At 39.6% G+C, this 144,179-nt stretch overlaps 2 protein-coding genes across 6 annotated transcripts; one reads left to right on the top strand and one right to left on the bottom strand.

Moving 5' to 3' along the window:
• The first annotated feature begins 77,082 nt into the window (after positions 1 to 77,082).
• Positions 77,083 to 94,719, top strand: PITRM1 (pitrilysin metallopeptidase 1). The gene is made up of 27 exons (XM_053467309.1): positions 77,083 to 77,201; positions 80,113 to 80,215; positions 80,331 to 80,437; positions 81,060 to 81,211; positions 81,547 to 81,661; positions 81,759 to 81,855; positions 82,078 to 82,238; positions 83,202 to 83,328; positions 84,860 to 84,948; positions 85,382 to 85,510; positions 85,600 to 85,713; positions 86,503 to 86,599; positions 86,684 to 86,818; positions 87,529 to 87,667; positions 88,091 to 88,207; positions 88,395 to 88,524; positions 89,129 to 89,249; positions 89,419 to 89,495; positions 90,040 to 90,205; positions 90,359 to 90,459; positions 90,666 to 90,786; positions 91,016 to 91,075; positions 91,701 to 91,813; positions 91,899 to 92,024; positions 92,563 to 92,708; positions 93,968 to 94,070; positions 94,467 to 94,719. Exons 1-27 carry the CDS (start codon positions 77,164 to 77,166, stop codon positions 94,558 to 94,560), a joined length of 3,078 nt encoding a protein of 1,025 aa, XP_053323284.1. The 5' UTR covers positions 77,083 to 77,163; the 3' UTR covers positions 94,561 to 94,719.
• A 785-nt stretch (positions 94,720 to 95,504) lies between these two features.
• PFKP (phosphofructokinase, platelet) lies at positions 95,505 to 130,388 on the bottom strand. 5 transcript variants are annotated; one of them, XM_053466294.1, is made up of 23 exons: positions 130,080 to 130,388; positions 123,420 to 123,493; positions 117,690 to 117,767; positions 117,089 to 117,278; positions 116,684 to 116,849; positions 113,530 to 113,574; positions 113,330 to 113,438; positions 113,118 to 113,213; positions 111,585 to 111,677; positions 110,767 to 110,892; positions 110,210 to 110,274; positions 109,475 to 109,544; positions 108,622 to 108,768; positions 107,735 to 107,805; positions 106,647 to 106,734; positions 105,649 to 105,801; positions 102,447 to 102,599; positions 100,762 to 100,926; positions 99,559 to 99,620; positions 98,956 to 99,067; positions 97,994 to 98,093; positions 96,479 to 96,584; positions 95,505 to 95,819 (listed from the first exon to the last, which is right to left on the bottom strand). In XM_053466294.1, exons 1-23 carry the CDS (start codon positions 130,168 to 130,170, stop codon positions 95,666 to 95,668), a joined length of 2,514 nt encoding a protein of 837 aa, XP_053322269.1. In that variant the 5' UTR covers positions 130,171 to 130,388; the 3' UTR covers positions 95,505 to 95,665. The 5 variants fall into 5 exon arrangements, with proteins under 5 accessions (XP_053322269.1, XP_053322264.1, XP_053322266.1 ...); XM_053466289.1 differs by lacking the exon at positions 102,447 to 102,599 and having other exon boundaries at positions 96,479 to 96,580; positions 97,984 to 98,093; positions 130,080 to 130,386; XM_053466291.1 differs by lacking the exon at positions 102,447 to 102,599 and having other exon boundaries at positions 130,080 to 130,386.
• Positions 130,389 to 144,179: the final 13,791 nt, after the last annotated feature.

Genomic DNA, 144,179 nt, shown 5'->3' with positions numbered 1-144,179 from the left:
GTCGTATTACCTGCATGCCATCCAATGGAATGTTGATTAATCCATTCCATTGGTCGCTATGGTGATAAGGCACAAAACTCCAGAATCGCCATTGAGGGGAATGACAGATTGTGAAGGTCACACAACTCACACTATAGCTGTTTTTTTGTTACCTGATTGGATTTAACATTCCAATGTAAAATTATCCGCACAAAATTTAAGCAAACTATGCATATACATATATACTACCGTTCAAAGGTTTGGGGTCACTTAGCTGTTTTCTTGGAAATTTCTAGCTGTAACATTATTGCAAAAGGGTTTCCGATGATCACTTAGCCTTTGCCATCCTAACACGGGGGTGATGAGACTCTTCAACCGTTTCCAGCTGCAATAGTCATTTACAACGTTAACTCCAATTAACCCCGTCTGCACTGTATTTCTGATCCATTTCATGTTATTTTAATGGACAAAATACACTTTTCTTTCAAAAACAAGGACGTGGCTAAGTGACCCCAAACTTTTGAAGAGTAGAGAGTGTGTGTGTGTGTGTGTGCATATATATATATATATATATATATATATATATATATATATATATATATATATATGTATATATATATATATATAGTATATACACACCATAAATTGACCTGCCTCTGAAAAAAATATTTACCAGCTTTCTATTTTTGAAAACATGATAGATCGCTCATTATATCATCAGTTCCTAGAACAAATGATCGAATGTTTTATTTTTTCCCCGGAAATACATACAGAAAGAACACAGAGATGCCAAAATAGGAGGAAGGTTATATGTTTACCCCCCAAAAAATCATGTCATAATAAAGATAAGATGGAACTAATTAACTGCTCAACATTTTCATGTGACAGCTACATTTTTATGTTCTCCTGATTACGGTCGGTAAAATTAACATAGAAACGGGATGTGACTGCAGATCAGACCCATTCGCCCCATCTAGTCTTGGTCTTAGATTCAGGTGCCATATGCCTGTGCCATGCATGTTTCAATTCCCTTAATGTATTAATTAAAATTATGTTTTTTTTAATGACAGGTTAATATTGGTGGTGGTCAGCTAATTATCCTCACAGACACGGCAGTTCTTTCCATCGGAAATCTAATGAGTGCATAGAGAGCTGAGCTGGTGGAAGACGTCAAATGATGTTTTCTGTTAAGTTAACAAAGAAGGTCGTAGAGGAGGGGGACCCATTGACAGATATTTGGCACAAAGCACTAGAACAGGGGCGTCCAACCTGCGGCCCTCCAGCTGCTGCAGGACTACATCTCCCATCCTCCCCAGCCAGAGACCTGCTGAAAGAAGCATTATGGGAGATGTAGTCCTGCAGCAGCTGGAGGGCCACATGTCGGACGCCCCTGCACTAGGAACACTGGGGCTTATTAACTTTCTTGACCTTTACAGCAGCGCCAAAATGTCCCATCAATATCTGTAAACTCATCGAGCTCACGTGGCCTAGAAAATATTCCGAATCTGATTTGTGCGCTTATGGGCTGCCCCACAGTGCCTGATACTCAAATTCACGGCTCATGTCCTTCCTTCTCTGTAAGAATCCCAAGGGTGGTTTGGCCGTTACGTCAGCGAAGAACAGGATGTTGGCTATTTATAAAAACATCTCAGAGTATGAGTGCAGGATACAGGATGCTCTGGCTTCCAGTTTGGGCTACAGTTAGGTCAACGAATGGAAGCCAGAACAGGAAAAAAAGAAAAGAATTCCAAGTTAACCCTCGGTTCATAATCACAATGTCAAATTACATTCCTTAGGTCAACACACAGTTTCCTTTAACAATTAACTGGAAATACCATTCATGTTTGTTCAGGAGGACCTTAATAAACTAAAATAGTTAATGGAAGTCTCTTTGTTGTTGTTCATGGGTTTCCTATATCCCAAGCTGGTCAGCGTGATATGGCTTTTCTGGCATTATTTACTTTGAACCACCAATCAGTCATCCCATCAGTCATCCCTTTCCTTTTGATGTTGCTTGTAATATTTGCCGCTGATTTCTGACAGTCTAGGTAGCTGATATATTCCTTTGGTCCAGTTTCTTAGTCTCTGCAGGAGGTATCACTAATTAGAAGACCATATGTTTTGTAAACCATTTGACCCTATGTAGCGTAGTCGGATAGCAACAATTAAGATACGTAGTAGACTCCGTCGGGCACGGACCCACACGACATGTTTGCCTGGTGGCTAGTCCAGACCCGGGGGTGTCTCTGTTGAAGCCTTACAATTATTGAAGAAATCTGTATCTCATTAAGGTTTATTAAGGAAATCTGGGACATTTGTCTCTCGGAATTTGGATAGAATATTGTTCACCAATATCTCCACCTTCTAGATCAGGTATAATAATGGAACATATCTGCACATTAGGCAAAACGGAGAGAACATCTGTTTAGAATATGCTAAACGTTCCAATCACAGTATATTGAATACCAGTGTTATCAGAAAGTTGATACATATGGATATTCAATACACTTTGATTGAAGCGTTTAACTTTAGAGAGTGCAGCTGCTGTGTGTTTACTTCCTTGGTAAATTGTAGAGATTGACACTGGCACACTAACACCTAAAACTTTCTGAAAATCATTAAAAAATATTTTTTGTGCCACAGAGGATTCCAGGTGTGCACCACAATATAGCAAAATAAACCTGCCAGGTGCACAACTAAGGCGGTTCATTGATCCCACAACCTATGACCATTGTGCATTTTAATCCAAAATCTCATTTTTTCTTTTTTATATGTCTTTCTCTGATTCTATTGTTCACCTCTCTGGAACATAAATAGTTAAAGCCAAATGTTTTTTTTTTATTATTATTATTTTTGTAAATGAGTATTTTCCTGCAACAAATATGCAAATATGCTGCTGTGCAGGGGCATGGGAGACAAAATAGAGAGGACTGAATGTATATGCCCATGCTGCCCACCTGAGTAATGCTCTTTTAGTCCACCTCCTTGCAGTTAAGGTAAATGTAACTATATATATATATATATATATATATATATATATATATATATATATATTTATATATATATATATATAGGTATATATATATAAAGGTATATATAGCTACATTTACCTTAACTGCAAGGAAGTGGACTAAAAGAAGCCTCAGAAATCACATGGTGCTGCCACAACCACATGGGATTCTGGGTAGGTACATGCAAATAAGGTCAACAATGATCACCTTTTGCCTCTATATAGATCTATACCTATATAAATCTACATAGAGGCAAAAGGTGATAATTATCGACCTTATTTGCGTGTGCTTACCCAGAATCCCGTGTGGTTGTAGTTTTCTGAGTTTAATCGTTTAATAATGCGTCTACTACCCTATGTATATACCATTACATAAGTTATGGTGGGTAAAGGTGATGGGAAAACCCTTACACTAAAATTTAGGGGTATGTAGAAGCATTATTAAACACTCATATACAGACACCATAAGGCTTGTTGTTCCCTCGGAAATCTCATGGTGCTGCCACAACTACAAGGGATTCTGGGTAGGCGCATGCAAATATGATCTGGCTATGGCAGCTCTTCCTGAGTTTTGTGTAAAGGCTGTCTTGTACAGCAGGCAATTACTTTCAAGGGATCCGTGTATAAAGTGGATATAGAGGCAAAAGGTGATAATTGTTGACCTTATTTGCATGTGCCTACCCAGAATCCCTTGTGGTTGTGGCAGCACCATGAGATTTCTGAGGGAACAACAATCCTTCTGGCTTGTCTGGTGTCTGTAGATGAGTGTTTAATAATGCTTACACACACACACACACACACCCACACCCACCCACCCCTACCTACCTAACAATTTTGTTTCTGGGTGAAAAGCTAGCTTTAACCCTATGAGTGCAGGCTATGTGGGAGACACATACTGTAGAAGACGAGCATGTCTGTTTTGGCTAGCTATGTGTCGCCTAAATAGCCCTGTGGTGAGAAATTGCTGAAAGCACCCATAAAGATTATTTTTCATGTGGTGGGACTGCCTAGCAGCTTGAGACCGAAGGCCAATCAGCAGCCTCAGAAAAGTAAAAAAAAAAAAGTAGGAATAATAATATAATAAAAAGTAAAACAAATAAAATAAAAGTTATACAGCAGCAAATCAAAGCCAAGATGTGGCCTCTCTTGGATTTAAAGGCCCACCTACTCTGCTGATTTTAACACTTTTGTAACTAAATTCTGCTTTAGAAGCATCACTCTTAATATTGTACCCAAGAGGATTAAATAATATTTTAACGTTTTTTTTTACTGTGGATACCATTCAGCGATCTGGAAGGGTGGATTTAACATTTTTAGTTAATTCTTGTCAAAAATTCAATTTTTGAAGTAACTTCTATTCCCATTTTTGTTTTATTGTTCTCAAATTTTCAAGTCACACATTGTAAGTATGTTTGTGTAACATTTTCTACTGTAAGCATAAGGTGAGGTAGGAATGGCATACGTTTACTTTGCTGTAAAGGCAGGGCGCCTTTAAAGACAAAGTTAGCAATTGATCAGTAGGTGTAACTGTATTCCACCTGTCCAGAACAAACGAAACGTAGATACAGTATTCTTATACCACAGACAGCTGGGAGGCGTGATCTGCCATTTATGACTTAAACAATCATTTCAAAGGTTAATGTCTCATGATGAGATCAGGTTTTGTTAAGGTCACCATGACATGTATTCAAGAATGCAGAGTTTCTACTCTCCTATAACTACTGAGTTCTTGAATGTATTGGTATTTGTAAGAATGTCCTGACTGCCCCACTAGAATAATGCATCTTGAAATATCCCGTGAATACGTTAATGAAAGCTTCTATACGCATGATAAATTCTACCATTTGACCATTTGCCATCACCCAATACCTCTATAAAAAGCCATCTGTATAGTGGCCATCATTACAAGTACCCTGCTATATATATAAGAGATACCTCGATGAAAGCGTTCAGCACGTAAGTCTAAAAAAAGTATATATAAATATATATATATATATATATATATATATATATATATATTTATTTATTTATTTATATAAATATATATATATGTGTGTGTGTATATATATATATATATATATATATATATATATATATATATATTTATATATATATATATATATATACATACAACTCATCGTTCTCAATGTAAATGGCTCAAATAATTTCTGCTGTTTTTTAACTGTTTATAAAATAATTCTAAAGTAATGTAATAAACAGCAAATTTAAGTTCGGGGAAAAAAATGCATCTTTTGAGATGTTTTTACATTTTTATTTTTTTATTTTTCAGTTTATGTTTTAAACATTTTCTCCAGATAAGATTGCAAAATCTTAATCAGTTATTTTGTATGACATTACGAACGTCGGCATCTTTACAGAGGATGACATCCGGTTAAAATTCCCATGACACTGATTGAAGATTGGTAATTATACAACAGCAGTACATTGTAATAACTAATTAAATCCACAGGTGCGTCTCTGGTAACGAATAACGGTGCATCACACCCAACTGTGATTTATTGTCTGTTCCTTTTTTTTTATATATATATTTCATGTCAATTTATCTTCTAGTATTTATTCTATGTGCCTTGGAGGTGGTCATTTTACAAGAAAGCAACATGGCGTGAATTGGTAGTCAAAAACTCAATAACAAAATAAAATAAAAAAATAAAAAATAAAAAAATGAACCTTAATTTTTATCTTAAGTGAATACACAGACACGTTGTTTGGCATAAATAGAATGGAATATGAATCCGCACTTAATTATCTTTTTGGATGTGTTCCTTGTGAGCATTATTCATGAGTTAGCATTACTCATGGGTTATTACCATTCCAATTGGTTAGCTGAAGGGCTTTTTGCGTAGAGACTGAGCTAAAACTCTCGGTAGAATTCGGAGAAATACAGAGACACACAAAAAAAGAAGTTAAGTAAAAGCTTCACATTATTTTGAGTGCCCATAATCTTAGATGTGTTTTCACCAAACCTCAGGCTTTTTTAATTAGTTTGAGCCCTAGACATAGCTAACACGATTACAACCAAACTGACAACAAGATAATATTTACATAAACTTAAATCTATGCGGTCCATGGGGACCATGCATGAAGCGGAATCGTCAATGGACAGAGTTATATGAAAAGCAAGCCTGATAACAGCTACACCAACCTCGCGGGCTGACAGCCATTGACCAAAGTGGATTCCTTTAACGTGTACAGAATAAATATTTTTGTCTCAATGGCTTCAGGTAGGTCATACTTCAGGTTCCTTTCATTATGAAATTTATTCTGGGATTGGGCTTTGAATATACAGAAATGGACAAATATCCCGTTTTCTCTATGAATGCTCCATCTAGAGAGTTATGCATCTTCTGAGCACTTCATTCACTGGCCTAGGGACCCTTCCTGGACGAGAAGACAACAATGGCCTAAGACAAGACTTATCTAATTTATTTAAATTAGTATCTGGAGGAAGAAAAGTAGCTAGCCTAAGATTATTATCACAAAAGTATGGTAAACAGAGTCAAAGCCGGGCTCCTCCAGCATATGAGGCTTTTTTCTTTTACATAAAGTAAAAAATTGCTGGCAAAAATGGTGCATCAACTGGGGAAACCCATGTTTTATGAGCGTGAGCTGCCTCAAGTAGAAGTATTATCCATGTTGAACAAATATGTATGAAATACCTAGTGATATATTGTCGTATTTCAACATGTCTTGGTAAACGTCCTGTTGGTAGGACCAAAACCTCTCCTTCCGTTCTATTATAATGCAAGAAGAATGTCAGACTTACTATATAATAAGAGCTAAAACATGATAAGGCATAACAAGCTAAAGTTTCAGAATCTTCTGCTGGAAGCTGAAACGACATTTGAATTGTGGCTGGAAGGAAAATGATAAGAGCACTTCTAGAGTCCTTCTGAATAAAAAGCTAATTTATTAAATAAAACATTTGAAGCTGAAGGAGCTTCACAGGCAGGAATAAAATGACTTGGATGAGCTTAGATGTGACTGTTTTTAACACATTTAATAGATGCCATTATTCGGAGAACTGGAAATCACACAAATATTCTGCTGTTTATCGGTAAATATTACCATTTATAGCTCATCTTGAGTAAAGCATCCATTTACAGTCTAGCAATTTTTTTTCTCTGACTCCACTTCAAAAATTCTCTAATTATAGAGAAGCGTAAAGAAGCATCGCGGTTTTAATGACAGATAAGAGCTGCTTGACTCGTTTAATCTGACCATCTTTGTGTCTGTTCTGAAACCTCAAGCCTTACTTGGTCTTTTGTCCATGTCTTATGATCTTAACGCCTTTATAGCCACCCCATGCATGCTGAAATCTCCATAATATATAAACGCCCTTCGCTCCTGCTAAAAGGCCATTCCATTATTAGACTTCTAAGTATGTCTTACATCGAAACTTTTAAGACCGTGACATCTTATAAATGACATCACTTCCTTTATAATATATGTACTTCCTGGAACCCCTTTAATTCCTTACATGTTTCCCTTTTTTACTGAATTTTCTCAAAGCTACATCCTCTCTGAGCTGTAATATACCCAATGTAAGTCATTTAATCCTCATGCTTCTTTTATTCTTTCTATCACATCATCTATCTCATTCTACCGCCAATTTATCTGTTCCAATCACTCAGAGTGTTCTACAACTGACCTAGTTAGTGTCACTTCGTAGCCAGTGAAATGAAATCTACATTTAGACAGAAAATTAAAAAAAAACAACTGTCAATACAAGTTTTTACAGTCAGCTGCAGAATTGATTAAATTAAAGATCAATGTGATAATGCACCGAGTTATTTTTAACAACCCCAGTACATCACGTTTCTACTGCAATATGTTTTAAACATTTATCTTTGGTGAGAGCAATAATGGATCAAACTGACACAACAAAACATATTTTAATTTAGAAAAAACAGACATGGTTTAAAAAAAAAAAACAAGAACGGTTTCTTCTGGTTATTTAATGAGGGCTACAAATTAGATCATGGCTCTGCATTTATTGATTTTAATGTCTTTTATCGCATCATTTGGCATGGCAACAAAATGTTGTGCTGTGTAAGGTCACGAAAATGATCTTGACTTTTCAGCTACGTCTCTTTTCATAAAGAAAATGACTTTATAAAATACAATAGCGTCAGTAATAGCCATTATTTTGTATACATAGTTACTTTAATCAGTTTGGGCCCATATCGTTGTACTGTATATGCAATGGATTTAGTCATTTACCAATATCATTTAAAGCAAATGGATCGATGATTAAACAGATAGATACATTATAATTTAATAATTATATAAGAATGAACAAAATATATATTTATAAATTTGGAAATTTACGTTGGAGATGTCAGCATGGTATTCTTCCTAACCCAAATTCAGTAAAATGTACATGAATTAGCAGTGCTTTGCATAGAATCATCATTCGGCTCGGTGATTGATACAGTACATAGGGTATCAGGTCCGAACTGGCCATCTGGCACACCAGGCAAATGTTCAGTGGGCCGCTGGCCCATACAAGAGGACTGTGGGGCCACCAGCTGGATATGCCCGGCCGGACACTACATGCTCGGAAAAACATAACATGTTGGCCCACATATCCAGCTGTAAGCCATAAGGTGGCCTCTGGCCTTAAAGTACCAGGTCGCCTCGTTATCTCTAGTCTGGCCCTGTAGGGTAAAACGCAAATTAACAAACAGATAATAAGTAGCAAGAACAAGCCGATAGATATGTGCTTTTCGAATATCTCACAAACTTGTATGTGTTTTAAGTGACGGAGCAGATGGTGTATAATGACTAAACATTAGAAATTATGTAGAAGAAAATCCTGTTTTATGATTTGTAATTTACATTTAAGATTCAAATCCATGGAAGCTTCTTCTCCTCTTTCTTCTTTAATTTAAAATACTACCCAATTTACGAGACACGTATGAGAAAATACATTCAGATCCTGTCTGGCTGCATTTTAATAATTTTGTCATTTTTAGCAGCATTTTCTCAAGTACAGATACTGTTAAAAAGCCGAGCAAAAATTCACTAAGCTGTCAAGTCTGATATCCATTAAAAAGAGAGTATCTGGCATTTAGACTTTAGCATAACAGCAGATGTCTCCAGAGATTTCACTCCCTTAATGAGAACCAAGAAATTGGAAGCTCTTGGGAACCGGTGTGAAATATGAAAATGAAACATGATTACAACACAATGGAACGCCAATTTGACAGAACAAGAGGAGTGGGTCTTTTTTTTTCACCAGAACAACAGTTTAAGTCAAAAAGCTTTCTAAAAGGAAAAAAAAACCCATAATATTAATATACTGAAAAAAAATACTTTCACTAGTTTAGGAGATCCATGAATTATTAAATGGTGGTGTCTTTACTGATGGATAGAATAGAAAGCTGTAATTTAGGGCCTGCAAAGGATAAAGAATACTTCTTATGTTTGCCCCAGGCTGATAAAGAAACTAGCAATACAGCCCTTTAAAAAAAATATTGGATTTTGTCATTTTTACTGTAAATGCCATATTGTTTTAGGATGAAGTTAGCTGTTTATGGAATGACATAAGAATGTTTTCACAACGTATCACCAACTAAGCCCAAATTATTATGTCATGCTTTTCTCGTTATGTCCATTTAACCATCCCTGGGAACTCCTTGGGTTTGACACGAAGTCTCCGGTTGAAGCGCTGCTTCCCCTGGTTTCCAGGTCAGTTTCTCCTTTCTCTGGCCAGGTGAGCATTAAATTTAAAAGCCGTGCCCAATTCCCTGTTGACTAGAGGTAAATGTTTTTTTAAAACAATTTTAAAAAAAAGTGAATGTTGCTCACCATACCTGGGAACTGTATGGGTTTGACCCGGAGTCTCTGGGTGAAGTGCTGCTACCCTGAATCTTAGGATGGCTTTCTTTCTCCTGGCAGGTGAGGAGTGATTTATAATAACAATATCACAACCAACAAAGTTACAGCTGAACACAGAGTTTCAGGTAAGTTTAAGATTCATAGCACTGAAGCAGCCCTTCTTTTTGCAATCTGGGCTAAACATTTTAACATAAATTATACTTTCCACGTGAGAGGAATCCTGAAACATATTAGAAATATATATCTTTGGCGGTTGAGAACAAACAAAAGAATCTCTTCTTCATACTAATTTCCACAACTCAGGCCCTATTTTCTGCTCAAATCCTCAAAGTCAAAGCAAAATGTCCCATAAGATTAAAATGACCCAAAACACTACATTTAGTTCCGACGCAACAGACTTCCCCCTTCTGTCAGCTTCACAAAATCTTCGATTTATCCAAATACTTTACTCTCAAAATGAACGTAACTCACATCTAAACCGAATACAAACGGACATTTTTTTTATTTTCAAATCCATAAATAAAAATTGCAATTTTTAACATGTATATTCTCTTTTTATGCATGCTGAATATATCAATTTTGCTTTGCTTGCACGCACTTTCTGGTGGACTCCCATAGCTCTTTCTCAGGAGAAGACTATTATAACTTCCAGCAAGAATCATGCAAAGAACAATTACTTCTCCCATTCTTAATCTATAGTTTTCCATTAAGTGGATTCATGCCGTCCTGGTGGACAGGCCCTTTGGCTAAACAAAGAATCATTAAACAGAATTTAATAGCAGCCAAGACTATTTCCCTCTCCGCCGAAATGCTGTTCTTATGATTGAAATCTTTATATGCGTAAAAATGATTTATTCCGCAATTCACCGTATAACAGTTTGTATGTATATTATTTGTTGAGCAATCCTAACGCTGTGAATCTATATGCAAATCAGCTTCTACAAGATACAAATTAATTTACATATGGGACTGCGTGTTAATGTTGCCACGGACATCCGGCCTAGATTTTTTTTATATTTTTTTCTTGCTTTGATAAATACATTCACTTGCAAATATATATATATATATATAAGGTGGATTCAAAATACTTGGGAGTCATCACAATATACAAAGAAATATACATTGTATAAAGACAGGAATGCTGACTTTCATATAAGAACGCAATCAAAATGTTCCTTCTGTTAAATTATATTTTTAAAGCTACAAGTTGTATGAATTGTATAGTAGAGCCAACTAATGTGGTTGCGTAATGGTTTTCTGTAAATTAAGACAACAAAAGTGGATTTCATTTAGTCCGAATATACCGGATTGGCTCGGATATAGGCCGTCCCCGTATAAAGGCTGCACCCTAAAAGTTTGGTGCTTTTTTAAAGAAAAAGTTTTTTTCTTTAAAAAAGCACCAAAAAAACATGCTGCCACTCTGCCCCCCCGAGATATGCTGCCACTGTCCTCCTCCCCCCGAGATATGCTGCCACTGCCCCCCCCCCGAGATATGCTGCCACTGTCCTCCCTCCCCGAGATATGCTACCACTGTCCTCCTCTGCCCCCCCCCCGACTTACCGAAGCAGACTCCCGGGTGTCTTGCCGGGCCGGCGGGGGACATCTACGCAATACAACTTCCGGTGCGCTTAGACAACCTCCCGTGCCGGCACCCCCCCCGTGGGAAGTGCTGGCAGGGGAGGCTGTCTGAGCGTATCGGGGAGTAGGATGCAGGTCCCCTGCACCGCTGCGGGGGATCTGTATCCTAACCCCGCTGCCTGCCCGGCGCCCGGGACTGCTTGTCCCGTGCGTCGGGCGCTAGACCCCGAATATAGGGCGCACCCCCACTTTAAAGACTTAAAGTGGGAGAAAAAAGCGCGGCCTATATTCGAGCCAATACGGTATATGTGTTGGAATAAAGAAGTATGACAATATACTGCCCTATATGTTTCTTTTCCAATGAAATGTTCAGCAACATTCCGTCTACATATTTACTTTGTAAGACCCGTTGGACAAATGGCCAAATATTTTAACAGTACTTGAGAAGCAGTTGAGATCTTTCTGTCCATGCACATCAGGTCCGTGTCCCACAATAACAATAAGAATAATAACAAATGAAGGCAATCTGAGATAGTGTTCCTTTTGGGGAGGCTTCAACATCGCCCCACACTTTGTTGACAAGAACCAGAAAGAAAAAAGAGATTAACCCAATATCTATTAATTCTACATGTGTTCGCTAGCAGTGGTGCTCCATATATTTAAATTAGGTAACTGGTTGTAATAATTTTGCTATGAGCCTCTTTTTACTTTCCTATATGTTGGGGAACAACTATCCTGCCAAAAAGTTATGTTTTTCTATTTCTTTCTAGATTTAGGCATAACACTTCTTTTGTGATGTTCTTCTAGCATCACGAAGCTCCAGAGGCTTCAGCGTGACTTGGTTGCACATGGATGCGCCTCTATCTCAGTGTTGTGTAATGTTTTTTATCCTTAGGGGTTTTCTTTAATGTGTCAGCAGCATCGAAAAACCTCCAGCCATATCTTCCACTCTCCAAGAAGCAAGAAAATGAAAAGGTCTGGTAAGATCAGAAAATTGCTACAGGTACATAAAACACCATTTTAATGAAGAAGTTTATTACTCAATAAACACCAGCAAGGGTGTTTCATGTGCTACAGAAATAATAGGAACTTTTGTATATCAAGTTTTCTTGGGGTGTCTCTCGTAAGGTGAGGTTCATAATACTGCTAATGAAATAACAGTGGTGTCTTCCAACTTTTACCTGTTGCAAAGAGGAAAAAGATTATTAATTTAGCGTAACCTTCCTGAAAATCAGCAGAATACATTTTGCCTTTTTCTATATTTGTAGCATTTTTCCTAAGGTTTAAAGGACACAAGATGTTATATCCTTGATGTCTCATATGTACATATATAATACTGTATAACATTTCGCAAAAGTGTTCATGTCTTGAAGGGACGCTACATCCATCACATCCACTTTAATGTATATGATAGCTAAGAGGTCCCTTTAAGTTTACATGGTGTCCCCTGTATTTGAGTCAGCTCTAGTAACTCATCAGCGGTGAGCACTGTACGATCCCAGAAGAGTGGAGCTGCAGCTTCTCACTAAGATAAAAGCTTTAAACCCTTTAAAGAATGCATATTAAAGTATCCACAAAGCACTTCAGTGTGCTCTCTTCTTTGGTGAAGCTGTCAGGGACATTTAATGGTCACTTTATGTATTTTTGCAGTATACCTAGGAATACTTTGTACTTGCAGTGGAAATGACCTCAATGCATTTGATGGCTGCCATTGCAGTATATGCTGTGCGTTACACACCCTACGGTCTGCGCTGTCTTGATGACAATACATGCTTTCACTAGCAGAGATAATTACTCAGTGCTTCCCCATAAGCACTCATGGAAATGGAATTTCTTACACACCCAGCCTTCAGCTCTATTTATAAAAGTTTACCACATTGCTTTAGAGTTTTGGAACAAACACAACATTTAATAATACAGAAGCTTGTATTGCTGAGTGCACATGCTTGAATGGAATATTTTTGGGGAAGGATGGTCCTAGAGTTTTGTGAAATTTGTCAAATTGATTTCAGGAGCTCATAGGAACAATATATATTTAGATAGAGGAATCGCTGCTAGGTGTTAGTAGAAACAGTTTTTAAAATCAGGGCTGGATTGGGGATGACTAGGTGGACACCCAGCTGGCAGCACATTCATGTTCCATCTTTTGTCCATCTTTTCTAGGAGCTCAGAATGTTTGCAGGGTATGAGTGTGTCACAGTGTTCCACAGCCCTAAAAGTCACTATTATTGAAATATGTGCAAAAAGAGGCATTTCATATTACGAAAGACAAAAGTGCCGCAGATCAACTTTGAAAGAACTCTACAGAAGGAAACTCTTTCACAAGAGGGTCTACAAGGAGGCCACCTAGGACTTTGTATGTTGGGACTCCAGGTACAAGCCTGTGATGATACCACAGAGTGACACCAACTCCGCTCAATGAAGCGAAAAGGTGTGGGTAGAAAAAACATGTTGCATTATGTTGTTTTAATCTATCTTGTTCCAAGGGAAGAGTAATATACAGCAATTAACCATGTTTAGAACGATTAAAACATGTAACACGATCTGCTTCTACATGAGTAGAACTATCTCCCAGTTGCAATGTCTTTGATGAGCTACATCAACGTGCTTTAAGTATGCTTAACATTTAACCTTGTGACAGACTCAACTAATAGGAATACAATTAGTGCTCCCGGTGTTCACTCCAGATTTATTGAACGTTTCATTGACTAATTGGCGAAATGTTGCTCATCCTGTAGGTTCTGTAACCCAAACACCTCACACTATTTGTAGGACTAGGATTCCTGCCCTCATTTGCATTTTGGGTTCCTTCCGAGCATCCCCGCATGTTAATCCCATACACATTTTTTCCTGGTCCGGTGTTATAAGCCGTGCTTATACTTTTTCATATTACTATTTTTTTGTTTGGAGACATATAGAAATAGAATAGGTGCGTTCTCAAGATTTTAGGCACAAATAAAAACTGACAAAATATTATTAAAGCTTATCTGAAGATTAAGATCAGAGCACATTCAAAATTTATTTAGAAAGTGTTACGAAACCATTTATTTGATTATATTCTATATATTATATCGACGGTACCTTAATCTTTACAGCTACTTGGACTTTGTTCCATTTTTTCATTTCAAGAGTCACAAATTTCAAGCACAAATGCAAATCGTTTCATTTCTCTCTAGATCGCAACAGAGGTTTTTGTAGAATACCCTAATTTTTTTTTGCATGAAATGAGCATATTATGCAGAATACCCCAATGTTTCGTTGAGCTCTTAAAATAGTGACCTAATGTCAAACTGACATAAAAAAGGAAACATAGGAATATATGACATCATTCCCAGCGCAAATTCTCAAACAGTGTACATATATATATCACATCTATCACTTACACACACACATATATATATACATATGGCTTGCTTCTGGTCTCAGATTTACTTGCATGAGTCAGGGATGTTAGTATCTGGCATCGATGACTTCTAACAAGATTGAAACAGCTGTATGTAGGTGGAACGCTCAATCGCATGCAATTCTAACCCTGCAATGACCAAAGCTATGTATGAAGTAGCAGCCATATGCAAATAAGAAAGCACATGTAACGCTGGGTAAGGGATCAAAAAGCGTCAAAGCAGGTGGCACAAGTGTGTTCGAAACTTTGCACATTTAGTGTAATTTATTTCTATTTTTGTGTATTTTATACACACACACATACCTTTGTTATATCGCGCAGGCTCATACATAATGAGATGAGTTTAAAAAAACATTTCTTATAGTACGCCTAACCTTTTACATTTACAGTCTGCGGTTACTCAACCTTGTAATCAGAACTAGCATAGCAACCTTGTACACACATTCAGGACTACCTTTAATAAGGTGACTCATAGATCCGTTTATAGCTTCCCCAAGGTCATTTTCACGGTAAAATTTAAATAGATTTTATTTTTCTAACAAAAAAAACATATTCAGTACTATTTATGCAATTATTTTCTCATTTCAAATAGATGCATTAGCAGGTTTTTAGGGACAGTCTTAATGGGGTGTAAGTGAACCTGAGTTGCTCGGAATTCGCATTTAATTCATCTGGAAAATTCATAACAAGAATGGGTTCTGTAAAAAAAAACTGATTTTCATATCTAGCACCTGAGATCACATGGACATTTATTTTCTACTTTAGCCTGAAATTGTTTCCTTGTGCTTTATTTACTGAAACAGATTTTTTATGACATATTTTATACCTGGAAAACAGTTTTTTTTTTAAATCTATAAAGTATTGGGAACTCTACTAATTTGCCCTGGAGGCTATAGTTATGGAAGGCAGTTGCCAAGCCTCTGGGGTAGTTCTTTTGATGTCAAGGCCAGCCATTTAGGACTTCATTTGCCGCTTGGTTCTGCCTACGTATTTCCAATTATGCCCCACACCTGGCCATTGGCCTGACCCCTCCAGGCTGCCCACGTATGTAAAAAGTTGCCCATTTTTTCCTTCCACCAAATTTTGCATGTAATAACTATTATAAAGCAGTCTGTTGAATCCTGGACACGTGCCTTCCAGAACCTTAGGCTGGGACACAATAAATAATATATTTCAAAGGAATCCATTGATTTGGCAAGGTAGGATAGTAAGGTAAGAAAACCCCTTGGTAGATGCATTTGACCAGCTAGCCAGGATAGTCTTTAACGCTGGTCAAAAGGGGCAGCTGCCTTCGGCCCACACATATCGCTTAGGGGCCCAAGGCAACTGTCCCTCAAGTCCACTAAACAGGGCCATAGTCTAGAGTTGGAGGTCTTTGCTGCCACTAATATAGACCTCTCCACTAGCACCAAATCTCTTGTAAACCTTTGCACATGACATCATATCCCAGCATCCAGTAGCAGATGGCACGTAGACCACAAAGGAGAGAGGGTGGAGAGTGGAGAGTTCATGCCGACAGGTTTGCAGACCTCCACCTCTCTTACACTCGGGTACAGCTGGGCTTGGGGAGATGGCCCATGTGGGGCAGAAGCTTGCTCCAGGCCCCCTTTATGTACAAAGAACGACCTGGCTACATTATATCTTTGATAAATCCTTAAAACTAAATTCATTTCATCCATCATGCTTTTTTAAATGACCCCAAGTTGAATTAATGACCGCTGTGTGTACTTCCTGGATGTCAACTATGAAAAAATCTCAATTAATCACAAAATATAAACTTCAGTGACTTCATATTAAAAAAAATGCTCAGCCAAAATATCCTATTTCAAGATCCCATTGTAAGAAACGTTTTATTACAACAGTCATTATCATAGATATCCTTCATGATATTCAAAAGTAGTGTTTTTTTTTTTAATTAAAACAAGATTTGCACAAAATACGTGATTAAACAGCTTACATATAAAAGTGATACTTCCTTTTCATAGATATTGCAGGATTCTGGACCACGTACTGAAAGTAAACGGATCCAACCCTTTTTTTTTTGCTATAGCAACTATGAAACAAGAACATGGTTTGTCTTGCGGGATGGGAACTTGGTAAATGATTTATATGCTGCTATGCAATCTGTGCTTTCTAAATTTATCAGGGCGGTGAAACTAAAACTTGAGGCATTCGCGTCTGAGAGACTTTAATTGTGTGTCACTAAGGGTGATTTGAACAAACAGAATAAAACAAAGCAGAAGATGGACAAGTTACAGTGCAAGACAAAGGTTACTTAATAAACGTGTCTCTACCTCATTCCTTTGTGTGATTTTCACACGTATTTGTTTCAATGTCTTCACATTAATGTAAAAGAAATGCATTGAACTTTTAAGACTACTTATACAAAACATGAACACTAGATTTGAATTTTTTTTACCTACCAAGCATTTTCTAAAAAATATTTATAAAAAAACGAAATTGTAAAAAAAAGACCACACAAAAAAACCTTGCGCGCCAAAATATAAAACGAAATTTTGTAATCAAATGCACAAGAATGTGTAACAGGACTGAGCCAAAAACACAAAAAAAAAAAAAAAAAAAAACTTGAGCTTGATGAAGATTGCAGACATAATCTGGGCATTTCGAGCGCATAAACCATACATAGCACTTTTTATTTTTTTTTTTAAAAAAGCTTCATGCTTAGACCCCGTTTTTACCACATTTTTTCCCTTTTTTATATTTAGTTTGGGGTTTGTGGCTGAGGATGTGTAGAATGTAAACCCTTTCCTAGCTTTAAGGTTATGAAGAATTGCACTCTCTTTGATGATTACACTTCATTAGGTCAATTTAAGGTTGAGTGGAATATTGCAAAACACCATATTTCAACTGTTCTGGCAAAAAAATCCAATTGATAAAACACATAATGATATTTTTGGGACACTTTCGGTTAAAGTTTCTGTTCAGTTATACAAATCTCTTTGAGAGAGAGAGAGAGAGAGAAAAAAGCATAAAATAATGTTTAACATCAAACACTCCAAAACCCTTTTTAAATTTGTTGGCAGCTTGTGTCTGACCCTTTCATAACATCTATTTATTTTTGCATTATAATTATTTATCTGATTCTTTTATCAGTACTGTTCTCAGAGACCAGTCCAACATGACTAGCCATGCCACTGGGGTCTTTAAACAAATAGTAATTTTGAATTTGTAAGCATTTTCAAAATATATTGATTTTTCATGTTTTCACTTTTTGAAAAGATATAGGGGTAGTAGAAGCATTATTAAACACTCATCAACAGACACCAGACAAGCCAGAAGGCTTGTTTTTCCCTCAGAAATCTCATGGTGCTGCCACAACCACAAGGGATTATGGGTAGGGGCATGCAAATAAGGTCAACAATAATCACCTTTTATATATCCACTTTATACATGTATCCCTTGAAAGTTATTGCCCCGCTGTACAGGACAGCCTTTAGACAAAACTCGGGAAGAGGTGCAGTAGCACATTATTTGCATGCGCCTACCCAGTATCACAACCTCATGCTGATGAGTCCCATTAAGGACGAAACAGCTGTCCTTGAGCGGTGATCTGGCTACTGCACCTCTTCCTGAGTTTTTGTTTAAAGGCTGTCTTTTACAGCAGGCAATTACTTTCAAGGGATCCATGTATAAAGTGGATTTAATGGCAAAAGGTGATTATTGTTGACCTTATTTGCATGTGCCTACCCAGAATCCCTTGTGGTTGTGGCAGCGCCATGAGATTTCTGAGGGAAAAACAAGCCTTCTGGCTTGTCTGGTGTCTGTAGATGAGTGTTTAATAATACTTCTACTACCCCCTACATTTTAGTGGAAGGGTTTTCCCATCACCTTTACCCACCATAACTTATGTAATGTCATTTCTCGTGGTACCCCAAGCCTCAACTGTAAGTATAGTTTTAGGACTTTTGTATCAGAAGTCTTCATGGTTCCAGGGGGACTGCTGGGCCCTGGCCTTCTGGCAGGATCCGTGCAGTCCCCCACAGAAGTTCAAGGGGAGCTGCTGGGCCCTGGCCTTCTGGCAGGAGTTCAAGGGGGATCACTGGGCCCTGGCCTTCTGGCAGGATCTGTGCACTCCCCCGCAGAAGTTCAAGGGGAACTGTTGGGCCCTGGCCTTCTGGCAGGACCCCAATGGTCCCCCACAGTAGTTCAAGGGGGATCACTGAGCCCTTCCAGGAACTGGAAGATCCCCCACAGAAGCTTGAGAGGGACTGCTTGGTCCTGGCCTTCTGGCAGGAATTGGGCGGTCCCCCACAGGAAAAAAAAAAAAAAAAAACCTGTCCATGAGCGGTGATCTGGCTGTTGCACCTGTTCCTGAGTTTTGGCTGTCTTATACAGCGGGCAGTTACTTTCAAAGGATCCATGTATAACATGGATATAGAGACAAAGGGTGATTATGTTGACCTCATTTGCATATGCCTACCCAGAATCCCTTGTGGTTGTGGCAGCACCATGAGATTTCTGGCTTGTCTGGTGTCTGTAGATTGTTAAATAATGCTTCTACTACCCCCTTAATTTTAAGTCGAAGGGTTTTCCATCACTTTTACCCACCATAACTTATGTAATGAAAAGAGATAGAAACTGTTTTACTCTCTTTTCACTCTCATTTCTCGGTGTGCTCATCACAGTAATGAGGAGGCAGAGTACTACAGCCCTGCTTTCCCTATGACATGATCATGGCAGAGGGGTCATCAGAGACCCCATTTGGGTCCCTTCCTTCCAAGAGACCAGGCTTTCAGCAGACTCCTACACAATAATAGACACATCTCCTCAGGCAGTATGTGTGATAAGCTGCCCCAATTAACGCAGCATTTTCTGGGCCGTAAGTCCAACTGTCCAAGATGACACACCAAATGATATAACAGGGCCATGGACCTCTCTCCTTTTCTTCGTTCTTCTATCAGGAAAGATAATTAACAACGTGAAAATGGCTTATCACCCATGAAAAACAAAAATGGCGGATTTTGAAAATACTTTAATGTTTCTAAATAAATTGAAATATTAGAAGGTGCACCAAACCGAGTCAAAGGCTCTCTGTATTTCGCACAATGCAAACCACGCTCTTTGACATTAGGAAGTGACACTGCTGCCACCAAATTACTTTTTTTGGTCTTTTCAATAGAGAAGAAGGAGGAATGGAATCACTCATAATTGTTTCGTCATAAACCATTAACTAGCCAAAGATCATAACCCAAATCATTAGGAATGTAAGCCATTCTGGAAAAGTATCAATTGACCATTGTGAAGCGATCTTTTAAACAACATACATGGCGGGGAACGCACATGCATAGAAGGACATGTTTAACAAAGACTTCTATAGTATGGGCATTCCCAGAGTGTGATCAAATTCCATTACTTTAACGTTCAATCCATCATTTTTCAAGCTTGCTAATCTTGTTCCATTTGTAATTATTTTGCATATAATATCAGCAAATATATTAGTTTTTTTCTTATATACTTGGTTATCATCTTCAGGGTAGTGATTTAGTCTGCCATTTAATGTTTTTCACTGTTGGCTCCAACAAGGTAAAATATCACCCCAGAATTTTTAATGTTTTTTTGTAGCAGATATTTTTTCCCAAATTATATAAGGAGTATAAAGAGTAGAGTATGACAGCACAATATAAATCAAAAATAATATTCATTTTTTCTTCATTTAATGACAGGGAGAAGTAATAAGTAATTGTCGCTTGGCCATACCTACAAACAAACACCTCAAGTCAAGAACCCATTTCACTAGAACCTAGGTTATTAAATGTTCTACTCCTGAGAATAAAAAATCTGGCAAAAAAAATGAAATAAAGTGTCGATGTAGCCTGCAGAGGCAAATGATGAATACGTTGATAGGTTTCCTGAGGTTTTTTTTTTAAGTTCAGCTTCGGAGTGAAGTTCCAATCAAAGCGTATGCCATTCCGACTTGGGGGTTTGCCTGTGAGCGGACCACCAAATAGTGAATCCTCTTATTTCTAACACCCATGGTATATAGGTTGCCTCAGATGTCTCCCATCCGTAGGCTACCTAAGTAGCTGAACCTCCTTGCTTTTACTGAAGAAACCTCAACTGTATCTTTTATAGTCAGAATCACACGAGAAAAAAATCTGTTCCTCCTGTCTTAACTTTTTGAGGACAAAGGGAAGATGTATTAAAATGATTTGTTATCCTATCCGGCTTGGAATGCTTTTGTTGGTCTTCCATAATATCGGGAGAATATAACCTGTGATTCTTTCCAGGCGCAAAGGAGATCGAGCAGCTGGATTTTATATTACATGAGAAATAAATGTTTTATGACAGTTTCTTAACAGCAAATGGATTAACATCCAAAACGTCCACCAACGTCTCTAGCGCTCGTTACAAATTCAAGGAGACACTGCGCTTTCACATAACATTATATTATATCTCATTAAAAGTCATTGCAGAACGCATCAACATTAAAAACAATTGTGTCAGCAGATGCATCGGTATAAAGGGTGTTAATAGATAACAGCAGGAAATCTTTTGGCGTTGCATCAATTTTATTTGCAAATTATAATATAATGCTAATATTCACAGCTAGGGAAACACTTGTAATTAAACGGGGACTTGTATATTTAATCACAACTGTGTCAGCTAAATCTTTTCCGGATGTAATTGTGAAATATTTGCATTTTAGAGATGAAAGTAATTTAAGTAGAGAGTTAATTCCGATGGTCACACCAGAATGATATTTTGGGTCCAATCAGGCACAGGTGTGCCGGAGTAACAATTATTATTATTATTATTATTAAATGTTTTATATAGCGCCATCATATTCTGCAGCGCTGTATAACGGGTAATGTATTTTACAACTCTTTCTTTGCACTAAAATTTCGTCACATTGCTTCTCAGCCTTCTACCTTTGAGCTTCAAATCATGTATTACTTCTTTTTGTTTAAAAAATTTTACCCTCATGAACTTCATTTAACTCTTTTCTTATATTTAAAGGTATCAGTCATTTCCCAGCCGTCCCCTTTGTTTAGTTTGTAAGTGGAACATCATCTTTAAATTATATATTATGTTCATATGTACTGTTAGATTATATAAAGCTTATATAACGGGTGTCTATGATGTTGATGCTTAGACACTCCCGCAAGTTATATGCCGGTATATAGTGTGTGGTTTGAGGGATAACGGGCAGACTGGATGTTTCTTACCAGACATTAAATTCTAGGTTTCTACATTTAAAGTAATGTTTGTATATGTTTAATGGAGAAATTCTGGTAATTGTGTGTTTACATTTTTATACAATGTTTTACTCTGATGCTGTCCTGGTCGCTGATCTCCGCAATCAGTCTTTTAACACTAAGGAGGTTTGTGGCTCCATAGTTTAACGCCATATGGCATCGCGCATCCTTAAAATGCAGGATATGACATCATTTTCCACCGCTTTTACTGAAGAAAGGCGGGGATGAGGCAGATGGTGGCAGGGCCCTGGTTTAGGCCTAGGGGAGCACCTAAGATTAATATGTCAATGGTGGTGGTGGTGGTGGTGGTGGTGTGGGGGGGTATCCTATAGGGCCTTCCGGGTGGCAGGAGAGTTCTTGGGGGTAGACAGCACCCCTCATAAATACACCGCGATGTCTATACAAAATAAAATAGCTGTTTACACAGTAACATGTAATAAGTCGATTACTTTCGGAGCAGGAACAGTGGTTACTTCTGAGGGAAGTCTGTACTTTTAAAAGAAACGTGTAATATTACTGGGAAAAGCTTGCTTTATGTATAATATATATGTGCTTATGAGCACATTAGTAGCGCTTTACTGAATACAAACCACTTTCAGGACTTAAATTCTGTATTTTTTTTCCCGAGGCTAAGAAGTCAATTTAAATTGCATGCTTTGCATGTCATCCAGTAATACAAGTCTGCGGAGCTACGGCTTTAGAAATACATCCTTCCTGTAAGTAATAATGTGACATTTGCTGAGATTCATCTAAATGAGCTATGTTATGGAGTGCTTAACAGTCACTTAAATGTAACCGCCGCCGATTTTAATGAGTATTTCAAATGGAAACATTAACTAATAGCCATACTGTAATTGACTAATCATCTAGAACTGAAAAAAAGTACTTGTTCCGGTTATAATAAGCCAGATTGCTTATTTGTTTTTTAGTAACTGAAGTGATGGAACTAATAATTTTGTTCCTGTTCTCAAGGAGTGGACAGTAATAGAAATTCTAAAGAAGAAATATCAAAATGTAACCTTTTCCTAAATCGCTCTGGGTGTAAGAAGGCATTTTGTATTTCCCGGCTATTCCCCCTCTGTATTAACTTTTTGGGAGTGTATCATTTTTATAACACCAACATAGGCTGCAGTACTGTACAATGGGCAAACAGGACCCAATGGCCAAAAATAAATGGCGCACGAGGTCTGTTTAATTGCACAGGCTATTGATCTGAGCGGCGGCATATGACGTCAAGACAGAAAAAAAAGAGGAGAGATTCCATTTAGAATTCCACGTTAAGTACGGGAAACTGACAAAGGACCTTTATACGTTATCTACTTTGCTCTTGTGTCTAAACTTTAAATAATCACCACAGAAACCGACTCAGCAAAAAACCCACATGCGAACTTTGAAAAGGATTTCATTTAAATGAACTGGACGTCCGTGAATGAACGTTGATAGACAGAGATCAAGGTCATAGGCAAAAGAGAGTCACAAGGAAATTACCGATTTTACAGGAAATTCAGCAGTGTTAAAATCAGACGTTCGGAGGATTAGTGAAAAAAATTAAAAAAAATGTTTTACATTTCTCAGAGGCATAAGAATACAAGTCACCAGCCTTAGGGGATTTTTGGTAAGAGAGGTCTTCTCTTCACATCTTCCTTCTAAAGGCTGTGGATGGTTTCCTCTCTAGATGGATGGCAGAAGGTCTGTCCCTCTCGGCCAGAATTATGACGTGAAAGACCAGTTCCCCTGAACCCTCTAGGTAAAAGTGGTCAATCGAACCAACCCTCTTATTGTCCTTCTAACAATGGAAGAATGCCAAATATAAACCCATACATGGCTTGTTATTAATATTATTTTTAATTATTTTATATATTTTTTTTATATTTATGTATTATTATTCTTATTATATTTGTTATTTATGTGACACACCATTCGTTAAACAGGATCTGTCAGGCTTGTGCTTTTGTGTTACTAAATTTCCCCTCTGTGCTGTGATTTGTCAAACAACACGATCATTAAATCAGATATTTCTTTATAGTTAAGGAGAGTTAATTTGCACGGAACTTGCGCCTTGTGTCATGTATATTTATTTTTTCTAATGAATTATCTCAGAGCTTTTCTTCCTACATGTCATTCTTAAGCTATCGGCAAAGGGAACAAAATAATTTAGCACCGGGAAAATATCATGCAAATATGTTCAAGGAGGACAATCCCACTGAATGTAGGATTTATGTGGACTGCGCATCCATTTCATATGAAATCTTTATTTAACAGATTTGGTGGAAAACGTGTTCACTATGTAAAGGCTGTGTACTGTGGTAACTGAATAAACAAATCTTTACCTATAAGTTTATTTGTATGTAGGCAGCATTTATGATGCCAGAAATAGAACGGAAAAACATTTTAAACACCCATTTTCTCTTGATCTATACTCGAAATTGATTGGTTATTAGTCATTACTCCCACACCAAACTCATCTAACCATGTCTTTATGGAGCTTGCTTTGTGCGCTGGGGCGCAGTCATGCTGGAATAGAAAAGGGTCTTCCCCAAACTGTTCCCACAAAGTTGAAAGCATCACACTGTCCGGAGTGTTTTGGTGCTGAGACATTACGATTTTCCTTCACTGGAAGTAAGGGTTCCAAACACTAAAAAAACAACCCCATACTGTTATCCCTCCACCAAACTTTACAGTCGGCCCATTGCAGTCAGGTACTTAACGTTCTCCTGGCATCTGCCAAACCCTGACGCTCCCATCAGACTGCCAGAGAAGTGAGATCCGTCACTCCACAGAACACGTTCAGACCGCTCCAGAGTGCAGCGGGGCCGCTTTACACCCCTCCATCCGACGCTTGGCATTGTACCTGGTGCTGCTCGCAGGCAGCTGCTCGGCCGCGGAAACCCATTCCATGAAGCTCCCGCCGCGCAGTTTCTGCGCTGATATTACCGCCGGTGGAAGTTTGGATCTCTTCGGCTATGGAATCAGCAGAGCGTTGGGGACTTTTACGCACCATGATCCTCGGCACTCGGTGACCTCGCTCTGTGACTTTACGTGATCTTCCGCTCAGCGTTGCTGCTCTTCCGAAACGCTTCTACTTTCCAATAATACCAATAATACCAATAATACCAATAATACTCCTTACAGATGACCTCGGAACATCTAACGGGGATGAAATTCCACGAGCTGACTTTTTGCAAAGGTGGCATCATATCACAGCACCACACTAGAATTCACTGAGCTCTTCAAATGTTTTTTAATGCAGACGGCATGGCTGGGTGCTTGATTTCATACACCTGGAGCAATGGGTCTGATTGAAACACCTGAATTCAATAATTAAAAGGTATGTCCCAATACTTTTGTCCATATAGTGTATCTATTGTAAAGTAATAAAGTAATTGCTTACAAGAGGCTAACCTATAAGCCATGTAAGGGTCCCAAGACATTTACTTTACTGAGAGTGTGGTAGATAAGTGGAAGAGCCTCCTCACAGAAATGGTAGAGGATAATACAGTGAGGGAATATAAACATCAATGGGATAGATATGGTCAAGAATTGATTAAGGGTTGAATCTTTACATCAGGAAAAAATGGCAGACTAGATTGGCCAAACGCTTACAAATTCTTTGTTTCTGTGAAAGACAAAAAAGTATTTTTATGCAGCTGAATACATAAATGCAACACAAAATAAATGAGAGAAAAAAAACATAACATTACGGAGTTGATTATCGATCTCACCGCCATTTCTGGTTTGTTCCTTAGTAAGGTAGCGGTTACTGTGTTATTTTGTGTGTAAAAGCGTTACACGACCTTTATCATTTAATCGTATGATGTGCTGACAGTCATTATATTTTGAGGAAATAACATTTCACGCGCATGGATGCCCACGCATATTGAATAACATCCACAGAATGTTACACCAAAGGGTAAATGGAAGTAATGATTTGAGACATAATTATTAAACACAATTACATAGACAATTACATACAGGAGGAATCAATACAGCTATATCATCTGTACATACATTTTACTCATGGGTAGCTCTAGGTTCTGAGGGACCCTAAATGAAAAGATCTATAGGGGTTTCCATCGTAAAAGTGCAGTTGATGAACATGGATAATTAAACATAAACAGAGAAACAAAATAATTATGATCACAAACTTATAAAAAACAAGCTACATTATAGCGATTTATATGTAACCTTATCCTGGTGACATATATCACATAAGTGGGGACACTGTAAGGGGTTCTGTAGTTAAATACAGAGACTAGCTCTGGGCAGAGAAAGAGAAAGATGCTGATCGGTGTTTGAACGGTAAAAAAGTAAAATGAAGATCTCCGAATGTAGACTATTATGGCAGCTTCTTATCAGGATGAACAACAGTAGTAAAAAATAAAAAAACTACCAGCATGCAGCTGGTGGGCATGCTGGTAAAAAAAAAACTTTAGGATTGTTATGTCCCAGGCGCTCTCATAAAGCATGCTAGTATATTGCATATTCATCCAAGAGAAAAGAAGAGGGGAGGCAAAATAATGCACCCCTGGCGAGAAAATAGAATCCATTGAAAAATCTAATTTTTTTTTTTTAAACACATTTTGGGGGCATTAGAAGCCCAACTTCAGATTTCTCAAACCATCCCAGTTACCACAAAGATGGGTTGTTTTTAAATCACAGTGGCATCTTCAAAAGTTGCCTCGTTTAACTGTGCGTTATACTGAGCTACCTCATTGCAGGAAAGTTCTGCCAAAGCACCATCATACTCCGTAGCGTTGTACAATGGGTAAACAAGACATAAGAAATAGGGTAAGGAGAGCCCTGGTCAAATGAGCTTACAATCTAGAATAAGTATTCATGATAAAACTAGAATCCGATATAATTATCAGGTTAGTGACATGTCTGCCAACCTACTATAAAAGCAGGCAGGCTAATTATTTTCTTACAATTTTGGCGCAAGAACATTGCTTAGCTTGGTATGACTTTAGACCCACATATATAAGCATTGCAGGCAGTGCTCGTGTTCCCGGCCCCCTACAATGTATCAGTCTGCAGCACCCAGTTAAATAAGTGCACAATATTTGGGGCATGCCCGGTAACACAATTACCCGTGCCGGTGGTTACAGGCCTCCCGGGGGACATTCTCAGTCTCTGACAGCAGGAGGAAAGTAGCGATTTTCACCCCAGGGAAACATTTGCAGGAAAAAAGAGTTTCCAGTGACGTATGCATCGCAAATGTGTTTCCCAACTCTATTCATAGAAATTCCTTTGTTTTGCCCTGGGGGCTAGCAGCTGATTATGAATTCTCAGGGGCACCAGGGCAGTCTTTTGATCTTCAGCGCTCCATAACTCTGCCTGGCTCCATCCAACAAGAATTCAACATATGACGGGTCACAGGCTGGCACCTTCTGGCCAGGGGGACAGGTAAAGCTGAGTGGTCCCCCACTCCCGGGATATCTAACATGTGGACTAGCACACACGCAGTTACACACTCTATCAAACACTTACACATATACACTAACACACACTAACTCAGACACACTAACACTAAAACATTCTCTGTCTCACACAGTGCCAGCAATTGCTGTATCCCCTTTGGGATTTATTCACTTAACAGTCAGCAGAAGAGTTATGTTTTTCACAGTCCCATGCATGTCTCTCCTGCAAGAAGTGCTCACTGATTTGACTATACATTATACAGGGCCAGTCAACTTTGCCTCTCAGCAAATGCTCACGGGCATTATTGTGAAATCAGCAAATCTCCTGCAAACTCACAATTAACCCCTGACGGTGTGTGACACTGGGAATCTGTCAGGCATGGGAATCACGCTCTGAACAAAGAGCGACGTGATGTCATTATTAGTCTCCTTCTAGAATCATTAACATGCCTTGGAAACTTTGACGTGTTTTGGATTCGGAATTGCTCATAGTAACGGGTATTCTATGATCACTTCGCAATTAGGGTAAGCACAAAACAAATGAATAATGCAGCCGCTGTACTCATTCACAGAATTTAGAATAAATGCCTTGAATTAACTCTTTCAGTGCCAAACTATTCACCCCAGAGGGAAGACTGAAATCAATTAAATATTCAATTTTTTTTTTTAAATCTCTTTCTCACTTACTGCAAGAAAGGTAAATCATTTACTTTATAGGAGAGAGAATCTAGCATGTTACTAACGGTTAACCTCTGTAATTCCTCCTGCAACCTGACGCCACCCATATATAAAATGTGATAAGAATATCTAAGTAACCCAACATATTTTTGCTCTTTTTTATGTGTCATAAATCGGTTGAAGGACTGTAGATCATTGTTAAGACTGAAAGGAACAAGATTGTCTTGAAAGTGTTTGAACTGAAGAAAACCCGCGCCATTAGCCATTCAAAACGACAAACTGTTTAACGCTTTATCCTTTTTATATGTAAATATGCGAAATCTATCCTCCCTCCTGCCCGCCAAAACAAAGATTATACTTTTATAGCCTTCTAACAAGTGTAGCTTTAATGAAAGAGACAGTTATATGTCCCTAATAGCCTCGCCAGATAAGAATGTATATTAAAGCATTTAACATGATTTTTCTAAATGTTTGTTTTTTAAATAAATTATTCACTTTAGAGAGTAACTGCAGCTTCCTGCCTTCTCTGTGGTTAGATGATTCTCACTACTGATTGGCTGCATGGAGCAGCCAATGAGTGACCGGAAAATATACACTATATTGTATATCATGTCAGGAGCTGTGTTCTGCACGGGAAGAAACGCTGCGGGTGGAGAAAGGGGCAAAAGCATATTGGGGGGATCTGCATAATCCTCCCATGCATTTACAAGAGGATCACCATAAGGGACCATTCAGTATCATATACATTAAACAGCTGGGGTGTCCCTTTAGGGTACTTTATTGGCATGGCCCTCCAGTTGTGAACATGCGCCTGTATGTAGCATTAACATACACTGCATGCAAACATTGTAATCCCTAAATAAAGGCGCACGTATGGAACCAGCTTCTTCAACACGTTAGGGATCTACGGTTTATTAAGACAATCTTTTTGGCTCTCCTAATTTCCAAAAGCTTCCAATGAATAGATCATTTAGGCATGAATAGGCTCTTTTATACACAAAGAAATAGCTCACCAAAGGAATAGGCCTTATCAAAGATCAACAGCATAAGCAAATAGCATTTTGTAATCTTCCTAATCTCTAGAATTAATGTTTGCTGAGCGCTGTACAATACCGAGTCAATATTTACCGCGAAATAGAATTTTACTTCAGCAGCAGTAAAACTGCAATGTCTGTAAAAAAAAAAAAGAAAAAAACATAGGGACAACTTTTTTTTTTTTGGATTGCACTTTCTCAAACTTGTAAACAGGCAATAAATGGATCACCCTTGCCTTATATGGTATTGTAAAGTCCAGAGCAGGGTCATGTGATCTCAGACACAATTGTGAATGGTGGTATCAGGAAATAACTGCGGCAGGGAAATATTTCCCAGATGAGGTCATCAGAAACCCTTTTGAATAATGAACCTCTGCTGCTGTCACAATCCTTAACCCTTTTCACTGAATTCCCCTTTTGTTTACAATGTGCAATTCAAAAACAGACCGAACATTGAATTTGTAAATGTAAACTTTTGTTGTGGTTTTTTTTTTTTTTTCTTTTTCCCTCAGGAGTTAGGTATTAGCTTAGTTAATACACTGCATTATACTCGACCACCTCTCCTGGGAAGCTGTTCCATTTATCTGAATACTTTTAAACACACCATTATTTCTATGTAGCTAATAAACAATTCGTTCATTTGCAAAGCTTTCCGTGTCGGTATATTTTACTGTCAGCACAAATATATTACATTCTACTAGTTTATTTTCTGTAGGAAATTCTTACAAGCTGCCGAATGTCCTCACTTAACTCACCCCAGCGCTGAAAGAGAACAGGGACAGGAAATGAAAGGCAAATATATACATCCAACTAAAATATTTAAAATATGCTATGTCAGTTCTTTTTGTCATTTAGGAAGTTGTGAATTGTGTCATCACATAACTAATGTTATATGAATTTAACATTCACCATTCCCAGTGAAATCATAACTATATATATATATATATATATATACACATACCACTAGATATAGTATATATATATATATATATATATATATATATATATATACCACTAGATATAGTATATATATATATATATATATATATATATATATATATATATATATACCATTACATATAGTGTGTGTGTATATATATATATATATATATATATATTAAGGCTTTTAATAAAAAAAATATTTAGATTTTGTCCTTTTTTTTATTATTATTTATTTATTTTTTTATTTTTTTATGTTGCACATAAATCATGGTATTTTCCATTAATAAAGTGCACATTGACGAGAGGTTTTTTTATTGGTGACCACGCAGTTCTCTTTACAGAGCTCAAAATAAAAAATGCAAAAAATCTCAGTTTTATTATTTAATTTAAACCATTTTTCATAGCAGGATATTACATCTTTCCATATTAAGCCTCCGCTTTTACTTTACTCAAAAGAGAACCCAGGTTGTAATTACAGGATTAAAATAGATTGGTATCACCTTATAAAATAATTATGTATTCAGTTGGAATCATATAAATTTTAAAATTGTTTTTTTTTAATAAATGCTTTATCGCATAAAGTGTTTGATTTCTTTTTCTTTCTGATAGTAATCTGTTTCAACTGCAACATCTAATACGACTGAAAATGGATTTTATATTTTTAAATTATTAGGATAAAATAAGAAATACTACACCCTATATATATATATATATAAAGGTATTATTAAACACTCATCTACGGCTACCAGACGGCTTGTTTTTACCTCAGAAATCTCATGGTGCTGCCACAACCACAAGGGATTCTGGGTAGGCGCATGCAAATCACCTTTTGCCTCTATATCCACTTTATACATATATCCCTTGAAAATAATTGCCCGCTGTACAAGACAGCCTTTAGACAAAACTCAGGTAAGAGGTGCAATAGCCAGATCATCACTCATGGACAGCTGTTTCATCCTGAATTTTTTTTGAGCCCGAGGTGTGTGCTCCTTTGGTGCAGCATTCTGTGGCTTTAGAGCAGCGGAAGCCTGATGAACTATTCTGGTTCTCCCCGAAGGGATGTTCCAGACAGAATTCCTTCCCTCCCCCATGGGAAGGCCGGATCTTCGGATCAAACCCCGAAGGGTAAGACCCCTTTAAATTTCAGGTCGAACCCAGAAGGGTAAGACCCCTTTATGGACAGAGGTAAGGGGCCATAAGGCTCCACTATACCTCTACCAGCTAGCTCAAGCTATCACTGCAGTGCAGTGTCCAAAAAACAAAGTGCCAAATCATAATAAAAAATCAAGTGGTAGCCTCGCCGTGATTCAGTAACGTGAAATCAAAGTCCAAATCAAACGTAGTGAATAAATAAATACCCAGCCATTCCTGGCTGCAATCAAAGAATGTTTTCTTAATCCACAAGCCCATAAGGGCCAGGGGGAAAAAAAGCCCATATCATGCACTCGCAATCCCACAGCAGGCATGCAGACTGTGAAAGGATGTGACTCCAGCATTACACCAGGGCAAATACACACCTCAGGCTCCTTGCTACCTCGAACCTAAGGCCAGATGATCAAGCGTTTCCCCCTCCTGTCCTAGAAGCACTATACTTGATCTTAGCCAGAAGGCCAAGAAGCAAGTCTCGATGGGGCTCATTAGCATCACATTGTGATTCTGGCTTAATACTTGAGGTTTGGGGTAGCCAAGAAATACCATTACATAAGTTATGGTGGGTAAAACCCTTTCACTAAAATTATAGGGGTAGTAGAAGTATTATTAAACACTTATCTACAGAGACCAGACAAGCCAGAAGGCTTGTTTTCCCCTCAGAAATCTCATGGTGTTGCCACAAGGGATTCTGGGTAGGCGCATGCAAATAAGGTTAACAATTATACATATATATAAAAGAAAGTCTGGTGCATTTGTTAGAATGAGCTTGGTTGTATATGGGCTGATGGTAGATAACGCATGGGCTGAAGAAGAGGATAGACCATGTTTGAGGAAGAACTTTCACCTTCACAACTTTATTAAAATTACATATATGTAGCTTTTAGTCGCTGTAACTGTTTTGGTAATGTAGAGTTTAAAAACCAAGGAATTATTCTTCCTAAGGAAAGCTAAGATTATTGGCAAACTGTGACAGAACAAGCGTTTTTATTTTTTATTTTATTTTTTTTTATTTTTTTTACCCAAGTTCTATCCCCACCATTACAATGGCACCCTGAACAAATGATGAACAATCAGCAAGTTAACAATAGGGGAGAGATAACCTAATGGGCAAACCAGGGAACAATGGTCTTATTTTAAATGTAAATATATATATCCCGAAGGCCTACATTATAGCATGAAGTGTACCCCTCTCTCTCTCTCTCCTCTGTCTGGCTGACATGAAAGAAATGGAAACCTTTCACTTTTATGTCATAGTCATTCTAGATGTAGGTATAAGGTAGAGTTTATTTAAATAGTTTTGTATATTTCTTACTTTTTTGGCCTAAACCTATGCTTGGTTATTTGGCATTACACAATGTATTATAGTATATAGACCAATAGATGGTTATAACATTTTATAAGAATTTTTCTTTGACAAAATAATGTTTACATCATATGTTCTTTATACTATCCATAAGAAACTTACCTTTCATTTATTTCAAACTCATGCCAGTAGTATGTTATCAATTATAGACCTGGAATGTATCAAATATTCGTTAGCACAGTTTTTTGGTGGAATTCCCCCAAATGTACCATTCTGAGGCACTTTAGTGCCAGGTTAAATTAACCATTCGTTTACCTGTGCTTTTTCTTGCCACTAAATTATTACCACATTTATTTTCCTTAACAATTAACATTACAATATTACAACCTTTCTCTTATTCTAATCTCTCAAAATAAGGCTTGTTCTATAATTATTTTTCCATTACGTCTGTTGGCAAACATGCAGAGAACTATGGAGCATTTCACTTTAGGACCTACAGTGTTTTATTAATGATCATACACGCTGCTGCTGGTGGGGCGCATGTGGCCCACGGATATGATTAGTCTTTTATCAACACTATGGAATTCATTTCCCTTTCCCTGATGATTATCATAACTAGTACTGTATAATTTCTTCATTACATTCTAAATTATTAGACCCATTTATAGATATGGAAATTCCGTTGCATCTGTGGATTTGGGGGCTGGGAGTCTTGCGAAGACAAGTACAGCTTTAAACGATAACAACTGGGCAGAAATACACCCAGGGATATGAGGTAGGTCTAGACTAGAATCACCACAATAACTTTAACTTGGTAGTAAAAGAAAGGCACCTTCTGACCCGCAGGAAAGAGAAGCCAACTGGCCTCTGCCCTACTTGTGTAGAAATACACATTCACACACACTATCATTCACACACACTATCATTCACACACACTATCATTCGCACACATATTCTCTTACCTGGAGCATGTCCTATGCCCTGCTCACATGCAGTGCTAGCTACCGCTTTCCTACTGCATAACATTACATTACGTGTCCCAAAGTGTTCCATCTCCCAAGGCCAGCCCCATCCACACCACCGATTGAGGAATAATCACAATGGGACATACTGCTTTTGTTCATTTCATTTTAATGTCTGAATATTAACAATTATACAGAGAGATTTTTTTATTTGAGTAATTATTTTGGATTTTTTTTTTTTTCAATAAAACATTAGATTAGATTAGCAACCTAATCTCTTAAAGTAGATCTGTCACTTTTCTAAAATAATTTATTTTGCAGTTGGATACACTATATAAACTCATGTAGTAGCATATAAATATAGTTTATTTGCAATTTAAAAAAATAAAACAACACATAATTATGTATTCATAACTTTCTGTTCTCAGGAGCTGCATTATTATTTCTCTCCATTAAGTTATTCCGCCCTGTATTATTTAGTTATGCCAAAAGCCGTGAGCGTAACAATTCCCTTTTAACAATGACAAACAGGCCAATCGTTCAATGCAATTTTACTTTCCTAAGGAGTTAATCCTTTAAAATGTTTAATGTAATTTTGCATGATTATTTTTACATTACATTCTATACCAAAGCATGCAGAGAGATATAAACAGATAAAAAACAATATGAACAATTTTATTAATGATCACATTAAATGCCACGGTTGGTGGCTTTCAGCCTGTGGGAATGATTATTCTCTTATCGACGCTAGGAAAAATGGTGCCAGGACATGGGTGTTAGTGAATAATTTGTACATTATTTTATACGCTGTTATAACTGGCTGCGAAAACATTATATTAGATTAATAGTGGGAATTCCATCACATCAAGAGAGAATAATTAAATCTACAGCTTTACTACATCAAGCTGTATGGGGATATAGGTACAATTTAGTAATGCGTAAAGTGGGATTATTTGATTTTAACAATAATAATATGTACATTGTTGAAGTCAGAGTGCTAGGCGTATATGAATAATAGTGGGAAGTTGTATATATTTCATCACTCCTGTTGTTCACTCCTGTTGTTATGCCACGTATGACAAAGAGGTACCTGTAAAGTTTGTTTAATAGGGACCTCTCAATTTATTTTAAAACATTTTTTTTTAAGTAGGACAATGTGGTGCTGTTACAACAATGTTACAACATTGTGGGTGTTCATTCTATAATGTAATAATGTATATTTGTTATGTATGTGTTAACTGCTGGCCTAGGCAAAAGTCTTGTCAGCACCCTCCTTCCTCATTGGGTAAGCCCTGCAACATTGTTGCGGGCTCAAAGGGGTTAAAAGGAGGTGAAGGGAGGGGGTCAGCTCCCTATTTACCTTCCTGTAGCAGCCACACTGGGAGAATTTGTCCTGTCCTCCCACCTCTGGTTTTTGGGTTAGTTTTCGGGTCGGTTTATGATGGGATTGTTTTGTCTTGTCTTGTGTTTTTCTCTGTTTTATTGTCACAGCAGCGGTGTTATTCCGCCCCTGGCCAGCGCTTATGAGTTTGTAATCCAAGAGTTTGCCCTACGGGCTCGGGGAGGCATGTCCTGAAGACGGGCGGCTGATGGCATCGGACGGACTAGCACTCATGGTGCACGTGGTACTGGAACCGCCTACCGGGCCCAAAAGGTTTGGTAGCTGGAGGGTCCTTTAAAGTTATGTGTTATTATTATACTGATGTTTTGTTCGCTGGTCAAAAAAAGTGTGGGGGGGGTGTTAATAAAGCTGTGGCCTACGCCCTACCCACACCAATTATGTTGTGTCTTTTATTGGGGGTATTGTGTGGGGTTACTGTTTGGGCTATCGGCCTAAGCAGTCATGTACAAACATAATATACATTAGGATTAAACAGAAACTATAGCCCCATTCCCAAAGACCCCCCGTTCCAAAACAGCATCCATCCTAGTTCTAAGTAAGCTGCCCGCAATACCACTAGCTATGCCTTGACACTCCAAATTATCTCCCCCAGCCACTAACACCAGCTAAAGGAGCGGTTTAATTAACAAATTACAAAAACGCCAGTTTAACCAACACCCCCCAAAAAAATCACCCCCTCCCCATGCTATGACGAAGCTGCACCTACCAAAATATATATCAAAAGCAAGCGGGCAAATTCTTTGCTGGGTAAATCCCCCCAAAAAAGGTCCTTTTCCTGACTGACCCAAGAAATTACAGTCACCAACCCTATCCATAATCCCGTTCTAAACCCACCCTGTTCTGCCCATCTCAAAACTCACCCTGCAGATAAGGACAGCAGGTTTATGTTACTAAAAATTATTACTATACAATACACTGCAACACACAAAAATAAAATAATATAATACACAATTAATATATTAACAACCACTACAGAAAAAAATGGGAACAACCATAGATTTACCATTATTGTTATTACATTACATTAATTTATATAGCGCCAGCAGATTCCGTACCGCTGTTACAGCAGAGTCAGTAAAATAAATAAAAATCACAAACAATAACAAACTGGCAAAAAGGATAAAAGAGCCCTGTTCTTGCAAGCTTACACTCTAGTCTTTTGAGGCTGAAAGTCTGTGGAAAGCCTTTATTCAGCATCTCTGCGCTGGTCAGTCCTATGGGCCTCATTGGCAGTAGTTGGGATGTCCTACATGGCCTCCTAGGTTTCAAACATTTGGAACAGACACCTCCCATCAACACCTCTTCATTAATCTTCATGAATATTCTCTCATATGAACAATGTCTGTAGATGTAGATATAGATATTCCTCATTTGACATTATTTTTTCACCCAAGTGCGGTGGTCAATGACGGTTAAAGCATTCATATAGAATGGAGCCTAGACATGGAGAAGACATAAGACATAAATATGGATCTTCTCATTTTGTATATTTTACAATAGCTTTCCACGTTGTACCAGCTTCATCCACCCTCATCATATTTTTATTCATTCATAATCAATAAAAACAATGTAAAATGGAAAAAAGATTATGTCTCGGGGACTGAGAGGATCAATGGAAAAAAAAACTAAAGATATTAAACTAAGATATTAAATCCCCTACAAAACAAAATAGCTAGCATAGACTAGTAATGTTTATTAGCTTGGTTCCTTCCAGGAGTTCAAAGGTTCAAAAATGATATTTGCTAAATTCCCTTCAAATGCTAGGATCTTGGCAGATAAAATGTGTTAAATACAAGTCGATTGAGATGTATGAATGGAAACAGGAGTGAGTCAGTAGCATTGGACTGTTAGCCAAGACCCAGCAAGACAAGACATGCATTGTTTGACCTTTTGGCAATTTTTATTTTACTCAGTCTTTGAAAATAACATTGTAGCAAGAATCAGTTGGGACCGCAGCTTCCACACCCCTAATCTCCTTCCATTTTCTTTGGTTCTGCCCAAAAAAGCTCCAAAAGCAATGAACAAAATCAAAGAATATAACACAGATAAATAACGACTGCGAAAAAAAGTAGAATATGGGTGGTCAACGAAATGCCCTCAACGTGAGTAGAAAGACAAGATGGCACATAAGCAAAAATTCCTACATTAGATCATATAGTATGGGTGCCTGGACACAATTTGGTTGCCCCCCATAATTCAGCCACCAAATGTATTCTTTTTCATTGAAATACGTCACCTAAAGATATGGTTGTTAATAACTGGAAGGACGTACTTATGTGTTGGCGGCGTCCTCATTTATATACAGGTGATTTTTGTATGTTGACCTTTTTGATATCATAATTTTTACTGTCCTCCTGTAATGTAAAGACGTTTTACTGTACTGAGAGGGTGCCAGGTAAATGGAACAACCACCCATCAGATGTGGTAGAGTCTAAAACAGTGAGGGGATTTAAGCATGCACTGGATAGGTATAAAGCGATCCTGAATCTATATTTTCCGAACGTTCTTATATGCTGGCAAATTCTATGTTTCCAATAGTGCTGTGGAATCTGCTGGTGCTCCCTCTAAATGTACACTAGCCAAAAGGGTTATCTCCAATGACCAGGGCAATAAGCACAAAAAGTAACACGTCTGTATTAGGATATGACAGGTCTGACCACAAGAGCAGGCAATCTAGTGGTGATTTGGATAAAAGTAGTTACATTTAAACAAATATTTGTCTTCAAGGTAAGCTGCAGCTACAGAGCTAAAGCAGAATGCCCTCGCCATGATCCCATGTTTCTCATCCCTGATCGGCTGCTTGAAGCAGGGGTGTTTGGCATGCATGGGGGTTTTGTTAGACTTCTCCAAGTGTTTACTGAGCCAGCGCTGACTGATGGTAAATATATCCTGCATATGGAGGGACTCCAGAATCGCTCCATGCAGGGAGCAGGGAGCAGTCATATACATTAACGTGCGTATGATCGCTGGAATGTCCCTTTCATTGTTCTTCCAAGAGCATATCCTGAATGTATTATACTGTATATGTGTCCAGCTATATAATTATCTTTACCCCACCTTGCAGAACTGTTGTTTTGGCCTCAGTTTTTTTTTTATCATTTTCTGCGTTTGATAAATCAGTTATCACTATAAAAACCCAACCCCTTTTTGTACAGTTATTGCTGATAACGTGGAACTCATTTTAATGTAATTGGTATCTAGTTTTCTTCTTCATTCTGTTATATCACGTTTCTATTGTCCTGTTTCCTTATTTGATCTAACCATCTAGAGCTCTCGATGGCTTCCTCTCTTGTTATAATCCATGGTTTCTCTGGTTACTATATTTACTGTTCTTTACTTAGACTGGTCACATAATGTTGACATTAATTTTGCGTGCTACTGTGCACATACACCATGTATCATTCCACCTTACGTAATACCCACTCGATGCACTAAGTGCGAGTGAAGTGGATGTGTCACCTTTGAAATGATTTCTCATTAAATTTATCTCCATAAATTGCCTACACTTTAGTTTTGTTTATTTTTTCTAGTTCTAGGTATTTTAGTTACTAAAGTTTTATTATTTTACAATTCTTTAACGTGTCTCTTCCAACCCCCCCCCCCAATTCTTATGAATTAAGTTATGGTCAGAATGGATGTTTCTAGGTACTATTGTCATCAAAATGCTTTTTATCTGATGTAAAATTCTATGTTTGTACGTTTCCAAACTGAAAAACAATAAGCCATAGCTTAAGCACTAGAATTTTTAACCATCTTAACCCCTTAATGGCAAAGCCGGTACATGTACAGGCTCAAAATGCATTGTTTTCAATGGGTTTAGGGACCGCCCATTGTCCTTAAGGGGTTAACATGTAATGTTCCATTAGCTATTGGATACAATTTGTACAATTTGAAAAGTTTCATTATAAATGCAAGGTTATGCATTTATATATCACAGTTTTTTCTGCCTGTAGTAATATAGTCAATAATCTCAAGTGTGAAAGCGTGAAAAGCTGTATGTACTTAGCTATCAATAATTACACGGAGTTAATGTTTTGTAGAAAACACTACAATGAAGGAAGTTCAGAGGTGGAGAAAATGCAAGGGAATAGAACCAAGTTTAAATATTTAGATTAGGTTGTAATTACAGTTATAAGAGGGGAACAATGTCAAGACAATACATACCGAGTACAGCCCGTGCGAATGTTAAGAATGATTTCCTTTGGGCTGTTGTTTGCCCACACACTTTCCCACCTGGCTCATTACATCTGGATCCTTGACGTATTTCGGATCGTCGTGCTTCCTCAGGAAATAAAATGCTGGGGCTCTTGGGTTCCTTTGTCTCTTATAACATTAACAAGGTTTGAGCTTGAGAAAATGAACTGTGTATGTATGTATATTTCAAGTATATGTTATTTATATGTATTAAAACTTCATAAGGTGCAAAACAATTGAGAATGTGAAAAACTTAAAATAGCCTTTGCGTGTCATATTACACGCAGATGCTTGTCATATTAAGCTGGGTCACCATCTGGGGGAACCCCGGAAAGTAGGGGTGCCCAGCTTCTATGATCTTTCACAGCCCCTCTCATTATCATTTGAGACCCTCTACACAGGTCTGGCCTACTATGGCCTGCTTCTCCTGGCCCTTTTAGGCTTTGGTGGCCAGAAAGCCCCCTCTTGGGTATTGGAGCACGGTGGTCCCTTTTTGGACATAGGGCCCCGTGGCACCAGTGGCAGCATGGGGCAGGGAAGTGAGAGAAACATGGGACAGGGTGGTAGGAGATCCATGGTTCTGGAAGTGGGAGGAACCCCAAGATTTCTGATGATATTAGGAAGTTGCAACTATGGGCTTCTCCTAATAACAGTAGCTTATACTGTTGTATAGGATACCTAGACGAAAGATGATATATCACATTTAGAACATTTAAACAATTCTAATGCATTATACAATGGTTTAATATTATTTAAGTTTATCTCCTAGGCAAACACTTTGACTCCCTGCTTTGTGGTAAAAAATAGAATGGCTCAATATTAATCACCCAGTCCGATCCTCTGACTAATGAAAGTCCATTTAGGGAAGGATTTAGTTGTGCGAGAAGGACTTCATTAGCATTGCCATAAAGAATCAGCTCAGTGTGGTGTTTTAGCTAGGAAAGTCATCTAAACTATTACACAACGGACAACAATGGCGGCCTCCAGGTCGGCAGACAAAGGATGTTTATTGGAGCAAATATTTTGTCAATGGCGACCTACGTTACTGTACACAGGGCTCCGCTTTATGCTCAAGAAAAATGGGGAGACATTACACTTTTTAAAAAAAAATAAAATAATTTAGAAGACAAATACTGTTCATTTAAAGCCACTAAAGTAAATTCCATATCTGACATATTTATAGAGTACAGTATTCCAAACAGCTTTAATTATGAGGGTGAACAGAAGGAAGCCTAAAATAGATAGGAAATGACTCAGAAATTCATATGAGAAAATTTCTGTGAATTACAAAAAGATGGAACATTTTAGCATTTTAATTAAACATCTCAGACTGTCAGTCACACATATAAATTATATTCATGTTTGTTTGAAAGAACATAAAAAAGTCTTGTAACTTCTGGTATGAGGTATCTGTCACAATAACCTCTATTATATCGCGGATCAATACGTTTAGAATCCGAGTGTTGTTATAACACAAAAACTTGACTTATATTTCTTGTTATGGTTCTTCAGTCTGGAGGGCAGACTCAGTGACATATTCTGGACTAGGCCAAGGGGGCAGCAGCAGGCCCAAGAGGGCCACAGCAGATCCAAAAGGGGCAGTACCAGGTCCAAGGGGGCAACAACCCCCTGCTGAAAAACCAGGGGGTAGATCGCCCTACTGCTTCTAGTATGGAGGTTACGAGTGGGATCTTTGCTCTACATAACCGGCCTATTAACACTATGGAAGCTCTCTATAAATTGCAGCCTCTATATATTGCCTTAAAAGGCCCTGTGCGGCATTAAGTCACGGAGCTCTGGGGTATGACATCATCTCGTTGCACTTTGTGAGAACAGGGGCTGTGGACATGGACGGCTGAGGTTGCTGCCCTGGGTCAGGCCTAGGACAGCACACAAGGTGAATACACCTTCATATTTGTATAGACACACCTGTATAGATAAAAAATCTCCTGTATAGAGTTAAGAGACGTTCTAGATGCATGCAATATATACCAATTGGCTTTATTTATTCATCAGCAATCTGTAAGTGAAATTCAACCCACCGCATTTACTATCTCTTATGCTTGCCATTATAAACCCACAATACTTTTTTTTTTTAACATTAACCGATTTTTAAATTTCCATATATTTCTTATTTTACTTTGCTTGAAATAAGCCATGGTCCTAATTTTCACACTTTGTGTGCTGAATAGATACATCGTGTTGAATATTGCATTAAGCACATAAAATGTATATTGTTTGGCGGGGGAGGGGGGTGGATTGATACATTATGCATCTTAGAGATACAATCAGCTCCATGGGAATAGTTTTCTTAATTACTGATGGCAATTGCCTTGAATAAATTTGCACATTAAAAGCACTTTATTTAAACAATACTAGAGGCAATAAAGTAACATTTTCTAAGTGGATCTGGTTGCTTATAGTCACTATCACTTCGACTATAATGCTTTAAAAAATTCAGATAGATCATTTTAATGGAATTTCACTTGAGCCCATTAAATATTGATCCATCATGGCTTATAATAATGAGTTACATGCTTTAATATTTTTCCAAAAGTAAGTGAAATCTGAGTGATTTTATGAATCGACGTATTTGCGGAACAGTTTTATGGACCCATTCCTAATGGGTTTAAGGCATTTTAAGGTTGAAGAAGTCATTGTATAAACCCAAAACCAAAATACTTGATAATGGTGGGTTCAATGTATACATGATCTTCTAGCTAGTGGTCTCCCGCATGGCAAAGGGACCTGAGAACGGCAAGCTTGAAAGCTTCTAGGTGTGGAGCAATAGAAGGGACCGTGGTGGCATTGGAGACGCAGATCTTTGGAATATCTACAACATCTCCTTGCATGACAGATATGGAAACAAGCCAGATGATAACAGCTACTTCAAAATACTTCTGGAGCAAGATGCAGCTCAAATTTGTTACTCCCCAAGTGTTGGGGCATTGGTTGGAACAGTAATCATCACAAAAGTCTTTAATTATGAAAGGGTCTTAAATGAGATGTTCCTCAAAAAATTATAAAATACATTTTGGACCATCATGTGCCTTGCCTTTCTATTTGTGTTCCTTTGTATTTCCCTTTCTTTGTGGTTTATCCGCTAAAGTGGGAGTTTGCAAGAGAGTTACTTTAATAGAAGTTTTATGAAGGGCCAACCCAAGTGAGCTTCACCTGCATGAAGGGCTGATCTGGCCCTGCATAATGCATTGTTAAAAAATACATTTTGTATTCTCTGGTGGAATGTTCAGAAAACAAGGTGCATGCATTAAGATAAACCTTTACAATGTAATAGCGTAAATGGCAGCAGAAGGGCTGCAGACCTAAGAGCTTGGGGGATATGGCCGAATCTCCCCATGCATTTGTAATGGCGACACCATGAAAATATATGCATTAAAGTACATACATTATGTGTTATATAGCCTACCTCTTTCTAGATTGTGAGCTTTTTGGATTCAGTAAGTGAAATTATGTTATGCACTACTTGTCATGTCCTGTCTACACATTGTACTGCGATGGGTAATATGATGGCGCTATAGATTGTAAGCTCCTTTGAGCAGGGCCCTCTTCACCTGTTGTTTCTATAAGTCAAATTGTTATGTTACATACTACTTGTTTTGTCCTTTCCACCCATTGTACAGCGCTACGGAATTTGATGGCGCTATATAAAACAATAAATAATAATAATAAATAATATATAAAACAATAAATGAAAAATACTAGTAATATGATGGCTACAATGTCCCTTTAAACAATTAGATCACCTTTGTTTGTATAGCAAGTGAAAAGGTTTATTTTCCCGGCAATAATCATTGCATACCTACGCACTTTTGTATGCCTCTCCGAGAATAGCTATACACATAAGACATATTTTAAACTCACAGTACAGTCGTAAAGTCTCTTCCTATACTTCGGATAGCACAGCTAATATATATCTCTAAAATGAAAACCGAACCTAAGAACAGATCGACAGAGCGGGTTTATTTATTCAGAGCAGGTCCTGTAGATTCTTTTTTTTTTTTTTTGTAGTCGGATTTGCTGAAATTGCACAATTCCATAATTGACAGAATGGTAAAAGCCATACGTTTCTACAACTGACAAGTAGACTGGTTTGTCAATAACTCATATCAAAATGCTTTTTATGATAAACATTTTGCTGCGCTCGGAGTTTTCAAGATAAAACGGAAAAATGCCATGGCATTAGGCATATATACAGCTGATATTTATGTGAAAACCTTTTTTAGATTGTAACTAAAATATGCGCCAGGAATAATTAATTTTATCGTCACTCACAGGGAGTGCTTCAATGAATTGGTACTTTATTTCTAGACAAACTGTGAAGGAGTTCATATTCTGTGAGTTTTTTCTCTATAATAAAGCTTCTTTTTATATGTGATCAGAAATAAAATGCATTCTGAACAACAACATTCTTTTTTTTTTTTTTTAAATAAAATGTACTTAGATTTTTAGGTATCCTGATAGAACCAATAAATGGTACAATTAATTATGAACTCAAGGTGTTGCATATAAGTTTATGTTTTGTGATGTACAAACATCTTTATCTTAACAAAGGGGTGCTGATCCAGTTTAGTGGGTGAACCCTCAGCTGTACTATTGAACATAACTCTTCAGGTGAGGAGATGATTACGGTGGAACCCTCTAGAAGTGATGACGGAGTACCCCTATCTATAACCAACATTGTGTTGCCCAAGAGTAACTGTGATCTCCCCAAGGGTTTTCTGTTTTCGGAAAGTGAGAACTGACTAATCCGCCAAGACGTTAGTGAGAAGATCCCACGGAATGTTGGGTTTGAGGACTTGGGACTTGGGACTTGGTGTGTCCTATCAAGTCAAATCTAAAAAAGACAAGTAGGATGAAAGTTTGGAAGCTCTGCAGGAGAAACATCCTCGGGGATCCCCCTCAGACTTCTTCTTGGATGGTCTACTAGATCCATCAGTTTGTTTTGAATTAAATCTAGCTACTGGTTATTGCGGGCCAAGGCAAGTGCTCCCATTTTTCATTCTAAGTGGACAGTGCAATCTCCAAAATCCACAATTTTCTTACACAAGGTGGATGATATCTCCTATACGCCTTCATTTCATTAAGTAGAGCCTTAATTGGGGCTAACGTAACCTGTAGAGATTTGCTAGACAGTGAGAGGGGAAGGCAAGCAAATCGTAGACTCTCTAGCAGCAGATCCATCAAAGTCCTCGTCAGCTTCCCGCGCTGACTCTGCAACAGGGAGAAGTAATGTCGTCTTCTTCGATTTTAGTTCAAAATTTTGTTGGTGAGTGAACATAATCTACAGAGGTCTCAGCGTTCTGTAGGATAAAACCTGGTGGTTGATAAAAGTGCAGCACCTGGTGGAGCTCAGTGGACAAGTGGGTCAACGTCCAAACCATGGACCCTAAAATAACAGTTTTTACCAGAAGCTTTTACTTTAATTTTGCTTTCAGGAGAACCATTTACACAACTTTTAATGTAATTACAAACAATTATCATCACTCTATATAGCTTGTGCCTTCCGAACTTACACCACCTCACTCCTCACTCTAAGCAGTCGCTATTACACAGATACAATTTCATCGGTATCCTTAAGATAATTGCAATGAATTTAAAGTTATTTTATTGTGCAGCTACCATTACATAGGTTAATACAAGATTCTAAACCAAGAAAAGTAGTATATTTGGAAAATGACAGTTTACTTTAGGTTTATTATATATCATTTGAACATAACTGATAAGAGACTATGCTAAAAAAACGGAGAGGAGCAAAGTTCATTTCAAATTAGTTACGAAAAACAATAATTAGTTCCAATTAGTGCCACAAAAGGAAGAATGATGGAGCTGCCATGGTTTTATCCAGTGGAGATGAGCTTAAAGTGACTTCAGATCCTTTGGGAATAATAAAAAATGATGAAGGAGGCTTATCTTCTGACTGGGTGATTAATTATTATTTACGTAAGGATCAATATTGCCGGCCATTTGTTTGCTCATACACATTAGAATATTAGTGTGCAGAGCTAAATCTATCCTCCTACACACGGTAGTCTAAATGTACGTATCTGGCCTATGTCCCCAAAATCAACAGCATTCTTGTGGCTATGGGGCAGAACGCAATATATTATTTAACAGCAGACAATGCGCCATAAAATATATACAATTATTTTAGCTGAGTATCACAAAACAAAGCATCGTGTACATATAATTATTCGGGTTCTGTACTACGCCGTAAGCCAGAACATGGATATAGTTATTAAGAATAAATACAGATCATAAAACATCTCATCCATGTAATTATTTGGATTTGATAATATACTATACGCTATTACTCACTATTGTCTGTTACCACTTACAGCCAAATCACAAATACGTATTTTTTTATAACATTTCCCTTACGAAAAATTACTGCAGTTTTTCTGAAGTAATACTGCTATTTTTTGGACATGAAAAAACTGCAATACTGCACCTTTACTGCAGTATTACTGCACATTTACTGCAGTTTTACTGCATTTGTACTTCACTGTACGGCAGTATTAGTGCACATTTACCGCACTTTTTTTTTTTATATTGCAAACCTACAGTTGTACTTCAATGTACTGCAGCTTTATTGCATTTGTACTTCCGTACAAAAATAACTGCAGTACAACTGCAGTACAGTGAAGTACAAATGCAGTAAAACTGTAGTAAATGTGCAGTAATACTGCAGTAAAAGTGCAGTATTGCAGTTTTTTCATGTCCAAAAAATAGCAGCATTACTTCAGAAAAACTGCAGTAATTTTTTTGTAAGGGTTTGGTGGCAAATATCAACAATGAACAAAAAGGGGAAGGCTGGTTCGAAGGAGGTGAGCATCAGCAGGTAAGTGAAGGTTTCTTTTTTTTTTAACTCATAAATCTCATAAGGGAACAATTGCACAAACTTTTCTTTTAATATAAATCCAGTTTGCTTAAGAAACTTTAACAACCTTTCATAAGAGGAAAATGGAATTCGAAACAATCTGTCAAGTAAGTACCAGAAATCAAGTCAACCGTAAATATATTTTACTTATTTCATGGCAAAGAAAAAAGTTAATATACTTTAAATCTTCTTAATCCGTCCGTTTAGTTTATAAAAGAAATCCTCTTTTCTCTGAACGTTATTGAATGCATTCAGGAACTAGTAGAATGCGCTGGCTTATGCAATAACAGAAAGTGAAATTATTGTATTTGGCCCAATATTATAATTATTATATTTGATTTAAACAGCAATTTACTCAGCGCTTCTTACAATACATATATTGAAGAGGTATAACAAAACTAGAATTGACAGACCAAGATGAAACTGATGCATGAAATAAAGAGGGCCATTCTCTCCAATGTAGAGAACAGACCTCACTTTTTCATCTGCATTTAAATCCCTTTAATCATGGATGTATTTTCTGCCATGATGGATATATATAGAGAGAGAATGGAGGGTCTTATAACTACTCGAAGAATCCCAGGTTCATACCTCCTAACTTCTATCTCAAGGAATCAGGACGCCCGGAGGTGAAGTTTGGGAGACACGACTATTGTGCATGATTCTACAAAGATCTATCTACCTATACCTCCGCCATTGCCCGAGGCCTGACCTAGGGCCTGACCTGTGCCCAGCCTTTCCCTCCGAAGCCACTGTCCTCTCAGCAAAGCGCTGAGATATGACCAGTGATCCAGTATCCAGGCCGAGGCCAACTTGTGTGATCCTCTAGACTGTAAGCTCGTTTGAGCAGGGCCCTCCTCACCTGTTGTTTCTATAAGTCAAATTGTTATGTTACATTCCACTTGTTATGTCCTGTCTACCCATTGTACAGCGCTACTGAATTTGATGGCGCTATATAAAACAATAAATAATAATAATCAAGCCGCGATGTCCTGCTGCCGTACCTGGTCAGCATAGCCTACATAGACAGGACGGTTAAAGGCACATATCGCCTTTTAATGCATTCAGGATGCTGAATATGTACGGGGGGCAGCTGGGGCGATGCCCCGGGTAGGGTCTACACCACTGGATAGGACATCAGAACCCGGGGGTTTGTGTCCTAAAAACACGCAGTGCCCATTGAGCAGTGGCACATCTGCCCACCAGTTTGGCGGCCGGAGCACCGCTGCCTCTTAGACCTGTCGCCCCAGGCCAGAATTCATCGCTGTCCATACACAACTGATTCCACACATTACCCTTAGCATATATGTATCACGTGACACTTAGATAATATTTACATAAAAATGCAAGACTAGCTTAGCCAACAATGCTGTCCGTTCTACTGAGCTATTATAACATTTTGTTGTAAAAATTATTTGTTTAGAAAAAAATATCTATACAATTTCAAGGCAACTCTGTAATTGCTAGCAGTTTTTTTTAGATTAAGTGCAATGCTCTTAACCGCGCCAAGGGCTTTGATAGAGACAGGAGTGAAATATACTTAAGGTATCCCTGCTAAATATGTTATTATATTCCTGTTAAATATATTGTCCGCCCAAAATTCTTGTCCAAATTCTTCAAGGTTCCATTAATTAAACAGCTGTACAAAGCTCCTAATCCCTTTACAGCGTACAAACGCATGCTTCTTCTCCAGGGGAAAGGAAAAAATTGATATTGACTTTGTAGGAAAAAAAAAAGTTATATATCATCTACATGTACGGGGAGCAGATTTATCATTTAGCTTAATTTTTCTGCCGCATGGAGAACAGCATATATTTATCTATGCAACATATTACTCTAAGCCTCCTCCATATGCGCCTTCCAGTTTTTTTGGGTTGTATTCTTTGCATTTTTAATAAGATAAGACATAAATCTTGATATTACTCAAAGCAGACAAGGCATGCACTAGTATCAGGAGAGCTGCCAAGGGTGGAGATGAAACATTACAAGCAAAATGAATCATCCCTTTGCCTGCAGTTCTGGGTAGTATCAACCAGAAATATTCGGTTACTTTTTATGTACATAGTAGTAGTAAAAAAAAAAAGAAAAAAAAAAGAAGTCTTTTTGTGAAATACTAGATTTCACAAAAAACGCAAATTAAAACCCCCAAAAATCGTCTACAGAAATTACGACATTTAGAACAGAATGCAGACTTTTTATTTTTTATTTATTTCAAGGCTTTTTGTAAATTAGGGATTTTAACACCCAAAATATTGTTTTTGGTTTTAATTATCGACAATCCTAATCTAATTGTTCATCCACCATATGTTTTTATTGTCCTCTCTCTAGGGCAAACCGCTGTGTGGTCAGAAGCATTGACTTAGCAGACTTAAATTCAAAATGTTCCTGTAAATATTTGCTTGCATCATCCCACCAAACATTGGTCAGAAGCTATATTTCGCTTTCATGTTCCTGTACGCTCCTGGGGAAGAGGACTCGGATTAATCGACATGCATTCAGCATGTGAGCTTTGTTCGGTTGGACAGGATAAGTGCGGTGAAGAATAAAACTGACCATGTCTGGAGAAATGTAACGGACAGAGAGCTTACGTTGTCATATTTTTACTGTAAATGTTCACTATGGGATAATAATTATCACATGTCCCTAAGGTATCCCTCAGCATAGCCAATGACAAAATAAATACGTTCGGAATAGCATGATTTTATAAATCCTTTAGCTCCATATCCGTAGGATGACTCCTCTGTCGATGAGGAGGTGGCCTTGGCATTAAAGGCCGGTAATCGTCGAATGACTTAGGCGCCATAATAAACTTCCTTTACCCTTCAGGATAGACAATTATTGGCACGCCAAAATCTTTTTTTATTGTACATGGAAACATTGAATGTGGCTTATCTAGTCTGCCCATTTTTTTGTGATGGAAAGACTCAAACCTCAACCAGTCCTTGGTCTTGCCTTAGATTCAGGGTAGCCATATGTCTATCTCATGTTTATTTAAATTCCCTAACTGTATTAGGCTATATCACTTCTGCTGTGAGACTGTTCAACTTATATACTACTCTCTGAGTAAAATAAAATGTCCTTACATTACATCTCAGCCTCTTTAATTCCTTTTGTGTCTTTCAATGTTTCTATTGCATCTCTTCTCTCTCTCTCTCCACACGTCCTTCAAAACTATTCATATATAGGTGCCTTAGTCTTTCCTGAAAATCTATTTCTTGTGCAATCGATTTTAAAACCCTAAAAAAAAAAAAAACAAAACCAAAAAAAAAAAACAGATTGACCCATAGAATGGATAGGGGAATCATACTAATGTGAGAATGGAATTCCGTTCCATGAAACCTGATTGATGTGACAAATCCATTGTGTTCTATGTCATTTACCAAGACCATTACGTTACGCGGTGCATTAAAGATGTCATTCAGTAGGGCTACGTTTATAAATGAAAGCTGAGTGATTATCAATACATAGGTGCATTGGCATGTGTGTTATATATTACACCACCTGAAACGTGCAATGACATCAAGAGGAAGAGGCGTAATGATCCATTAGGTGCAGAAACACATTAGAAGTGTGTTTTATCGAAGTCTGTGACATGGATTAAAAGGTGCTGAATTAGAGTGGCCATCTAAAAACGGTTAGATTAATCAATAGAGCATAAAAAGAATAAGTTGTATTCATTTTTTTTAAGACGGTCTTAATATATTGAGTTGTCATAAATAAAAAGCTCATAATCATTATGCAAAAGCAGACTACATTAAGACTACAAAAACAAAATTAGAATCCACCACGTTCCTTATGAAAAAAAATTAGCTGCAATGTACTGCGTGAATTGTCTGATTCCGGGCCGATTGTTATTAAAGAAACATCTCTTGGCGCATCCAGGAGTGGTGGGTGAATATAGCAAGGCTCATAGACTCACTCCGGAGGCAGGGGGCGACACCATTGGTCTACCCACCTCCCGGGCCAACCCTGCTCCTCTCTTCCTCTTGACACCTGAAATATTGAGGAACATACCGTAGTCAGTGAGGAATTAAACGCCAGCTTCTTGAGATGACTATACTAGTCATTTGTCCTTAAGAGGTTAAAGCACATCTGTTATGGTTTCCCGTATACAACTACTTTAACATGGATAAGGATATATCACCATTTTTCAAGACCTACGTTTTTTCTGTCTCTTGTTTGGACTTGCGGGGCTATAGGGAGAATGTTTAGGTTGCAAAACAAGAAATATCCTTTTTAATGCCTTAATTTGTATTTCTTTCCCATAATGCAGTATTGTATTCATTCCACAATAATTCTGAGATCGGCGTTTCTCATTAGTGTCCCTTATTAAAGCAACAACCATAGCAACTAAATATTAGTGGGTTTTTTTTTAAACATCCCATCTATTCTTAATTACCGTATTTTACCCTTTGAATAATAAATGTATGTTTTGAATCCATTTAATTAATGTGGATGATTAATTATGTCATATTGTTTATTTTGTACATTTTTTTGGTTAAGTTCGTATTTTATTCAGTTTATTATTTTCAAAACAACATTTAATTAACTCTTGCTTTAAATACTGGCGAGCGATCCGCCATCTGTAATGTGTTAATGTGATAATTGACAGCTGGGATTGTTGCATGCCAAGTGTGAAATATTATTTAGAAAAAAAATAAATTCAATCTTCGCAAGCCTCTGTCTGCTAACTAATGAAGTTGATCTTGATTCAAATGAGATCTATGTTTATGTGGGCATAATAGGCTGCACATTTGTGACACTTAGCAGTTTTATAGCTGAAAAGCAGCAAGATAACGAAAGAAAATGCTTTGTTCGCTGACACATTAAAACAATTATAACTTATGTATTTATTGTCCAGAAGTTGGATCCAGATTGTTTCAGTATGAATTTGCAAACGTAGGTCTCTGGAGCTAAGTAGTGGGAAATAAAAAATAGGGCATACTACGGATAGGATACAATATATTGTATCATACGCTATACAATAAAAGTCTATGAGATATCCACGAGATACAGTGCTGGACTGGTAATGACTGGACAGCCCTGGCACTTTAAGGCCAGTAGCCACCTGATGAGGTAAGTGTGTCCGATGGCTGGATATGTGCGGCTGCACCCTACATTTTTATACTGCGTGCTACATCACTTGATCTGCTGCTGGTTCGGCCGGTGGCCCACCAGGCGTTTGCCACTTGTGCCAGATAGCCAGTATGGACCAGACCAGATCTGTGTCAATTAGGGGCAGCTTGATCTGTATATCTAATCTCCAACTGCCCCTTTAATAGTCTACATACCTAGGGACGCATGTCGCTGGTATTTCGCAACACTCACAAGGTAAATGTGCTTATAAAGCCCTGCGAGGTCTTGGCTTCCCCAGTAACCCACAAGGAGATGGACTTGGAATATGGTCAAAAACTAAACACTGAACCATCCTTAGAGTTTTCGCAAAATAAATATATACAGGCTATCTTTATGTTTGCATCAGGATTGGTTTGAAGGAAAGGTGATGTCAACTGTGATGACGTAAGATGAGATCAGTTTTAATAAAAAGGCATGATGTAATTGTGAATCACTGTAGTTTGAATCAATGGAAAGTTAGGGCTGCTATAGCAGCTGGAGCATCAAAAAGCCTCTGTACTCCGTTTGCCACATCAGTGCACGCGCACAACTACTTCACCGGGACAGCAAGGAGGCCGCGTGTCTGAGCTTCCTATTTTGGAAAATGGGATCCCACGAGCCTTACAGATGGAAATGACATATTTTGGCCTAGGCTAACAGGTGGGCAATCACCCTGGGCTCTTTGTAGCTCCACTGCTCAATGGTCCGGTTAAAAGTGAGATCAATGATCATACCTGGGAACTCTCCGTGTTTTGCCCAGAGACTCAGAGAGAAGTACTGCTTCTCCGGGTCAACACCAGAATCCTCCAGGTCGCAGGAGTGAGGTCCTGACATTCCCCACTACCGGCCATTTCCCCTTAAATAGGGGTCTGTCCCGCAACATCAGCTTGAACCGCCACCGGCATCAGCGAGTGGCCGGCATCCTGGAGCTGGAAAAGTTCCAGGGTATGTTAATGATCTCTCCAATCAGCCCATTAACACTAGAGTTGGCACAGCATCCATGGTTTACTTCTGCCCAGCAACATGCATCCTTCAAAGGTGGAGCACTGGAAAATGACATCATATCCGGGAGCTCAGAAGACGGATGCAGCGTGGAGGGGATGGCAGCTGTGATGTCATATCCCGGCATTCCTTGTGTAAAAGACCCGTTTGGGGAGATCCCCCCTGTAACCAGCTCATTGGTGGTGCTGACAGGCTTAGGCATAGGACATAGCCAAAGATTAATGGCACAAATGATATAATCATCTTCAACCATTTAACCCATGCTGTGCCATAATAACGACAAGCGCTCAGAGCTGAGGAGTGTTATATAGAAATAAATGATATTATGATAACAGATACCATCAAATGTTATGAATAATGCTGATACATCAGTTCCCAGCACTGGTTAACACCTCGAATGCCAATCATATTTTCACAATCATACTTAATATTTAGTGACATAGCGACTTGCAAAGTTAACTGATTAAACACATGTTAATTAGAGAAAACCTCTTTAAGCATTAAGACTCTAGAGAAAAATGGTGGCAAAACGATTTTTTTGCATGTGTCATGATTAAAAAAAAAGCAAACCTAGTCAATTCGCTACAATCAAAACCGGTATAAAGGGCGATTATGTTCAAGTGACAATTAATGCAATCTGAACTAAAATAAATGCAAAACAATATGAACAGGAGAGGGTTGACAGTGATTAACAGGGCAGAGTAAATCAAGAACAATTTAATGAGGTTGTTAGGATACTAATTTGAATTGGTTTCCACAATCAAGCAAAGTCTAGTGGCAAAGACAATCAGTTCCTTCAGCTTTAATTTATGATTATCGTGTATTATGTGGGTGAGCTAAGGTATGAAAAAAACATTATCATGAATATTGTATGACTTAACTTATGGCGAAAACTTCTTGCCCCCTTCCAATGTTCCACGCCATTGACCCCTCCTTGTCCCAATGTTCCACGCCATTGACCCCTCCTTGTCCCAGTGTTCCACGCCACTGTCCCCTCATTGTCCCAATGTTCCACGCTACTGCTCCTTCCTTGTCCCGATGTTCCACGCCACTGACCCCTCATTGTCCCAAGATATCACACCACTGATTGGCTGCTTCAAGCAGCCAATCAATAGCAGGATAGTGCTCCCATTGAAATCACATCTCAAGGATGGCAAATAGCTGGGGCAGGGGAATGGGCAAATGCATATGGGGGGATTCTGTAGGACAGGGTTAACGGTACTGTGAAAGGGACATTAAAGGGATGTTAAAGTCCAGTTTTAAAGCCACTGATTGGCTGCTTCAATCAATGGGAGTGCTTTCTGTGCATGTGCACAAGGGGTATAAGGCGCGACCACAGGCAGCACTGGAGGGCCGACGAAGAGGCAAATGCAAATGGGGTATTCTGCAGAATTCCTCAATACATTTGAAATGGGGAATACATGAGAATTAAAAGGGGCCACTCATCTATCATATGCATTTAACATGCATAGAATGGCCGGAGTGACCCTTTAAGGAAATCCTTACGGTAATAATGATGAAAAATGCCAAACCTTTTAATTAAAATCCAGGGATATGTTAATGTAATTATATAAGTGATTTAAACATAATTATCAACATTCTGTCAATGTCATTAAGGGTTAGTGGATGCAGCAGGATTTTCTATAATGCTCTGTCCATGTTTCTTAACATATTCAAGACAGTTAGCTACTATGCTTAAATATGTGGGGGTTTTTTTGTCAAATTCCTTTTCAGAGAAATGTTATTTAAGGGTGATATTAAAAAAATTAAATTGTATTGCGGAGTTTATGCAATGAGATTGATTATGTAGATATATTTTATGAATTTTCAAAGCAAAAGACCTAGGGACAAATAGAAACAGAGGCAGGGGTCTCAATCCGGTGCCATCCTAGCTTAGAGTCCTCAGTGATTTACAGGCTCCTTTCACAAGAGAGAGACCAGAGAGGGTGGTTGAGATTTATCGTAATGTTACACCAACAGAATTCCTTAGTTATATATATATTTATATTTATGTATATATACATATATGTATGTATATACATACATACATATACAGTGGCGGAACTACCGGGGTCGCAGGGGTCGCGACTGCGACCGGGCCCTGGAGTTCTGCCAGTCTGGGGGGGCCCAAGGGGTGCCGAGCAGTTGCTGAAAACGACCGCTCGGCAACTCTTGGGCCCCCCTGACTGACAGAAATCCAGGATGCCTCTGCTCGCTGCCGCTGCCGCCGCCGTCACCACCGCTGCTGCCGCCGTCGCCGCTGTCGCCGCCGCCACGCTGCCCAGAGTGCAGTGTTGGGAGCGTGAGGCGTTTGTCTCGGGTGCGGCGCTTCACGCTGAACGCCGGCATATGACGTCATATGCCGGCGCTCAGCAGTGAAGCGCCGGCACCCGAGAAAAACGCCTCACGCTCCCAACACAGGAGTTGACGGTAAGGGGGGGGTAGGGAGGGAGTGGGTAGATCGTGAGAAGGAGGGTAAGGAGGGAGTGGGTAGATCGTGAGAAGGGGGGTAAGGAGGGAGAGGGTAGATCTTGAGAAGGGGGGTAGGGAGGGAGAGGGTAGATCGTGAGAAGGGGGGGTAGGGAGGGAGAGGGTAGATCGTGAGAAGGGGAGGTAGGGAGGGAGAGGGTAGATCGTGAGAAGGGGGGTAGGGAGGGAGAGGGTAGATCGTGAGAAGGGGGGTAGGGAGGGAGAGGGTAGATCGTGAGAAGGGGGGGTAAGGAGGGAGAGGGGAGATCGTGAGAAGGGGGGTAGGGAGGGAGAGGGGATATAGTGAGAAAGGGATAGATGGGTTGGGGGTGGGGGGGCCCTTAACAGATTCTCGCACCGGGGCCCTGAGGTTTCTAGTTACGCCCCTGTACATATATATACATTTATTGTTGTTTATGGCCTCTAAAGATCTAGTCCTGCACCCACCAGGCAGTGAACTGTTACTGTCCTAATGCAGTGAAAAAATTACTGTAGTTTGGAAATTAAAAAATAACATACATTTTACAATATTAGTTTTTTTTATGCAGAGTTTTATGGTATTAATAAAATGTGTTGTACCATTTGTCACCTTCCAGTGTTTAAAGTATCTGTGGCAGGTGCTATACATTGATCAGTATTGCAAATGTATATATTAAGTGGAAAGGGAAAATTTAATTAGATCCTATTCTTCTGTGGAATTGCAATTAAGTCTGCTATGCAAATTATTGATTTCCCATTGAACTAGTTCATTTAGGTCGCAGAATAATTTCGTTTGTTAAGAAAAGTTTCCTCTTGAGCTATACATTTGATCTAAAATCTACAGAACAGCGTATGGATGGTTTTCATGTTATACATTCATACACAACCTTTCCAGTGGGCTCATCATTGGGCATCATGTAAAGGTTAATAGATTGTAAGCTCACAAGAGCAGGACCATCTTCTTCTGTATAAGTATGACTTAACATGTGTTTAACTTATTGTCTAATGGCATTTTGTCAATTTTAATTTTATTGTTAGTTTTTCTTGTCCCACTACCGTGACAGTGCTACGTAAGCTGCTGGTGCTTTATAAAGTCACATGAGTTTATTATCTAATCTTAGTTTAAACACATATATGGTCCGCAATACCTTTTTGTTTTCCAGAAAATACCATTTTTTTCCAGAAAATACAATTTTTTTTCCAGAAAATGTCATAACCCAAAAAACATTAAGAACTAAAACTCTTCCATACCTGTCACCGCATACCCACGTGGCATTATTAGGCAACAGAATTGACCGACTAAGTCAACCTGATATATTAGTTAAAGAGCGCTCGGCTCGCAGGCTTACAATCTACAGAATTAATATGGCAACCAGAGCACTTTATCCTGGGTATAATAGATGAATTTTGCACTAGACTCATCAATTCTATTAATTTAGAAAAATACAGCGATAATGGAACAAACATTAAACGAGGTGTTTGTTGACATCGCCAAGAGGAATTTATTAAGAGGTTTTACTGGCCATGGGAAAATATGCTTTAGCTGACATAGTCCCTAAAAAAAAAGGGTCATCGTGAATAGTTTCAATTGGCCAGCTGATGTCTTGGTAACAAGCAATTCATTAATTTAAAAAAAAAAAAAGATTGAAAAAAGAAACTAAAAATGGCATCTTCAACCGCATGCCTTTTCAATACACGAAAGATGTATAAACGTTCACGATCCACGATCTTAGCTTCTTGCGCGTTATACGCCTAATTAAAAGTGGTTTACATGATTAATAATTGTCCTTAATTCACTTCGGTTCTACAAAGAGCAATCTTGCCTTTAAAGATCATTCCTAGGATCACCAGTGACAGTCTTAACACGAACTGCTTCTGTTTCCATGGTTACCAAGATGTTACTCCGAAGAGACATGACTATACAACATCAATTGAATGCTCTACTAAACATGAATGCGTTCTGCAATAGTCGCAGAGAGTTGCAACCCCTTCGTACCCAGGGAAGAAAAAAAAAAAAAACCCACGTTGAAATTGCAGGACTAATTATAAATTTGGTCTGCATTAGCTGTTACAATAAACAAAAACCTATTCACATTCTCTGGGAAACGGAGAGCACGCAGCTAGTAAAAGTGTCTGGAGCCCTGCCATTTGGCAGCCTCCTTTTTACAAAACATTTCTGACAACCGGGATACCAGGCACTTCTGAATTCTTGTGAATCTCTTAAAAACTATGGTTTAAAAGGACGTGGCCACCATTCGTGGGCCCTTTCCACAGAATTAATATATGATTATTGATTGATTGATTGATTGAATTTATATTGTGCTGTCACTGTAATATATGCAAAATGTCATTTTTTAGCATATTCCTTTACATTTTTTTCAATACTGCGTTATTACAATTTTTTCGGAATTTTTGAAGTATCCGTATATGTGAAGACTTAACAATATGAACTTTTTTTTTTATTACAAAGGAAATGACTTAAAAATATTGTTACTAATAAGAAAATGCGATATTGTTAAATTATTAAAAAGAAAGGTTATGATGAGCGTTGTTGGGGAAAAAAACAAAATCGAACTATTCTCCATAGCACATACAACACAACTACTGTGATTCCCACATTTAAATTAACATGCTGGGGAACTCAGGATTTGCCCCCGAGTCGCAGGCAAAATCCCAGGGTCACACAATCTGAAGCTAAGCTCGTTCGTATTCTACACCGATCTTTTGACACTGTCCGGGTCATTTGGTTTAAAATCTTCGGCTGAGTCACTCCATACGATGTTCACTTTGGGCCATTAAAGGGTTAACATTTAATGAGTCTCGAGGTCAGCTCGTTTAGAAAGTTCCCACGTTTGTAAATCAGAAAGTATGGGTATTGCGCAACACGTCGAGGATGTATTGAAAATTGCTACTTCCTGTCCTACATGATTGGCTGTGATGCTTGCTGACACGCTACTTTGCCTGAAAGAGTCTTAGCCCTGCATGATATCCACCATAAGATATTTCAGTCTTCCTCGGACTCATCACATTTTGGGAACTTCTACTTCCTGTTATTTCTGCCAATAAAAACATAACAAAGCGTTAAAATCAGCAGTTGTTCAATGAACAGCCAATCAGGAAAGGACATTGATAAATATCTTATTTTTCCTTTTATTGCTAAAATCTAATATTGCCATTATTCTTACCAAGTTCTTTCCAAAATAGTTTTTAGGAGGAGAGGCTACTTTATTTACATGTGATAAATGCTATTAATGGCAATGTAACCCATAGAGACCTGAATGTGCCAGTCTATACGAACACAACTAAAAATGAGACCTGATAAGCATGTACTGGGACTGATCCAGACTAAGATTGCATAGGAAAGCCACATATTTCTACAATAGTACCCAATTTGTCTGCTGGCAGACTGAGAAAACATCAAAGCGGCCATGTTTGTTCTTCTGCAACTCAAGTACCTTTGCGGCCTGTGCTGTGGATATGATCTACCTATCCCAGCCACTGTTGTCAAGAGAACAAGCGGATATCTTAATCTGTTTCAATTTAGTTATTTTTTTTAATGAAAATGATAATTGACATTTATTCAGCTATTACCGTATTTGCTCGATTATAAGACGAGGTTTTTTTCAGAGCAAATGCTCTGAAAAATACCCCTCGTCTTATAATCGGGGTCGTCTTCTAATCAGACCTCAAATAGAGGTCTGATTAGGAGACTAAGATCCAGATCCCCCGCACCGCTGCAGGGGACCTGGATCCTCCTGTCGTCGCCCCCCCACTTACCGGTGCTTCCGGAGGTGAAGTTGGCAGCGGGGGTTTGTATGCGTCCGTCGCAAATACCTTCCCCGACTGTCAGACATCAAAGTTCCAGAGTTCCTGATCTCTGACAGCCGGGGAAGGTATTTGCGACGGACGCATACAAACCCCCGCTGCCAACTCCACCTCCTTCCGGCTGCCGCGGAATGAGACGTCAACCCGCTGCCCCGGCAATACAGCAGGAAATTGGAAGCACCGGTAAGTAAGTAAGTGTGTGTGTGTGTGTGTGTGTGTGTGTGTAGGTAGGGCATTTCTGGAATGCCTTACACCCCTATATGCCACTCTGGCACTTAGGGGGTTAAAAGGCATATTATGGGGCAGAGTGGCATATAGGGAGGTATAAGGCATTTCAGGAGGCAGAGTGGCGTTAAGGGGGCATTTAATAGTGCACTCTGCCTCCTGAAATGCCTTATACCTCCCTATATGCCACTCTGCCCCATAATATGCCTTTTAACCCCCTAAATGCCAGAGTGGCATATAGGGGTATAAGGCATTTCTGGAGGCAGAGTGCTCTATATAATGCCTTTTAACTCCCTTAATGCCACTCTGCCTCCTGGAATGCCTTATACCTCCCTATATGCCACTCTGCCCCATAATATGCATTTTAACCCCCTAAATGCCAGAATGGGATATAGGGGTATAAGGCATTTCTGGAGGCAGAGTGGCACATAGGGGGTCAAAAGGCATACCATGGGGCACAGTGGCATATAGAGGGTTAAAAGGCATATCATGGGCCACAGTGCCATATTGGTGTGGCAAGCCTGGGGGCAGATGTGCGTAACTGGGGGACAGGTTGGAAAATACAAGAAATAAAAACAAAAAAAAATATATTTTTCTCAATCATAGCTTTTATTAAAAAAAATAGTTTACATGAATTAACATTTACTGGTAAAACTTTTTTCCTTTAGGGTCGTCTTATATTCAGGCTTTTTCTTTTTTTCCTAAGTTAATATTCAGATTTTGGGGGGTCGTCTTATAATCAGGGTCGTCTTATAATCGAGCAAATACGGTATTAGCCCTTAATTTGAATTTGCAGCCATGCTTCCAATCAACCTAAAGAGAAAGTCACAGTCCAGTTGACCAATACTGTGGCTGCAAATACAATAAGGTCTACTAGGCTTTTATTTTGGCTACCCCCTAGTGGCCATATGTATAATTGCAAGTTGAAGGGAAATGTGGAGGTACTAATTCACATCCCTCCTTGTCAGTCCAACCCTGGGGCCAAAATCAGATTGTATACTAAAACATGGAAAACTAACTACCTGGGATGAATAGTTTCACATACGGTCTAGGAATGATTTTCTGAATGGGACGTATTTACTGTAGGTTCATACTGTTATGTAACTCACAATTGACTGTTCAGCATTTATTAAGTCAAGCAGAACAAAAAGAATTTGACAAAGAATACGAGATTTATTTGTGCTTCTATTCTTAGCTCTTTTTCACCATTTTTTATATGCAGGACTATTTTACAAACATAGTCTAATCCCATCTGATATACAACACATATAATACGCTGAAGTTAATTTACTATATCAAAATTATGAAATTAAACAAATTGTTTGCATTAGTTTTATGCTACCAAGTGAGTAGCCTAGAATTACAAATAGTAGCAATAAAGTTACATTGTAATTCATTTTTATTATCAATCAATTTATTATTAATACACACAAGTGAAATATATATATATATATATATATATATATATATATATGTACAGCACTATGGAATTTGATGGTGCCATATAAAAAAATAAATAAAAATAATAATTTTATATATATATATATATATATATATATACATGTAGGTTGTTTTATGTAGGTTAGGTCGTGTAAAATCTCAAAATGAAGCTTTGCTACAAATGAAGTCCTAACATTATCTTTAAATTGTTGTTGTATAAATTAGAAGAAATGTCCTATGCATGAAAGACTGGCTTGTAAAGCAATGTCTTAAAATCTATAGGGAGGATTAACTAGACTGTGAAATGTGGGAGAGATTTTTTTTTCTTTACCAGTGAAAGCTCCAGTGTTAGTTATTGTAGGAAGGGTCATTGTCGAGTTTATGAATAGGCTTTGCAGAATAACACCCGAGTGTTCACTGGTGGAAACATCTTTGCAGCTATTTATTCCTTCATATATTTCCCTCTGTGAGAGCATAATGAATTTATAGAGGCGTGGAAGACAGGGGATTATAGATCAGAGTTGCCAAATTGCATCTCAACAATGCCAAAATACAAGTTTTATAGACTTTCTTGGTTTCCGACAGTAGTCACTATAATTGAGTCAGTGATTTTCAGTTGTACCATATAAACAACAGCACAACCATCCTTAAAAAGTGCTGTGCCTGCTAATAAAACACTTGAAGTAGATTTATCCCTGTGGTTTCTTGGCCTACATTTGGATAAAAGCTGTTTTGAGGGAAAAAATATATAATAAAATAATTATAATGGTATAGTGACCCCTAGTGGCAGACATGATACATTAAAAAACTGCAGATTTTGTTGTCCTTAAGCAATTTATCACGGGCACAAAATGACTGGGAGTGAACACGTGCAGAATGGCAGTTTAATAAGATACATGCAACATTAATTGGGGACATTAACAAATTAATTGTAAAGCAGTCTTTTGGGTTACGTGGAACACAATATTTCAGGATTATCCCAGTTCATATGGTTTAAAGTGAGTTTTATATCTTTAAGAACATTCTTATGATTAAAAATGTAAATCGCCCCAAAACGAGTAGTGTTACCAATTAGTAGAAGAAGACCTGGACTGGCCATCTGGCACACTGGGCAAACTGGGCAAGGGGCACCAAGAAGTATTCTTTCCTAAGGGTTCCACTTAGTTTGAGACTGTCCCTCAATGCATCATGGGTCTGTTTAGGATGTTTAGTATGTGTGGGTTGTTTGTTATGGTATGAGTGCATGTACTGATTATATGCGATATGTACGCGAGTGTATGTCTGGTATGTTCTGTTGAAGCTTGTATGGGCTTAAACCTCGTATCTTGCATCAGTCTGGATCTGTAGTCCTGCAGATGTGTAAAACAGATAAGGGGACACGCTTCCACAAACTGAACAAAATACCAAAGCTAAGACTGCTTTCTCTTGAACTCATCTATATTAAAGTAAAAAAGCTGTTAATACCCGTCCCTACGATCTCTACGTAAGACATGTTTTGACATCTTCCGCTTGTTCTTCAGGTCAATACGTTGACCTCCTGATGATGATGCAGGGATATTCTTTAATCCTTATGTGATGAAAATTGGTTATCTACTGTAACAGCATAAAAATGTTTTAATTACATTCAGAATCAAAGCCCTTAGCTCTTCCAACATTGATTGTTCATTATTAGTCTTTCTTCTCTGTGCCCCGGTAGACATGCTTATCTGCTGTATTGTATTCATTAAGTTAATAGAAGTATCATTTGTGGAAATAGACTTGTATTTCTTTTAATTACCTCGGTGTGATCTGTTTTATCTTTCTCGTTAAACAACCCATTCACTGTTTTCCTTGACCTCTGTGTTTTTATTCCCTTACCGTTGTTGCTCTCTCACACAGAAACGTCTTAGCACTGAACATGGGAACTGTATACACAATAATCAATAGCAGGAAATTGACTTTTTTTAAGTTTTGCTTGAAGAAACAGCCCGACATTCTACAGACTAACAATATAATAATAAAAAAAATACATTTCAACACAAGACATGGGAGATAATAGTCTTTTTTTTCATGCCTTGGAAATAATGTTACCGTAATGCTTCCAGCCGGATGGAAAATTATTTTAATCAAATTGAATTACATAAAGCATGATTTTTAGAGCTAAGAGATGCGAATTATCAAGTAGCGTCTAATTAGATTGCCAGACGTTATAAATGGTTACTCAACAGTAACTCAAGTTCATCATCAAAATATTAAGAGTGGAAAACAAGAAATAGTACCGGTAATTGGATATATAAATACCCATCATATCGATGGGTCAAGTTCCTTGATGGTACCTAGAACCATCTCAGACCTTGTGGTACCTTGTGTTTATGGACCTGAAAGAACGGATTTGGACCCTCTAAGTCCATGGTGAATACATCATAGCATGTTAACAAATAAAAGCAAGAACCAATTACCCCAATTACCCCATCGACATTCCCCATACTTGTACTCATTGAGTCATACATTGTATTCCTTATGTTTATTGACTATTAGGGGCATCTACCACCTTTTATTTAAAGTATATTTTAAAATTACCCCCTGAGTCATCCACCCACTGGGTTGATATCAAACCTTCTTCATTTTTAAGAAAAAAAACATTCATTTGTCTGAATGCTTCTATTATATTTATACATCTGTCAATATGTCCATGGATAGAGAACTCTAATTACAAAAATAATTAAAAACGTGTACGGTGCTAATAACAGCATTAATGATTGTCTGTATTACCTATTAGAGATCACATTCTATTTAAGGTAGGGGGCTAGTAAAACAAAATTGACCCTGGTGCAAAGTTTGTAAAGTATTCTTATCACCATAACAACCAATGCAATGGTCTAATCAGCAGGAACATTTCATTTATGGACTAAGTAAATAAAATTGCTTGAAATCACTTTTTACCCCATATAACTGGGGTAAATCTAAGTAAAGTGCACCATTTGCGATAATAACCATTGGGACCTACAGTATTCAATATTGTTGCTTATTTCCACTCGTCATATGCCCTAGAATTTTCCCAGGATGGTTCTTATGTTTCCAAGTGTCACATAAGGTCAGGGCTAAGGTTTAGGGTTAAAGGATCAGTCAACCATTAAAAAGAAAATTTAGTGGAGAATGGAAGAAAATAAAGTTTGCTTTCCTCCCCGGGTTGGCTCTAATTGCTTAATCGAATTATCTGCATTACTTATTATAGACCTGTTAACGTGTTTTACAGGCTCGCGTGTCAGCGACATGTTAGAAGCAATATAGAGGTTTGCATGGGCTCATAATCAAGCAAACAACTGCTTTTGCTGACTGCGTTTATTCAATGAAAAGATGATTTTACGTTGGGTTGGACAGTTAATTCTTTAATAGTGTTCAGGCAAGTTCTTCGCCACCAAGGTCATATTGATCAATATATTTCTACGACCTGTAAATGGATATTGATCAGTGTAAAGTGTGTCATTGACGGTGTGCCGAGCGTGAAATTTTCGATGAATTTTGCTAGTGGTATATTATGAAAAATTTATCTCTATAGGTTGTCGAACTCAGCTGTAGACCATGCCCTGGACCATGGCCACGTCTGAAAGAGCGTGGGATGCAAATGTATATACAAATGATGTTACTTTGCATACCGGGACACATCAGGTTTTGGCCATGAGTGGGTTTTAACAGCTCAAGGTCTTGTTTGAAAGGCCAGATTCTCAGGGTTATAAAGTTTGGAGCAAGTCCATCAAACTGCATTCTGTTTTAGTGATGTCTCAGCTTCCTAACGGGTGTCTTCTCAATGGTTTGTCACAGATTCTAATTCAGAACATCTTTACCTCCCAACAACTTCTGCTTCTCATAGAGAACGTTCTCAGAAGCATTTGGCGGGTCTCATTAGCAGACGCTACAATGGAATTCCATGATGGATCATTAAATGATTAATATTTCGAGAGTCTCGGGGTCAGCACATTTAGAATGTTCTATGGTAGGTATGGTAGTTATGTTAACATGACTTTCATATAACACTTACACTTACTGAGTGTCGAGTCTGGCACTTGGCAGAGATCCTTACTGCTGATTGAATAAAGCGGTCCCGGGGTACGGTAGAGAATTCCCACAAATTACCAGCCATTCACAATCGCAGGCTCGATACTTGAACGTTGTATAATTTACACATTTGGCAAAACACTTAAAATGTTTATTTCCTAATCCAGACGCTGTAAACCCCACCATTTTATTGCTTTTTTATTTAAGTAAAATCCAGTTCGAATGAACACACTGGCCAGACTACGCACAGATTGCATTTTAAATGTTATTTTTAACAGTTGTTTTTAGCGTTACTACCCAATTTAGCAACCCTTGAAAAGCTGAGTCAGCTGGAGAGTGAAGTGTTTCCAAAGTGCCATTCCAGAGCCTTATATTTCAATCCCGAAACAATAACACTGCATTCCCGAGACCGGCCACCGGTGAAAATTATCCAATTCTCCACCAAATTAACAGATGGCCGCGAAATTTATTGTTCAAACGGCCTCATTTGAATATAAATGTTAACCGTGTTATTTCTCCCTTGGCATTCCAGCTACTTAAATTAATTACTGCCAGAGCAGAAAATCATATGTAATCAGTCACTGGATAATGAACAACCTGTTTCACGGCAAAGCTTATTCTGCTCCTATTAATAAAGAAAAGTTTAAAGGGCCGGTTGCACCACGAGATGGAAAAATACCAAAGAGAAGTTCAAACATTTCAAAGACAATAGGAGACCTCCCCGTTTTGACATTTGCTGTAATGTTTTAGAGAAAGCGGGTAACAAGTGTTGCATGGAGACAGGAGGAAAAAAAATGTGCATATATTGCATATGATGGAGCAGGGAGAACAGAAAACCAAGAAAATCTCTTTTGTAACTAAATGCAGCGTTTAGAAAAATAATTCCCAGTACCGGCCAGACCTTGCCCATAAGTAATCATGTAACGCTTTGCATCATTGACATTTTTGTAGGGAACATGTATTTGTCATGTGTCAAAAAAGCAGGCACTGATTGGTTGTTGCTATAAAAACTAAAAAAAAAAAGCTTAAAGGGAAAGTTCCATAAAAACAAAAGTTTTTCTCCTCGATCATAAAATCCAATGCTGTTTACAGTAACATAGGTCGGCATTGACAAAAACATGTTTTTTTTCCCATTTTGTTGCAATAAACTCCCTTTGTCTGCAGACCTGGAGGCGGCCATTGCTGTCAGTCATGTGATATTTTGGGTGGGTTTCTCTGCTCAAACACCACACTGAGCTGATGCTTTAAGGCGATTTTAACAAACTCTGTTCTTCTATAGACTTTAATGTCTCAGAGTGTCCGGCTGGGTGATTAAGACTGGGCCATTCTATGTTCTAACACATACAAATGGCTAATATGGAGCTGTCTGAAAAAATTATATTATGCAAAAACTAGAACCGTTAAAGAAGAAAACAGCACATTATTTTTTTCAATGGATTTTAGTAATAAAAAAATCACAGCAAAATGCACAAGTAAATATGTCCTTTTACATAATCTACAATATTACTGTTTTATTTAGTACAGTGTATTAGCTAAGAGGTTTATCATCTATTCAGCATGAAAGGCAGAAAAAAAAATATAAAAGATGCTAAGTTGAATAGTGTATTGCATTAATTAATATAATATATATATATATATATATATATATATATATTATATACACACACAAAGTGTTGTAGGTGAGCTGAAGTGGGATGACCATACCTTGGAACTTCCCAGAGCAGGGCACCTGGAGCTCTCCTGGGTGGGGCTAACTGGCCATGTAGGTGGGGCTAAGCCTGCATGGAGCACAGACAGAATTGAGTAGGAGGGAAAGTGGGTGAGGAGTGGGCATGGCTAAACCCCACTCGCCTACCCAGGGAAAGAAAGACTCGACCTGGAGACCTCGTGGAAGCGGGGCATTGGGTACGGAGATGACATAACTATGAAGGGCCAAACCCATTGCGTTCACCCAGGAGAAGGGTTGATATAAAAATTGGTACGAGCATAACTGGGAAACCGCTGAGCTGCTTCCCGGGGATCCGGGTTAATATGTTCACACTTCTATGTTTACTTTCCACCCACTCCAACCTACTCTCCCTATCTAGCTGAAGCTGTTCCTGCCCCTTACATGAGTAGCCCTACCCTTTGTTTTCAGCCACATTTCCAGAAATGTGGCAACTCCAGACAGCCAACCATGGGAGCTTCCCAGGTGCGAGTCTGAGAAATATACATCTTATCCATTTGGTTCTATAATGTAATAGCACAATTCGATATCTGCTTTATGTCTTTTAACGGCCCACCACCCACCTTGATTTTTCAGTTTCTTATATTGTTTGTATGCTTCAGCTATTTTATAATCTGCCCCTTTGTGATGGTGATAATTCTGTCAATATTAACAGAATCCCAAAGAAAGAGATTTTCGTTACCAGGGTTTAGTTATGTTTACACTTCCAGGCTCTATATTATAACATTTTGTAATAATTATTCACTTTTGAGTCTATGAAGGTACATTTACAAAATCATATGCGGTGATAACCAGCCAACAAAAAAAGGAAAAGGCTGCGATTAAGCTTGGAAAACCAATATTTATTTTGCTTCTTTGTACTGGACTCTTTTATGCTCTTGTTGATTTACGGGGGCTGCCAACGGGGAGCTCTTTGGTTGTAATCATACTATAGATCTCATGATCATCAGCCAGCGATTCACAAAGGTTGGCTGAGTGTAGTGGGAGCTATACTTCAACAACAACACGCAGGCATCTCTGGGCTCTCACGGGTGCAATAGCGCCTCTTCTCATGGCTTGCATCTACAGCTTTGATGACAATGGCAGTCTACTTTTGGCACCAGTTTTGGCAGCCTGAATGAGCCAATCACTAGTAGGATAGGGCCTCCATTGAAATCAGTGAGTACACATTCTGCGCATGTTAATAGGGGGTCTTGTTATACCACTTGGACCATTCATTCAGGCCAGTGCTGGGTCAGGCTGGCTGGGAGTGGTATACCATGAAGTGGCACCACTTTTTATTAGAATTTACAGATTACCAAATGCTAGTCTGTTTATAAATCCATAACTATTATATAAAAATACCACAAATTAACACTGTGTATCACCACCCTGTCCCAGAGATAGCCAGCAGCCCTGTGGGTATATATGTATAGACCTGTATAAGCCCAGATGGTCCTATATAATAATGCAGGTGTTGGAGATGTTGTCACAGTATGAAAGGCTCTTGTATATTTTAGAAATGCCTATCGAATATTCTGAATCATACATATCAGGACTGGTTATAGGTTCTTGTGTTTTAGGAGTTCCCCTGTCCATGGTTCTGAAAAAAAAGAGAATGCTCAAAAACGTTTATTTTTACTATAACGGTGCTAGAGCAATGATTAGAATCATTATGAATGATAGTATGTATGCTTATGTTTCGGCACTTAGAAAATAAACGCATGGAATAATTTAAAGAAGCCACTTGATGTAATGTGTTAAAAATGCAATTAAAGGGACAATCTAGCCATTATATGCAATTTAATGCAGTTGATAGCTGTGCAGTACTTTTTAATGTTTGTGGTGTCCTTTTTAGAAATGCTAGTCAGCTCCTGTTCTGGGGGGGCGAACACTGCGGGCGGACGTCTGTTCAGACCCCTGTGCAAATGCTCATTGATTTCAATGGGAGCATCTTCCTGGCGCTGATTGGCTACTTCAAACTGCCAATCGGTGCCAGGATTCTTTGTACCAAGGAGGATGACGGCAGCTGCAGGACAGCAGCTTCTGCTTCAGGTCCTTTATTTTGTTTTTTGAAGAATGCATATGAAAGCACTGGCGGAGTAATTTAATATGCAGCCTTCTTTAGTGTCAGTAAACGGTCCCTTTAATATAATGTTTTAACCGCATACCTGCTTTGCAGACGGTAATAAAAGATTTAGGAAAAAGCTGTATGATAACAGTTGTTAGGTATGATGCTCTGGGCTAATATTACAAAACAGCCAGATGAGATGTCTTCTGTTCAGAACAAGTTGTTCTAACAACAAATACTATTGCTTAATAAGCACCTTGTTACAACATCTCAGTGCCTATAGATAGCAGTAACCAGAGGATATTCACTGCCTGTTATTTGAAAATGCTCCTCCGATTTCATCTTTCGTGCCCCTGGGCATTTCCAAACGTAAAGGTTGGAAGTGATGGCAATTGCAAACATCAACATTTGAAAAATGTGTGGAAGTAGACAGCTTTGGCGAAGTTCTATAAGTTAAAGTTAACTTCCGTAGTGTGCACCTCTGTCGCCATCTAGTGTAAAACAAGAGCATTACAATTGATATTTATGTTGGTATTTCTTTGTAAATTCTTGACTTGCGGATGGTTTTGCAGGAGAATAGCAGACCGGTGACATGGAAAAAGTATGATAATACCCCCTATATCTATCTATCTATCTATCTATCTATCTATCTATCTATCTATCTATCTATCTATCTATCTATCATCATCTACCTACCCCTATGAGCTTCTTCTGCAAGAAAGACTGATTTGGCTCGCGTCTATGGGTATTTTGTAATGTCATCTCACTGCTTTAACAATGCAGAGTCAGCTCAAACATTTTCATTCCGGGGCCAACTGCAATCCAGTCCCAAAATGTGCAACAACACCACACATTTAGCACACTGAGCAGGGTTGGATTAAATGCCCTGGTCCCAGGCTTGCATGTTTAGGTTTAATTCACCATACAAGGGGCATAGTCAACCCGCTACTACATACCATTGCCCCTGGTGGACCTCTTGGCGAGAAGCATTGGGCAGTTTTCTGGGTTGCCACCTTGATATATTTGTGCATAATATTAATCGATTATATCGGCTTCTTGGACACCCGTTTAACTGTATGTACTGGTTTATCTGATACTCTGGAAATAAAGGCTCACACACAAGAGGTTGCATTTAGAATTGGCAGCAGCACTTTTCTTAAAAACTGTTTAAAAAGATACAATGTTCCTTTAACCCAACCTTGACATTATTATGCCTTCAAAACTATACCAATTTTAGTCACCTTCCGAATGCCACTGGACATACAGCAAGCACAGTGGGCCAGGACTACGTTACCTGCAAGCTTCTGTCCTTGCTTGCCCACAGAAGGACCATGCCATTCATATCAACCTCTATAACGTTTAACCAGTTCTATAACACATCAGGGTGCCATGCTCCTGACAGGCTAACTGTCCCAAACCCTAAATAATCAGATTAAAGAATCCGCACCCTGTCCCCCCACACTTTCTCCTCCATGCCAGATCTCTATCTTGGGCAGGCGGTAATGTGTTCCAAGAATTGCAGGAAAAGGAGGTCTCATAACCCCTTCCCTAAGGTGATAAAAACTAAATGGGAGCCCCATCTCTCGGTCGGTAGGTTGATTTATTTTTCTTGATTTCACGGATTCCACAGACTTGCATCACATAAAGACAATCATAAATGTGTACAGAATACAATACAATGCACCTGATTTTCAACATTTATAATAGCGCGTAAGATAAATAAAAGGCTGTCCGCAAACAAACCCATACGTGTTGGTTTTGTGATTCACAAGATACTGTCGAGGGTGTTCCGTCTGCCTGTGTATTCTTCATATGAACAATTTCCTGCGCTGGGAATTCAGATAACATCCGACAGAAAATAATTGAAAAATGACCTCACACATGAAAAATAAAACAAGAAAAACTCTGAACTATCTGGCTAAATCTTTATATCCGTCTTTGTTGTGTGTATTATTTTGGTGCTTTATCGTTCTATCAGCAAAATAGTATGTTCTTTATGTTCTCCGTGTTCTGTATGAAGACTATGTCCCTGTTTATAAAAAGCTTTTAACGTATAAGAGCCTGTGTGAGACATTTTCTCTGTGTCATATCTGTGTGTTTTATACTCCTTATGACCTTAGAGATTGATGGGGGTCTCCTTTCTTCCAATGTTGGGCTATTTATTGTTTAGCCGCTAGGAGTATAATCCCCAAACATTTTAATGTTGGGAACATATTGTTTTAAAATATGGCACAGGGCTAACTTAGGGTATCTAGAGTTCTTCCACTAGTCGTGACATCAGGTTAAATATGCAGTGTCTCAAGCTCTGCCACATGGGACATTGTCCAACTTTGTGGACAGAACCTCCATCATCTATGTGATGCCTCCAGATGCATATGGTGTAACCTGGCTTGGCCCAAGTACCACTGGAAGAGTACTTTTATGAGGGCTTCTAGATAAGAGACACACTAGGACACTCTTTTTAAATTAGTAAATGCCTTTTTATAGTCCTCCTCTTCAATATTAACCCCCGATTCTGTTTCCTATTTAGTCATAAGTTTCCTGTTAACAGGAACACTAAGCAATGCACTGTAGCACCATGATGGTTTTGATAGTCTAGGTTCCAGAAGCTTTGTCTGTCTAGAGATATGAAATGTAAAAGGCGTATGTTGTGTGTTAAGAAGCGGCAGATTTAAGTAAGCAAAATTGGTCTTTCATTATTGTATATAATAAGGAATAAATGGCTAGCATTTTTTTAATCATATTGGTGATTAAGAGGTTGATTGTAGCTAGGGTAGTGATAATTATGTGTACAGTAACAATTAAATATATATATTACTATATTACACAATTATAATATTAAGGGCATCAATATGCCCATATGAAACTGCTCCTCCCCCCCAAAAGATACAAAATAACACTTATAGTAACGCAGTAACGCTTATCACGCAATATAACAATGTAACAAAAATAACTTCCTATATCTGTATACTTTTGTAAGTAACATTGCGGTTACCGTCTTCTGTAGACTGGGAATCCCTTTTGGCCGCGCCGTCTCTATGATGTCTCTTCAGCCTGGAGACGGAACACGTCTCTGCCGTCCTCCAATTAGCCCCGGGTTTGGGGAAAGCAGGGCTGATGCAGTTTATTTGACATTATGGGGCAGTTGAGGATGGAATAATTTAGGTACTGGGGTGTCCCTTTAATGCCTTAGAGCCCACGGAGTCTTAATCCTTGTGGTTTCTCATTTTATCTGAATTGGTAACTAAAAACATATAGATATGCACTCCGTCCCTTGACTTTAATAAGAGGGTCCCTCTGTCAGCTTAGGTTTGCGGTGTCCGGGGAGAGGAGGAGCGGGAGGAAGAACATGTATATAAGAATATGAAGACGTACGGTGTTAGAGAGAGTGTGTGTTAGTATATGTGTATTAGTTATAGAGGGGGAGCATATGCATGCGCACACATAGTGACACGGTGCTTCTGAAATGTGGCATTGTTCCTGCAACATGCAATAAAGAAAATAAGAGGTTTGATGTTTTTGAGACTCTCTCTCCCAAAAGTTCTGTGCTGGCTGAGAATTCTGGTTTAGTAAATGTATAAAAATTGGATTTTTATATATTTTCTTTTCTCAGATGTAATTGTTGAATTTATTTCTGTTTACCCCTAATAAAAATAAGCGTGGGGTAAGACGCCATTCTCTGACCTTTTTAATTTCGCGAGTGACATAATAATTATGTTTTCATGATACCATCATAGTCAATAAAGTTGTAATAATGGTAAATGCTGATGTTGGCGTCCCCTCCCTGCCACAACTACACAAATCACTTATCTGCCCAACCAGCCCATTTATACAACTCTCCCCTGTCAACAGCGTCTGTTGCACTATATAATTTCTTCCAAATGGAATCATAAGAGGCGAAGTGCGCGGGTATATAATGTCTTACCCCAAGGGGTAAACAAATTTGTTTTCCTATATTACCCCCTGGACTGCAGTTAAAGGATATTTACTGGGGCAATACGACATAAAAACACACCTTTCTTCAGTCCTGAACCACTTTGTAGTTTTGCAGTTAACTTCATGTCAAAGGGTGTTTTATCCAATAAAGTGTTTAACCAATGTTCCTCTTTTTGTGTGTTACTGTACCTGCCAAAGACTCGATTATTACAGAGTTTAATATTAAAGCTTTTTATGTTATTAAATAGTATTTATTAGCACCAAAATATAAAAAGTAAAATGCGTCTCTGGACTGTCAGCCTCGGCCAGAATACGTCACGGGCCGGATATACAATAGGGCTGCTTAGCATTAAAGAAAAGTGGCTTTTATCTCATGCGGTTCTTTGGGATGATTATTTACGGCAGTGGAACTAAAGCCTTAATATCTGAAGCTCCAATTCCTTATTTACTGAAATGTCCCTCTAAGACATTCTATGGTTTCCCGCAGGCCGTATGATAAGGAGTCTAAAGTACATTGGATAACATAACAGAGACAGAACACATAGAAATGGTGAATATGCAGCTGCCACGGGCATATAAAGAAAACCCAAAAACAAACTTTTACTGTAATACTAGTAAAGAATTTTTACCACCACGACAAACAGGAGATTAAAAGAAGTTAGGTCTGAAAATTGGGACTGCAAGAAAAGAGGCGAATCGGTAAAATAATATAAAGGCAAAAGGATTTATGGGTTTTTCATGCATGATGGGAAACATTTATATGAAGCATTTCAATTCTCCAAACATTAACACCCTGTTCATTTTATATGATAGATACAAAAGTGTCCATCAATAAATAAAAAAAAACACTAGAGTATTTACATCCATAAAGCAGTAAAGCAGAAGCACAGAACCCTCATTGTGCCCTCAGTGAATTATGACATCATACATGCCTGTTACATCAACAGCACTGTAAAGCCAGGGAACGCTCATCGGTTTACTCAGTGTAGTTGGGCGCTCGGCACGTGTAAGCAGCTATTCATAGTGGACTTAAAGTGTTGTTACCAACGACATCAGAGATTGAGGAGATTTAAAAGGGGAACCTTTTAAAAGGAGAGCTATGGGGGACTGTTGTCTACTCCATGGACTGAGGTGGATTGGAAGGAGATGCTGCCCCAGAAAAGTGAGGAAGTTTTTCAAAAGAGTGAAAACAGCTTTCACCGACACCGCTAAAAAGACTGAATACCAGAACAAGGAGCACTCGGTCAGCAGAGACCCTGTTCTGAAAAGGAAGAAAGAGAGTAGCAGTACTGAGGAAGAAAGAGGGAGAGCGAGGAAGAGGACCAAACGTACTGCTAATGAGAGGGAGGAGAGCAGACTGTGTCTGAGGGCAAAGCAGACAAGACGCCCAAGAACCAGCACAGGTTTCTCAGAACGGAAGAAAAAGCGGTGTAGATCCAACAACAAAAACATCCAGACTCTGGAGCAGCAGGAGAAAGAAGGAGTTGAGGAACATCTGGAGGAGAGCAGAAGGGGAAAGGTTCTCATGAAAAGACGCAGGAGTGTGGTGGAAAGCGGTGTTACTGCGAAAAGATATCGGAGCCTTCTCCCCATGACGCCCTCCAGCTTCATTTTCCATTCAGTGCTGGGACAAGGGGCATTTGGAAAAGTCATGTTGGCTTCTGTACCTAGAAGAGATTCTATGGTAGCGGTCAAAATCATCCGCAAGAAAGCCATAAAGCCCCTGTACCTCCTGAAGGAGAGGAGGATCCTGGAGATGGCTCGGGACAGCCCATTTCTTTGCCATGGATATGCAGGCTTCCAAACAGAGACCTGCGTGTTATTCATGATGGAGTATATGGCTGGTGGGAGCCTCCAGTCATATATAAAGAGGGTGGGCCGACTCACTGAGACCACAGCTGCATTTTATTCAGCTGAAATAATCTGCGGCATCCAGTTCCTCCACGCTCGGGGAGTTATACATCGAGACCTGAAGCCGGACAACATCTTGCTTGACGGAGAGGGCCATGCCAAGATCTGCGATTTCGGTATTGTCGCAGAAGGCATTTTTGGAGCAGCAGAGACAAAAGGACACTGCGGAACATTCACGTACATGGCCCCCGAAATACATCTAAAGCAAGCATACGGTGTTGCCGTGGACTGGTGGTCCTTTGGGGTGATTCTATTCCGCATGCTTAACGGAAGGTTACCGTTCTATCACGGTAACTGCAAGAAGGCAGCGTTGGGTTCCATTGTAAATGGAAGCCCTCGGTACGTCAAAGACCTCTCCGAAGAAGCTGCGGACATCCTGAGGCATCTTTTGATGAAAGATCCTCACCATCGCCTCTGGATCACGGGGTGTATTAGGCGGCATCCATTCTTTCAGGACATTAAGTGGGAGGATATAGAGAGCCGCCGTTCAGCTCCCCCATACCGGCCAACATCAACAGCTAATCTAAGCTTGAAGACACTTCAGGAGATTCCATCAGTTTTGTTGAGCACAGAGGAGACGTCCTCTTCATCTTCATCTCACTCTTCCTCGTCATCGAGCAGCCAGAGTCTTTCTGGCTTTTCCTTTGTGACTCCAGACTGGATGGCCTGAAGGATGGACTAAGCCCTGGCCGAGAGTATCAAGAGTGTTTCCAAATAACATCATAAGATCAGAATAAATTCGAGAAACACCTACATTTTCTTGTTATTGTTTCCTTCGTGTTGTGTAACTACAGCTGCCATTGTCTGCATAACGATGACCTCACAAGAGAGCTTCTGCTTCCATGATATCATGAACAGATAGTATATTGTGATTTATGGAGACAGGAATGACTCAAATAAAAGTGAATTTTAAGTGATACACTTAATGTGGCCCCAAATCTAATTTCAGTCACGTAATATCAGACCCTATAATGCTTCATTTCTAAAGGTTTTTTATTTTTCCATAATTAGCAAATTATGTATTTTCAAATGACTTCCGCTACTCAATGCGGTTTAATCTTTGATTCCTTAGCATGTCTTTATTTACCTTTAAATATAATCCATCACATCCTTCCTCGTTCGCATCTCCTATTCCCAGGGCTGAGCCCAGTATCATTGGACCTCGAGTGACACATTTTGGGGGCCACATCCCTCCTATATGTATACATTTAACTAGATTTTAATATTCATAAATCCATTACAGGTGTCAATACTATGGGATGGGTCAGGGCGGCTCCCGGGTGGGTTGCAGGAGCAGCAAGTGAGGTTTGGATTTTTTCACGCAGGGGATATGAGGAAAAAATACAGGACTGTTGGGAGGTATAGAAAAGTATTCCAAAGAATAAGGCAAACAGGTGTTTTTAGATAAATCTGCAGCCGCGAAGGATAATTGAGGGCTTTAATTAATTATATAAAATTTATTTTTGGGTCTGCGGCACTCTGAAAGGCTGCAGTAGCTGGAAGAATTGGATTTTATGGCGCTCCTTTTTTAAATAAGTGTTAATTGTAATACGGACAGTTATTCAGGAGACATTTACAGCGAAAAAGAGCCTCAACCAGTAGACCCAAAAAAACATGGCATCTGATTACTGGCTGAGCATTACAGGAGTTGGACCCCCCAAATTTTGTGCCTTACAGTGCAGCATTATCAGATACATCAGTGAACGCCGGTGCGCAGTACCAGGTCCCTCCGCCAGGGGCCGCCCTCTCAGTGCAAGCACTAACATCACGTGGCTCAGACACTGCCGCTGACACGCGTGTAACGGAGTCATGTTCCTGCGGGGGGTTCTCATCCCTCCTGCTTGAGCCCTGGAGCTTCTGAGTAGAGACCCAAATTCTCCAGATCATGGGTCCCTGATGTCCGCGGGACCGCCCACCACTGTGTATATTATATATATATACATATATACGGCCATATATTGGAAATGGGCAGAGCATGGTCAAAATTGACAGAATTGATTGGGTCAGAACAGGAGCCTCCAGGCAAAAATGTGAGAATTCCCAGGTATGAAGTATGGTCATCAAGTCCCTTTGATCCCTACATCCAGTTAAAAACTACTCCTTTATGGGAAATCAAGCCTGGATTGGTGATTTAGGATTCAATGTGCCGTCTATTCCACCAGGTCCCAAACTCGTGTAAAACCTGATTATATATATTCATATACACCGACCAGCCATAACATAACATTATATACACCTAAGTTTTGAATATTTATTTAGAAAAAAAGAAAAAGCCTGAATATAACACTACCCTATATTAAAAGTTTTACTAGTAAATATTAAGTCACATGTGAACTATTTTTTCATAAAAGTTATGATTGAGAAAAACGCATTTCTTATTTTCTTTTGTCAAATTGCCCCCAAGTTACGCACATATACTGCCCTTACACACCAGCTTACAAATACCTATACTGCTCTCTTACACACGTGTGTAATTATATATATATATATATATATATATATATATATACACACATATACACACTGCCCTTTCTCCCCATCTCTTGCCTCTTTCTTTTTCCTTCTTCATCCATCCTCCATTCTGTGTTGGGAGCCCGAGGTCTGTCACCTCGCTTTACCGCTCCCTCATCACTCACTACGCGCTGTCTACAGATGCAGAGCGCAGGGGTGCGACGTCATATCCCCGCGTTCGGCATCACTTGACGGCGCGTAGTGATTAGGGAGCAAGAAGCCGAGGTCTACAGTGACAGACCTCTCGCTCCCTAATGTTGAGCCGACTAGAGGGAGATTGAAATCTCCCAACTAGTTCTGCAGGCTGCAGCTGCTACGAAGCGGGCTGTGTGCCCCCCTGAGTACCGCTCTCGCCTCACCCTTCCTTTGCCCATACAAAGCGGGACTGAGCCCAAAATCGGGACAGTTGGGCGGGGGGGGGAGGCATGAAAAAGGACTGACCCTCCAAAACAGGGACACCCGGTTGATAAGCCAGCCCACAGCTCAAGAAGCCGGTAAACGCTAGACTGCAATCAATGGCCATTTATCCTGAGATGTTCCACTACTAGAGACCAAACCACGCAAAGAGAATGGCGCGTGCATTTGTCTCCTGTGCGGCGCGCTCTACGATATGCCGCAGTTTTATCGTAGCACAGGATTCCAGGCCGTCTCCCCAACATTCACATAGGCTCCACCAAAATGGCGCCGAAAAATGTATGGCCCAATGAAAACCATTTTGCTCTCTCTCGTTTCGAACTCTGAAAGTTCTCCGGTCTCTCTTCTGTCACATGGCTGGCTTGGCAGCGGTCAGCCAATCACAATCGCGCTAGCTTGGAGTTCCACCCATTGCCGTGCAGGATGGTGTGGGGTGTAGAGGTCACTAGTTAGCTGTGTGAAGTTGGGCATGCTGAGCAAGAGAGTGGATGAAACATGATCCGGCAGTTCAAAGCGGGGCTCCTACTGAGCCGGTAGGGACAACGGGATACACGGGTCACTATATCTGTATAATATGGCATATCACATGTCTGTCTGTCTGTCTGTCTGTCTGTCTGTCTGTCTGTCTGTCTGTCTGTCTGTCTGTCTGTCTGTCTGTCTGTCTGTCTCTGTCTGTGTCTGTGTCTGTGTCTGTGTCTGTCTGTCTCTGTCTGTCTGTCTGTCTCTCTGTCTGTCTGTCTGTCTCTCTGTCTGTCTCTCTGTCTGTCTCTATTCCTGTATGTATGCATATATTCAGCTCTGTATGTATGTATGTATGTATCTATCTCTTTATGTATGCATTATGTATGCATGTATCTTCTCTATGTATATATTTTCACATGCGTGTAACCCCATCCTTCTCTCACTGCTCTGTGTGACTGTGTTTTGTTAAAAATATACACATCGGTATACATTGTATCCATGTGTAATTGTTTAGCGATGTTGCTTTACTCACCTGCAGTCCCTTTAATTCTGGAACACGTGTGTGTATGGCATGTATACTGTACTGTACTGTATACATATGAGTCTTATGCGGTAGGCGGATTTCTACAACATTTATATTTTTCTATATATGTTAAATAAACACCACAGGTGGTGATTTTAGATTTTTTCAGATGGCTGAAAGACACCTAAGAAAGGGATCAGCCATTCGTCTCTGCGACAGGAATCTTATGTATCAGTATGTTTCATTTCAGATTATTCTGAAACCATAGAAAACATTGCGGGCCCTTTGTGGCCCTCCACGGCCAGGTTGACTTTGCGACACGTCACGTGTGTTCCTTGTCACTTGTAGTTTTGTATTGGAATTGTCACATTGTGTGTGTGTGTGTGTGTGTGTGTGTGTGTATATATATATATATATATATATATATATATATATATTAGGCCTTCTCTGCTGAGTGATGGGTATAGCAAAGTACTACTCAAAAATATTTTTTTCTGCCTTCTAAGAAATATCATTCCCAAAAATTAGAAACAAATGTACAGGGAGAAGAAGAACGCAATAACATCCCAACTAATAGGCAAGAGGTCCTAAATACTATTTGGGAATATTTGTTATATTAAATACTCCAAGCAAAGAACAAGTAGACGGCGTATCGGAGCCCCGTGGCCCCTGCTTAAGTAACACTGTTTTGTTCCTCTAGACACATTCTGTTTAAGATTTGGGGATTGGATAACATGCGCTGCAGCTACCGGCTCAGCATGATAAAGCGCTTTTATTTCCAGTGACTCGTGGCTGGTAAAAGTTTTCAAACTAACAGAGCAAACCTGAGCTTATTCTTATCCCCCAAAATTCTCTATCGCTTTAGACGGTTTTTGCACCAAGATACATACATGTACGCTACCGTTCAAAAGTTTGCGGTCACATAGAAATATGTTTGTGAAAGAGCAACATATTTTGTCCATTAAAATAACATGAAATGGATCAGAAATCCAGCGCAGACGGGGTCAATGTTGTAAATTATTATTGTAGCTGGAAACGGCAGATTTTTAATGGAATCTCTTCATAGGCGTACAAAGGCCCTTTAATCACTCCCATCACTCCTGTGTTCCAATGGCCCTTTATCACTTCCATCACTCCTGTGTTCCGTTGTGTTGTGTGTGTGTGTGTGTGTGTGTGTGTGTAATATATATATATATATGTATGTGTGTATGTTTTAGCAAAGTGATAAAAGTGGTGCCGTCCCCATAGTAATAGGCAGAATGCTTCCACTTTTATCACAATGCATCAAAAGATGCAAAACTGGAAAATTGGCATTAGATAACCACTATTTGTAGTGGTTGTTTTTTTTTTTTTTTAGCTAGAATATGATCTTTGTACTATAGGAAATTCCTTATTCTACAAGAAGTTACTTATATGATTAAGAAAAATTTATTGTTTTGGTCAAATGTTTCCAACTCGGTCCATATCCATATCCAAATCCATAGCATTTTATATACCAGTGGGAAAAATACTTTAAAATAAGAATATAGTGTCTGTTTATCCGTTGTACATCGCTGCAGAATATGATGGTGCTATGTACATTAATAAATAATAAAACACAGTATATGCCGGTCAAACGGGGACAGTTGGAATATGTGCAAATGCGTTGGGTGCCAAACATTGTAATTACAAGGTGTGCCCTCGAAGAGCAACCACGCACCAAATAACCCAATCGAAGAGCAACCCCGCGCCGCAGGGAAATATGCTTCCAGTAAATAAATTCTAGATTGCTGATAAACATTATTTACCAATTATACAAACGCACAAAAAATAAAATGGAATCTGCTTTAAAAAAACAAACTGTCACAGCCTCCCAAAAATCACCCATACATTGTACTGGAAATTACATAGGTGAAAAATCATTTTACGAGAAACATTTTGTCTTTTTTTATTTTTTTCTCTCTCTCTCTCTCTCTCTCTCCTCTTCTTCAATTTGTACGTTGCTGCAGCGGAGGGCAGTACTGACTTCCACAATTTTATGGTGGTCAGTGGCGTCACGGGGCGGGGGGGGTTGCGAATCGCACCGAGTGACACCATCAGTGGGAGGAGGGTGACGCCGGAAACTGTCCCCAATCACGTTTAACAGTGACTTACTGTATGTGTGTCATTACGTGTGTACCTAACTGTGTGTGTAACTGTGTATGTCTATGTGACTGTGTCATTATATGCGTGTGTGACTGTGTGTGTCATTATATGGAGGTGTGACTGTGTGCAGCTGTGTGTGCGCGTGCGTGTGTGACCATGTGTGTATGTGTTCTGGTACGGGGGGAGGTCCATGGTGGTGACGCCAAAAGAGAATCCTAAAAGGAAAGGGACAGTGTTGCGACCACCCTGTAAGATGCAAACCCGGCGCTATAATACGCTAATAGAACTTGAATCTGCTAAACTTTATTAACGGAGACGTTCTTTTTTTTATCTAGTGTTCTTTATCGGAATCCAAGGAGATGGCAGGGAAGTTTGGCAAATGAAAGAGCGTTACAGTATAAACCTGGAGACACCATACATGGATTTACAGTAAACGAGGTAGGCATCGTGTAAATGAATTCGAGTACCCCAAGGAATAGTAAACCACATTTATTCTGGGTTAGTATATAAAAGACTTTGGTTCACTTTCCTTCTCGGTACTTTTCCCGTGTAGGTTTCACCTGTCCCGGAGTTTGCTTTAACTGCTGTGAAGCTCAGCCATGAGGGCACAGGCGCAAAGTACCTGCACGTCGCCAGAGAGGATTCCAATAACCTGTTCAGGTGCGCCAAGAGACAGCTCGCCTATGCAGGCTGGTGGTCTAGTTTTCAAAAATATATAGTTTTCTTACGTTAAAATATGAGGCCGCCAGACTGCCTCTCATGAGAGCCAGTAAATACAGTAAAACTTCCACACCTGAAAAGAAAAAAAGCAAATCCATGCGTTCCAATTCTGACTCCATAACATCCCAAAAACATGGCGGATGTCTGTCTGTGGGACGTAGCCATGTATCCAAGAAATGTTGTTGAGAGAAAATTAAGATTTAGTTCTGTATTTGGATTTGTCCACTTTTTTTTAATAATTTTTTCATACTAAAACGTGGCATATTTAAATGAAAATGGTTTCAGAAGAAAGCCCAGCTCTCCTGGAAAAAAACCCAACGTATGGTTCGTATGAGTACAATAAATCCTGAAACCTGTGCGTCCTCAAGAGGAAAAGTGTAAAATACCTGTTCCCTTAAGGGGTCAGTTATATCTTCTGCCCGCCCTCCTTCATCTTGGTTGATTTATAGCAAAAATATATCCTTTCTCTTGTAACTAAATTATTGTACCCAATTTTGACAGTTATTAATGTATATATAAAATCATCAGGTATATATGGAATATGTTGTCTGCATCTTCGCAGTGTCCAATTTCGGACGACCCCCATGGACAACACGGGCGTCCCTCATATACTGGAACACACTGTGCTGTGCGGCTCCCAGAAGTACCCGTGTCGGGACCCGTTCTTCAAGATGCTTAACAGATCATTGGCCACGTTCATGAACGCATATACAGGTACGTGTCCTACTCTTCCAGAGTTTACATTCGGACCGTAATCAACAAACAAAGTACCGTATGTGTTCTCCTTGGTCCTTTTCCTGCGGGGGAGGAAGCCTTACTACGTCGTTAATAAATAATATACACTTCTGTCCTTCAACTCCATGGCTGGCTGTGTTTTTCCCCTCTTATCTCCTTTATTATGACCTCCTGGATCTCTGATGACCAGGTTTCTCCTAATGCTTGAGCTCACTGCCGTTTACAGAAACTCACGGATTTCATATTAAACTCCAAGTTGTTCGATATTCATTTAATCCCTTGGGAAATGTTATTTTGAATGTCCTATTTTTCAGCGAGTGACTTCACACTGTATCCCTTCTCAACGCAAAATCCCAAGGACTTCCAGAATCTCATGTCGGTTTATCTGGATGCTGTGTTCTTCCCCGTTTTAAGGGAACTGGATTTTTGGCAAGTGATTTTAAATGTACTGCAGGTTAGCAACTGGTTAACTTATTGAATAAGGTATAACTATAGCATCATCTTTCTAAATTATTCATTTTTGTAGGCAAGAAGGATGGAGGCTGGAACACGAGGATCCGTCTGATCTGAATTCTCCATTAATCTTCAAAGGCATTGTCTTTAATGAGATGAAGGGAGCATTTGTAAGTTGTCGCCCCCCCCATATGGTTTAATAATGGTGATTAATATCTTAACCGCATTCATTTATTTATTCTGTTTCGTAGAATGCGATATTAGGATCATGCAGAAATAGCATTCTGTATTGTAATATAATGCGCAAAATATTATTGTGCGGTTGGGAATTTAGTTGTTGGCTGCCAAATCTGACTCTTGGCTACTGATTCGTTGTGTTTTTTCTTTTGTAGACCGATAATGAGAGAGTATTCGCTCAGCAACTGCAGAATAAGCTCCTTCCTGACCATACGTACGCTGTCGTGTCAGGTGGAGAACCAATAAACATTCCAGATCTCACGTGGGAGCAACTCAAGCATTTCCATGCCACCCATTATCACCCAAGCAATGCAAGGTACGGCACCAGATCACTGCCAGGCTCATCTGCGAGATGGAACATCTAACTCATAGTCATAAAGCCTATAAGGAACATTATAGTTTGAAATACTGAAAAATATAAATAGTGTTTTTCTTATTAGATCGCTATTTCCTGTCAAACTCTATTTTCTCTAATTTACATGTTGTTACAATCCCTTGGCCAATCACACGATACACAGGTTGGGCACGGCAAATGACCACGGGCCAACACCTGATGGCATCATTTTTTGCAAATTTGTTTGAGAGTAGTAGTTAAAGGTCCAGCGTGAATTTGTATTCTAAATCCGGCCTTCACAGGATATAATAACCATAGATCTTCATTATGCTGGGACACAGTTTATACGTTTATACATATATAATGTTCAAAGATTTTGGGTCACAGCTGCTTTCATGGAAAACAAGGAAATTTCTAGCCGTAACATAATTGTAACAATCAGTTAGCCTTTTAAACTTGGATCATCTAACACAACGTGTCATTGGAACACAGGAGTGATGGGAGTGATAAAGGGTCATTGGAACACAGGAGTGATGGGAGCGATAAAGGGCCATTGGGACACAGGAGTGATGGGAGTGATAAAGGGCCATTGGGACACAGGAGTGATGGGAGTGATAAAGGGCCATTGGAACACAGGAGTGATGGGAGTGATAAAGGGCCATTGGAACACAACAGTGATGGGAGTGATAAATGGCCATTGGAACACAGGAGTGATGGGAGTGATAAAGGGCCTGTGAAGATATTTCATTAAAAATCTGCCATTTCCAGCTACAACAGTCATTTACAACATTAACCCCGTCTGCGCTGGATTTCTGATCCCATTTCATGTTGTTTCAGTGGACAAAATTTGCTTTTCTTTCAGAAATATGTTTCTAAGTGACCCCAGACGTTTGAACAATAGCATCTTTTATTCAATAAAAATCTCCCCCTTGTCCCCCCACGTAGATTCTTAACATACGGGAACTTTCCGTTGGAACTGCATTTGAAACAAATACACAATGACGCTCTGAGCAAGTTCGGAAGAATAAACGCTGACAGCGAGGTTCCAGCACAAGAGAAGTGGAAGTCTCCTGTAAGTACCAACTCGCTTCTTTATTAATAATGTTATTTTTATTTAGGGCAGGGTCATTATTACAGTCTAGTAACCTGAAAGACATTTCATATGTATTATCCCTGGTAAGATTAAGAGGGTGGTTGCGTTGGCAGTGAACTTGGAATATAAAATGTATACGGTACTGCTTCGCCCTGAACCGTTTTGGCACAGGGCAAGACTGAAATAATTGTATCCAGCACAAGAACAATGATCTGTAAGTGCCGACTCAGGATTTTTAGAGTGTTATTATATAGGGCAGCGCCGTTGTTACCCATTATTAACCTTTGATTGGCATGTTTCTTAAAAATGTGTAATCGCTAATAAAATTAAGAAGGTTACTGATTAGATGGGGCGTAAAAACTAATTAGCATACTGCTTCGTCTTGTCCCGATTTTGCTCAGTTTGTCACATAGTATTCTCTGTTTCCTGAGAAACCATCTATGACATCAGCGAAGGAAATTGGATAAAGGTTAAAGGTCCAGGTGAATGGTTATCCAAACGTATAATCTGTGTCCCGCAGAATGGAGATTTATCATTATAACCTGCGAAGGCTGCATATGGAATAAAAACCCACCATGGACCTTTAGCCATTCGCCAGTGTTATTCGCAATGAACTTGGCTGGTTCTCAGGGATAACATTGTGTTCTATCCATAGTGAAGAAATCCATATATTTTCTGCACCTACATAAGACATGCAGCTTGTTTTGTGTTGCTGCACATGTATGGAATCTGGATTTTGTAACTTTCTTTCCTCAAATGGATTGCTAAATGGATGAAATGTAATATATTCTCAACTTGAGTAAATATTAAGTTAAGAATATTACGTTTCATCCAATTAGCGGTCCATTTGTTCAGGAATTGATTACACAATGCTAGCTGTGCCACAGGCTGCCGCGACTCTGAGATTAACTCTTAAACTAAATGTCTCTGATTGGCAAACAGGCTATTGATAGTTTTAATAAATGAAGTTGTGCTAAACGCGGTGTTGGTGACGGTTCTCCATTGAGGTCCCTGTAGTTGGTTCTCTGTTACATTTGTCCTTGTGTGATGAAAGAAACGGTGGCCCTTTGCACTCAGATAGGAATTGCCTGCATTTAAGTCCCATAAACCATATTCTGAGTCCCTCTTCCTTTTTTTTAATTAAAATGGCATCTTCCAATGTATATCGGTGAAGGCAGCTCTTACATCCATACAGACTGTATATTCTCCACTACCCGATAAGTCGCGTACGGTGGTGACGACAGGGTCCGCTGCAGGCAGGTACGGAGCATTAGTTGCACTCGGGAGGTTGCACTCAGCGTGTCTGTGTCTTTACGGAGAGGATTGTTGGTATGCTCGGCCCACCTGGTTTGTATCTTAATGCCGTCTTAGAGATAAAGGAGGCTGGATTTAAGATTTTAAACGATCTTTTCAAGCATACGTAGAATAAAACTATTCTAATCTTCAGAAGACCTTAAGGTTTCTTGATTGTGTTTGTATGCCCATAATAAACCAGCTTGGTCTTTTGCAGAGGGAGTACCACGTAACGTGTGGCGTTGACTCGTTTGCTGCGGATCCAGCGAAACAGACCATGGTCAGCCTCAGCTTCCTGCTGTCTGAGTGAGTAACGCTTTCTAAACACATTCACGTATCAAGTGGGCCTGTTGGCCACAAATGGGTGGGTCGCGAGGTCTTCTTCATCCAGAGACTGAAATGGGTCTACAGTTTGTTTTAGTTTTAACACGATTAAGCAATTGAACAGTCAGAGACCCAAGGGGCCGAGTGCTGTGCTCCCTAGGGGAGTTCTGACTTGCCAAAAAGTATCTTGTTACGTGTCCCCCCTGAGCACCCTCCTCCCAGAGTAGATCAGCCTTTAGCGACATGTCAGTCGGACCAGCGCCACGTGAAATATTCACCCTTGGGGGACGACTGCGTTTAGTTTTAGTAATTGGACATTCCCCTGGGGGTTTTGTGAAGATGAATATTTAGTATAAATGCGTCATGATTATCAGATCTGTTGCAGTGAAAAATGTCTGAATTCTGCTTCTTGTAGCATCACAGACGCATTTGAAGCTTTCACGTTAAGCTTTCTGTCCGCGCTGTTGGTCGATGGACCCAATTCTCCTTTCTACGAAGCCTTAATTGAAGCCAAACTTGGGACCGATTTCTCTCCTGATACGGGGTAAACAAAACCATATGTTTTTTTTGTGGGCATTAAATATGATTTTGTCATTTGTCTAAAATAACTAGTTTACTCTCTCCTGGTGATAGATTTAACAGTTCCACTCGAGACACGTACTTCAGCATTGGGTTACAGGGAATCTCTCAGGACGATGTTGAAACTGTGAAAAATATAATTTACAAGACCATCGATGAGGTTATTGAGTGAGTATCGGGTGACCCCGTTTCGACTTTATGTACGGACATCTTTTGCTAAATTTATAACTAATTCCTAGCCAGTGGGGGTGGCCGGTGGGGCGAATACTATCTATGAATGTGGGCAGTGATGCATTTACCTGTGGGGCCACCACCCGCCACGTCCAGCATCCCAAATGCAATATAAGGCGTTGCGTGCCTTTCATTAATGGAGTGCTAGGAGACCCACAGCCTCCATAGAGTAAAAAATCATGTTAGGGAGATCAAAGATCTCCCTTCCACCCGGCCCATTGAGCAGCACTCTTGGACCTGCAGCCCTAGGCCAGGATACCTCACTGCGTGTCGGCCATTTTGGCTCCGGCTAACCCTTCCATATGGGTAAAGGTGCTTAGCTGATGCGGGCTGCCTCCTTCTTGTTTACTTCCTACGTTAAAAAACAAGTACATGCCAGAAGGCTGAAGGGGTATTTCCAATAGGGCTTCAGGGCCCCTAATCCCTGGTTTGGCCCATGTGCCGTCTTGTTCTTTTATTTTTATTTTATTTTTATACATTTTCTATGTTTTTAACTTGTTAATGGGCCATGCAGTTTGATTACGGGTAATTTCAGTGTCCATTGTGTCGTGCCATTTGCTTGTTAGAACGTTACTGTAATTTCATGGGTTCTGTGTTTATCAAATGAATGATAATAGAAGTAGTTTGAAAATCCTGGATGATGTAAAATGGTGTGACATCAACGGGCCATCTTTAAGTATGTATTTTCTTTAATGTGCGTATCCTGTGATTCTGTATGTGATCCAGGAATGGATTCAAACCGGAAAGAATAGAAGCTCTTCTTCATAAACTTGAAATCCAGATGAAACACCAGACCACCAGCTTTGGACTTGGCCTCGCTTTAGTAAGTGTTATAACTGTTACATAATACATAAGATTATGGAACGCATGCTAGTTTTTATTGAAATTGTTCCCTCTTTAAAACCAGAACCTCGCTTCTGCCTGGAACCATGATAGCGATCCTGTGGATCAATTGAAAATGGAAGACAAGATAAGTCAATTCAGACAATGCCTTAAAGAGAACCCCAAGTTCCTTCAAGACAAAGTCCAACAATATTTTCAGGTAACCTTAACCATTTAGACATGTCTGTACGTGTGTGCTATTATTATAACTATTTACCACAAATAGTGTATATTCTTCACCAAGCGATTTATAGAGGGTTGGATGTGTCCTTGAGATCAGTGATCCTCAACTTTTTAACTTTTACAAGAGCGCGTCTGCCGCCAAGGGGGCCTTATGTTTTGAATCCATTATCTAGGTTTCCAACCTTTTCTGAACTATTTTCTATTCTGTATGTGTGACTCCCTTCCATGGCTACTCAAAAATTAAGCACCTGATTCCTACATTCCACTAAATATATCCTTTTGTTACCCGGGCTGTTTCTTCTGTCTCTGTATCTATGCCAGAACATTGTAGGATCTCTGCGTTGAACGTATATGCACACAGCGTTTCTATTGAAGCAGCTCAGAAAGTAGTCCCCGTACCCTTTTTTTTTTTTTTTTTTTTTTTTTAGGACAAGCAAATGGGCAAATATATAAGTGCCCTGTGATAGTTATATTATCATAGGCAAATAAGTAAAGGTAGAGTTCTTATGGGAATTTCATTAGAAAACATCAATTGTCTGTAGAACCCTTAGGACTTCTGGGGTTATCCCAGATGGGTATCCAGTTACCTCAGGCCTAGAAATAGAACGTAAGAGGACCGGTCCGGAGTCTGGATACTGCTCTCTCGATGAGCGAGTGAAGCCCACAGGCTTTTTTCTGTATTTGCAGAACAATCCGCACCGGATGAGTTTAAGCATGAGTCCCGACGAGGAATACTACAAGAAGCGAGCGGAGCAGGAAGCCGAGAAACTGAGCCAAAAGGTCAAAGCTTTGTCTGAAGAAGAAAGAAAACAAATATATGAGAAAGGTTACATAGTTAAACTAACATTATGCTTAGCCGTACCAATTCGCATTGCGTTACGTTACGGTGGATATGTGCGTAGATATTAAAACACCCGCCCAAATTTGCACTTCGATATATTGTACTGTCCCAATTATGGGCCACATCCTTCCTTTTTTTAATGGTTTAAATTCATGGTCTTCGCTCCCCCCTGAAACGCTCACATAGGTTTCTGATATTTTTGACTTCTTTATACACTTTGTTAGTGGTGATGACCATCTATACTGCAGAATCCCCATTATTATCCGATTTCTGTATGTACACATCTATGTTTGTGGTATAGAGAGCCGCGGACATGGCCCGTGCATGAACCATGAAACGCGGGGTGTCGTTCGCTTGATTTGAGCTGTAACAATATAACAATATAACAATACGTCTTTCCCTTTTTAGGGTTGGAATTGTTAGAACTGCAGAGTAAACCTCACGACGCGTCCTGTTTGCCTGCGCTCAAAGTGTCTGATATCGAACCTCGTATCCCTTTTACCGATTTGGAAATAGCCTACGCAGGTAATGCATTTATTTCTATTTTAAGCCCTTAGAAATGACTTTGTACACCTAGAAAAACAAAATCTCATTCCGTGATGCATGATGTGGCTATAAAGGTGCAGCCTATAATCCGCACGGTACAGTAAATGTCCGTTGTGCGTTCCTTTTTGGTATTTAAATACCGTGGGTGATCCTGTGATGCCTGCAGGTGATGTCCCCGTCCAGTACTGTGCTCAGCCGACCAACGGGATGGTGTATTTCCGAGCGGTATCCAGCCTAAACACGCTACCCGAGGAGCTCCGGCCATACGTCCCCCTCTTCTGTTCAGTCGCTACAAAGTAAGTTGTTTTTAGATCTGCCTTTATAGGATGTAAGTAGAAGTAGATGTTACATGGCAGTGCCGAGCGTACACATCTAACACAAATTATAATTTATTATTAACCTCTATTGATCCTTTATACTGTGCGGGGCTGTACAGTTTAAACACGGGTGGTTAACACACTTGAGCAGATACAATAAGAGTTGAGGACCCTGCCTGTGAGATTACAATCTAGCCTTATGGAATTACACATGCAATAAATGGAAGGGTTCATGAGAAGCAGAGAAGAAACCAAAGTAGTTGAAACTAGGCGGGCTGGATGAAAGTAATCGGGGAGTATGCGAGAACGGAGAGTGAAGTAACTATTCTAATCAGTATGGGCAGTAAGGCAATTCTGAGGATTGACCTCTGCTCCCCAAATCATGTCCCAGCCTAGTAGTTAGACACAGATGTGGTTGATCCCAGTTGATGTTTTTGTTCCCAGTAATCTGTGTCCTCATACATACATCAGATTTAAACCCCGGCCCAGATACTCTTGTTCTGCTTGCGGATAAGGAATTGTTCCTGCATCATATGTTTTTCCACCGGTGCCGTGTGTTATAACGACTCGCCGTTTCCCACAGGATGGGTAGCGGTGTTTATAATTATCGGGAACAAGCCCAGCAAATTGAGCAAACTACAGGGCAGATGTCAGTGTCCCCGCTCATCGTCACAGACGACTCCAATCTGGACTCTTACGAGCAGGTACAAGATCACATAACCCATCCAACCGTAACCAACAGAGCCACTCGACCTCGCTCGTAAATATTATTATATGACCACACGGGGGTTTTTAAGTTATTAAATTATGAAATGCTTTAAATTCCAAAAAAGGGAAATCTTACCCAGTTTTATGCCCCTTTTTGTCCTCTAGGGGGTGCTCTTCTCATCATCATGCTTGGACAGGAACATGCCTGATATGATGCATCTCTGGAGTGAAATATTTAACAAGTATGTGACTGATTTTTTTGGCAAGTTTCTAAATAGTTAATACAGCATTTTTTTGTGCCCATTGCTGTAAAAGAGTAATTAATATATATATATATATCTATATCTGAATGCATATATATAGATATATATACAAATACATACATGGTCTCCGAATCAACATTCTGATGAAACTAGACACTATGATGTAAAATTGTGTGACGTCACCTGCTGTGGGGAGAAATTTAATCAAAAATGTAATCTTCGTATTCTCAGTATCTGATAGATTATTCTTCCCAATTAGTGACTGTATTTGGATTTATTGCCATAAATACTTTTCGCAGCTCTAGGGGGGCAGGGAGTTTAGTTGACAGGTCCGGAGTGTAAATTAATGGTGCATGTTTCGCAACCAACAGCCACTGAGTTAGAATGGTCCTTAATTTATAAACCAAATATCTTTCACCCATGTTTATTCCAGGAATTTGATACATCAGTACAGTATTTTATTAGTTAATTGCTTAGGTATTTATGACGCGCTGCAACGTTCGTCAATTTCTTTTGCTTGTAGTCCCCATTTTGATGATGAGGAGCGCCTGCGGGTTTTAGTGCGCATGAGCGCCCAGGAATTGTCTAACGGGATCCCCGATGCGGGGCATCTGTATGCCGCTGTACGGGCCAGCAGAACCCTTTCCCCGTCTGGAGAACTTCAGGAACTCTTCAGTGGGATGGATCAGGTAATTGTAGCTTGATTTGTTCCAATACGTTTTTTTTTTATTCGATAGGACTCTTTATTTTAGAATTATTACTGCTTATATAATGTATCAATGACGTGTATATATATATATATATATATATTTATGCCGCCTTGTCTTGGCTTTTTTTTATAGGTAAACTTGATGAAAAGGATTGCTGAAATGCCGGACCTGAGCTCTCTGCTGCGCAAGCTGTCACGCATCCGGAAGTACATTCTGCTTGGTGACAGCATCCGGTAAAGCCTGATTGCTACTTATATATTACATCTTTATCCTCACAGTCATTTGCAATTAAAAACTGAGTCGGTGGGTACATGTCAGTACAGACAATGTGTATTCTCCATGCATATGCTAATTCTTACTCTGATCACCCTTAGCCGGCACTCGCCATAATATACGCCCATCTATATAGAATTAACATGTAAGTGGTACTTTGTATCAGGTGTTCAGTGAATGCCACCTCGCAGATGATGCCTGCTGCGGCAAAAGAAGTCGAGCACTTTTTGGCGAGTATCCACAAGAACCGGAAAGAGCGCAAGCCGGTCCGACCCCATATATTGGAGGTACGTGAAACAACCAGACAACTTTAGCTTAGCTTCGCCTTCAGGGAGCCTTTTAATGTGTGTGGTGATGTTATTGCTGTACTTGGTAGCCAACAGGGGGATACCATAGATTTATTCTCCTTTATTTCGGGTTGTGATCATCACTTGGTGCTGTGAAACATAGGGAATGTAAGGTGGATATATTACATTTGGGTAATGTGATCAAATCTTTCACTGTGTACATTTCTAGAAATACTCAAGTCCTCCTGGAAGTGAAAGTCCGCAAAAAATCACCCGAAAGCTGATTTGTGTAAGCATATGAGTTTTTTTGTACTCTTTTTTTTTTTTTCTTCTTCTTATTCGTATATTTATGCACACGTGTATATTTATTGCATAATTTTTTCGGTGTCATTCTTTGTTCATACAGGCTTGACTTTGTCAGCTGACTTTGATTAAACTGTTATATTGAATATCTAGCGCCTTTACATAATTTGGATCAGATTTTTGGAGTCTTCTGATTTTAGCTTTTGCCAACTTAACTTTCTGTAGACCCTCAATGGGGTTTATTCACCAAAGCTTTGCAGATCCTTGATGTTGCGGTACAGTATGAAGGGCCAACCCAGTGAGCTTCTGCTGCAGGCCCTGTAAAATGTATAGTTAAATCAATGAGTTTCCCACCTATTAAATTATACAGTATGCAGGGTCAGCTCAGCCGTTTTAGCAGAAGGAACTTGACAACGTTGGCCCTTCATAAAAACCACAACTTGCCTTTTGGTGATTAAACCCCAATGAGTATAGTCTGTATTAAGAAAAGAAAAAAACTATGGGCTTCTGATCAAAAGTTGAACTGATATGTTTTGTTTTTTTATTTATTTATTCTTTACACTTATTATTCACTTTACAAATTTGCTTGTCTAACTGTGTTTGTTTTTAAGGATCCAACCTTCAAGCCTTGTCAGATGAAGACACACTTTTCCCTCCCCTTCCCTGTAAACTATATTGGTGAATGTATTCGAACTGTCCCGTACACAGCCCCGGAACATGCCAGGTAAACTACAACACGTCGTGCGTAATAACTCAATGCTTTAAAACGACCCGCCGGCCGTCACAAGTTGTTTGCTGTTTTCTTGTAGCCTCCGGATACTCGCCAAGCTGATGAGCAGCAAGTTCCTTCACGGGGAGATCCGGGAGAAGGGCGGGGCTTACGGGGGAGGAGCCAAGGTCGGCTTCGATGGAATCTTCACGTTCTACTCTTATCGGTGAGAAAGATCTCCGTAACAAAGCGGAAAAAATTAGTGTGTGAATGAGACCAATTGGCCTTGTTTTGTTTTCTTAAAAGTTGTTCATCTTTAGGAATAACAGTGTGCTGGTGTATTTTGTTAAAAAAATATATATATTGCACACTACCATTCAAAAGTTTGGGGTCACTTAGCTGTTTCCATGGGAAAAATAGGACATTTCTAGCTGTAACAACTGATGCAACTAATCTAGTTGAAACATAGTGCTAAAGTTTCTAAATCCAATGAAATATTTGGTCAGAAAGAGGTGCTTGTCGGCTAATAACGTTCTTGGGTTATGTTAAAATGTTTTATCTCAATACTTTATTTTGTATTATGAAGGGCTGACCCAGCCGTGCTTCTGTGTCAGACCGGCCCTGAATAGTGCTTAGCTAAATCTCGTACAAGTGTTCACTGAGTCCTCGCAGCTAAATGTTTATTGGGAAGGGCTCTTTATAATCACAATTTAATAAGTACATTTTTTTGGTAATTGTAATGTGGATAAACCAATATTTTATAGGGATCCAAATTCGTTGTCAACGCTGTCCACATTCGAAAAGTCCATTGAATGGGCAAAATGTGGTAAATTTACCCAGGAGGACATCAATGAAGCCAAACTGTCTGTATTTTCTCAAGTGGATTCTCCTATTGCTCCTAATTTAAAAGGTAGGCGAGAAGCGCAGATTGCGTTTATAATATGGTAGAAGTCACGCTGTCTGTGCTGTTTTTTTTTTTTTATTTTTACATTACATTGTCATATTGTTCAGTTATGTTTAAAGGCCTAATCCATACCCAACCGTCCCTTTTTTCACTGGTCATTCATGAGTTCTAGTCATTACCCTGCTTTTGCAGCCAGTAGGGATCATGGGGCTGATCCAGGAGATCCTCTGATCTCCCTTGACCAGCCCAGGAAGCTATAAAATCTAGGGATGCACCGAACTGAAAATTCTGGACCGAAAATTCAGGATGCACTTGGCCGAAACCGATACCGAAAATGACCCCCCCACACACACACTTTTGTTAAGTATAAGTAACACACTAAAATTGGACAAAAAATAAACATTGATAGTAATAAAACTCAAACAGCAGTTTTATATATAAAATATATATGAGTAATAACTGCAATTAAACTCCTATAACGCCCAGGCAGTCGGTTTACGCTGGAATCTGAGTGATTCCAGCATGTGATGGCTGCCTGGGCATGATAAGAGTGTGACTGCTGTTAGTAATCATATGAATGTAATATAGCAGTGACACTACTATCATGCACAAGCAGCCAATACATGCACATAATCTACAGCCTCCCTGTGCCCTGCTCCCCCCTACTTACACATCCATGCTATCACATGCATATTCATTCATCACAAACATTCATTCCCTCATTCACGTAAACTCATTCATACACCCTCTTTCACCCTTACCTGAACTGCAGATCTTAAGGTTCCGCTCTCAGACTTACGCAGGGGCGCTGTCTCCCTCTGCGTTGCTCGCAGTCTGTTTGAACTTCTCTTGACCTGCCCAGGGTAACAGGAATGGAGCAGAGTCACGTGAAGTGACACACATTCACGTGACTCTGTTGGGTTCCTGCGTCCTCTCGACGGAGCAAGAGACACTGGTGAGCAACACAGAGGGAAGCGGCAGGGCCCCTGCGGATGATTATTTTCGGTGGGTTTTTTTTAGGGGGGGGACATTTTACCAATAATGCTTTTTTCGGGTGATACGTTTCGGCCACCAATATATCGCTGCATCCCTAATAAAATCGATGGACTTCTTCATCTCCCTCGTGGCCACCTTGCAGCTGCTATGCACATGTAGCTCACATGCGAGAACTGAAACCTGGCAAGCGCAGTATATAGGTAGCGGATACGTTTTTGGTGAATGTATCTCTGTCTCCTGTACATTTTCTTTGCATTTTTTATTTTAAGGCATGAATCTGTTTTTAAATGGAGTCAGCGATGAGATGAAGCAGAGGCACAGAGAGCAGCTGTTTGCTGTCAGCCATCCAGACCTGGTCAGCGTTGCAGTAAAGTAAGTTTATATATTTATTTATTTGTAATGCAGAGGGCATTTTTTTGATAAGCTGCAGTATGAACTGGTGTGGCAGACATCTTTAATTTTATGATGTAAGAAGATCCACAGATAATCTGCAGATCCACCTTTATTTGGCCTGTAGGTCACCAGTTGGCTCTAGCTATAGCCCTGTAGTGGTGGAAGGTTGGAAAGTGCATATGTGTGGAGTGCCCCCGAAACGAAACCGCAAGATTCCCTTGAGTTAAAATGAGATGAAAATCAATACAAATAAAGATTAAATGCTGTATTCTGGGTGGGAGGAAAAAAACCACAACCCACAATTTCATGAATAGAACATATTGCATATCCCGAGTCTGTTCATTTTCACTTATGACTTGCTTTTGTTCCTTCCAGGTATCTAGCTGTTGGTCAGCGGCCTTATGGAACCGCCATCCTGGGCCCAGAAAACGCCGCCATAGCCAAAGATCCATCCTGGATAAGTCGTTAAAATCAACCCTGACGAAGATAAAACTATATTTATATAAAACAAAAATGAGTAAAACATTTTAGTCTCTAGAATATTTAAATTTATATATCTTATCTTACCCTTAGGCTGTTTTTTTATGTCTTAATATTTCTATAGTGCCAAATAAATGCCATAACTCTCCTGGAGCGATATTTTGTCTTCAGTATTCCTTTACCTGACGATTTTTTATGAATAATATAAATGTTTATGGGGGGAGTAAAGGTGCAATGTGACCACTGGACAAGTTATTTCAGATTAGACATATCTGATCATGAAATACATAGAATCTGAGTGCAGATAAGAACCATTCCACTCAAACCGTATCCAGTCCTTATATTTTAATTAAAAACATAACATTTTCGTATAACTTTTGGACACTACGATTTTCTGGGGGGGGTAAAGTTGCAAAAACCATCCAAATGGCTACAGTCCGGGTGCCTTGGTTGTGTTTTTGCCCGCGTGTCTCGCTTACTACCTCTCTGGGGTCTGTTCACGAAAGCCGGAGTTTGCCGATGAAATGATTGTCAGCTCTTTGGTTTCTTTGAGCTGTATCGCTCTATCAAAAGCAATGAAATCACAACACAAAATTCTGACGTTGACAACAGTGTCTTTATTTTTGGTTTATGACACCAATGCATCCGTAACTTGCCACAGGGACAGAAAAAAAACAAAACAGACTTTGCACATTGAAATGCGGATCTATTAGATCTCCAATATAAAGTGTAATAAACGCAGAACATAATTCCACACAACACACTGGGGACCCCCGGTAAAGGCCCACGACCAATACACACTTTGCCAAAAAAAAATATAATTTTTTTGCAATAGAGGGAAAATAGATACCGGTTGCACAGAGCTGCCGATAAGCGGGACTCAATTGGTTCAAAGTGACTATTGTGTATATATATTTTTTATATATATATATATGTTTGTTTTTCTTTCTACATCTTTCCAAGGTCAAGGAAATTGTGTGGACATAAAGTGCTGGAACCATAAAAATTTAAATAACAAGAGACAACGTGGTAACCGATATATTCTAACATGAACTAGTACAGAAGGTAGCTATAGGACAGGGTTAACGGGCGTCTCAGATGCCTCCTGCTTCGGCATCTCTTGGCCGGCGCACATGGACGTGCTCCAGCTGGCCGGCGTCGGAAATATCGTAGCTGGTCTTATATTTGGCCAGGATTTTCATCAGAGGTCGGAGTTTCAGCCACCATTGTTCCTGCGGGATCCTGTGCCTGGGTCAGAAAGAACAAGATCGGTTACCGGGGTTTAGAGATAAATAGGCAGATGGTAAGAACGTTTTTTTGTTGTTGTTGTTGTTGTGAATGACCTGGTTGCTGCATCGCATTTACAAATTCCTCCCAACCTTTCTCTCCAGACCGTGATCATAATGGCTTTACCCAGCTGTAAACCCCCGCTAGAGCAGGGATGAGAACTCCAAGCCTCGACGGCCAAAGCCCAGCCGGGATTTCGGGAGCGCCAGCAGCCCAATAAAAATGCTTGTAAATGACTTAAATCACAGAAACATAGAATTTAAGGGCAGATAAGAACCGTTCGGCCCTTTTTTCGTGATGTAAAGACTTAGACCTTAATCCGCCTTTTGGTCTCATCTTAGATTTAGGCAATCGTTGATCACCTTCTAAGCTTGTTTAACCCCGTGATATGCTGATTGTCGTGGAGGGGTAACCTGGAGGCAGATGTGATGTCAGAGCCGAGAAAGATAAAATCTTAACTGAACATTAATAAAGAATAATGATGACACGAGACGGTATTTAGTGGAGGATCCAGTAATGGATTGGGGTTGAGAAGCGCTATTTACACATAAAGCGTTACAATTATTTCTGGGGGCAGCATAAATAGATGAGTAATCATTTCTCCGATGCTTGCTACTCACTTGAAGTCCGTCTCATCTTTCAATTGAACGACCGGCTGGAAAAGCAGGTTGCGCCGGCGCATCCCCAACAGGCACACGCTATCCTCTGCATTCGCAAAGATTCTTCCTATAAACACAATTACGGGTTTTATTTAACGTCCCGTCAAGAAAAAGTCACTACTTTCAGGGAACCGATATATATATAATATATATATATATATATATATATATATATATATATATATATATATATATATGACTATAAATAAAAGTTTAAAATGCTGAGCCATTTTTACTGTTAGGCTCACACGCTGGTTATATTTCTTATATTCTTATATTTCTTATATTTTACACAATAGTTATCGTTTAGAAGGAAAAGTGCTACAGTTATAAATAAATCAAAATGTTGGGATCTCCTGTGATGTTAATGGAATGCATTTATGACGACGCTTATTTCCATGACAGCCTGACCTGTGCATATTTAATAAATGATTAAAATCACAACAGGAGGCAGAAGGCAAGCACATGTATAACGTAACTAGTCAGAAATACGGAACTTTTTTAAATTTAAAAATAGGCTAAAAGCATTGGTTCTTTGTGTGCCGGTAGCTGGATTAGTAAAGATGAAGCAGGTTTCTGATTTTGATTGAGTTTACGAAAAAACAAGATAGATAAGAATGGTTAAACTTTACCTTCTTCTAAGCATCCGAATAGCCAGCAAGAAAAACAATAAAAAGGCAAAAAAACAGGTTTAGCTATTTGCAGCTCTATGTTATAAAAGCCAGCGATACATTAAAGAGGAACTAATAAAAATATTTATTATTAAACAAAATGTCTGATTTAAACTTAAATTTAAACTGTTTTATACGGTCCCCCATCCCCCGGGTCATCTATAAGAAGTTTTCTAACAGACGGCTTTCGTCGGCTCATTTTTATTTGAAACCGTTCTAAAGTCCATGATCTGAATTTTCTGTCTTTTGAATCATGAATCAGAATTCTGTTTTGGGGGTTTTCCCCCTTTCCTTTCTCTGATTTCTCTGTAATAATATAAGTTTTGGCACTAATGAAATGCAATAAACACTCAACTTTAAATGCATGTTTTACCCTTGTCTTATTGTAATTTTAAATAAAATTAAACAAAAAAAAATGTATTACTGGAATAACAATTAAAAGGAGACGACCCATATCAAGGGGGAATTATTATCTCAGACCTTAATCAGTACTCGCTCTTGTCTTATATTCCGGATTCATATCCCTATCCTGTGCATGTTTAAATTCCTTTACTATATCACCCTCCACCTCATCGGCTGGGAGGCTGTTCCACTTATCTACCACCCTCTCAGTGATTTAACATTTCCTTCCATTACATCAAACCTCTCGCCCTCTTATTTTAGTAAGAATAGATTTTTATTGTTTAGTGAATACACCGTACAGGTTTTTTTTACATTTCTTCACTAACTCACCAACACGCCATGGAAGGAATTTTGTACAACGAGAAATTTACTCAAGGACCTGAATAGTTAAACGAGTCTCTACCTTTTCGATACGTTTCCTTTAGTTTGCGGGAAATCCACTGAACGGCTTTTGCTGAAATTTTTGTGCCAAAATTTCTGTCAAACGGAGAAGGTGCACCCCCCTATGAAACAAAATGCCACGCACACGTTAGAGAAGTCTGCTGTTATTCTGGAGGCTGCCTGAGAGTCATGTGAGGTTTTTTTTACTAAAGGGTTAATAAATGCCTGCAGATTGGGGCACGCAGTCATAAATACATCGCACTGAAACACAACTGAATAAATACATCCGTCAGTCTTTTTCTATGTGGTTCTGCAGACGTCTCCAGCGTAGAGGTCTATTCACTAAAGGAGGAGCTGTGGTTTCATCCTTATCAATTCACTATTCCTCCAGGGCTGAGTGGGCCCTGTATAATGCATAATTTAATGGGAGAGGGGACTATGGAGAAATCTCACTGATTTAACTATGCATCATACAGGGCCAGCCAAGCTCTTTCTGCAGCAGAAGCTCAGTCTTAATGATGTACAGTGTAGTCATGGAGTTGAAGCCGCAACTCTTCCCCGGATCCACATTAAATGGTGATATTTCCTACAGGTATTTTTTGTGGTACTGCAAGCCATGGCCAGTAGGTGGCACTGTCTGCCAATTCACTGGATGACATCAGGTTGGGGCCCTGCCCATATCATTGCCACATTGGCCAGACAGATGAAAGGGGAGGGGCTTCGCATCTCATTAAAACGATTTCACCTTGCACAGGGAGGCATAATCACATTGTTGTATAACATGCCCGATGAAGGGACTTGAGAGGTCTTGAAAGCTTGCAATCTATATTTACTCAGTTAGCCAATAAAGGTATCATTCAAACTCCACTTGTCTCCTGTAATTCTACAGCTAACACGGAACCAACTCTCATCATAATAATTAAAAGGATATTTCCAGGTTCTGTAGCAACCATTCCCAAATTCCAGCCCTTTGGCCGGCCTTACCTGCTGCATGTGACCCAGTACGTTTTTTCTACAGTCAAACACGCCTTTTCCTTCTTCCAGATACAGCTGGTATATGAAATCCGTCGTGTAGTTCTCATTACAATTCTCATTCCTAAGGGAACAGATAAGGCTTTCCAGTGAGTAATTCATAGGATATCGGTTACATTGTTACCAACATTAATAAGTTATTTAAACGGACATTCATAGGGGCAATAATGCCGGTGTATCAGTATTCTCTCTCTAAGAACAAGAGCTTGAAGTCGTTAACGTCAATCTTACTTTGTAAAAAAAAAAAAAAAAAAACCTCCGAAACCCCCTCCCCCCTGCTGTCCACAATTGGACAATAGCACTTCTATTAAAATCAACAGGAAGAGTCCATTGCGCATGTGCAGTGCTGAGCAGATGCATATAAGAACTTTAAAGTATAAGGTAACACTAGGCCATCGTATGCATTAAAGGGCATGCGAGGTGAGGAGCGCCCCTTTAATAATGAGCAGATCTGGGTCGAGTTGATGTTAAATGCCCAAAAGACGAAGCTAAGTTCCTCCTGTGTATCATCCGACACTTATTTCTGTGTCTGTCTTATTCCATAGATCTCCGCACCTGAGAACAAGACCTCTCTGGATGGTGGTCTTCATCTTTTCCGTTAAATGTTCCACGTTTGCCTGTGAAAGGTAACCATGAACATATAATAAGTCAGGGTGGACCGGTGCGTGGGGGTTATCGAGCGGCACGTTCTTTGCGGAAGAACCTCCACCAGCTCCTTCAAACAATACAGAAAGAACCCCATTCTGTAACCCCCAAACGTGACTCCCACTCTTAATACTATAATCCATATTAAATTAACCCGGTTTCATTGGATGGTGTTTAGGTCTTCCATGGACACTGGTCAAAAGTTGTCCCAAAGGTGTCATTGAAGTTTAATGCGGACAGCTGCAAACAACTGAAAAACGAAGACTGGGGAGCCCTTAAAATATATAACTAAACCTGTGAGTTTTTCAGATAAAACGTGGAGCTTTTAAACACATTTGGTGAGCCGCATCTAGCCAGTGGGCCACCGGTAAGACAACAATGAGCTAAAGCATTGTCTAGGGTCAGCTAGGAGTGCAGGGCTGGTAGGGGCCACAGCCATCAAGTACTTGGCTGTATTTGAGCAAGTGCATGGAGGGGAGGACAGCGGGGATATAAATCACTTCAGAGTATTACCAAATATGCCTCATGTATATACACTATATGGACAAAAGTATTGGGACACCTGACCATTACGCCAACAGGAACTTTGATGACATCACATTCATCAATACATAGACATTAATATGTAGTTGGCCCCCCTTTGCAGCTATAACTATTCTGGGAAGGATTTCCACAAGATTTTGGAGAGATTATGTGGGAATTTTTGCCCATTCATCCAGTAGAGTATTTGTGAGGTCAGGCGCTGATGTCGGACGAGACGCCCGGCTCGCAATCTCCGTTCCAGTTCATCCCAAAGGTGTCGGAGGGGGTTGAGGTCAGGGCTCTGCAGCCGGTCAAGTTCTTCCACCCCAAATTTATCCCAATACTTTTGTCCATACTGTGTACACTGTAATCTACTCGGATCAGTTCATATCAGTTTATCTCACTTGGTGATACCTCTGAGAACGTTTTCTACGTTGGCCCAATAAAAGGAACCAACTTCGACTAAAGACCTAACCTTCGCTTTGGCCGATACAGATGTATCCCCTTGTGAAAAAAATGAAATACTTTCAAGAACAGTTCTGGCTGTGTTTTTACGCTAATACTGAGACCAGAATCAAACCGGTTTCTTACTTGGAGTTCACGGATGTCGAACTGTTCTTCGAAGATGTATGCGGCGTCAGCACCGGCAGCGAGGGCGCCCATGTTGGCTAAATAACCGCAGTATCCTCCCATGGTTTCAATGATGAACACCCGGCGCTTTGTCCCACTGGCTGATTGCTTGATGCGATCGCAAGTCTGATATAAAATTTATGTTGCAAAAATTAAATGCAAGCTGACCGTGAGTTAACCAGATTTCTATTATTTTTTTGCGTTCAGTATCACTAATTCACTAATATATTATTTAAAGGCTGAACGTTCTGAATATCTCGAATCTTAAGCCGTGTAATTAAAGAAAAATGAGGAGGAACATTTAAATGCATTTGCTTTTGGGCTTAAGTCCCCTGCAAACAGATATCTTCTCATACTGCACTGCGCATGCTCAAGGCAACACCGAACAATGTATTTATATAAAGACCCCTTTTTAACTGCTTCAATGCTGGACTGCCCACCTCAGAGGGAACACTGTCGATTGGGAAGACTCCCCTCAGTCAGTAATGGCCATTTATGTGTGAAAATAGAGAATTTGTTTAAAATAATGAAATCAGTTTATGATATCATTTTATTGAATGCCGTTTGTCTCTTTGTTTTTAAAAAGTTATAATAATAACACATCTCTGAACAAAGACAGAAATGAGGCCCCTACAAATATTCCCACTTGGCCCATGGGCTCTGGAGATCAGACAAGACATCTGAGGCAGTATTTGATCTCCAGTCCTAGACAGAGCAATCTTTCAGCCCTGCTTACTTATTCTCTAAAGCTCATCTACTATCATTCAAGATTATTGAGAGCTAGACCTTCCCCTGCTCATGGTTAACCCCACCTCCCCAACTCAGCCATGGCCCCTCCCACAAAGAGCTGGCGCGGGGGTGCTCAGGGGAGGAGCCGTAGGGATGTCCTATGCATGCAAATAAATAAGAGCTCTGGTTATCACACTGTCCAGATTTTTATAGTCACCAGGGGGCGCTGTGCAGAGTCAGTGTGTTATATTTGTTAATTTATTGACCTGGGAGGTGGGAAGCCGTGTGCCTGGAGACCTATGGAGGTCTCAATCTGTAGAAAGAGGTACAGTATGTCTAATATTGTCGTAGGGGTTTTGCAGGGACATAGATAAAAAGTAAAAATGCACATCAAGCAGACTTTGTCATCCACAGATTTATAATTTTTATGTGCCGTATGCCATGTGCATACATTTAACCCTAGAGTGCCGGGGGTGCAACCACTGAGCCGATTGGGAGCCATCATTACCCCTCCGGGAGGAAGTTAAAAGAAGATAGCCGCACATTAACATTAAAAAAAAACAGCCTGGCCCCTGACGGAGAAAAAAAAACAATGTGTCCTGCCCCCCAGCACTCAAAGGGTTAAATGAAAGGTGTCATACAAAATATATATATATATTTTTTAAATCGATAAGTAGGTTATAAACTGGAATTTGGTGAACACTTTCCTGCCCGTTTGCACTTCATTTTTCAGAATTTTCTTCTATTATATTTATTATGTGACCCCCCCCATTACAGATCCCTGTAAAAAAAAGGTACATTTTGCAGATGTATTTATTGTTTATTATGTGACCCCCGTTACAGTTATTACTTTGTTTGTTTAGTGTACGACGCACTTCATGTTTATTATTTTTGTTGAAATGTAAAAATGTTCTTACCTCCATGATAGCATTGAGAGCGGTATCAGCGCCAAGACTTAAATCAGTGCCGGGGACATTGTTGCTAATGGTGGCGGGTACAATGCACATGGGAATGCAAAACTCCTCGTAGCGAGTGCGAGCCTCGGCCAACTGGAGCAAACTCTCAAAAGCCTGAAGCAGCCCCGTGAATAACGTTAGCAGACTGTTACATGCTTACTCAGTGCGAGCGGCCCCTGCCGTGCGCGGGGAGGTCTGGCTTCCCATAGGCGGAAAAATGAAATTAGCGCTCTTCTGCCGGCGATACTTTGCCGACTCCGTGAAATGGTTAATATACCTGCGCGAGTGGACATCTTTAGTGCCCGGGAGTAAAGAATGGATGGGGGGGATTGCATTGGTGCACATTCCTTTCTGAAGTGAGTAGAAAGTGTTACCATGGCAGCCATGGGAATATAAGAAGCACGCGGAGTCAACATGATCATTTTACTGGCTGAGTGGAATTAGAGTGCCAGCTCTTAAGACAATTTAGGCCTCTTCTTCAGGACCAATCCCCATTATTTGTCTCAGAAGCTATTGCTCCAATTCTACTTCGTCCACCGATAAAAAGCATCACCTTTACTCCACTTGTTTTCTGCAGTGAGTTCAGATAGTTCAGTATTAGTGCGGGAATAAGAATTAATGGCGAGTGTCGGAGGAAAATCAGCAGTGGTTAAAGAATTATTGCAGAGTTAGAATTTTAGATTAGCAGGATCATCGTCTATTATATTCTCGTGTTATCATCGTTATATTCTGCATTTTATTTATTAGCGGAAAGATACAGAAGAAAATAGTTAAATGCATTTTAATCCTTCCTGGAGCCGGTGTTACTTTATGTTTATTGGTAATCTGATTAATAAACTCTAAAAGGTATTTAAACCTCAGTGGCTCAGACTGAGCTAAAATGCATGTAACGGTGTTTTTATGTAGGTGCAGACTGCAAGAATACTTTTAGCGGTGGAGAATCGCTCATATCAAGTAAAGCCAAGACAAATAGCGCCTTTCAGACGACCAGCTGTGATTGGGTGAGATTTCAGCGTTTTGGTCTAATTTACTACTATTCCGATGACTACGGAAATGTTAGATATTCAAGGATTAGAAGGGTTTCGGTTAGTGTTATATTATATCAGGAGTTCATTTCTGTAACTTTACTGAAAAGGGGAACCGTCGCCTTTACTGCTTCCGGCACAACTACTTTTATCAGCGGGTAGAATTGCTTTGCGGGTATTTAAAAGGAAGGGATTATTATACCACTGGGTAGCTGGCAGAACTAGAATTCTCTATTATTCCTGCCCTGGACACATTATTATTATTTATTGTTTTATATAGCGCCATCAAATTACAAAGGCTGCCTAAACCAATCAAAAACAATCAGCGACTTCAACAGGGCAGAGATAACATAATAGCGAGGAATAATTATACAGGTATGAGAACCTGAGAAGTTTTATTTATTTATATATATATATATATTTATCTAATTAACTCATCTAATAAAACACCTTGCCTATACAAAGGTTTGGTTGTTAAGAAGAGTCTTAGAAAATCTCACCCAGGATGACGTGTATATATAGCACACATTTCCATACAAGCACATTTAGATGTATGGCTGGATGGCTCGATGTAATTATGTAATGTATTTGCGAGTTTTAAAGCAACAATACTCAAGTAATTTGTCTCAGCTACATGTGACTGTATCGGAGATCGTGAAATGATAATAGAACGAAACGTATTATATATATATACATATATATATATATATATATATATATATCATACGATATTGGATATATATATATAAATATATATATATATATCCAATGAAATGGGAACGAAGTTTAATTAAAAAAATATAAATATAATTGAAAATTGCATTTAGCTTTCCTTCCAAGCAGAAGTTCTTTGTTCTTCACTTGTATGACATCGCTGCTACTTTGACATCCTATGTTGGCGGCCCTACGGAGGGGACAGAGGGTCATACTTCCTCGATAAAGCAGTTAGTGAAATATGAGCCATAGTCACATAGAGAGGTTTGCGCACCAGTAGAAAGTAGCAGCGACGTGGCCCAAGTAAAGGAGAACTATTTTGGAAGAATGCAGCGGGGAAATGGTACTTCTTCCCAGAAGGAAAGGCTAACCGTGAACTTTAATATATATATATATATTTTATATATAGTTTTGGGCCATTTTGGGGCTCAGGTTTGGGGACAAGTAAAATAAAGTGAATATTATGGGTTATTTGGGGTAGTGGCATCATTTTAATTTGTGTGACTTTCCTTGGCTGCAACAGTTAATGTTCCTGCTGGGCAGCATAGGGTTAATTATGTCTATAGGGATCAGTGAAGCACACGGCAAGTGCTTCACTGATGACAGCGTTCCACAAGCAGTGTTTTATGCTGCCTCTCTCCCCAGGCGTTGGGGGGGGCACTCGTGCGCTCCCAATGCATTCGCCCCCTAGGCCAACCGGTTCTCGAGGCAACAGGCAGCGAGCCAAACACCTCTGCAGAGCGTTTCACAAAGAAAAGCACTTTGCGGAGTCAGGGGAGGCTGGGATTGAGCGGAGTGTTTGTCATGTTCTCGTGTGACAGGTGGGATGAATTGATGACGGACAACATTCACTACAGTTGAAAATCAGAAGCACAAAAGTAATAAGAAAGAAGCAGGAAATAAACGCCAACAAGCGGGCAGAGCCCTACAGAGCTTGGGCTACAGACATGGTGAATGGAACGGGGCAGCGGATGCAAGCGATGGATTCATAAAATAAATGCTGGAGAGGATTAGGAAGCGCCATGCAGCATGCAGTACTTACCATACCACCGCCGCCTGCTCGTTTATTTACCAGAACCTCACAGAACCTACACAGGAACATGAACTTGATGACAGAGAAGAGCCATTCGGCCCTTCTGGTCTGCCCATCATTCCTGCTGTAAACACCTAGACCAACAAGTTCTTGTTCTTGTCTTAGATTGAGTAGATACATGCCTATGCCGTATTAGCCACTTCTGCTGGGAGGCTGATCTATTTATCTACCACCCTCTTGGTAAAGTAAAACTTTTTACGTTATATCTTAACCTTTGACCTTTACATAAATGTGATGTACATCAGGTAATCTTGTTCTGGTAAATAAACAGAGGCACTGTTTTATAGCATGTGTTAGTTAAGTGCACTCAAACATATCTGATCCGACTTACATCTGTTATAGTGTTCAGAGCGGTATCTGCACCAATGCTGAAATCAGAACCCGGTACATTGTTGGAGACAGTGGCCGGGACCATGACCATAGGGATACAGAGCTCTTCATACTTCCCTCGGGCATCGGCCAGTTCCAGCAGTCCCAGGTAGGCCTGAGATGCGTCATTTATAGCGTGGGGAGGAAAAAAAAAACAAGACACAATCTTTGTAGGAGAATAGAATTGACATCGAGTGCCTTAGGGAGCCACGGGGAGAGCCATTTCTACCACAGCACACTACGGAAGGAACCACTACGCACAACAAAAATAAAAGGCAAGTCAACAAATAAAAGACGAGTCGAGTAAAACAATATAAAAAAAACAACAGAAATTACAAAACCAATTTACAAAAAACTGATAATAACAGGACTTCTGGAGAGCAATAATTAAAAAGAACGGTTGTACCAAACGTTAATGATTAAAACACTAATCTATAAAAAATAATAGCCTCTAAAACTATGCTAGCTTCAAACAATCACCAAATGGGCCATTTTTAACATTCTTTATATATATATATATATATATATATATATATATATGCACATACAACATATATACATACATTACAGATATATATATACACACACACAACGTAATAATCTATATACATACCCACACACATATATGTATTATATATATAAATATATATATATATATATATATATATGCAACTATATGGTAATAGCTTTCCAATTTGTAGCAAAATTTGCACAATTTTTACTGATCTGTACTCTAAACACATTACTTTTGTTTTGTGATATTGTGTATAATAATTATTATTATTTGGAAGAGTTTGAAATGAAAAGTTTTCAATCTACTTGTTATCAAAATCTTTTCTGTGTCCGATGAAAACAAATCATTTTGAAATAGAGGATCAATGAAAATGTTAGCAGCGTTATGTTCAGATTTTTTGTGTGTGTTTTGTAGGCAGCGAATAAATTAAAGGTTGCGGCAATTACCTCAAATCCTCCAATAACGAGGAGGGCGTTGATGTTATTAGCGCGTATCTGGTCTGCAATCTTATCCAGGTACTTAGCGGGAAGAGTACTACAATACAAATACAATTATTTATTCCAAACACTATATATATATATATATATATATATATATAAACAAACACGAAATGGATCAGAAATCCAGCACAGACGGGGTTAATGCTGTAAATAACTATTGTAGCTGGAAACAGCTGATTTTGAAGTGAATCTCTACATAGACACTTTATCACTCCCATCACTCCTGTGTTCTAATGGCCCTTAATCACTCCCATCACTCCTGTGTTCCAATGGCCCTTTATCACTCTCATCACTCCTGTGTTCCAATCAATGGCCCTTTATCACTCCTGTGTTCCAATGGCCCTTTATCACTCCCATCACTCCTGTGTTCCAATGGCCCCTTATCACTCCCATCACTCCTGTGTCCCAATGGCCCCTTATCACTCCCATCACTCCTGTGTCCCAATGGCCCCTTATCACTCCCATCACTCCTGTGTTCCAATGGCCCCTTATCACTCCCATCACTCCTGTGTTCCAATGGCCCGTTGTGTTCACGAATCCAATTTTATGTATAACAGGCTAATTGATCGTTAGAAAACCTTTTGTAATTATGTTACAGCGAGAAATGTCCTTTTTTTCCATGAAAACAGCTCAGTGACCCCAAACCTTTGAAAGGCAGTGCATTACAGTATAAAATAATTTATCGTCTAACCAAAGTCACACGTATAATCCATGAAATCCCTAAATAAATAGTCAGTGGAATTCTTTTGTGTAGCCCCTCCAAATGCATTAAAATGTGGTACACGGGCATGTGGAAGGTAAGCAAAAATATGTTTTGCTTCCCGTTATACCCCATATAAAAAATGGCTCCCCTAATGTGTGAAGCATCCACGGCACGGTGTGTGTGGGCAGCGTTGGCCAACATCCGGTCTGCGAGGGCCTAGGTCGGCTTTCACTACATTTCATCCACATCAAGACCATGTAGTCGGTGTATAGAATGAGCTCTAACACACATTTAAATCACTATGCAGATATTGTTTCATTATGAAAATTACCGTTTAGTTCCAAGAAGTGATCCACCTTGACCTGTCCAGCCGCCAACGTCTCCCCATTTTATCTCTTTAATCTACGAGAAAGAATGGATTATTATGAATGTGTGATGGTTTGGTTCTTCGGCAACCCTATTGTGCTACCTGTAACTGCAGCTACATGCATGCGTCATATAATAGATGCATTTATTATTTTTAAAGCACCACCTCAGGACACCGAAGAACAAGAAACACTCACAGTATCTACATGTCCATTGCAGGATAGAATGAGCACATTCAGCCTCAGGCACTTTCATTCATTCACGCGACATTCAGAGTTTTTCAGATCTCTGTGTTCCATAGAATTTAGTAATTTTAACTCTTTAAAACTCATTGACCTTATAGCTTGTAGGATTAAAATAATACATCTATCAGGGTCTCAATGACACATTGGAACTCTATCTCAGCCCTATAGAGGCGAGGACCCACATCCCAAATATGATCTCTCATCATTTCTCATGTGTTGAGTGTGACTATACTGTCCTTCTTTGGGGGTGTTTAAGGTAAGGGGCACTCATTTAGATTACACGAGTGTCTAATCAGGGGTATGTACACCATCTAAACAAATCGCGTGTTCCATGATGTGATATGGTAACCATAGCATTCAGAACTTCCTAAATTGTAGAAACCCTAAATCTGATTTTCTAAATCTGAAATAAGCGTATAAAGGATTTAATTGCATGTTTTAATAACCATAACAGGCAGGGAATTATTATTCCATTGCTCTGTACTTCTAGCGTCAAAAGAGCTCTTACAGCATCCTTGAATAAGCGTGCCAAGTATACTAATGGTTAGAAGTGATCATCAGGCAATTACAATTATACGATGTTTATAGCAGACATGGAATTACAAACCTGCCCATTGGCAAATCCTTCAAATCCGTCGTTGACTGCAAACATTTTGTGTCCTTCAGTAATTCCCACCCTGACCGCAGACCTCACGGCCCCATTCATACCGGCTGCGGGAGCTCCGACATTTAAAACCGCCACGTTGAAATTACTCTGCAAAGGGCAAAAAAAATATATACTAGGAAACAGAAGATGACGTTTCTATCATATAGCAGTCAGAACAGCATTTCTAGAGCTCATCTGCTGTTTCGTAGACGGCTGTCAAGAGACTGAAGTTGTACCAACAATAATTTCTATAGGATGCTTTTGCGCTTGGGACAAACACTGTTGAGTTAAATCGGCCTAATTGGCCTTTAAATTAAATGCCTTTTCAGTTTCTCACAGGGGGTCCAACATTCGGGAGATTTGTAGTAACCTGGGCACTGAAACTTCCAGGTCTGCCAAGGTGAAATCCATGAAGCCAGAGAAGTCAACCCGACTGCCGTGGAAATGATTGAGAAGTCGGACAGTCAAGTTAGTCTTGCCGGGTTGAGTCAATCTGGTACTTTGTTCATTATTCCATACACAAAAGACCAATTTATACATAGAATGGTCAGAATATCAATTTGCTGATTTTATATTAGATGTTGTTTTACGTAGGACACCAAGAGGAGTCCTTAATGCAAATATTTGGGAAGCATTAATGATGAACTTTGTGGTCTGGAGTTCGGTGTATATTTGATGCTGCTACAAAACATTAGATGACATCACAAAGCAATTTTCTAGACTGTTGCCAATTCCTGAATATAACTTGCCTTTCCTGGTTTGAATTACTGTATGCAATATTATTGTATAGCATGCGCCAAACAACGTCTCTTACCTTCGGGAGTTCAGACACGGCTTTCTTGTGGGAGAGTAGCTTATATGTGTTGAGATTGTTTTCAAAGCTCCTAAAACCACAATAGACACAATTAACGAGAAAACCTTTTTTTATCTTACCTGGTATGTTTATTTGTATGTTTTTAGAACTTTTTAATTTTCTTATTTTACAGCCTTTGGTTATGTGCTGATGTATATTAAAGGAACTATGCATTAAATGCATTGGGGTCCTAGCACAAAGGACCCCAAAATACATTTAATATGAATATAGTGCTAAAGATGTCTTTTAACAGATTAAAATGTGTTCCAGAAAACAATATGATTTTACTAGATGGCTTATAAGACAATTTACTGCTACCCTGTTATGTGATCTATGCCACACTTTTTTTCAACATACAATATATTTACATGTATGGATTTGGTTCACCTGTCCTGATCCTTATGTTTTAAATTATCAGAAAAAGGGCTTAAAAGAGAATCTGACTTATTTAAAAAGATGGACAAAGCACACATTTTTTTAACCTAATGTGACCAAATTACCTCTTCCTCAAGTTAATTCCTTCTAATGCTAAATTCCTAGATAATACTGCATAGATTTTTGACCATATAAATCCTCTAGAATTAATCAATTCGTGACTCCCCCAAACCAAAGAGTAAATGTGGCAGAAGCTCATAAAACCACACTGTAAGTGTATATGTTTTCACAAATGTTGCAGATTTAGTTAATATTACGTACCTTCCACGCAACCTCACAGCATCCTCAAACCTTCTTTCATCCATTGCTTTTTGGACTTCTTGGGTCTTCAAAATAACAAAAACAAAAGACATATCATCAGTCACTAATGCGCTTGTCCCATGAGTTAAATTTGGTTAAGCTGCCCGTTGACTAGATCTTTGTTTCACTGCTGCTCAAATTATTAAAAAAAAATAATAAATAAAATAAACCGGACCTGTCCTTTTAAATGTCATGAACAAGAAGAAGAGCGAGACCAGAAAGAAGATCATAGGCATGTGTGATAATACTGAATTGCTATTAATATTGTATGTACGGTATGTCTTGAGTGATAGCGTTTTTACCCAATCTTCTCTAGGGGGCCAGTGTTGGTCTCCCCTTCCTTCAACACCAAGACCCAAAAAAATGTATTCCAAGTTGATAAGAAATCAAATTAGACTTTGGTGGACAATTATGAATGGTGAATATACGGATGGAAAAGAATCAGCGCCAATGGTAATGCCTGCCACGTCCGACAAGCTTTAGTTAATACCCGGCTTTGAAGCGGCTCAGATACGTACCATCTGCACACATTCCATGAGCGGCAGACGTACAGCTTGGTTTCCGCATAAAGACACCACGCAGGCCGGAGTCTCCGGTGTAGCCTCGAGGAGGGCCAAGACGCATTCGACTCCCATTCGACTTGCCTATACAGAAAGGGAAATAGGTGTCCTTCTCGATATAGAAGTTAACAGGACGGGACAACTGCGGCCCCAGACAGTATGGATACTTGCAATGGAACATTGGTTTCGGTTGTACCTTCTCATTCTATAAACATTTGCGTTGGGGGGGCTTCCTAAATAATTCAGCTAGCAACATCGCAGTGTTTCCTCTAAGGTGAGCGAATTAGTGCGGAAAAAAGTTAAAAGAGGACTTGTCACGAAAATGCATTAACCCCTTAAAACTGCTAGGCATATTTTTTAACATAGAATTTAATGGAATAATTATCTCAGAAGGAACAATTAAGTAGAATTAGTAGTACATTTTCTCTATATTTGTCTTTTCATATAGTTGTCTCTGCTGGAAGGAGACTTCCACGTCATTAATGGTGTTTTTACATATTATACTGGCCTACTTTATCTCAAACAGTAGAAGCTCACTGGAGTTGACTCTTCTTAATGCATAAATTAACCCAGGGGCTTGGAATCTGGGTCACTGAATGTGCCTCGTAGCCAAGCCTATAATACTCCAAAAAATCTCTAACAAAAAACAACATGCATCTCAAATAAAAAACAATTACTATGTTCCTCCTACAATTTGCTTTAAAAAAAATGGGTATATCCACAGGGGCCGAGGGAAGGGAAGCTCATAAAGATCCAGAAGACCCCGAAGAACATACCAATATTCTATCGAAGGCTGAAGGTGTTCCACCTCTTTGAACGTGACCCAGTATAGTTACACGCGTGTCAAATCCCAGTCGTTTGACCACCAGCTGAAAAGAGTTTCAAAAAGTTTGTTTAATGACATTTTTCTGCCTTTTTACTAAAATATTTTATAGTATCGAAAGCATTTGCGCCAAGTGGATTTAGTTCATAAAATATCTGGCGGTCTAAAGGGAAAAATTTAAATCTGTTGATAAATGGGCAACCTGAAGCTGTTCTTTTGTTTAGCTTTATATCCCCCCATCTTCATCAGCTGGCGTCCCCCTCTCGACAGCAGTAGATACATGACCCCCAGTCGCCACGATAAGTTTTGGCGGGGAGCGGACACGAAGCACGTACACGTACAGCTACAGCAGACGGATTCTAATTAAGGATTGAGGATTAGAAATAGGTCTTGTCATTGACGGTCACCAGATGGTGTGCCATGATAATGAATCAAGACAGCCCGCATCAGGTGTATTCCTCGAGAGAGACAGGCGCAGGCACGAGGGAGGGCAAGAGACGGGGGAGACCGATAGAAGAGAGAGACACAAAATAAACATACAGGTGGCAGAGATGCGGCAAAAAGGATAGGGGGGGAAAGAGCGAAATGGGAGAAAAAGGAGGAGAGAGAATTCTCAGAAGGAAATTTAGTTTTTTCTTGATTTGGTTTTTGGCATGATAAAATCAATTGGAGAGAAGAGCAATTCAGCATCCTATTATTTAATAATTGGTTCGGGAAAGACACAATTAAAGAGAGGGGGGGTTGTAAATAATTTAGGAGCCAGCTGGTTAGCAGTAGTCGCCTAGAAAAACATTTGGAAATATATTTCACTTTTAAAAGTCCATGAAAAGCACTAAATATCTTCAAAGTATTGATGCATTTTTTTAAACAATGTTTCATTGACTCCAGACACAAGTTTCGTATCGTACACAATTTGGGTCTTTTCGCTTCTCAGATTACCAAAACCTTGCATATTTTTAATAAGACCTGTACAAGACTTCTTATTGTATTTGAAATATTATATTGCACTGCATGGAACTTATTTTTTAATATAAATTATTATATATTTTTAAAGAATAATAACAAGCGGAAGGATATTTTATGAATATGTTGTGAATGGATAAATAAAGCATTTATTCCTAACTTATCTACCACTTCTGCTGAAAAGCTGTGGCATACATCCACTACCCTTTCAGAAAAGTAATATTTCATGATATTACTTTTAAACCTTTTCCCCTCCAGCTTAAGACTATGTCCCCTTACTGTGGTAGTGTTTCTTCTTTAAATAAACTCTCTTCTTTTATCAAGCCTGAGATGGGAAAGGTTTGGTCAAAAGACATCACGGGGCACGCAAAATGGCCGAGAATGGCAAAAAATAATGTCTCCGCTGGAGTACCTAAAATTGGTGGTTGCCTGGTGCATGTTACAGCGAGTCGTCCCTAATGAGAATAATGACGGGGACTACACTTATATACAAGCTTTCAGGTCCAGCAAAATGAATACTTACATCCTTAATCCTTTCCGAACTGATTGGATTGTTATGGCAGTCGATGGCTCCTTCGGAGACGATGATAATGTTCAGTCTTTTCTTTCTTGCGCGGTTCTGCGATAAACAAAAAGCAAACGTTTGAATAGGAGACGATGGTTTAGCTCGGAGACAGGAAAACAGAGATGATGCTGATTGACTACTTTACAGAAAACAACCCACAGATCAATCACCTCGGATAGTTTGTTACACATTATATCTTCCCATCCTTCTTCTGGAGGACTTTCAGGGATGAACACCCAGTCCGCACCACAAGCTAAAGCGCTGACAAGGGCAAGGTATCTGGGTAGACAAAAACATATAACAGACATCGGTCAAAGTCTTGTTGACTTAATCATGGTTGTCATAGTAACAGTCTAGCATTTTTACTTACCCACAGTGTCTCCCCATGACCTCCAAAACAAAGGTCCTCTGGTGGCTGCAAGAAAAATGGGACATTGTTAGTAGGGGCCAATGAACTTGAAAAAGTCGCCTCCTCCATGACATCAAGCACCACATTAAATAAAGTTGACAACCGAGCAAACAAATGAAAAACTGGACTCTGTACGTGAAATGTAACTAACACGTTTCTCTCCGGAAGACTCCAGAATGTATAGACTGGCTTTTCTCCAAGGCCGGTAGCACTTTGCTCTGCAATCGGTTAAGGCAATCAGATAAAAGACAACCTGTGTGTTGTCACAAATCAATTTACACACAATCAGTTTAGGTCTTGGTAAACTAAGAAATACAATGAGTTTGTGGAAACCTGCCGGCCTTATTCTAAGTTTAAATAGTATTGTGGTCAAAAAAAAAAGAGGGAAGGCATAAAATGAAAGGGAGAGAGAACGAAGAAGAAAAAGAGGGAGGGAAAGAGAGGGTGAGAAGTAGAAAGAGAAAGCAAAGAGAAAAGGTGTGAAAAAGAACAACGCATGTTATCTAAAAGAAGCCTTCAGGTGCTCATATATATATATAATGTGTGTATATAGCTGTAACATAATTGCAAAAGGGTTTTTTGACGATCAATTAGCCTTTCAAACTTGAAAATGCCACACAATGTGGCATTGGGAAACAGGAGTGATGGGAGTGATAAAGGGCCATTGGAACACAGGAGTGATGGGAGTGATAAAGGGTCATTGGAACACAGGAGTGATGGGAGTGATAAAGGGCCATTGGAACACAGGAGTGATGGGAGTGATAAAGGGCCATTGGAACACAGGAGTGATGGGAGTGATAAAGGGCCATTGGAACACAGGAGTGATGGGAGTGATAAAGGGCCATTGGAACACAGGAGTGATGGGAGTGATAAAGGGCCATTGGAACACAGGAGTGATGGGAGTGATAAAGGGCCTCTGTACGCCTATGAAGAGATTCCATTCAAATTAGCCGTTTCCAGCTACAATTTACAACATTAACCGTGCATGCGCTGGATAAGGATTTCTGATCCATTTAATGTTATCTTAATGGATTACATTTCATTTAAAAGACAAGGAAACAAACAAAAATCTCATGTTCCTCATTACAGAACCGTGCTAGGAGAGGTAGCTTTCCTGTCCGGCTCGTCGTATAGCTTTCCGAGCTGCTTTTTATTTTACATTATACCCTGTGTATATTTTGCATTTTCCCGGTAACACAAATAATAATCATTTTACAAAGAAAAAAAAAAGGCACTTTTACTCTCTGATTTCTAGTAAACTCCATCAGCAGGTCTGGATACTATTTTTTCACGACGTCGCCAGCAATTGTCACAATTACAATTCGTGCTGAAATCCATGTGTGACAAAATGGAAAATGTTAACTGAAAATAACCCCGGGCTGTCAGCTGGTGACACGGCTACTGACAAAACAAGGACAGGGACAAAACACGCTCAGAATAACACCAGATATCACCCACGGGCAGGACCCTAACCGCAATACCACGATAATCTCACACGGCACGAAACACAACCCGCTGCGATTATAAAAATTATTATAATTTTAATAATAGTATTTTTTACTGTGCCGTGACCTTTAAATTTAACTTAAAAGCAAAATAACATCTATTTAATGTTACTGATTTGGGAGCTAGTGCTCATGGACCCCATTATATATTCCTATTATTGTATTAGCATCTAATATATATATTAATAAAATAATATTAAATTATTTTTTATTTTTTTTATTTTGTTAGTACATATTAACAAAATAATATTAAATATGTATATATAAGTCTATACATATGTCATATTAGTTTAAATAATACTTATTATTATTAATATATAATGTCAATACATATGTCAATATAAAGTTTTTTGGGTTTTTTTGTAAATAAATACCAGTCATTTATCGCCTTCAACAAAATCCCAAATATGAGATTGAGAGCCAAGTGGAAGCCAGTGGGGCCGGAGTACGCCGGTGTCACATTGTGTGAGTGTTTAGCACGTTGTCCGGCATGTCCTGTGCGTTTGCCAGCTGGGAGTCGTTCAAGAATTCAAACCGTAGCACATGAATCATTGGGGTGACAGAGAGGGGCCGCCATTTTGGTTTGTTTCTAACAATAGCTTCTATGCCAACAGCTCTGTAAGCTTCTGGTGCCAGATGTGACAAAAGCCCTAAACTGTACAGCGAAATACACTTATGTCAATACGGACATATCTAAAACACAGACCCAACGCACAAAGTCATTACCTCACCCATGGTTACACGCCTTGTGTTACAGCGTGTGTCTTAGTCATGTCCATATTTTCATGTATTTTAATTTGTTTGCTGTAACAATGGACGGCAAAGTGTTTTTGACTTATTATGAGACCTCACATTCAAGAATGGTGGATTTGGAGCCTCAGGTACCACCAGTGGTTCATGGTTAAAGTGACAGGCAGATTCATTATCCTTTTTCCTGTTTTCCTCTCTTCTAATATACATAACATGAAATATATTTATAACCTGAAATATATCTATAACATGAAATATATTTATCTAGGCAAGATTGCAGCAGTTCTGCTGCAAAGTGCTTGATCTGAAGCAATCATCGTAGAGACCAAAGCGTTTTTCTTGTGCTTGCCTCGACCACAGCGTTGTGACAGTATGCCATTTTTAAAGTACACTCCAGCCATCCCACGCACTTCAATGCACGTGAACTTTGTGTGTCACCTTACATTAGAGCTTTTTCTTCCCATTGAAAGGCATAATGGGGAACATCTCTTTTTCCCTTCACCCCATCTGCTTGCCTTGAGGAACATCTAGCCGTCCAAACGCTATCGCACCAGCACTTACCTCCAGCACTGGCTCGAGTGAGATTTCAGAGGGTCTAACATGCTTCCTTTTATCTCCTCTGATATTTTTTTATTGTGTAAACTGAGAGACATTTTGGTAGCCCTTCTCCAGACTCTTTCCAGAATAAATTCCGTGGTTTTGGAGATGATCTGCTTGCACTGTGTGGCACAACTAGTGGGGGCTGTTTTAAACCTTTTAAACGTTATTGCACCATTTGTGGTTTTTATTCTTTTTACAGAGTACTTTTAAAGTTGTATCCCCAGAATTTGTTCTGTTTTTTCCATATTGTGTAAGATTACCTTTGGGCTGTGGTCATGATGGCGTCTACGACCTCAATGATTCTGTGCAGAGCAGAATCGGTTCCGATTGTCATGTCAGTTCCGCAAAAGTCATTATCAATGGATCCCACCATTCCCACTATGTTCAGATGTGAATGGCTCTTTGCTGCTGCTGGCTCAATTTTGCCTGTAATAATATCATTTAATTAAACAACGTCAACAACTGGTGAAACACCCACAAAAAAAGCCCCTAGAGTACTACTCAGGAAAACAGATGTACTGGTTCTGAGGGATTAGGTCTGCTATATTTTAGAGGAGTTGGGTCTTGGATATTACTGAGTTTGCTCCAAAAATGTTTTAGTGTAAAATATGGTTTGTTGGACCAAATAAAGGAGGAAATGCAATGGGGGGTGAAACACGACCTACCGTTTTTCACCAGCTCCTCCAGAAGGCCACTCCACTCGGTTCGGAAAAGGTTTGCCCCGGTCAAACTGCCGTCTCCTCCGATAACGCACAGATTAGTGATTCCGCGTTGAATTAAATTGCAAGCGGCCTGCAAGCGACCTTCGCGAGTCCGAAACGCCTTGCAACGAGCGCTACCGATGACGGTCCCACCCTGACACAAGGAACAAGAGCTTACTGACAAAACAGAAATACCCAGCAGCCCCCTAATCGACCCGTTTTTTTTTCCCTTCATTATAAACAGTTGGTTGCCAAGTTCCATATTCTGCAGGTAACATTTTTCATCCAGCCAACCATTAACTCAGAATCTTCAAGATCTAACTTCGTATAATCCATCAGTTAGAAAATCTTCATTAACTTAAAATATAGAACATTAAAAACCAAAAGCCATTTAATATTTGAATCCCATGCCCGGTGTTCTGTCTATAATAATAACGCTGTGTATTTGACACATAGCGCTGTCCTGATGCCTGCAGATAATCTGATTTTACATGAATGATCTAATATTCCCATTTCGGCATTAATTATGCCCGAGGTTGCGTTTTAATAACGCTTCTGTACCTACCACTTGTAAGATGCTTGACACACTTTCCCAGGATACTTCCACGATGTTGTCCCCGCCATCCACCATTCCTTGGTACCCCTGTTACAATGGAAAAGAACAATGGCACCCCAATTAAATATACGACACAGTAGAATAGGATATATTTATCAATGGTTACTAAGAGGGCTTTATTTGGCTCATTGATCTCAGGTCCATGTAATGTTACAGTGATCGGCCCCCCCACTGTTACTGTGGGAAGGCCGGCGGTATTTAGAAGGGCCACTCGAGTCAAGGGGCCCCAGTAAAAAAGCATGTCAATGTGCTCTACGCAGTCCAAAACACACTTACATTTGAGGAATACATAGAATACACGTACCAAGGGGTACAAAAGGGATCCAGTTAGTGGGTAAACGCTGCTAGCCTAGACACCCTGGTGGCTATATGTGGAATTACACGTAGAGCTTCAGGTAGTGACCCTGCATTCAGGTAGGTTTCTTGGTGCCTCACTTACGGAGATGAAAGGAGGGCAGCTCAAGCTTGCCCCTCACCAGGGGAGCTGCAGCTTCTCCCAAAGGTAACCGCTTTATTTTTTTATTTGAATTAATTCATATTAAATTACCCATAAAGTACTTTAATATGCACTCTTATTAAGAAGGCCGTAATAGTGTTGATTTTGGTAATTTGATCCTTTTTGCTTTGTTTGCAGAATAAATTTACATTGGGAAGCTGGTTTATCCTGTTTCTCAAACGCAGATATTACAATAACGCTGAACTACAATTCTCCCGATTATATGCAGCGTTCAGGGGATCCAGCCATGTTATATGCATTCCTCTCATTTGCCCCAGGAACCCCCCCCCCCATATTCCCCAAGAACTAACAATCTGACAAGGGAACTTCGATGGATTTAAAGGTGCTGTTCCACCTACTCTGCCGGATGTAACAGTTCTGTAACTAAATGCAGCATTGGCTTAATCACTAATCATTATTACACTTTAATAACTGAAATGCATTGTGGGTACTGCAGTCCAAACCCTTTCCGGAAATAATTCTATAAAGGAACACTTCAGCACATAGGATAGTCGAGTGGTCCCTTTAAATTTCTCCTAAACCGGTAGATCTGATTGGCCGCTCACTAAAGCGCATGTGCACCTTGCTTACTACCATCCAGCTCCATCACTGGCTTGTGTGAGAGTTCTAGGTGGGTCTAACCAGACCACCCACAAGCATGTTGAGTAAGTGCTCCCACTGATAGAGGGTGCTTCGTTGTCGCCGATTGGCTGCTTCAACAGCAGAGACTGAGAAATGAATACCCGGAGTGGGGAATATGTGTTGCAGCTTTGGGGCTGCAGCTTCCCCTAAAGTTATGTTGCTTTCTTTATAAGTTGAAGAATGCCTATTGAAACACTTAAAGTAACTTTATGCATTCGTTCTTGTTTGGGGCAGGATGGGATACTGAAGTATCTCTTTAATTAAGTAACACTTTGCCGCCAGTCATGCTTTTAGCTGGGAACACGTCATTGTCATGCGGTAAAAAAATCTGAGAAACTGGAAACGCTTCTCAAACTATTTTCTGTTGTTTTTTTTTATGTGAGTAAACCTTCAAATGGAATCCATACAATGACAGACCCGCTAAGGTTTATTTGCATGTCGTCATGCTAGAGAACACGATGATGTTTTATTTATCTAAGTGGAAGAACACCTTTAATGAATACAACAAACTATTATTCCAGACTAACTGGAAGAAATGGTGAAGACGGCATTCTGTCTCCTTATCCTTATAATTCTCAGATATTATAGAGAGGCCAAAGATGCTACACAGAACTCGGTGGTCTCGGGGACCCTCTTATGATGTAGATACCAATTAATCAATTTCTGTGTCCGTGTCGAAATGTTAGTCTGCCAGAATGTATTCTTTGGAAAATTCCTTTCCGTCTGCACTCTGCGGCTCGGTAACGGTGCGAGCTGGACTGTGTCTGGAGAGCAGGAGACTGGTTTCGCTGGTTTTCATCAGCTGCTAACATTTCTTTGGTAACGGTCCAACTTCGAAACACTAACCGCTTGTTCACGGTAGGCAATCATTTGCTCAGGGATATCATTAAAAATAACGGATGATGCCTGTTTTTTTTTGTTTTTTTTAAAGCTGTTGTTCCACTTACACTTAATAAATGCAACATTGTACAGCGCTGTGGATTATGATGGCGCTATATAAAACAATAAATAATAATAACTAAAAACCATTCCTATTAGTCGTAAATACACAAAAAAATGTAATGTGACACAATAGCACGCACTAATGGGCTGTTGCCATAGAAACTTAAAACAAATATACACCTGGGATCTCTCTGGGGTTAATCCGAAGTCTCCGGGCGAAGCTCTGCTTCCACGGGACTTTGGGTAAGTTTCTTCCTTCTCTAAGCCCCATTCCTACACATGCCCTGCCCACTTTCCCCCAATCCCCGCCCTTGCTCACTAAAGGCTCCCTGAGGCTGGCCCCGTCCCTACGCTTGGCTAGCCACGCCTTTATGGGAAGCCACTCCCCCCAGAAGAGAGAGCGCCTTGGCAGCCTACCCTGGGACAACAAAGATAATGATATAGCCCTGCAATAAGTATTTCCCATAAGTAACCCCGGCAAGTCACCTGATGCTGAGTAGCAGACTTATGTGTTTTTTAAAGGCTAGGTGCAACAAATAAACCCTCACCGGGCCAGCTCTGTGCCTTAGAATTCCAGATGGAAACCTCTGATTGTAATAATTGTTTCTGTAGTAAAGATGTTTATTTAAGTTCGCCTGGAATGCTGGCCCCGGGGGATAAGTTCTGTTTAAACAAGTTTCATATACTCCGTGTCTAAAGCTCTTTGTCGCTTTTCTGTTTTACCAAACACAACCCCCCCCAAGATGTTAACGTTACTTAAAGACGTAAAAAAAAAAACCTTCCCACCGAAACGATCAGAATGTACCGGAAACGCATTGTCCGCACAAACGACTACTTTATTCACCTGTGAAAGCAGACATGTAACCGCACGGAAACCGTAAATTACTGTGAGATCATGTGACTTGGGAGAGGTCTGCTTACTAACAACCGGCATTTCCTGCTCCCGTGAGCCATGCTTCTCTGGGCACGCCTACTCCCCACCCACTAAAGGCTAGCCCCACCCCTACATGTGGATAGCCCCACCCTCTGCCGAGAAGAAAGCAATACCTATGAGTAAGGTGAAACGTGCAGGTGGTGGACCTTTAAAATAGATGTTATTTTTTATACAGAGGTTTTATTAAAATTAAAGTATTTTGGATTATAAATCTGCCCTGGCAGCTCAGTGCTTTTTTTTTTATGCTGACTATTGAAAAGACAGATTTCTCATTTAAATGCCCTACTTTATTCTTGCGTGGCCAAACAGACTCTAATCCGCTCTGACATTTTTCGGTTAAGTCAGCTGCATGTTCTGACTGTTGGATCACCCCGGGTGACCTCCTCCAACTTGCGTTTTTCGAATGATTATGATTAACTCACTAAGGCTATATTAATTATCTCTCAGCCAGGGTTTGGCACATTAACCCTTTGGCCCATCCCGTCTGCTATAAAAATATTCAAACGGATTAAGCCTTCGTTTCTCGTTTTGTACTCAGAGAGCTGTATGCCTACCCCAATCCTTGATTAAATTCCATCACTGTGTGAACCTCTACCACCTCTGCTGGAAGGCTGTCTGACTTGTCTACCACCCTCTTAGTGAAGTAGATTGTAAGCTCGTTTGAGCAGGGCCCTCCTTACCATTTGTTTCTGTAGGTGAAAATTGTTATGTACTATTTGTTATGTCCTATTTACCCATTGTACAGCACTACGGAATATGATGGCGCTATAAAAATCGAAAGATAAGAAGTAAAACTTTCTTATATTACATCTAAGCCTCTAACCCGCTAATATCAGACTATGACCTCTTCTCGCTTTCTCCCTCTCTCTCTCTCACCCTCTCCCTCTTCCCCTCTCTCCTCTCTCTCTCTCTCTCTCTCTCCTCTCCACACTATACATGTTGAGATCCTTTTATCTTTCTTGATATGTCTTATCCTAAAACATATTTTTTGGGTTAAACGATCATCTCCCTGTTGATATGGTTACTTATTTCCAGAATCCACTGAGCAGGAGGGGAAAGCGCTGAAAATATTGCAAGCCTGCCAAAAGTACAACTCCCATTTCGCGTAGCCAGCCTCGTAAAACAAAAGGTTTGGGCCAACCCAAAAAGCATATATTTATTGGGAAATGTCCAGTGACGCCAGCCAACTCTCCATTAAAACCAAAAATCCCTAACGGGAGAGGTAAACTATAGAAAAAAAAAAACTATTTCTGTTAATTAAAACCTTCCAGGTGACTTCCAGGGATAGTTTACAGAATAAAAGCCGTTTTTATGTTTCCTTTGGTGTTAAATCTATCAAAATACACGGGATTCTGTTTGGAAGCTGTAATTACCCCCTCAGAAACGTTTAAAGCTAAATGTATAATTGGAGTTCAGCTTCCTTACTCACTGGGGGCTTTTTTTTGGCAGTTTGGATTTGGTGCCTCTAGTTTCATGCTTTAAAGTTTTTGGAAACTTTCTAGAAATGGTATTTTTCTGCTTACATGCGAGACGAATCCAAATGAACTAGCTAACGGCAGGTAACTGAGAGCCCCCTTTCAGTTCCCCATCAAACAGGAAGTAAAAGCTGCCATTTATTTAAAACTGTGAAAAATAAGCAGCGCTGAATTTAACCCTTTCCTATCGCGTCTAATTCTGCCCTTCGAACTAAATTAGAGATGTGTTTGGAGCCATCATTTTATGCTAAAATAGCAAGAATTTAGTGTAAAACCTCCTAAAACGAGTGCTAGACCCCCATTTTATGAGAAGTATTGGGACTGCAATGTAACATCGGCTAACAGGGGTTAAATTGTAATATTTTATATTTTCTCCCTTGTTCCCATTTCTATGTGTACTCAGATTGACTGTCTATCCTACATTTAGTTATTATCATACCTGGGAACTCTCCAGGTTTGACCCGGAGATTGCCGGGTGAAGCACCGCTTCTCCGGTTCAAAACCCAAATCCTCCGGGTCGCGGGGTCTTGACACGCCCCGCTCCCGCCCCTTTTTTCCTTAAATGGGGCTGTTTCCCGCTGCCGTCAGCAGGAACTCCCACTGACGTCATCAGGACCTCCCACTGATGTCAGTGGGAATGCCCACCAATGTCATGGTAGCGCCCCCTGATGTCAGTGTGCAGTCCTGGCCGCATCACCCGAAGGAAGGCTCCGGGTAGCCTTTTTATTCATAAAAGCTCCCTGGAATTTGTAGATAACAACAGTAAAAAATAAGCTAACTTTTTGCTAATTTAACTTTAGACATAGAACCATTCGGCCCGTCCAGTCTGCCCAACCAGATATTATCAACTCCTCCCTATTACAAAGAAGAAAAGTTTTATATATATTCTCATAATAAAGCTGAGTTTATCACACATGACGTAATGTATTATTCTTCTCCAAATGCATAACCTTACATTTTCCTATGTTCCTGAAAATATAGTATATTCAGCAAATTACACAAGCTGTCTACCTCTCATAGAAAAAGAAAACAAAAAAAAATAATAGATATTGCGTATGATACCGGATGTTGCACCATTAAGTAATTCACTTTTGATTTCTGACGTGAACTTTGATCGCGGAGAGGAATATTTTATGATTTAATTACTTTCATTTAAGCTGCAAAAACAAAGAAAGGCGGGAGAAACTAACCTCGTAAATGAAGTACACTTTAGCTTCAACGTAGATTCCCATTCGCACCACAGCGCGAACTGCAGCATTCATACCTTGGGGAGGAAAAACACAGATTTTACCAAATACAGAAAACAAAAAGGAACAGACTCACTTATTATATATATATATATATATATATATATATATACACACAAAAGTTTGGGGTCATTTAGCTGTTCTCATGGAAAAAAAAGGACATTTCTAGCTGTAAAATGGTTTTCTAATGATCAATTAGCCTTTTATACTTAAACTTGGATCAGCGAACACAATGAGTCATTGGAACACTGGAGTGATGGGAGTGATAAAGGGCCATTGGAACACAGGTGTGATGGGAGTGATAAAGGGCCGTTGGAACACAGGAGTGATGGGAGTCATAAAGGGCCATTGGAACACAGGAGTGATGGGAGTGGTAAAGGGCCACTGGAACACAGGAGTGATGGGAGTGATAAAGGGCCATTGGAACACAGGAGTGATGGGAGTGGTAAAAGGCCATTGGAACACAGGAGTGATGGGAGTGATAAAGGGCCATTGGAACACAGGAGTGATAAAGGGCCATTGGAACACAGGAGTGATGGGAGTGATAAAGGGCCATTGGAACACAGGAGTGATAAAGGGCCATTGGAACACAGGAGTGATGGGAGTGATAAAGGGCCATTGGAACACAGGAGTGATGGGAGTGATAAAGGGCCGTTGGAACACAGGAGTGATGGGAGTGATAAAGGGCCATTGGAACACAGGAGTGATGGGAGTGATAAAGGCCTCTGTACGCCTGTGAAGAGATTCTATTAAAAATCAGCCGTTTCCAGCTACAACTGTCATTTACAACATTAACCCCGTCTGCGCTGGATTTCTGATCCAGTTTATACTCGTACAAGTATAATTCATCTTGAGTTCTGTGGCAGGGCTTGTGTGTAGGATGCACGTTGATGACATGGTAAACTTCCTTTTTAAACCAGCGACTGCCCTCTTGCCTCCCAGGTGTTGTCAGCTACAAACCTTTTACTTGCTATGAATAAAACATTATGAGATCTAGCACTCCTGTTCGGTGCGTAACCGTGTTATAATATACGGTCATTTCCATTCAAAAATCACTTTTAAGTAATAAGTCAGATGAGGACAATGATGACACGGGCCTCGTTTTGCAATACACGGATTCCCCCGACTGTAATAAAACTTATGAAATCTGGTATTTTCAGTAGCTCGTTAAATCCTGCATTCTATCTAAATCAGATAAATCGGGGATCCGTCTCTCATCAGGAAACCCAATTCTAAAAGTTTGGATCAGAATGTTCATTATTAATAACCCCAAATGGCTTAATGTATAAAAATCATGTAGTTTAAGTGAATTAAAGTTGTAAAGCATACTGGGTTTTTGCTCCAGGGTCTCTGGATGAAGAGCCGAAATCTTAGGGCCACACCGTCTGGAGCCGAGTCATCTACACTGATACATTAATCACCCTTAATTGGTGCTTTCGCCTGTATTTTACGGTTGATATCTTTGTTTTTCATGCGGGTGACGTAATTAAGTGTATCTGTAAAGAACGGCAAGTCAAGGTTTCCATGACGACCGGTATTGGAGCCATTAGGTTAACACATTTGATGAGTCGCTTAATGCATAATGGGCCATTAAAGGGTTAATATTTAATCCAGGGACCCCAGGTATGGAACGAAGCTGTTCATCTCAACCATATTTTGCTCATTTTTCACCATTATAATAAACTGAATTTGTTTTTTGTTTTTTTTATACAGCAGAGGTGGTAGAAGATACTACAGTACAGGGATTTGAACATAGATGGGATAGGGATTTGGCTTCTGAATCGGGACCAACGACTGACGAAGAGTCTTTACATCGGGAGAGACGCGCAGGCGAGGAGAGAGGGTCTTCCCTGCCATCAAATTCCACGTCAAATATTTTTCGAAACGTTCCCACGGGGGGAATTGTCACGACTGCATAATGAGCCGAGATCGTCTCTCGTTCCCAATCCATCAAATCCACAAGTCACTGGAAATCAATACGCTGCGCAGCGATAAATAAAATACCGCAACACTTCTATCCGGTCATAATATTATATACATTACCCCGGCAGAGAACGGCAGTTTGTTTAGAATATGACCGTTCCGCCTGTTTTTAGCATCTGTTTTTCTTTGCATTTGACTCTTAACCACCAGGCAGATACAATGGGGTCTATTCACTAAATAGTGCGTTGACAGGCGAGCTGTGTTTCAGCACCTTCCCTTCACTATACATTACGAAGGTCCAACCCCAGTGAGCTTTACTGCATGAAGAGCTTGGCTGGCCCTGTATAATGTCTCCTTAAGTATTAAGTTATTCATTATACAGGGCCAGCCAAGCCAATGAATAATAAAATAGTTAAAACTACAACCTCTGCGGCTCACCTTTATAATAATCTTATTTCTAGTTAAACTTTTATCAGCAAAAAAAAAACAGATTCTTATTTTATCTGACGTTCTCATAGTAACAGGATGAATGTAATCAGCTCGGCAACGACCCGGTTACACGGCCACGGCAGAGAATTATTCCCACGTATAAGGTGCCTGAAGTTATATCCAAATACTTCATGGGAAGTAAAAACAGCTGAGATTCCCTCACGTTGATACATATATTTTTAATGTAAGGAAATAGATCATCCAGAAAGAGGTCGGCGGAGCTATGAGCTGGAGCGTTTTATTGGTTGCTATGGTGATAGCACTACTATTACCACTTCGTACCATACCTACGGCCCCAGCTTACTCCAGCACTATCAAACACATGTATAATAAAAATGGCTCCACTAAACAAACATTGTCTATTCATTATAGCAACCAATGGAACGGGTTAATCCTTTGGTTGCTATAGCGATAAGGCCCATATTCATGCCATACATTACTCATGTTAGTATTTTTTTATAATGAGCAATTCTATTTTTTTAAGAGCAACCAAACAGTCCATTTAATATTATTGTAATTATTTAAACTCCTCTTTATGGATAATATGCTGATGTTTTAAAGACAATGCTGCTTTAGCACAGGTGGCCTAATTAAAAAACCAGCAACTGGTCCATGAGCAAGCAGTGTGATCTCATACCCCCCAAAAACCTGTAATGCGTGTGCCCCCCAAAGCTAGAGGATCCCAAACTGTGTTTTAACCCTTTGGAGTGCCTCTGGGACATGGAAAGCTCTGCTAGAATCTGTCTTCTGCTCTTGAGATGTTTGAAGGACACAAAAAGCAAATGCCTCCTTTGCTAAAAGCGAAGGATAAAAGGTCTATTTTTAAACCGCTGGCTGCTGATTTCTTTTTTCTCCCCTACGGGCTCCGATGACCAAAAAAAAAATCCCCTCCCCCGACCATTCCAATCTCACTTCTAAATATTCCTGCGTTCTGATGACCTTGGGAGGTCACGCCGAAGATGTGCACCTGATGCTCCTTCGCTGACCTTGTTGCCCCCGATCTCCTCTGTATACGGAAAGCAGTAATCAATACCCAATGCCTGCGCCCCGGGAGGGATTTATACCATGGATTTTTGCGTTCACACTTCATGGAAGTCATTATCGGAAAGCACTCAGCCTCCTGCGCCTCGGCCAGGGCACAAATACCTCCAGGGTCTCAAGCAACGCTCCGGATATTTCGGGGTACAGGCCTGCGATATACGGCCCTATACAGCATGTGTGCCTTAAAGACAGGAGGCTCTCGAGGCACATTTACAGAACCCGAAAGCTAGAAGCACGCGATGGGTCATACCCGCAAACTCTCGAGGTTTGACCCGGAGTCTCAGGGGTTTTGCCCCCATCTCGGGGTGAAGGGGCTGGTTCTCAGGGTCACACAGTCTGGAACGGACTCCTTTCAAAGCCTACACTGCTGTGATCATATATAAGACTTTTGCTCCCGTTAGGTTATGGATGATATCCCTGCTTGAATGCAGGTGACTCAATTAAGTTTATATTTAAATACTGTCAAGTTTCCTTGACGAGCAGTATTAAGAGCCATTTCGGTAGCCCTTTTGGCGAGCGACTGTATCCAATCTTCCTGGTGGGCTATGAAAGGGTTAATATCTCTATGTTGAATACCACGGTGCCGATGCTGTAACAGAACGAGAGGGTTTCCTCCCAGATTGTGTGACTCATAGGAAGGCAGTCGAGGAGTGAGCGTGCGGCACGTACACTCAGACAGCAAGGCGGGGGCGTCTCGCAGGGGGCACACAACTCCCACAAAGCACATGCAGCCAAATGGAAAAGATGGAGGAAACAAAAGAACATTAAGACATTCAGCCCGTCTAGTCGCTCGTTTTTCATCCTGTAACAACCTCAGAACACGAGCCATATGCCCCCATCCCATGTACCGGTATGTTCACATTCCCTCACTGTATTATCCTCTACCACTTCTGCTGGGAGTCTGTCCCACTTATCTACAACCCAGGAGCACGTCCGACAACATAATTCAGATACAGTAAAACAAAGTGAACTGAAGAGCAGCTCCCAGCAGGCTGTCACCGCAGGCTTGTATCCTCAGCATGATGGGAGTTTTAGTCTACAAAAGCTAGTTATGGAAGATGCCGTTTCCTTGGTGACGGTCAGATTCTGTGACTGGGTTTGCAATACATTTTTTAATTTAGTATTTTATTTATTATCGATTCATTATCATTAATTTACTATAGATACACTGTTAACAATCTGTGTGCCAAAGTGCTCTCCATTGCATTTCAGTAACTGGGTGTTCTTCTGGTCATAGCTGCCATTTGACATGCCCACCCAATCCCCCCCCATACTCAATCTTTACTAGGACAGCGTCAGTGTATACGGCAACAGATAGCATATTCTATACATTGCATACAGGTACCGCCCACCAGCATATGTGTAACGGATCCATGTCTGGGCTGTATGAGGGAGATCTGTACTTCGCCCCGGTATATGTCACATTATAGGGATGACACGCAGCTAACGGCTTCACATCACATTTGTAGGTGGGGTGATCACTTACTGAAAAGCCTGCAATGCAGCACAAGGCAACCAGTGTGGGATCCGCCTCCCATCATAGGTGGCCTGTCACTACAGTCTGCATGCCCAGTCACTGCCGCTAATCTTTTAATGCCATTATATGAATGCGAGTTATTTAAGGCCCATGATTTGTATCACTTGGAAAATGGCTTCACAAGAAGCTTGCCTTCGAAGAAGGATGGGTGTAGGCCAGAGCTCGGCAACCACTTGACCTCAGGATGCGCCTTGACTGCAACTCCTGTCTCACTCAGCTTACAAACCATTAGTCTTTTCCAACAGCAAAGCATAGGCTTTTTTCCTGGCAAACTGCACCAGTCCCTTTTCTATAGCACTCTGACTCCTACCACCCTCAGCAAGATATTAACTGGCTTGGATGACGTGAATTGTAGTCACACACAGCAGATGACTCTGCTACAAATTAAGCCATGACAAGGGTTAACATCGGAAAGGAATCGCTGTCACTCATGCAGGCCATATGTTCCCCCCCCCCCCCCCCCCCCCGGATAAGGATGGCTGCAGGTGCAGGAGGTCTTAACCCCCTGGGACAAAGCGCAATCGGCATTAACATTCCACTGGTTTCCATGGTAACTGCTCCACATTTAGAAATTTGCTCCGGAGTTGTTATTTATACCTATGGGTCAAACCGATTTAGAAAGTGTCCTGCTATTTCTGCAGGTGGAGGATTATTCTCGGTCCGGTTATCGTCCTCCAGGAATCGCTCAATGACTCTAATCACATTTATTGCACGCGGATTATTTCGCGGGGGTGGGGGGGTTGTTGGGACTTTTGCCCGCCGTGATTCTGTTCAGGTCAGAGATTTAGCACTAAAAGAAAATCTGTCTTGGCCACAGCAGTATTTTTGGGGTGCGTCGGCATTGTCTATGGGCACGGCGGGGGCCGATGGATGCTGGGTGCTATAGGACTCCAGACAAAAAGAGACACGTATAGGATGCTATATGCGCCATTAGGCCTCTCTATGCGATGGGGAGAAGGGATATAGATTGAAATAAAGGCCAAAGGGTGATGTACAGTACACTGGGCAGAATCATACTGTATGGGCCATAGGGGAGGACCCAGGCCAAACGATGGAGGGATTCTGTCCGTAGCTGGCCACTAACATCCTGTTTGCGGCTAACTGACTAATATAGGGATGTGTATATATATATATATATATTTATACATACGGAGCTATGGAATATGACGGTGCTATATAATAATAACATATACCGTATATATATATATATATATATACATATATTGGTGTGTGTGTTGCCGGCTGTAATTAGCACAGGTAATGTAATTCCGGTGCAACACCGGCTGTGAGTCCTTTGTACCTTAGGTATTAATTGTCTGCAATCTGAATATGTCATACATTGTGCAATATGTAAATAATGATAACAATACATGCGGACATTATTAAAACACAGTATTTGCCATTACAATACATATAGAAAGCGGCGAAACGAAGTGATGAGATAGGAATCCATTTTCTGTACACGGAAAATACAGAATTTACAACATCTGGTACTCCAGCTGCTGTGTATTAAAGCCCAGCATGATGGGAGTTGTAGTCCACAGCACCTGGAATGAAAAGGATGGCCCTCTCGCCACTGCAAAGAAGATGAAGACGGCCATAGGTGACCTTACCTTGGGCATCGCCTCCGCTGGTTAAGACTCCAATTGCTTTACCAGATCCGGACAGGTTCTCGAAAAACTTCTTATCTGCTGGCTGGGCCATGACTGCCTCTCTCTCTCACCCTCTAAACACTAATAATAAATATACCTGTAATTATAAATATCTATATACTTTATTCTCTGCTAGTGTATGTGTCTAAGTATACATCTGCTCGTCTTTCTGCAATAGCTATTTAAAAATAATCTATATATATATATCTATATATGCAATAAATAAAATATATGCTCTGACGGGTGTGGGGGAGGCCGCTTCCTCTTCTCGGCGCCCCACTGCTATGTCCCTCTGACAGCTCTGCTGCTGAGCAACCGAGCTCAAGATACCGTCAACCAACCCCGCCCGCTACTCGATAGACACGCCCTTCATCTTTGGTCACACGCCCCCTACCTGGTACTTCCAAGTCGCTGGGAGTTGTGCGGGACGTGCAGAACCTTCCGTTGCAGGCGATAGGCTGGCGATTCTAATATCGAGAATGCGAAAGTGGGCGTGGTTAGGCGCCTGAGGGTTTTTACTGGACAGCTGTGGACATCAAAGCAGAAAAGGGTGAGAGAGTCCTGCGCAGTCGGGCTTCTCGTTCTGTAACATAGGAAGTGATACGAATGTGTAGAGGAGCGCGGGGAGGGGCTGGCGGACATACCGCTTTCATATCTTACCTCAGAGACACATTCCGAAGAGGCAGTAGTCTTGTATGGGTCACCTGGAGATAAGTGTGACTACTCCTTAAGGCATGCAAGGAAGACCGATATATATCTATAGAGATATATATATAGAGAGAGAGAAATAGGGACATATATTTACAATATGTATACCTATATATATATGGAGAAATATATATACATACATATATAGAGATATATATATACACACATACAAATATATAGATATAAATATACGGTATATGCATACATAAATATATACATAAATATACATAGATATATATACATATATATAGCTGTATACACACACATGTATATATATATATATATAGATATAGATATTAAGATAAAACACATTAACCATTGCTCTTTATGTTTTGTGTACAAGCAGAATTTCAACTGTAATCCCCAAAACTCAATGAAATCCCGAACGATTGATTAGATTTCCACAGCGGTTCTTACGTTCAGGGTCTTGGCGAGGCGATACGTTAGGGAAGAGTTCATAGGTCATGCATCCTGATGTTTATTTACCCCGTTCATACAGGATTTTAAGTCAAATCTCACATATTACATTTTATTGAAAGGGCACTATTATTAATATTATTAAAATTGACAATATACAATCTACTACATTAATTCAATCTTTACGGATGTATATCATTTACGGTATTATAAAATATATATTATAATCTGTGTATTGGAAAGCCACTTTATTTGTTTACTATGGGAGCAGCCATCATAACTTCCTGTTCTTGGGATTCGTATGAACAATTTTTTTTTATTTGTTATTTTATTGTGCTTATCTTGTGTTTTTGTCAGTAAAAAATAAAGAGAATTAACACTGAAGATACCGTAGATGGGTTGGCAGTTGCGTCGCTACAGGGGGGCAAGTCCCGGGCAGCCTCAAATGCTCTTTTTTTGTTTTGACGCGGAGGAGAGAGAGGGGCGCCTTGCAACCGCTCGGCCTCCCTCAGTCTCCTCCACTAGGCCTCTACCTCCGTCGCGGTGCCGGCGTTTCCTGCTGAGCGCCGGTATATGACGTCATATCCGGCGCCCAGCAGTGAAGCAGCGCGCGCCGCGGCACAGCGGGAAGACGGAAGCCTCGTTCTCCGGCCGCAGGACTTAAAGGTGAGTGAACTACAAAGGGGGAGAGGGTAGATAGTGAGTAGGGAAAAAGGAGTGAGAGGGGTTAGAAAGTGATAAGGGAGGCAGAAGGGGTAGGAAGTGATAAGGGAGGGAGAAGTGGTAGAAAGTGATAAGGGAGGGAGAAGGGGTAGAAAGAGATAAGGGAGGGAGAAGGGGTAGAAAGTGATAAGGGAGGGAGTGGGGGTAAAAAGTGATAAGGGAGGGAGTGAGGGTACATAGTGAGAAAGAGGGTAGTAAGAATATTGAATTGAAGTAAAGTGTGAATGAGTGAGATGCATTGTTTGAATGAGGGAGAGCATGAGTTAATGTGTGGATGAATTGTCTGAATGAGGGAGAGCATGAGTTAATGTGTGGATGAATTGTCTGAATGAGGGAGAGCATGAGTTAATGTGTTTGCGTGTATCATAGATGTATAATTGTGGAAGGGCAAAGATGGCACTAGCAGGATGCTTGAGCCTTGGGGACCAAGATGGCACAGGCAGGGTGTATATGGGACAAAGATGGCACAGGCCAGGTTGTTTGGGGACAAAGTTGACTTGTGCTGGGCTGTTTGGGGACACCAAGAGGGGTGGTAGATAAATGGAACAGCCTCCCAGCAGAAGTGAGGTTATTTAAACACGCATGTAATAGGTGTACCCGGGAACTCTCCAGGCTTTGCCCAGAGACTCTTGGAGAAGTGCCGCTTCTCTGGGTCGCCACCGGATCACTCGCCTGTTTTCCAGTTAACTAGCTGTGTGTCACATGACATCAGTGGGACCCCCACCGGCATCAGCGGATTTCCTGTAAGGGAGGGAGCCATTAAGTTCCCAGGAATGGCAGAGAGGGGACATGACTGAACTCTGTTCACCCCCACACACACTCGGAGTCCGGGGGGGGGGGGGATTTGGGGATGTTGTGGGAGTAGTGTTACACTTGGAAAGTTCAGGCGAAACCCAGGAAGTTTTTTTTTTAAAACGTGAGTCTAATTCTAGGTCAGCCTGCAACCTTTCTAGTCTGGTGGACACCTAACGGCAGGCTGAGACGTGTCTGCATATTTAGCCTGTGTGCATCGAGTAGGCACGTTCCCCTGCCTGGCCTAATAATAGTAACGCTACATGTCACATCCATAGATAATACCTCCTGCTGTTTCTTTAATTGGTGACATTGAGGAATGTGATATCTAACCATACGGGCCGTCTAGATGTAAAGATTCCATTCTTGTTCATTTTTTGGCCTCGTCTTAGCCTATCCACGCTTTGATTGCAGTGCCATTTGGTGAATACGTGTTGGACAGAGCTGAAAAGTCCACAAAGGCGCTGAGCAATTTAACTTGTCCCCCCCACACACACACACACACACACACACACACACACACACACACACACACACACACACACACACACACACACACATACACACACACACACACACACATACACACATAAAATCCTCCTCTCTAAGAAACAAATTATCTCTAATTCCACCAGTTTGAACCAGACTCACTCCCAGTTTGGGATGCGGCCACATAATACACTTTTAGCAGCTTGATACCAGTTTAATGTGCGGTATTGACACTAAACACAGCCAAACCAGTTCTTGCTTTTCTGGTTTTCAGAGGCTTTGCACGGCCTTTCTCTGCCTCTCACTCGCTCATCTTTTACACAGTTACAGAACTCTTACGATACAAGAGCGAGTATCCCGGGTCCAGTAAAATGCCTTCAACGACGTTACCTGTAATTCCAACCCCCCAATTAGATGACAGTCAGAGGTATTTTACTGATTAGGAATCCCCTGCCCCCACTAGCTTTACGTGCACACGGTTTATTCATCACGGGATTTGGTTGCTACCCATTAAAAATAAGGAAAAGTGATATTAACCCTTTTGTTCTCGTCAACTCATGTCTGCTGTGACAGGTAATAGGAGAAAGCTATAGTTAGTTATGCATAACGTGACAATCGTTCAACCATCACCTAAGGATATAGAACTAAAAACAGCTGAAAATAAAAAATAAATACAATGGGACAGCTTAAAAAGTGATTCTGGTTTAAAAAAGTGGTCCTATTACCATAGTAACCAGTAGAATGTTCCCGTTGATCGGACCGTTATTTTCATTGTTATGGCAATCAAACCGCTTTTAAAACTTTGTGCCATAATCACTTTTCACACGTAAACCCCGATGAGCCATAATTATAAATAGATATTCTGGAGCAAAGCGCTAATTATAGAGCAGTCGCTATGGAAATAATTTTTCAATTATTAATTTGCCTTTATTTTTTTTGCAGGGAACACTAGTTGTGGCACAAAAACAGACACCGATAGGTCTGTTAAGGTTTATTTGTTTAATATATGAGACTGCAAATAATGTTTTGTATAAGTGGAACAGCACCTTTAATGCAAAGCAAATGTTTTTGCTGATTGTTTTACTTTCTTAATGTCGCCTGTTTTTCCCGATGCAAAGACTCAAACCAGTCAAATCAGTCGTTGGTCTTGTCTTAGATTCAGCAGCCATATGTCTATCCCATGCATGTCTAAATTTCCTCACTGTATTAACCTCTTCCACTTCTGATGGGAAGCTGCTCAACTTATCTACCACCCTTACAAAAAAGTACATCGAAAAATAAGTGGCGCTTAAAGGTTAAAATCTCTACATTATGGAAGGTCCAGTGATTGGGAAGGTCTGATCCTGTGTTTGTTTTTTAAATGTATTTATATACGTGCGACAGGTGTGTTGCTAGGAAGTTGACAAGAAAAGATTGAGGGCCGTATGTGTGGTCCTCTAAATGCATTGTGTTTCTTTTTTTTTTCACAAATAGGTTTCTACTTTTAAAGGTCCTTGGAAGTCCTCTGAAGATCGGTGCTGGACAAGGGGGGACAACTGAGATGTAAATTCGGATTGATCAAAATGGATGGAATTATACTAAAGAATGTTCAGGTAATTAGATTTGTAGATTTGTAGATTCTTTAGAATGAACTATTCTGGGGATTTTTTTTATTTTTTTTAACCCGTGGCATAAAGCCACATTAATATAATTTGGATGTATTTGTTACGCACTCCGTGAAGATCTAAACGCCGCTCTTGAAAGATCTGTGACCCACCTTATTAAACATTCATGGCCCGTCCATGAAATGCTCAGACCGATCATTATTGCTCCTCCGGTGAACGTAGTTAACCTCTCCAAGGTACGACGAGTAAAAATCATATCCCCGAAAAGAAAGATATCGTTTTTTTTGGTCCGATATTTTTATCGTTCTCTGCGCCCAGTGGATTAATCTCATTTACACCGCATTAGGGTCTGCTTTCAAAGCCTCGCTGGTGTGATTACTGCTGTTTGGCAGCGCTAATTTAGAATTGCTTGTTTGGAAACAGATTTTTTTGCTTTGTTTTGCCGAAAGCAGTAGATAATTGAACAATCGAGATCTGAAAGATAACCCAAGTCGGTAAACAATTTACAGGATCTGTTTAGAAAGCTCTTCTGAGTGATCTTGACTCACCTTTACAGATCGCCGGGGTCTGATCAAGTCAGTCTTCACAGGATTCCACTGTTCTTATGATCCTAACAAAAATGTTTACTGCCCTATTGGTCTCAGGGAACCTACCAAAGAATTTTTTGATACATTTTAGAATGTTCATAGGGTAAGATGTATAACCACATACATTTGTGAGGTTTCAGAGTACCCTCCATTTTTGAACCAAGCTACTTTCGAAATATTACCGTAAACACACACACATATACATATTTTTTGAAAGAAAAGCACATATTTTAATGGAATCTCTTCATAGCTGCACAGAGGCCATTTATCACTCTCATCACTCCTGTGTTCCAATGGCCCTTTATCACTCCCATCACTCCTGTGTTCCAATGGCCCTTTATCACTCCCATCACTCCTGTGTTCCAATGGCCCTTTATCACTCCCATCACTCCTGTGTTCCAGTGTTTATATATAGTTTATATATATAAAGTTTATATATATATATATATATATATATATATAGGAACATGTAAATATATGTGGGTATTCCACTACACATAGCTTTTAGGATCATTACATTCATCTGTGATCTGTTTCAAAGTGTGTATAAACCGAAATAACATTTCCCTGTCATGATGTAATTTCCATTATTCTCATTATTTTAATAATTGCCACCGATCATCAATGAATAATCAGCGTGTACAATGTTTTTCTTTAGGATAGAAGTAACACTTAATCAGAAAATAGCTCTTAATGTATAAAACCCCCAGCACCACTTAAAGTAATGATAGGTCTCACAGTATTTATTATTATTATTATTATTATTACATTTGTCTATAAATAGAGGTGGCCAAAAGGTGAACGCTTCTTCCTGCAGGAGTATTCGCGTGAGTACCTGTGAGAGAGGGAAAGCTTGGTCCTCTGGCCTTAGGCCTAGGATAGCATGAAGCCCCCAGGTTGTAATTGGTTCCCAGTCGTTGGTCCAAGACTGGGCGCTGTGCACTATGGTGTTTGTCCATGCAGACCACAAGACACATGTATGAGGCGTTTAACTCGGTTCAGATTAACCTCTTCCATGGTTAATAAGCCCGACTGTTGGATGTTGGGGTCGAGAGTGGTTAAAGTCCACACTAGGTTGCCCAACTAGGACGCAGCTTGACATTACAACATAATTCTCCCACAGAATGCATGAGAATAGGCTGGCAGTTAATGGCATAACTTGACTTTCTCAGCCCAGACAAGCCTGTTGGCAGCTATGATATTTAATGATTATCTAACTGTACTTGTAGCCCATCAGCTATTTCAGGTTTGGCTCAACAACCCATAAATTCACAAGGGATTTTACAGGAAATAACATTCTCAATACAGAAAACAGCCAACATCCATAATTATAGCATCAACATCCATCACACTGACTCCATCTCTGGAAAATCAAAATATAAAGCAATCAATCGGCTGCCCTCTGCATTAATGTTAATGTCTACTCAGAAGACAGTGACGGAGCTTTGTTCTGCCCTTGACTTCAAGGACATTTTGTCTTATGGATGGAAGACAATGGATGCTTTTTGCCATCTAATGTACTGATGTGAAATTCTGCACTTAGACACATAGAATGTGACCCAGGGATAGGCAAAGTGTCCGTACAAGGACACCAGCATCTGTGGCAAGGTTTGTGAAGGTCCGTAGAACATCATTAAATTATCCACCACAGATCCCAGTAAAAGCCCACCGAGAGCAATGCCGATGCCCACCCCTGATTTGACCGTAAATAAGTAAAACTTCCTTACATTACAAGCCTCAGATGCTCTAGTTTTAGATTATGACCTCTTGTTCTAACATTCCTCCTCTGAAATAAACTTCTCCCCTGTACATTGTTAAATCCCTTTAAGTATTTAAATGTTCCTATCGTATGGCTTCTTTCCTCCAAGCCATACATATTAAATGCCTTAAGTCTTTTCAAATCATTTTTATCCCTGCAAACCATTTACTTTTTGTATAGCCCCCTTCTGAACCCTCTCCGACACTTAATCAAACTAATACTAGAGTATTTAAAATATATGACAAATAATTACTTTCGAATTATTTGTATAAATTTGCCTTTTTTCTTCTAGCACCATCTTGTGGACAAACAGCTCCACTGCATTTCTTACTATTCCTAAAATTGCATAAATTGTTAGAACTTGTTAGTTTGTAGATTAAGTTAGGACAGCAGACACAGTCAAAATATTAATGTCATATTTTATTCAAACAAGTGCCATGACAAAATGTGTTAAAATAAATTACTAGTTTGAGTTAAAACTATACTATACATTCTGAGCATAAAAACACGCCAGCTAAAAATGTACATATTAAAAGCCTTAGTGATTACTATTTTCATAAAGAACAGTTTTCAATACGTTGAATCATTTCTTCGCATATGAGCAAAATTTGGTCCAGTGCGCAAGGACTGCCTGCCTGAAAAAGAAAAGTTAAGGAAAGCGTCACTAAGATTCTAAAATTCTAGAGTAGGTGACAAAAGAGCGTTTGGGATGAAGGTAGTGTATGGTTAGTCTGTGTATATAGTGTCGTGGAATTTGAGTGCTCTTAAAATGTATAATTATCTTAAAACATGGGGGAAATCGAATGGAAGGAAATTTCAGAGATAAGCCTAAAAATTGTCGTACTGTCCTAACATGTATTTGTCCAAGGTATGTTGAACAAAAAAACCCAAACAATAGAACAATAAGGCGCCTGTCACTTGTACAAGGTAGTCCAGGTCGTTCCAGGAGATAGAGATGTTATGGGGATTTATAATATTCACGTTTTGCATTCAGGTCCAGTTTTAAATATCGAGCCACAAGGCTAGTATTCTCTATGACTTTCTAAGCTATGTCCTCTCGGAGCCGTTTCCTACAGCCCCCCAATATCTCAAGCGCCCTGATCTCTGACCTTTCCAGCTGACCCATTGACACGCGGGCCCCCCATAGACTCTGTTTAAAGACACAGAACACCGGAATACAATGTTATATCCAGCAATGATGGAGAAAGCAGACTGGGTGGCTGAGGGCAGCTCCAGAGGTAAAAATGTCTCTGGTAATACAGGGGGCAGAGGTTGCGGTGTTGGTGAGACCATTCTCAAAATATTGCCCCAAATCACTTAGTATGCTTAAACCCTTGAGGTTTAGTATGTCTTCCCTTGAGGTATGTCGCACCTCATACCAAAAAATGTTAAGCCTTTCCACAATATCAAGATATCAAATAGATGAGGGGCTAGAGGGGACCTTCTGCTTCTGGGGTTATTTAGGTCTTTTTTTGCTCATTGCACATCTTTACTTGATTTTTTATATATATATATATATATATATATATATATATATATATATATATATATATATATATATATATATATAATAGGATGTTCTCCTAGAACCCCATCCACTCCAGTAACCATAACATTAGTCATTTTATACTTACATTGTTCTCTAGGAAATGTTTAATGTTCGAGAAGCATTCTAGTACCGGCTCATGGACTTCACTTTTTAGAAGAGGATTCTTTGCATGAAAAAGAGAACAGCTGAGTTGAACTAATAAAATTACGGAAAGCATTGATTTTTGTAATGCAACAATATTAATTGAAGTCTATTCAGTATTAGATTGGCGCCCTGTGTTGTTTACTAGATATCTCTTTTTCTGCAGGTTTTATGTGTTTTTTGAACTTTTTAATTCTGTAGAAGGAACGTCCAAGGCATCTGCGCTTATATGTCTTGACATCTAATTCTGTGAATATTGACCCACTTAAAGGTATCACAAATTTTAAAAAACACATTATTTTCAGTATTATTAATACTTACAGAGGTTTTCAGGTCCTCGAGGATTTGACTGGCAGATATTCGAACTCTTTTCAGGCCCGGTAATGAAGTTTGGTGCCTACGAAATATTTGGATCATTTCATGGAGTAGATGAGAAACGGCTGCTTTCTCATATTTAACCTAACAAAAAAAAGACAGAAAACGGAGGTTTAGTAGAGTGAAACAAAGGGTATTGTTTCGTTCCTTTGGGTGAGATATTAGACGTCATGTTAGGTGAACTAAAACAGGGAGCCAAGTCACAGTGGTCCCTATGGGCAACTAGACACTAGAATTCCTCCCAACTTTCCCACGTTGCACGGGAAAGTCCTGATTTGGGGGCTAATGGTTGGGAGTTATGCAATAGATGATGTAACCAGTGCACCCAGGTTTTAATATTACATGGTATTCGATACTTTTTTAAAAAATGTTCTTAAAGAGTAATAATTTTAACAGTTTCTTCCAAACATCTGACCCTCCAGTCTCTCTTGGTTCTGCCCAAATCCTTTGTGTATTTATACAGAGCTACAAATAATTTTGCGAAACTACAAAGACATTACCGATTACATATTGGGCGCTCTTAGCGGGTACAAAACCATATCTGATCCCATTACTGTATCAAATCTTGGGTATAAAAAATGCAGTTTGCCCAATTTTGCTGAAAACGTACTGCAAGTACACATTTCTTTTGTGCTGCACCATCATTCCTTGAGAGCAATTGGGCAGCATTAACCCCTTCAGTGCTACAATTGTGGCATTGAAGGGGTTAACGCTTGTCTCTTCAGTCCCCACAGGCTTGAGGAGAAGAAGCCATAAGTTAAAAAAAACATTATTAATAAAAAATATTCTATTATAATTTTTACATTTGTATCATGTAACCGATTACTATCTGATCACAGATTAGCGACACTTTAGGTTACGGATTATTGATCGGATTCACAAATCAATATCGGCGGCCTAAAAATGTCACTTTTTGAATTGTTTAAGATTTCTCATTCACCAATATTAATGATTAACGACTCTTTAGTTCGCTGATCAGTCTCAGTGATCATCATAAAAAGTAAATACAGATATGCTAGAAATATTCAAACATTTTGACCTTTCTCATCGGTAATCATTGCCGGATTAAGACCCCCCATGGCCTCTATACACACACACAAAAGCAGCCATATAATCACATATAAATACACACACAACAACAAGTCTACTTATCTGCTAAGCAGCTGCTTCCACTCCTTCTTGTGCGTGGTGGAACCTGCCACACTAGTAGTACAAGGAGCTCCTGCTAAGGATCCATTGGTGGCCCCTAGGCATACTCCTAGCGTGCCTAATGAATAATCATGCACTGCCACACATACTAAAATGGTTAGTATTTGAAAGATTTTTCTTCGTAATGGATCATTTTTCATGCCACAAAAAATGTTCAAAAATACACATGATCAGTCTTTGCCCAAAACCTTCCAAACCTTTTGTAATCATTTATCATAATGGAACGTAACATTCATTTGATGTATTGATATATTTACTGAATTGTTCATTTTTCTCTTATCCAGCATACCTTTCGAAGAAGATGCTTTGGCTCACAAATCATGTGACTGGGTGATAACTCACAACGAAAGGCAAACTTGTGGTCCTAGAACAAAGAAAGGGTTGACACTATAATGTTAAAATTATTGTTTAATGAATCTGGCCCTGAATTTTTATATATACATATATATATATATATATATATATATATATATATATATATATATAAATAAAATAAACGTGACTTACAATTTTGTGCAATTCATCCAGCAGATCATCCCAGCTAATATTTTCACGGCATATAGAATGCTGATCTGAAAAGACGCTCGGTAAAAGACAGCATACCGCCAGGGAAATAAAGAGTTTGTATGCCATCATCTGAAATATACAGAGAATTATGATGTACGCCATGGGTTAAAAAAGCAGAAAACAAATTCTCGTTATTTAAAAATATATCGTCATAGATATTGTTACACTAATACGTTTTTGGTTTTTTTTTTTGCATTTTATTGCCTGACTGCAGTTTAATGGGCATGATAGCTGAGCGGCCCCTTGATTTTGTCATTTGGTTCTCCTTGCAAATGAATGGGGTATACCCTTTATATGCATTTGCCTCGTTCCCCTGTCCCCTAGCTCCTAAGCTAGTTCGGAGGGTCTGATGAGACCCCCTGCATATTTGCGCATAAAGTTTTCCCAATGGAAGCTTTTTCTAGCCAACAGTGGCGTAAAAAAAAACAGGACCTTTGAGGGATTGGTGCGCAACTTAACCTAAAGGTAAGTGATTGGTTTTATTATTTTTGTACAGGACCAATAGTGCATATTATGGTATTAAAACGCTATTTTATAATGGATTCCTTCTTGGTGGGTGGGAAGAAATTGTTACATGTAAAAGGCTTTCCTGGCATAGGACCTGAAGTTTTTTAAAAAGTTTGCATCATAAAAACTAAGTGTATATATATATATATATATATATATATATATATACACACACATAAATGCAATCGCCCTACGGAGTCTGGTCAGACATCGTTTTAGGCCAACATTTCCAAAAAGTGCTATTTTCTGGTTGAAATCATTTATCATGCTGCATTATCTTTGGAAATAAAATTATGTGCGCTTTATCTTAACTGTAGAGTTAAGACTCTGCACGTGAACCAAGAATGATTAGTTTTTCGTCCACATTCTCTCTCACGCGCCTTCTCAGTGCCTCCCTACATTCTCCACCGGCCACTTCTGTCCCCCCGATGGGAAGAATAGGGGAGAGGCTGTCCAAGAGGCCAGAATAATGCATATGGATCTGCAGAGAAAGAGAAGCGCTTCTGAAACTCTTTCTCCGTGAACCTGTCTGCATTATTCCGACTTCTTGGAGAACTTTCGCACCACAGGGACAGTCCCCCCCCCATTCCTCCAATCGGGGGTGAGGTTGTCTTCTTAGTGTGCGTAAAGGCTCTGCCCTGTAGAAAAAGCGCTTCAGGAGGCCCGGAACAGCTAACAGGGAGAAGAGGACCAAAAAACAAAGAACAAAACCAGGACATTGAGCGTGAGGATGAGAGAGCGCGAGTAATAATCAATGAGAGAGAGGGAGAGAGAGTGGGGAATTTTTTTTTAAATGCAAACAAAAATGATTTGATAATTTTTTTGGTTTCATGAGCCTCATCTTATTGTTAGACATTTGTATGAATTAACGACATTGGCAAATTTTGTTACGATTAGAATACGAACGAATCCGAATGCACTGCAAAGTTTTTAGACAAACATGTGAAAGCTGACCTCTAGTGGCTGGTAAGGAGAATAGCAGGCAGTATTTGATTATTAAGTGATTATTTATAAAGATGTAGCAGGCATAAAAAGTGTACATTTCAATAAAAATAATTTGAAAAAAAATTGAATGGGGAATTTCCTTTCACTCATATATGGAATCTCTGTTAAATCAGTCTACTAACTGAAAATGTAGCTCACTTACCTTGAGAGATGCATATTTATTCTCATTTAAACAAGCATTTGGCCAGTTTTTCTAATGTGTTTAAACAAAGCACTATAATCGTATCTGAAAATATTTAATATTTATAAATGGCATACAGTATGAAAATGTCATCCCAAGCTGGCCTAAAGTGCCAGAATACAAATTAAATAAAAGAAAAAAAAAGATAAAATAATTACGTTTAATTTTACATATAAAATGTAGTTTAAAATAAAATACAAAATAATGATAAAACATAAAACAAAAAGATAGAGAAGTAAAAAATAAATCTTACCTTTTTTGTAAGGTAGTGTAGGCGCAGAGAACTGTGGAGGTCCTCGGGGTGATGCTGAAGGATTTCTACGGCTCTTTTATACCAAAAACCCCTTAATGGGGCTGCACCTGACCTGCCCATTTGATCCTGCTTTGCAAAAATGAAACCTTTTTTTTGACTTATCTGGATAGGTGAAGCTACTTCCAAGCATCCAAAATAGCATTATGTGGGTGGCGTGGGCTGGGACTTTTTTTCTTTTCAGTTAGATCCTTTTGCACATTTCTGAAAGATGTTCTGTCCCTTGAAGGCTTCATTTCTCCATTTTTTTTCTGAATTTATTGAATTTCTTAGGAGTTTCTAATCTAAACACTATTAAAACGAATACAAGAAATATAAAATAAGACTTCATTGATCGGTTCATGAATGATGGAGAATGGAAGACTAGAATACTGTTGAACATCCAATTCCTTGCTATGCCATACTTGTAATTATGTAAAGTAGCTATTCATAAAGTGCTAGGACATTCACTTTTCCAGAAATGTCCTGGCTCTAGAAAACGAGCAAGGGAGTGAACGAATCAGACAAATCCGTCAGAAGGAATATTGTGACAAGCAGGCTCCCTGACTCTTCCTTTATCTGTGTTTTTACATTAATGTTAAATTACCATAGATTTAATATTATATTTATTATACTAATTATATTATAATGTATTATAAATATTTTACGGCATACTAACACCTAAGTCTGATCTTTATTATGTATCAGATAGGTAGATCTATAGATAGATAGATGGACTGGCCATGTCGCCCACCGGGCAAATGCTTGATGGGCCGATGGCCAACAGTGCCCTACAATCATCCCGTCTGCTGCTCCTACAGGCGTAGCAATATGCGGCCACCAGCTGAGTATCTCTGGCCACATGCTGTGTGAGATTAAAACGTAATGTCACGCGTATCCAGACAGCAGCCCCACTTCTTTCGTTTGGCGGCCTCTGTTCGTAAACTGCCAAGGCCACCAAGTCATCTTCAGCCTGGCCCTGATTGTGCGTGCATATCTCTATTCATGTTCTATTTATGTTTGTCACCCCATTCCCTTTAGATTGTAAGCTTGCGAGCCGAGCTCTCTCCACCTAATCTATCAGTTTGTCCCACTCTGTCAATTCTAGTCTTGTCAGAGCCCTTGAATATATGTATTGTATTAAGCACTGCGTATAAAT

This window comes from Spea bombifrons, chromosome 5, assembly GCF_027358695.1.
Source record: "Spea bombifrons isolate aSpeBom1 chromosome 5, aSpeBom1.2.pri, whole genome shotgun sequence".
Taxonomy (NCBI): domain Eukaryota; kingdom Metazoa; phylum Chordata; class Amphibia; order Anura; family Pelobatidae; genus Spea; species Spea bombifrons.
The sequence above is the reverse complement of the archived record's forward strand: the minus strand, read 5'-3'. Positions and strand labels throughout refer to the sequence as shown.

Excerpts from the sequence above, each read along its gene's own strand:
- PITRM1 (XM_053467309.1), top strand. The coding sequence starts at position 77,164 with ATGATCCGGCAGTTCAAAGCGGGGCTCCTACTGAGCCG. Across the intron at positions 88,208-88,394 it reads TTTGGAAATAGCCTACGCAG|GTGATGTCCCCGTCCAGTAC; the intron begins GTAATGCATTTA and ends TGATGCCTGCAG. Across the intron at positions 91,814-91,898 it reads ACAGCCCCGGAACATGCCAG|CCTCCGGATACTCGCCAAGC; the intron begins GTAAACTACAAC and ends GTTTTCTTGTAG.
- PFKP (XM_053466294.1), bottom strand. The coding sequence starts at position 130,170 with ATGGCCCAGCCAGCAGATAAGAAGTTTTTCGAGAACCTGTCCGGATCT. Across the intron at positions 109,545-110,209 it reads GCTGTGAGGTTGCGTGGAAG|GAGCTTTGAAAACAATCTCA; the intron begins GTACGTAATATT and ends TTGTGGTTTTAG. Across the intron at positions 106,735-107,734 it reads TCACTTCTTGGAACTAAACG|TACTCTTCCCGCTAAGTACC; the intron begins GTAATTTTCATA and ends TTTGTATTGTAG.